General features: G+C 42.3%; 7 protein-coding genes across 13 annotated transcripts; 4 read left to right on the top strand and 3 right to left on the bottom strand.

Moving 5' to 3' along the window:
• Window positions 1-1,595: 1,595 nt before the first annotated feature.
• Window positions 1,596-30,468, top strand: LOC121197765 (fibroblast growth factor receptor-like 1). Its single transcript, XM_041061512.1, has 7 exons — window positions 1,596-1,894; window positions 2,671-2,766; window positions 19,726-19,998; window positions 26,009-26,095; window positions 26,651-26,935; window positions 27,681-28,034; window positions 28,830-30,468. Exons 2-7 carry the CDS (start codon window positions 2,682-2,684, stop codon window positions 29,270-29,272), a joined length of 1,527 nt encoding a protein of 508 aa, XP_040917446.1. The 5' UTR covers window positions 1,596-1,894; window positions 2,671-2,681; the 3' UTR covers window positions 29,273-30,468.
• An 858-nt stretch (window positions 30,469-31,326) lies between these two features.
• Window positions 31,327-37,532, bottom strand: tacc3 (transforming, acidic coiled-coil containing protein 3). 2 transcript variants are annotated; one of them, XM_041061589.1, is made up of 17 exons: window positions 37,415-37,532; window positions 36,181-36,346; window positions 35,730-35,857; window positions 35,598-35,644; window positions 34,417-35,512; window positions 34,263-34,314; window positions 34,044-34,167; window positions 33,791-33,849; window positions 33,564-33,694; window positions 33,310-33,397; window positions 33,072-33,200; window positions 32,455-32,522; window positions 32,306-32,349; window positions 32,050-32,210; window positions 31,841-31,947; window positions 31,635-31,755; window positions 31,327-31,545 (listed from the first exon to the last, which is right to left on the bottom strand). In XM_041061589.1, the coding sequence occupies exons 2-17, from the start codon at window positions 36,343-36,345 to the stop codon at window positions 31,480-31,482; spliced, it is 2,586 nt and encodes an 861-aa protein (XP_040917523.1). In that variant the 5' UTR covers window position 36,346; window positions 37,415-37,532; the 3' UTR covers window positions 31,327-31,479. The 2 variants fall into 2 exon arrangements, with proteins under 2 accessions (XP_040917523.1, XP_040917524.1); XM_041061590.1 differs by having other exon boundaries at window positions 34,272-34,314.
• Window positions 37,533-38,032: 500 nt separating this feature from the next.
• On the top strand, window positions 38,033-48,918 carry kif15 (kinesin family member 15). Of its 3 annotated transcripts, none has more exons than XM_041059896.1 (35): window positions 38,033-38,173; window positions 38,477-38,507; window positions 38,913-39,099; window positions 39,261-39,337; window positions 39,465-39,502; window positions 39,598-39,695; window positions 39,788-39,967; window positions 40,125-40,334; window positions 40,430-40,555; window positions 40,806-40,928; window positions 41,053-41,200; window positions 41,374-41,465; window positions 41,564-41,773; window positions 42,098-42,263; window positions 42,348-42,489; window positions 43,031-43,172; window positions 43,284-43,451; window positions 43,544-43,672; window positions 43,814-43,919; window positions 44,030-44,195; window positions 44,286-44,436; window positions 44,538-44,623; window positions 44,742-44,820; window positions 44,925-45,011; window positions 45,108-45,212; window positions 45,403-45,525; window positions 45,669-45,815; window positions 45,934-46,029; window positions 46,147-46,311; window positions 46,615-46,715; window positions 46,822-46,888; window positions 46,984-47,021; window positions 47,130-47,262; window positions 48,062-48,193; window positions 48,317-48,918. In XM_041059896.1, the coding sequence occupies exons 1-35, from the start codon at window positions 38,155-38,157 to the stop codon at window positions 48,386-48,388; spliced, it is 4,140 nt and encodes a 1,379-aa protein (XP_040915830.1). In that variant the 5' UTR covers window positions 38,033-38,154; the 3' UTR covers window positions 48,389-48,918. The 3 variants fall into 3 exon arrangements, with proteins under 3 accessions (XP_040915830.1, XP_040915829.1, XP_040915828.1); XM_041059895.1 differs by having other exon boundaries at window positions 42,098-42,489; window positions 48,317-48,417; window positions 48,534-48,918; XM_041059894.1 differs by having other exon boundaries at window positions 42,098-42,489.
• A 712-nt stretch (window positions 48,919-49,630) lies between these two features.
• On the top strand, window positions 49,631-67,563 carry tdrd9 (tudor domain containing 9). Its single transcript, XM_041060934.1, has 35 exons — window positions 49,631-49,758; window positions 54,496-54,578; window positions 54,700-54,767; window positions 55,264-55,485; window positions 56,615-56,737; window positions 57,088-57,168; window positions 57,248-57,412; window positions 57,506-57,609; window positions 57,713-57,832; window positions 58,027-58,111; window positions 58,190-58,247; window positions 58,348-58,452; window positions 58,540-58,637; window positions 58,745-58,876; window positions 59,302-59,464; window positions 59,611-59,674; window positions 60,188-60,251; window positions 60,360-60,404; window positions 60,711-60,764; window positions 61,267-61,383; window positions 61,549-61,656; window positions 61,776-61,876; window positions 62,022-62,189; window positions 63,095-63,206; window positions 63,348-63,563; window positions 64,016-64,105; window positions 64,212-64,469; window positions 64,660-64,827; window positions 65,248-65,318; window positions 65,391-65,500; window positions 66,057-66,153; window positions 66,254-66,389; window positions 66,909-67,027; window positions 67,125-67,197; window positions 67,333-67,563. The coding sequence occupies exons 1-35, from the start codon at window positions 49,631-49,633 to the stop codon at window positions 67,429-67,431; spliced, it is 4,005 nt and encodes a 1,334-aa protein (XP_040916868.1). The 3' UTR covers window positions 67,432-67,563.
• On the bottom strand, window positions 50,856-52,387 carry rd3l (RD3 like). Its single transcript, XM_041060936.1, has 2 exons — window positions 52,074-52,387; window positions 50,856-51,422 (listed from the first exon to the last, which is right to left on the bottom strand). The coding sequence occupies exons 1-2, from the start codon at window positions 52,385-52,387 to the stop codon at window positions 51,059-51,061; spliced, it is 678 nt and encodes a 225-aa protein (XP_040916870.1). The 3' UTR covers window positions 50,856-51,058.
• Window positions 67,564-68,036: 473 nt separating the features above from the next.
• Window positions 68,037-88,521, bottom strand: rtn1a (reticulon 1a). Of its 4 annotated transcripts, XM_041061246.1 has the most exons (9): window positions 88,039-88,521; window positions 79,714-80,454; window positions 78,741-79,427; window positions 70,710-70,917; window positions 70,476-70,614; window positions 70,291-70,360; window positions 69,850-69,896; window positions 69,698-69,756; window positions 68,037-68,896 (listed from the first exon to the last, which is right to left on the bottom strand). In XM_041061246.1, the coding sequence occupies exons 1-9, from the start codon at window positions 88,259-88,261 to the stop codon at window positions 68,854-68,856; spliced, it is 2,217 nt and encodes a 738-aa protein (XP_040917180.1). In that variant the 5' UTR covers window positions 88,262-88,521; the 3' UTR covers window positions 68,037-68,853. The 4 variants fall into 4 exon arrangements, with proteins under 4 accessions (XP_040917180.1, XP_040917181.1, XP_040917182.1 ...); XM_041061247.1 differs by lacking the exons at window positions 78,741-79,427; window positions 79,714-80,454; window positions 88,039-88,521 and adding an exon at window positions 75,977-76,182; XM_041061248.1 differs by lacking the exons at window positions 78,741-79,427; window positions 79,714-80,454; window positions 88,039-88,521 and adding an exon at window positions 72,777-72,825.
• Window positions 88,522-89,483: 962 nt separating this feature from the next.
• Window positions 89,484-103,418, top strand: lrrc9 (leucine rich repeat containing 9). Its single transcript, XM_041061001.1, has 32 exons — window positions 89,484-89,540; window positions 89,696-89,914; window positions 90,175-90,315; window positions 90,513-90,576; window positions 90,674-90,744; window positions 91,202-91,384; window positions 91,533-91,688; window positions 91,823-92,040; window positions 92,128-92,259; window positions 92,404-92,583; window positions 92,726-92,843; window positions 93,201-93,336; window positions 93,437-93,577; window positions 93,670-93,794; window positions 94,229-94,402; window positions 94,490-94,609; window positions 94,778-94,969; window positions 95,162-95,287; window positions 95,512-95,652; window positions 95,857-96,034; window positions 96,247-96,467; window positions 96,612-96,734; window positions 96,840-96,970; window positions 97,056-97,164; window positions 97,257-97,396; window positions 97,941-98,077; window positions 98,529-98,746; window positions 99,599-99,667; window positions 100,574-100,699; window positions 102,674-102,863; window positions 103,066-103,222; window positions 103,325-103,418. The coding sequence occupies exons 1-32, from the start codon at window positions 89,484-89,486 to the stop codon at window positions 103,356-103,358; spliced, it is 4,527 nt and encodes a 1,508-aa protein (XP_040916935.1). The 3' UTR covers window positions 103,359-103,418.
• The last annotated feature ends 2,383 nt before the right edge of the window (window positions 103,419-105,801 follow it).

Raw genomic sequence — 105,801 nt, 5'->3', positions numbered from 1 at the left:
AGGACTGAAAACTTTTCCTCTTGTACATCTTAGTATGTGAATTGTGAATTTTCTTCAAATTGTAATGTCACAGGGTATAAAGGGTATAAAGTTGAAGCTGAAACTGATTTCTCAACAGATAGATAAGATTTATAGATACAAAACAGCTATTTTGCCTTGTTTGTAGATTTAAGACTTTCCCTGTTCCAGACCACAGGAATAGTGTTTTTACAAACTGATTAGTAGTTTTCTAAAACAGGCACAGTACACAGAATTGGTTGAAATTTGTTATAGTTGAGATTTATTTGTCTGGATATTCTGTAAAGATGTCTATTCACAGCCTGGAACTATTTTAGTTACTATTTGCCAGTTTTTCCTGCCACATGAGAAGGTGGTGTGGGCCCACTCATCTGATGAGCAACACCCTGCTCAACTGAATATTCTGAGTTTTATGGGGAATTTGAGTGACACACTGTTATACCTTCAGAATTTCCATTTTAATAAAAGGTCACTCCAGTGATTTTACACAGAAAGGTCAGTTCACACGTCATGAGGAGTCCTGCTAAGCCTGTGTAAACAATTGTGTAATGTCTTCTGTGGCTCTGATGGGAACTTTCTAAAGTGTGAGGAAATATTACATGGTAAGGGTCATCTTGGCTTGGACTTAAATACTTTAAATTCATATCCTGAAGCCTGTTTTTTGGGGCAAGGAGTTTGACAGATGTGGGCGTTTACCAGACAAGGAGGGTCCGAAAAAATCCCTCAATTTTTGTGGGGATGTGACATTGTAAGAAAAAAATACATGGCTCACACTACAACAGCATACGTACATACATAATGGACCAGCAATGGAAAACTTTTTTTTTTCAAAGATTCCATAAAAATCCTTCAGTAAGAATTTGTTAAAACTGTAAACCATTTCTGAGGTGTTTGTTGTTAAATGGCTGCACAGTTAAGTAAAGCGGTCAGTATTTGACTAGAGTCAAAAAAAAAAACCCTGTAGGAAAATTACAGTGCTAACATATAATGAGATGAAACAGCCATTGATCGTGGTGGGGAATCTCTGCGTTAATGATGAGAACTGATCTGGTCAGCATGGGGGGGCCACTAGGTGGCAGCACATGTTTATGGTGACACAGCACAGGGAAGACACTGCTGAACCATATATTTCAATTTATTTACCTGTAAACATCTAACGTGCAGCAATTTTCAGATCTTGAATTTATTGTTTTAATATTAATTGCGGATTTGAGTCTGTAATGTCCAGCTGCAGGCAAAAAATTACATTAAAGTACTTTGTAAAAAAAAAAGTTTTTAATCTCATATAACAGAATAATGGCAGTGAAGTATTCCAGTATCCTCCTTCTGTTAGAGCCATAAGGACTTAATTTTGTGGTGATATTTGCGTGGTGTCCTCCTCAGCACTGCGCAGCTGTTATCTCTTTTCTCATACATTAAGCTGACAGTGGGGAGATGATGGCTTTGTGATGAAGAGGTTTGAGTGCGTGAGAGAGAAAGAGTTAAACGTGTCCGGCCTCCGCGGGCTCTGATTGGCCCGCAGCCGCAGCGCTGGGACGGACAACGAGCCTCCGCCGTGTGCGCACTAGAGAAGTCACTTAGTGGACGGAGCGGACTATAAAGTCTGGACCGCTCTGAGTTTTACCCCCCCTCCCTCCAGAAAAATTAACATACGGGAATTTGTTGTTGGTTGTTGTGATTTATGGAAGCGTCCGGCTTTATCGGCTTTTGAATTCGCTGTTTTATTTCAGAGACAAGCGTGTGGTGGTGGGCTGTGAGAGGTCGGTGAAAAGTCGACCGCTGTCACTCTTGATTCATGGACTCAACACGGACTTTAGCTAAAAGCATTTCTGTCAGGAGGCTAATACAAGGTTGACTTCATTCATTCAGTATCCAGGTATGTTACCGACATATTTTGTAGTGACCTTTCCCTCGTTTTCCGTTTCTCTTTTTATTTGCATGCTTACCAAACTTACAGGTGAGCAGCGCTAACTTAGTGAAGTTTCGCTACATGTGCGGCGAAGATAAACTGGCTAAAAGAGACAATTTCATGTATAGTTTGCTGTTGAAGACTTTGGTTTGCTATTTGAATATTTAGCCCACATGCACGACTTGTGTATTAAACAGGACTTCTTAACTTAACGGACTCTAAAAGACTTTAAACTCAATGTAAAGTCCCAGACAGACCCCAGACCTGAGTCTGACTGGAGTTGGACAGAGTAATCAATCACACATCATGTAACAGTGCTAATTTACTGTTTGTTAGGTAAACGGAATTTATGTTGATTGTGTTTTTCTAATATTGACATTAAACCTACTTCATTTTGGCTTAATTTTAGACCTTTTAGACTTTCTTACAGACCCCAAAGGGTCCCAGGAGCCTAGTTTGGGAACCACTGAGGTCAACTGAAGAAAAAAAACTTTGTCCAGCCAGAAAAAAAAGTCTATCAGTGACATGGAAACAGCTTCATAAATGCTAGTACAGTCTTTGAGATCACTTGCACATAACTTAAAGTTATCTCATGAATTTTATATAAGTACTATTTTTAAAAACTCCTTTTATGTACAAATGGCTTGAAAAGATTTTGTTTCTAAATCCTCTATCATTATTCTCCATGGATTGATCCTGCTATGTGCATGTACACTGTGTCACTCTGTCCATGTGTCTTTCAGATTAAAGGAACATGAAGTTGTCTTTGGACAGTATGCGTGTCCTGAAGATTGTGCTGCTCATCTTTGAGGCTGTTTTACTGACAGACTGCGCAAGAGGTGAGAGCTGCTTCACAGATTTTCTCTTTCTTTCCTACTAATATTGCAGGTTTTAAACCTGGAAGTTCACACCAGATTCATAGCTCATTATGATTCAAGTTCACTGGCTGGTTTCTTGTTAGCAAGAAGAAAGTCTCAGTTGGCTCTTTAACGTTTTCTCACCGAGAGGCAAGAGACGGAAAACTAAAACGTATTAAAAAAAATCTCTAAACAGAGCCCAAAATCAACACAGGGCAGGGGAACGAGAGAGGGCAAGCCTACCCCTGCTCACACTTTGAGTGTGTTTCACTCATGGCTGCGTATGTGCGTGCGTGCATGGTGAGAATGTGTGTGTGTGCACATTCACTGCAGCTAAACCAAACAAACATCATCCATCAGCTTCCCAGGGTGAAAGAACACTAGTCAGTGTAAGAGTCCAGCTCTCCCGCGGCTGGCCAAGGGACTGTCTCACATAAGCCTGTGTGTGTGTGCGTGTGTGTTCGTGACCGAAACACTGAGTGGAGAGTGGGAGACCTCAGTCTGACCACAATTCACTGCACTGTTTATTGTGCCAGTATCAATACTTTGCTTTATAAAGACAACTTACTTTGAGCTTGTCAACAGGTCGTGAATAACTGTCAAGGCAATTTCTATGATTTCATCCACCATCACTGACTACTGAACCGTGTCTGATGCAATCCAGTGGCATGAGTCAAAGACAGAGGCAAAACTTGAAACTGCGCTCCGGCTTTAATGAGAGAAATCTGAAAGCCAGACACATTTCCCCGGAAGACCTCGCACTGGCAAAACACGCAGGCTCCATAGCGCTCTCTTTATTCTCCAGCTCAGTGTGGAGGTGAATTTAAGAGGCGTCTGATAGGGACAATACCTGCATGCGGCTATCAGGGCTTGAGGTAGAGGAGGCAGGAGGGGGTTGGCGGCGGTTTAGAGGGGGGAGATTAGATCTGTGGGTCTGCAGACAATGCCTCATTCACAGCATGGCAGCCATGCCTTCACGGCACAACTAAACCAAAGGTAAACAAGACGTGAAGGCTAAATAAGATTAGACAGGCAATTTTGTATGTTTACAGATTAACAGATGTCAGTGAAGGAGCCCAAAGGGGAATCTGATGGCATGATGGAGAGTGGGGTTCCGATGGCTCTAAACTGATTTTATGTCAGACAAAAGGAAGGATTCACAGCCTGTTTTTCCTAATTTTCCCTGAAAGTGGTTGCAGATGCTCGGGACAGATAGACACATCAACAGTAATGTAGTTGGCAGACAGTCACAGTTAGATGATTTTGAATGATGCTTGACAGTCTGTGAAGTGTAAATATCCCACATTTCTCCCAGCAGAAGCAGTGATACAGGGAGTTCAGTGTTACAGTCCAAATGCAACAGCTTGACTCTGACATCCTGTGAAATACAGTCAAGGGGCTTTGACTCAAAACTTGTGCTTTTATAGTGAAGCGAAGGCCAGCAAAGCTGTAAAACTGTCCCCGTAAAATTTAACAATGTATGATGACATCTTTGACAAATGTAAATTAAATTATAAAGGACAGACCCCCTTTGACTTATGTGTGAAACAGTAAAAACACATTCAACGTGTTACTTTACTGCCTTTATCTAAACATTTCAGACAATGCGTCTGAGAAGACAGTAAGTTTGGGTGAATGAATTTAAGCCTGTTGCTGTCAGTCATCAGGCGACATCTGACCCAGGACCCCCTGCTCTCGTACCACACACACACACACACACTCTCACATATGGACCCACCCTCTTTCCACTGCCACGACTTTGCGACTGGCCAAGCAAGAATTATTTCTTAAGACCCCCCTAGGAACCCCTGCACTTCCTCCGTCCCAGCGCCTTCTTTCCTCCCCCTCTGGTACGCCGCCACCCCCCAGCAGCTGGAGGAGGTGCTCAGTGATGTGTCCCAGCAGAGCCTCTAATGTGGTGACAGGCCCGGGGACCACTAGGCTCCACTAACTGAGGAATGCAGCAGCCTGGACATATAGATCTGCAGAAATGCACCCTGGGAGAAACACCAGGTGTCTCTGTTATGCACCAGGACAAACTAACAATGAACACACAAACATACACAAACTGAATGGTAGTGTTTTTGTGCATTTTAATTAGAAACAGGCATCAAATACAAATGTGTCTTTTTTCTGTGTGCGTACATGAATCTGCTGTATTTCTGTTTTCTAACTCCACACACATTTGTTTCACCTCTGGAGCCATCTGGTGAAGTTTAGAGCATGCCGTTTGGAAAATATACATTTTATAAGAGAGTTACATCATGGTTTCATAACAAGAAGGTACTATGAGATAAATTGTATGCCAAGGGCTTTTAAAATCACAAGGCCATTTGGCTCCTAGACAGTTTTCCATTTCCTTTAACCGTAATGAGGCTAGTTTCTCAGTAACCAAATGCCCCAAAGTCCTCTTATTTTTTAAATAGCTCCTGAATAGTAAGAAGGTGTAACAGTGGTGTTCTGGCTTGTGGGCCAAGCTAGTGAGACTTGGGGGTTGAGGGGGCAGGAGAAGAAAGGATTGCACTGAAAAAGCTCAGCTTTGCTGCTGAGTAACATGTTTTTTACGGTCCTTGCACAGCTCACACCTTAATGCTCCATTTAGGTATTAGAAATAAAATCAGCTTCATGTTACATTTTGTTTTTCTGCCCACACCAATCAGCAGGACTCAAGGGAAGTCAAACTTCCTTCATCTTCTACCTCAGCTAGAGCCCGACCGATACTAGATTTTTAGGACTAATGCTGATACTGATTTTGAGTTCTGATATTGATTGGCCGATATCCTTTATATATACATACAGTACATATATATGTACATGTATGTGAGAGTTACATTGTAAAGGGAAAACTGTGGGGGTCGTAATTTATTCTCTGTTCAGCAATGTATTTCGCAAACTAGTTCGCAACTTACCACGAAGACACCGCTTGACTCCGTATCACCGTCTGTTCAGCGGTGATGTGTCCTCCTCTACACGTGCTGCAGATCGAGCTGAGACCATTGTAAACAATGGCGTTGGAGCAAGCACTGCTGGACAGACTATGTGATGATACCATTTCTAAATGGCTCCAACTTTCTTTTTCTGCGTTATGTAAAAAAAAAGTTTTCATATCGGCACAGGTCAGACAAGATACACGGCAATATTGATATATCTGTGATAGGCCGATATCGGCTGATAAAATCGGCTGACTGATAAATCTGTCGGCCTCTAACCTCAACTCTAATCAGTGCAACGTTCTGTGTTTTCCAAACCAGACAACCAGCGGTGACTGCCACCCTTCTAACACGTCCCCTTCTTATTCCGTGCTTCTCTCTGCATTTCCTCCCATTTATTACCAGTGTAAAGTTGAAGGAAGTGAGTTAAGTTAATGTGCTGTCGTTAAAACAAGGCATGAGCTGACCTTTACTCCCACCCAGTCTTTCTCGGCTCTCCGTAGCCCCCCTATTTACCGAGTCTGGGTCCATTGGTGGAGAACAATGGATGGATTATTACGTGCGGCGGTCCCCCCGGGTTGGACAGGGCAGCAGTAGTTAATTTTAAACACTCCTCATCCCTGTAGACTGGACTTATTTGCCATCTATTAGAGCTCACAGCAGACGGGGGACTGAGGCGCTGCCATGTAGAGGTGCGTGAGAAGAAGTTACGAGAATGAATGAGCACTGTTTTCGTGCGTCTGAATATATGTGTGTGTTTTATTAAGCAGGGCTGAAATTACCCTGAGAAAAGTCATGATAATGAGACATCCAAGGAGCACAGGGCAATTTGGAAAACCTCAGAGGTACACCAACCGCTATCCCCGCTCTACCTCCTTCTCCTCTAAACCAGGTGGAAATAATATTCCTCCTGCTATGATCCCTCTGTTTCTATCACGGAAATAATGTTACCGCCACTATAACAATCCGTGTTCCCCATCTGTCAGCGCACACTGCTGACCCTGTCAGTTCAGGAGGAAACATTCGGAGAGAGGAATGTGTCAGACTTCACCCCTCGCGAGGAAAAGAAAGGAAAGGGCTGTAGCTGTGATAAGTAGTCATAATGGAGGTCAGTTGGTGTTTACTTTAGCAGGGTCATATAATCCCTGTGAGCAACACTCCCCTCATTGACTGACTTTAATGGGCACTTCAATTAGCATTCATGTGGAATTTCAACAAGGCATTGTCCACCTTCAGTGCTTGTCACTTTCAGCTGTATGCTAATGCTCAGACGCAACAGGCGGAGAATTTATTTTTTATTTTTTTTTAAGAAAATCCAATTGAATCACACGAAGGTCTCCATGTATACAATGCTCATTAGTTTGTTTGGGCAGTTGGCTCTGGGAGTGTTTTCAGACCACACACACTCTTCCTGCTGGCTGAATGGATTTGGGTTCAGTTAAATAGAATTCCTTTTGGTCCTGTTAACTTTCATGAAACCCACCGAGCTGTTTACAAAGTGCACACCAAGGTGTCAGATTGTCACCATTCAAATGATAATCAACTTTATTCGTTTTCCTCCCTCTCTCAGTTTACCAGGCGTATTGATAGTGGATTTTTGTTAATTGACAGCTGTTCAGTGTTAAATAAGCATCTGATGATATTGGACATTGTTTAGACTCCACACTTCAGGCTGCTGTGTTACACCCTTGGCCAGAGAGAGTGGACTAAGCAACTGGAAGCGAGCCTGTAGGTGGGGGTGACCTTACAATAACATTTCAGCCCCACAGTGGGAAATGTTTGTCTTGCACAAACCCTCTTTCTATGCCTCCTTCATTTCTCTAGTCCCACTCTGTTTTCTCTTTTTCTTTTGAGTAGCCAAGTCATGTAGAGAGACCCCCCCACCCACCCCCTGGCCTTTCGTTTTGTACTGCACAGCTGTTCACTCAGTCACTTTAGTATGTGAAATGATGAGATTCCAATTGCTCCCCTCTTTTCACCCCTCAACATGAGAAGCCGGTTTTGTTTTCCTGTAGATTTTAACTTGTAGATTTATGATTGGGACCATGAGTCTGCATACAGCTGCAGGCAGGGGGTGCAGAAACCGAAACTTTTGTTCCGCTTTTCTTTTCCTCTCCCCCCCTTCTCCATTTCTGTGGAGTTTAGCCACCTTGGCTCAAAAACAGCAAAACATGTGCAACAACAGCCTTTTGTTGTCTCAAAACATACATCTGCAGTATACTGTATTTACACAATGGTGGCCCACAGGATGTTGCTTGGACTGAGCAGGTTTGGACAAGTCCAGCAGTTGTCATTGTGATGATAGTGAATAAAAGGTTGATTTAAAGTGCAGAAATGTTATCTGCCCTCTCTTACTGCATGTACTAGTTTGCTGTACTTGCCACAGCCTGCTTGAATCTGTGCTGCTGTGGTCTCATACTGGCATATCAGAATACCATATCAAGCAGCCAGGAGGTACCTGTTACTCATTTCAGGATGAGGTTCCTCACTTATTTCTAGTTTTGGGGGTTTTTCTGTTTTTTTTTTTTTACCTGACTGTGCCATCAAGTCTTTTATTGTTTTCGCTCTTTTCATTGTTTTCCTTTTATAAAGCAGTTGGGTGTTAGTCATCTTTATAATCCAACATCAGACATCACAACCTTGTTATCAAAGTTTTCTCCATCTTTGTTTTTCTGCTACCTCCTCCTCCTTCTGGGGGTTTCAGACCCTCTCGCACACACAAACACACCAAGCCAGGGAATGTCTGGATAACGAGTTCTGAATGAGACCTCCTCTGTTTTCGACACACACACCCTGGACACTTCTTTCAGTCCCCCCCCTCCTTTTCAGTTCACCTCCAATGAGCTTCAATGAGACCCCACATGGCTTTGTGGCTTTTTCACTTCCACTTTGTTTTTCATTAGTGATTCTTTTGAGCGACCTCAGAAATTCTTCATGCATTGTCCCCATTGATTGAGGTTATAAAGAGTCTGGTCTGGGTGATTGCTTGTCACAGTGCGTCAAAATAGGAGTTTTCAATGCAGGCGTATTGGCTGTCATGATGGAATTTGTGTGCACCCATTTCCGGCAGCACCAGTCTCAGCGCTGGAAGCAGAGGCGAGGAGGCAAAGAGGCCCTGATTTTTCATTCAGGGGACCCATTGCTTCTGTAATGAATGGAAAAATATGTCCCTGCTTTGACTTGAAGAGTGGAACAGGACAAGGGAGGAAAAATCATTTCAGGAGCAAAGAGTATAATCTGTCATATTTTATAGCAGGGCTACTGCTATCCCAGACTGGAATTCTGCACCATGCAGTGAAACTGATTTGATTTCCTCATGCACAGAGATGTGAGTTTGGGCCATGGATCAGCCCCCAGCCTGAATATACTTGAAGTTAGAGACTTGCCAGACTTGGGACACTTCTCTATTCATACAGTTATTATGTGCCTGGATTGTCAGATCCAGAGCTAAACTGACTGTTCTTTTTGTTAATTTTTAGTTAAATGTCAGTGTTGGTTTGTCACCTTGACTGATTTGTTAATTGGTAAAAACACTTGGGTCCAGACTAAAATATCGTAACGAGCTTGTGATGGCTTTTGACAATATTTTGTACAGATTTCCACGGTTCCCAGAGGATTTGATGATCCTCTGACTTCACCGTGAAGTAGATGTTTGGTGCGGTTCAGAGTAAAATATCTTGACATTGACTGGATGGATTTCCATGAAATTTGCAGTAGGTATTTATGTTCCCTAGAGGATTCATCTGAATTACTTTGCTGATCCTCTGACTATTCCTCTACCAGGTCAAAGATGTTCATGGTTTCCAGACCATGTGTTCTACTTTGGTGATTCTGTTTTTCTTTAGTGCCACCAGCAGGTTGACGTGTGGACAGCTCATAGATGGATTTCATTGAAATTTGGTTTAGACATTCATATACTCCACTGGATGAATACTGCAGAATTTGCCTTTGACTGTTCCTCTTGCACCACCACGAGGGTGATATTTTATTTTTATTTATTTATTTTTTTATTTTTATTTTTATTTTTTTTAATTGAAATATCTCAACAGCTATTGCATGGATTGTACTATTTAGCTGCTAGTATACTAACATACTCAGCTAAGACAGTAAACATTATACCTGCTATACCTGCATTGTTGTTGTGGACACATTAGCATTTAACCTCAAAGGACCGCTGTGCTTAAGTACAGGGCCACAGAGCCACTAAAATTACTCTTAGTCTTGTTTTTTTTTTTTATTTTAGAGGATATCTTTACACTTACTGGACAGCTGACATCAGAAAATATAGAGATTCAATGATGTAACAGAAGTCCTTGCAGCAGGACGTCTATTCTGGTCATCAGCCGTCTGTTTCTGTGCAGCTCACCTTGATAAAGGGACTGTATTACTCTGTGTGGACAGTTGATTAACAAAGGAAGAGACAGCCAGACTGGCAGACAGAGATGGATAGAGGGCAGTGACCTTTGTACAGCTGAGTAGTAAGGTGAACTGGGAAAGCACTGAACAAATTGTCACTGTGAAAGGGCGAGTACCACATCGTAATGACAGGCTCAACAGCTCCACGATGACAGATTGATTTCAGACAATATTCCTGGATTGTCAAGAGGCCCCATTGCTGTCAGTGAGAGCTTTGCCAGCTCCTCCACCCCCTCAGTCTGTCTCGCCTTGCTTCTACCCCCTTCTCCCCGCTCTGTCTCGTCTCTGTCTCACCCGCCTTTCTCTTTCCCTCACCCACTCCTCTCCTAGCCTCTCCCTCCCTCCCGCTCCTGTCTGAATCGCTCCATTCTGCCCAAACACTCCTGCTACATCACAGTCTGTCATTGGCCCCCCTACTAAAAAGACCTTGTTGACAAAGGCGCTGGTGTAAAGCGCTTCCCAGTGTCATGGAGATTGGCTGATTCTCAGACTGTACGCTGGTGTAGGGTTTCTGGAGACGGAGAAATGAGGGGGCACTCAGCACCAGGCTCGGCCGTCTTCATCATCATCATCATAACACATATGTGACCACCACACACACAGAGACACACACACAGTGGTCCGGTGACAGCATGTCTGTCTCAAAACGACCTTGTTTACAGCTTCTGTGCTTCTCTTCCAGTCAGTATAACATCAGACCAACGCAGAGCAGCAGTGACTTGACTTAATAAGACATCTGTATCTCATTCAGCACCTCCAGACTGGACTCCGACTGTGTCAGCTGTACACAATGAGCAGGTTGGAGTTAGGTTTTTTCCCCACGGTGGAATGCAGGAAGGTGGTGGCATGCAGGGAGTGGCAGGATGCACCTCACTGTTGACTGATAGAGGCCATGAAACAACAAAAACAAAGTTCTTGCTATGAAGAGGCGGCCTCTAGAGTTTTTTGTCCAGCAAGATGCTCTGGAGCAGTGATTCCCAACTTATTCGGCAGAGCATTGTCTGTTGCACTTGGACGATATATGTGCACAGAGGACCAATACTTTTTTGGTACCACGTTAAATGTATTTATTATTAAGAACGAAAGCTGGCATCAAATGCTTGCTTCAATTTGTACTTTATCTATTTTTTGATCAGATGATTTCTAATACAAATTTCTGATTTAGGAAAAGGTCTTGTGTTACTCAATGTTTAAAATTTGAAAATCTGGCTTTTTCTTAGATGGAGGAAAGTGAAAATCATGATTATAATCCTTGTAAAAAAATATTATTGGTATTGAAACTTGAGTATCGTATTAGTACTCTTTGTTTTTCTCTGTGTTTTTTCTGTACCTGAATCATGTTTAAGGCCTGAAAAGGTAAAATTATTCAGTAATTCATTAGAAAAGTAAAGTTTAGAACCCAAACCTTTATGGCCTCCAGCTCCATTAAATAAAACAATGTCTATTTGTGAACCCTAATCGCAGTTTATGGTTTTAGATTGAATAGCCAGACCACAGTAGTTCACAAGAGAAAAGCAAAGAATTAAAGACAAGTCAGAAAACAAAACATAATAATTTTATGTAAAAGAAAAGTTTCCCTCATTTTTATATCAGTTAAATCTTCTTGGAACCCCATTGGGTGTCCTGAACCCCAGGTATGGAACAACTAGACTACAGGAGCAACAGTCCAACTTTTTCTTTACCAATACTGATGCTAATACCTGAATTCAACTCAGCCTTTGTTCGCTTTGTTTTTCCCCAATTTAAAGTCTGTAAACCACTCTTTGGAAATGGGACTGGGAATTTTATGATGGCACTGAAGAAGAAACCTGCGCTTATTTTGATCGATTGAAGGTATTGGATCGATGCATCCCTAAAAAAAAAAAAAAAGCAACTGTTCTTGTGGAACATAAATGTTTTTTTTGCTTTCTCAGATTTATCTTGTGACCATCTCCGAGGGTCACAACCAGGAAGTAGTATGTGGTTAAACACTAATCTTAAGTTTATAAGGTCCTTTGCTATTTGAGGCAGGCGGGTGATAGTAATGAGTTATTTTGTTGTATCTAAACTTCATATATCTGTGTGTGTTCGTGAGTGTGAGGGAGAATCTGAAACAATACACAGACGGTCCAGAGCAGCCAAACATGTGTGAGTGTTCACACAATGTCCCTGTCAGTGCCAAGTGGTTGGTCCATCTCCAAACATATCAGACAGACAGTAATAAACAGGTGCTTGTTGGTGCCTTGCTCTGTATTGCAGAGAGAAAGGTCTGCTTGAGTGTGTCATGTGGCTGAGGCTGAGCCTGGGCCAGGGAGTGGGGTGTGAGATTGTTGGGATTCCTGGTTACTGCCGCCTGGGCCCACCTAATCCCCCCGTCACTCCCCCATGCAACTTTCCTCTCCTTATGAGCTGTGTGTTAAAGGAGGCCTCTCTGCCACCGTAGCCTCTGCTCCCTGCCACTCTCTAAATCAACTCTCTTCTCTTTAACCCTCACCCTGCTTTTCTCCCCTTGGCTTCATTTTCTTTCCCCTCTCTCCTCCTCTGACCCCTCTCCCTCTGTCTGTCTCTCTATCTGGCCTTTCTCCCTTTCGTCCCAGCCTGCCTCCTGTTGCCTCTTCCCAGATAAGTGGCCCTAAGCACACACTCAGCCCCTGTGTGTGCACCAGGCCTTAGCCTAATGGAGTGAGATAAAGCGACTAGAGTGCCACTCACTGTGTGCTCTTTGTGACAGGGCATGATAGGTTTTTTTTCTTGTAGGCTTATATTTATGTTTTTGGGTTGAAACCTCTCATTAATTAATTTCTACTCAACATTTAAATCTTCAAAAATGTGTCACAAATATATAATTTCATTTTGAAAAATACTATGTAAATTCCTAAAACAGTTGAGGACTGTAGTTTTTAATCCAGTGTTATTCAAGCTGGAGAAGATTATACATTTGTTGAGGACTATTTTAGCTGGAGATTAATACACATTTGATCTGTTGAATATTTACAGCAGTAGGACAAACTGTGTCAGTGAGATGACTAAATATAAACTACAGTGCCCAAGGTCAAACTAATGGAGTAATATGTCATGCTGTTCAACTGTGTGGCTCAATTAGGTCTTTTTAAAAGTTTTTGGACAATAATGGAGGCCTATGGCCCAGAAGAATAAGTTCTATCAGGCTTTGGCGACACACAACAATGCATGTGAGACGGATCAGTTTATTGTTGTTTAATGTTTTCATGGGATTTCTTGATTATAAAAAAAATATAGAACATCAGCAGTCTTTTCATAATAAAAAAAAAATTACTAAATAAAATGATTGAAAAAAAAAAGGACGATTGAGCCCTCCTTCCCTCCTCAACCTGGGCAACAAAAGTCAGAGAAGTCCTGTAATATACCAGACTTTTTATTTTTAGCAGAAAAAGCAGTACTGACAATAATATCCCAAAAAAGTGACCACTTTCTGTGCTGGGGTTGAGCAGGTAACACGCTGGAAAAGCAGGCTATGAACTGTTCCACTGCAGTTTGTATGCTCTCTCCAGTGTTAAGACAAAACAGTCACTCCAATAACATTATATGAAAGGCCTCGATTAAGTCAGGTGAAGGACTTTTCCATAAGGGAGACACCATGCTTTTCCATGCTTGTGGAAGTATGGAAAAGTACAGCTGCCTCATTGAAAGTTCTTAACCTGAATTAAAAGAGGCCTTTCACATCGGCGAAGTATCAATATATTATACAATGGAAGATTTGTACCAGGAAATTAGATCAATCTAATTTCCTCAATCTAATAAGCAGGAAATGGCCTAAACAATGGCCGCACTTAATAAATATATGGAATTTGGAGTGTCAAGTAGTCCTCCTGAATGTTAATGTTGTATGTCCTAAAAGTGAATTAATTTTTTATGTTTATTTTGATCGTCTTTGTTTCAGGCGAGGTGGCCCACCTCTGTATGAATAATGACTGATATTCATAAAGATAACATCTGTACAGTTTATTGACAAACACATTTTTATGTCTAACTGATTTTTTGTGAATGTAGCCTGGGTTTCTTTTTGTTGCACTGTAACAGCAGATGACAGTAGTAAGGAGTCTTAAAAAAACACACACACACACACATACACATACACACACTCACACACATGCTCCTTTTCTCCAACAGAGGCAGCTGGGGCCGGGAGAAGGCAGTCAAGCTTAATGAAATATAGCAGCTTAGAGTTCAAAGGCTCCACAGTAGGGCCTGTTAAGGGTAGGCTGCGTGATGGAGATGTTTCCAGAAGCTTTATGACGCTGGAGTAATTTCTCTTTGTTTCTTTCCTGTTCTTTTGATGAGGAGTCGGCTGGAGCCTGTTGTTCTGGAGCCATTAGCGAAGGAAGCAGATGCAGATTCACTGAAAACAAGCAGCGATGTTATTCCAGTGATTCTGCTTTAATCAGATAGATCGACTGGAGCATCTTATTCTCTTTACCCCTTTCTTTTTATTCCACCCCCACACCCCCCCGCCTCGCTGTTTCTCTAGTCCCTCATGTCACCCAATAGCTCCTCCTGTACCATTCCCACCACCGAAGAAGTTGCTATTCAGCCCACATCAGATGTTACCGAAGAAAGAGCCATTGTCCTGGCTGGTTTTACTCTGCTCTTATCTATTGATTGGAAAGCCGAGAGGGGAAAATAACAGGTATTGATTACCACACTGGGTGTAGTTGCTGGGCAGTGCGTCTGGAGGGGTAAGAAAAGACGGCATTCTTCACCCTCCGCTGCCCCGCTGCTGTCAGAACAGCCTCTACCACCACTCCACGTATCCCATCCCCTTTCACCCTGTCACTGCCCCACACCACCCCCACCTCACCGTGCCTCCTTTCTTGAATTGCCAAGGTGGCTCTCCCCCCACCCTTTCTCTGTCTCACTGTTTTATGCCGATTTTTATCTCTGCTTGTGAAATGTATAGCTAAGCGCAGCAGTAGGCTCTGAACAGAAGCTGTGGCCTTTCACACACTCCCTGAGCTGCGGTGTCTACCTCACCTTTCGCTTTCCACCAAACCCCTTCAGTCTCAAGTGAAGTCACCGGCTCTGGATTTGGTTTCTAGCTTTCATGGTTTTTTTTTTGTGTGCATTTCTTTTTTCCCTCTCATGTTCCTTGAACTCTACTTAACTTTCTTTTTCCCCCCGTCCATTTTGTAGATTTGTATTATACAAGTGCTCCTGAGATTTTAAGAGATGCATGATAGAATATTTCCCTGGGAGCACAGGCTCCATTAAACCTTCCTCTCTTATGTTAGGGGTCTGTCTGCTCTTGTACGGTCTGCTGAACTAACACAGTGCTGCTGAGTAGGAGGAAGCATTCTCCAGCTTCCATCTGTCTCTCTGCCTCTTATCCTTTATGTAAATACTACATATTGAAGACACATTGACTCAGATCAGTGTTTATCTAAGTAATGAATCACTACAGTCTGGCAGCTTGCAAAAGCCTTTTAATGCATAAGAAATTCTTGCAGTTGGCTGGAGATTAAGGCCCGAATCCTTTTTATTAGGAGATGTTTGCGGTGTTGTTTGAATTACTATGTCCTGTATTGGGCAGACGGTGTTGCGTGCATTATCAAGTTATTCTCATTGTGGTTAGTTACGTTCCAGGTGTTTGCTATTGGACGAGCTGTCAGCAGCCAAGCCAGCCCTTTGTTGACATGTTTGCAATGAGTAAAAAAAAAAAACACAGCACTTTGTATGGGAGGAAAAATGCATGTACACCTCATTACAAATCCACAGGTGTTTTGTAAAAGAGCAGATAAATGAGGTGAGAGGTGCCAACACATCTGATCATTGCTCAATCCTGGCAGCCTTTGTAGTCTTTAATTTTTTTCTGTGTTCCTCTTTCTCTTTCATTTGAATTCTGACATTTCCTAACATATTTCCCTCCACGGATGTCTGAAAGTCAGATCAACAGTTCATTAATCTGCTCACAAGGTTTCGTAAAAATGGCTATATTTAGTCTGAATCACAAGAATGCCTCTTATTGAATGTGCCCCTTTCTCTTAAAATAATCCATCACCAAATTGAGCAAAGAAAAACAGAGCTAATTCTGTGAGTCGCCATGCGTCCTCCTCCTCTTCCTGCGCTATGAAAGATTCCATTCACACATGGAGCTCGGCTATAATAAGGAGCACCGTGCCAGAGCTGCAATATGGGAAAGTCCATATGGTCATGTGTATCATTTTCCATTTACAGAGCAGCTAACAATTCTAACAATTTGAGTAAACACTGTGAAATGCTCAACAGTTTGTCAAAACTCTGGTAGATTCTCATTCATCACAGCCTCTGTAGAGAACCATAATGGTAAGTTCAGCAACCAGAAGAGAGCCTCAGAAGACTGAAGCTAAAACAGCAGAGAAAAGTGCAGCGACAGGACATTTGAATTCCAGTACGGTGTGATTACATGTTGCATTTCAGACGTCTCAAACTGTACATCTTACACTCAAACAGATAAGGCAATAATTCCGCTTTTCTCAGAATTGGATTTGCCACAGAGGGCCTCTGTGTGGTTTCAGAGCTTTCAACTCCAAGGTTAAGAGAACCTGTCCTTGAGAGGGAGGAGGAGGAGGAGAGTCCCCATTGAAGAAAGGATGGTGGTCATGCACACAGCACAAATACTTATTAAGTTATTCAGACGATGTCCTTGATTTCAGCACCTCTTCATGCCTTGTTTTTCAAAGGACTTCAAAAGGTTTTTTTGGGAGCGGAGATGGAGGGAGGAAATCATTTGTTGCACATTCCTCGCGCTTGGAGCACCAGCCAAAGCTTTTTAGTTTATTAAGCCAAAAAGCTCTGGGGCTGGAGTCGTCCTGAATAACCGAATTTCAGGTTCACATAGACCTTTATCACAAATAAAGGAATAGATAGACATTTTGGAAAAATATGTGTTTATTTATTTATGTATTAATTTTCTGAAAAGTTTGTTAAATGAGAGGACACCAGTCTTACCCAGCAGAAGGTTAGCACAAAGTCTTGAAACTGTTAGCCTGGCTGTGGTCAAAGGCTAACCCTCACCCTTATCTAACTCTCACCAAGAAAGTGAATATTCATATTTTCCAAAATACAGTGCACCGTTGTTTTTTTTGTTTTTTTTTACAAATGGAAAAGCGCATTCAGATGTTCCCCATCTCTTTTTTATTTTCCCGAGAAGTATATAGTTCTCGAGAAATGTCTTTGACACAAGCTTTACCAATGTCGGGTCAGTGTGTTTTGACACTTTGCTTCCACTAAACTTTTGACATGAATCAGGCCTTGTTTTGCACGTCAATCCCCCTCCATTAATCCAGAACGAACACATGGTTGAGTGGCTTGTGGGACCATAAGTCAGAAGAGATAACTGAAGCCTATTTGTTCAAGATTTGGCAGAAATGTATTTATGTTTTTACAAGGCGGTTTAGTCTTTTAGGATCAACTCAGTCCATATGAGCCCCAGCAGCACCAAGCCAACATTGTGACCTGTTTGTGGTCCTAAAGCAGAATCTGCGGAGTAGAAACAGTGAGCGCCACTGTTCTGCTTTCCTGGTAGGAGAGGAGTGCGATATGGGCCAGCTGACAACAGCCAAAAAGACTGCGGTTGCGTTTTCTCCACAGACATAAACAATGACACTTCCAATTTCCTGTGCATGCTGTGGACCAGGAAAGGCCATCCACAAAGAGGAAGGAAAACTCTTGAGTGTGTGTGTGTGTCCATGCATGGTTGTGAGGAACTTGGAGAAAAATAGGAAGGAGGCTTTCAGTGGTTTAACACTCACAAGATTCACTTTTTTCCACTGAGGTTTTTTTTTCTAAGAAAATATGAGTGTGTCCAGCTTTTTTAGCATCTGAGGTCACCAGCACAGCAGTCCAGATGTTGTACCTGCAACTGAGATACATCTGTTGGCAATGTGATGGATAAAACGAGCAGATGGAGTTACCTGTGCCACCTCCCCCACTGCAGCCCCATCAGTATAATGAACTTCTTGTTTACCATATGTGTGAAATGCACCAAAGGAATGTGACTCTGTGTGTGTGTGTGTGTTTGAGCGTGTGTGTATGTGTTAGGAGAGGCCATGTGTACTTACCCTCCCCATTGTTTTTACTGCTACCAGACCAGCCATTTGTTCTGAGCCACAGACTGTGCTCTGTGTACTTTTGAGGGCTGTTGCAGCTATAGGGTTTGGTTGCATTTCCTCCCCCTTTTTCACTCCCCCAATCTCCTGTTTCTCTTCAGTGTCATGTCCGCTCAGTAATTCAAGGTTTTGTTTAGTTTTTGTTGGAGGGGGGGGCAGTTAGTTGAACGCCTGGTGGTGTGCGAGCAGCGGCGCGGGCCTCCTAACACCATCACAGGGTGTTTCGGCCCGCTCCACCTCACCAGATCTGAGGGAGCAGACCTGAGCCAATTAAGAGCAGGGAGAACAGGCTGCTGTCCGTCTCACTGTGACCCACCCCCCTCATCGCTTTGATCTCTTGCACGCTACGCAAAACCAGAGCCAGAACACTTTACCCTCTCTGTGCAGGCAGTGGACGACAGGGCTTGTCCAATTATTACAATCTGGTTTCAACATTTCTGGGTAATCAGACAAAAAGATGACAAATTACCTCTATCTCATTCCATCTGCCCACAACCAGGCTGTTTTTAGGGCTGCGTTTAGTCAGGGAAATCAGGATTCAGATATTTTATTCATTTGCTGATTTCAGGACACTTACAGGGTCTGTAAACTGTCTACATGTAAGGTTTCTCTCTTACCATACTTACATAAAAACTAATACTATTATTGATTTATATAAAATAATTTTTCCACTCATGAGTCTAGTGTTTGGATCCCTTTGTTTTCCCTGCCACTTTAATATGTGAGCTGAGTTTCTATATGCTGCTAACTCACCTTAAGGTTTGGTAAACTGCAGTTTAGATCATTAGTTTCCAAACTGTGGGTTTAGGACTCCTCTAACAGGTCATGAGATAATTAAGAGGAGGAAAAAACACTGAGATTCAAAGTTCATTCTTAATCCTGGACACAGCACTTTGCAAAACAGTCTCACCACAGGGTCCCTTCGGTGGTTGTTCTGGAGCTTTTGGTTATATCATGCAGTCTTGATCAGCAGATGGAGTTGCCCATTTTTTAATGGAAATGCAGATGTTCAAATTTACATTCCTCGTGGACTTCTGGTCCATGTTGGCTTGTAAGTGGAGATGAAATTTCCAGAACAGCTACGGAATTAGCCTTGTGGAGAGGTTGTTTTGCTACAGACTGTGTTTATTATTTTTTAAGAATCCGTTCTGCTTTTTTTTCCCTCTTGTCAGTTTAAAAATCCAAGAAGATGTTGACACCACTTTATCTTAGGGGTCAAAAAGGTTGGGAATCATTGGCTTAGATTTTTTTTTTATTGTCAGTTCCATCGTGACAAGAATATAATCCTAGGGAACTGCTGGTTAACTGCTTGCTTCTGATTTTCTTGGCACGAAAAAGGTTAAAGATGTGGTGTACCATTTCAAAATAATGATATCAGCCTCAGAAACCCATTTTCAATGTTATTGTGGGCTGCAGATTCAACCACATGATTTGTTTTCCCTGATTTCCCTGGTTTCCAAAAATGTGTAATTTTTGTGTTTGTGTGTTCTCAGGACCTCCACGGGTGTCCGAGAAGGTTGCTCACAGACAGACAGCCCGGCTTGGGAGTGCCATCAAGCTGCCGTGTCCGGTGGAAGGAGACCCTCCACCACTAATTATGTGGACCAAAGATTCACGCAACATCCACAGCGGCTGGATCCGTTTCCGTATCCTCCGTATGGGCCTGAAGATCAAGGAGGTGGAGGCAGAAGACGCTGGCACCTACATCTGCAAAGCCACCAACGGCTTTGGTAGCGTTAACATCAACTACACCCTCATCGTCATCGGTGAGTGCAGACTAAGTTCTGTTTCCCTGCCAGTTCCTGAGATGAGATCATTGATTATTGTAAAAATGTGTCACTCTTGTAAAAAAAAAAAAAAAAAAAGAAATCTTAATTCAGCATCTATAAAACATGAAGTCACCTGTGTGGTAACTAAAACCAGAGGCCGTGTTGGTGAGTCAGCCTCTGATTTGTACGGTCAGACCGCATCATCTTCCCCTGCGGTGTTTTGAGGTAACATTTCTCTGCAGGCAAAAATCTCACCACAGGTCGAATGTTAAAAGACAGCATCACTCACAGAGGTCGAGACCTAAAACAAGTGGATTTATGGAGGTTTAGCTCTTGATCCCCTCGTCTATTGTATGTGTTACAGCCCCTACCTCTCCCTGCCCAAAGTCAACAGCGGCACGGGATATTGTTTCATACTACTTCATCCTCTGTGACTCAGTTGGATCTCAAGCTCTTCCTATTCCTTAGGCTACACTCTGCGGAGGCAGGAGGTCTGCAGCTCCACAATAAGAAACACATTCAGTGTAATAGTGCCGGTTTGTCTTCAGACTCTCACACAGCTATCAAACGGGGCCTGGAGGATTAAGCACAGTCTGACCGAGTGTGTTTGTGCATGTGCATACAGTGCATTTCCTCTGCGCTAGAGCAGAGCATGATGAATGAGCAGAGTGGAGCGTGAAGACTGTGTTTAGTCTAATTACTCAAAGATGCCTAATTAGGGCCAGAGTCTGTGCTCTTTCTCTCTCCTCAGAGGAGGAGGAGTTACGGCCTGGTCTTGTGACAGCCGTGCTTCAGAAGACGAACCATAATCAGGCAGATGTGGAAAACACAGAGCGCTTCAGAAAACGGCGCTTGTTGTAATAAAGCGTGCTTCTGAGATGGGAATAGACGGGACCAAAGTTTATTTTAGTCTCCCTCAATATGAAGTTGTCATTGAGTTCAAAGAGAGGGTGTCTGCTGATTGTGCCAAAATGAAAGGTTTGAGATCGAGGCAACGAGCCAGCTGTAATGTCAAGGTTCATTCTACAGTTGTTCTATATAGTATCAAAGTCAGACGTGGCTATGTGTGTGTCTGCATTGCACTTAAAGGGCACTCAAAATAGAACATATTCAGAATCAGTCATGTGATGGATAATCCAGCACTGTCATTTAAAGTTTGTGTCAGTGTCCTGATTGGACACCGCCTGAATTTTTGCTGTGTTTTCTTCTTGATGTGCTGGACTGTGTCTATTTAATGATTTTTCACTGCAGAAAGTAAATGTGGATCCTTTCAAGTGGAGAAGCTAAACTAAACTTCAAAGGTGAACTCACTGGAGTCGAGACATGAATAGAGGTCGTCCAGATTCAAAAACAGCAGCAAAATACATCAGCGGATATTTTCATCAAAGCAGGGAAAAAAAAAAAGAGATCAAGACTTCCTGGGGGCATTTGAGTTTTTAAGAAGAGAATGATTCATGGCAGCAACTAGATCCTTACATCATTTCAGGGTCGCAAGAGTAGAAACTATCATGTAGTGAATTAAATAAACCAGAATGGGTCAGATCCAGTGTATAAACTGAAAAGTGTCAGATGAGGTGTGAGTACTGAAAAACTTAAACTGATTCCTCAACTGTTTTTGCCCAAATTAGCGCAGTCAGCAATGAAATGAAATGAAAAGATGCATCTTTCAAGGCAGTGAATGAAATTTCTGTGTTTTTTCCCCCCAAGAAAATCCCATGAGGAAATCCTATGCTTGTTAGCTATATATGCTAACAATGGGGCTAAAATAAAGGGTCACTGACCTGATCCCTATTTACTGAATCTTCCTGGTGGTGTTATTTATTATTTCATAAAAACCTGACAAATAAAATTAGGTTTGGATGTGACGCTCTTAGAAGTCTCCAAGCTGAGAAAGAGCTTGAATAAACAGGACCAAATACAAATAGAGAAAAAAGGTGGCTGCAAAAGTTTCCCTGACCGCTGTGTTCTTTAAACATGTGAGACAGCTTATTTTTTAAAATGAAGTATTTGTCTCTGAAGCAGAGAGTAACACTCTACATGCATACGGAATTTATTTTGGGATTTAAATATTGATTTAAAGCTGGGAGATAAAGAGGGACGATTTAGATCAATTACAGCCAAACACACACAATTTGCCGGTTAATCTTGGTGGTAGATAACGTAATCCCAGTGGTGTGTTTATGTGACAGATAATTTGTCTGGTTTGGCTTCTGCTGTCGAACGACTGAGTGAGAACGAAGACTAAAATGAAAACAGTTTAAAGACTGCTGTGATGAAGCTGGCAGGGATTGCCGGGAGATCAGTTCAACCTGACTGCATACGTTGCTCCGCTCCCACTCGGTGATTACGTTAGTGAAAAATACCTTTGGAAGTTCAATCAGAAGACTTTCTTGGAAACATATTTCCATGAGATTTTTATCAGAAGTGTTTTTGCCCTTTATGGAGTTACCTAGAGACTTTCTGGCCTGACTCTTAATCCTCTTCTGGTTTGTTCCATTTCTTACTTGTCCTCTCGTGGTAGTGAGTGCATGACAGACTGAGCCAGTCTGCATCTCACAGGAACGCCCCCCCCTCCCCTCTTTCTGCGCTCTTGTCCGTCATCCATTAGACTCTGGCAGTCCATCACCACAGTGTTTGTTTTTACAGATAATTGTTCCATCAGGGGTCCATTCGTTTCTGGGTGCCTTTTTGCCACAAAGATTATGGGGCCTCATTGTCAAAATACTTACAGTATAATACAGCCAAATAGTCGGCAATTATCGTGAGCAACACTTTCCATTAAGGTTGAATCAGCTAATTGTAAGCCAGTTAAATTTAGTTGAATGCAGCCAACCTGCTGGGAGCCCAATTATGTTTCTCAAAAAGATCAGAGAGGAGAGTTTATTTATTTGAAATACTGTAAATGAGGGGTAGCTCCCAGCATAGCTCTGCATACAGTATCCATCATGTCAGTTTATTATTTTTACTGGATCACAGAGTAAAAAAGCACAAGAAGCAACTGCAGCCGGTTATAGTGCCGGTCAGGGGAAAAAGGGTCGACAAAATCCTGGCAGCTGTTCAAGTTCAAGGCCCAACGTGGAGAGCATAACTTTTTAAACACTGCCTGGGAGAAACCAAGCAGAAGAAAGACAGTAAGATAAAGAGACAGCGAAGACGTGGAGCGGGATAGGAGGGGAGAGAGTGAGGGGTTTTGCAGGGTGATGTAAGAAGGAGGGGGGGGGGTTCCTTTGCAACTAGAGAGATAGCCCTCTTCCCATCTGCCAGCGGACAGCCTGTCCTCCCCTGAGCTATCTGAAGAATCTGGTCAGTCAGTGCAACATGGCGCCTCCTCAATCCCTCCAGCTGGCTGTTTGGGCCCTGTTTGGGGTGGTCTCCTGACAACTGGCCCCATCACCTCCCAGCACCCCCGCCTGGATAGACCAATACATGCAGCGGCCTCTCCATCCCCAGCTGCTCAGGCTGCAGCAGGCTTCATATTAGCATTAACATGGGATTGTCATATTAACATTTACAGGATTGGATTTTAATGTTTATGTCTGCACAGATAATATATTACGGGGCTAATGCAGATCTGGCAGCGCTCATTATCTCAACATGGAGATGTTGGCTCTCGCAGCACATTTTTCATTTTGCTCCTCTCCAGAGACGTTGTCAGGCCAACTGTTGGATAAACTGCCTCGTGTGTGACTGATCACATGTGGTAGCTGTTTGGAGATTTCCAGAGTGTGATGCAAGGCCACTGCGCATAACTTTTCCTGGACATTGCAATGTCCCCAACAACATCTGGAGCTCATTGTGACCCCAAACCATCAGGCCTTTTCCTGTGATTCAGCTGGCACGAGAGGCCAGCGGAGAGAGTGTGTAGTGACTTGTTTCCTGTGGCTGGATTTGTGAATGAAGTGGGAGGGGACGGTGTCAGACCCTAAACACTGTAGCAAGACCATGAATGGATTCGAGTTGTATGGACGGAGGCTGATTGCATTTTAAACAACTTAATAGTTTCGAATGGAGCATTTACTCACATAAGCATGCGCTTAATTCATGACCGTTGTAATTTAATTTTCCTTTTTATCATGAACCTTTGATTTCATACAGTATGTAAGGATTTTTGTTTGATCACTAATTCCATAATAAGTTGCAGCTTTTACTGACTTTCCAGAACACAAGAGCCATCCCGGCATATATTTAGAAGCCTCTCAGTCACTCCTCATTTATTGTTTATTTTATTTTTCAGTCGTCCAGAAATAACAATCATATGGCAGGCATGAGATGCCTTATCTCGCCCCTGTCTGCAGCTTAGTGAGCCAACACTGTGTAAAGACAATAGTGGCAAGGGATAGCTTAGACGGGATAGATGTATAAAAGACACCATTGTTCCCTAGAATTGCCAAAAAGTGGAGAGGAAATAGATTCAGGAAAAAAAAAAAAGTCAAAAAGAAAACCCCGGCAGTGTGGGACCATGTTCTGTTTGGATTGGGAGGTTCAGGAACCGGGAGGAATGTGGAGAGCCCAAGTGAGCAACAGAGAAATATTTCTTCCAGTGGAGGCTGTTTTTTAAAGGAATGGGTTATTATAGTTGGCCAGTTAAACCCCTTCAAATAGCCATGACATCATGGCTGGGCTTGGTGCTGCAGGGGACAAACAAAGGAGGGTTTGTACCCAGAGAACCCTAGAGAGCTTTGAGGGTTTCGGGGGGACTCGGAGGGAGGCAGAACGAGGAGGTTAGAAGTCACATCTGGTCTCTTTACCTGACCCAATCAAACCCTGAGAGGGAATCAAGTGTGCCAGACTGCATCTAGAAAAATCCAACATGAGCCTGCACCGAACCAGAAATCAAAATGAAACACGGAAGGTACAGAACTGTCTGGTAGTCTTTTCCTTTTTGGATTGTTATTAAAACGTACAGTTAACTTGGCCTTCACATAGTGATATTGTCTCTATATTTCCCTTGACTTCTGGTCGGTAAATCTGTGAATGACTTAGACAGCCGTATCTAATGTGAGCTGACACCTCAGTAGTATCATATTAAATCATTTAACAGCAGCCCCTCTTCAATAATCATCTGCTTAACGTCTCCTCCTGCACAGAGTGGCAGATATTGGCGAGGAACCTGATCTGCTCTATTAATTCATCAATGCTTAACTCAAACAGTCGATACGCATCACAAACCGTCGATTAAGTTTCACTCATTATATTTTCTCTAAGCCCCGTCTTAGCGCCGCTGCATGATGTCAGCCAATGACATAAACTCCACAGCTGTCTCCTGTAACGGGGCTTATGAAAACTGATCATATTACTTCCAAATGCTCGCAGCATTTGCGAGCATGCACCCCGCTCAGAGGAGCCTATCTATAAATGCTAAATTTACTCAGATAGAGCCAAGAACACTTTGCTGGAACCGCTTGGTGTTGGGTCGCAGCCATAAGAGCTGTGGCAGTGACACTGTCAAAAATTAAGGACAGGATAGAGATGGAAAGCTAAATCAGGCTTTAAAGGTAGCCACATGCCTAAAATATCACCTTGGCATTGACATTGCCCTGTTATTTGAGAAATGTGGCTAATAATAATAATAATAAAGCACCATATGATGCATCAGATAAAATGAACCCCTATGGAGTTTGAGATGCAGTTGACAGATCATCAGAAAGCTAGTCAGTAAACCCTGATTTAAGATTATTTTGTCAAATTTTGGAAGTTTAATATCTGGTCTGCCAGTTGTGTAAAAAAAAAAAACACAGACACACAAAAGGTTGTTGTCTGAAGTCTCTAATTGACAGCAGCTGTTCAGTGTCATCAGTTCAAATGAACACGTGTCTTTATACAACATTATTCAGATTATAATCTCCACCATTACCCTTCTTGACAGTTTCTTGGACCTTTGCCCTCTGTTGTTTAAATGCAGACACACTACTGTTTCTACACTAGTGGGAATTATGTGCTTATGTTAAGAACTTACACCTTGCTGTTTTGTTTGGCCCTCAACTGTTCTGTCCTGCTGTGTTAACAGATGACTCAGGTTCTGATAAAACTGGACCGGGAGCAGCTGATGAAGCAGAGACTGAGCTTGGCACAGATGTTGTGTCAGACAAATTTGGTAAGAGCTCTGCTTGCTTGGCATGCTATCAATGCTGCAGCAGTAAATTAAAGGACTATAATAGTGGTTTTGTGTACTTAATCCTATTTACTACAAATCACATGTACTTTCACAGCCCTTAGCAAAGCCATACTGTTGTTTGGATGTATTTTCTTTCTTTTGCAGCCATTGAGTCCTTTTGATCTCTGTATGATATGAAAGTCTCTTAGCTAAACATAAACTCTGCATTTAATGTATTATCATTATTATTATTTAATTATTGTTGCTTGGCTGGTTGATATTACAGCAAATATTGATAGGGTTGACGTAACTTGAGCCACAGTAATAGTCTGCCATTTGATTTCAATGCGGACATGCGGACATGAATAGAAATCACTGGGTGCCTGTAACAGAGGGAAAAATATATTTGAAAATTTAAGTTCACTTCATTTAAAGAATGACAGGCCGAGGTGTAAAGTAAAGATTATAGTAAAGATTTATAGTAAAGGAGCTAAAAGTTACTGAATAAAAAAATTCATTCAAATAACTGAATGTGTCTTATTTTTACCTCCAAAGTGCGTCCCCGCTTCACTCAGCCCGCTAAGATGAGGAAGAGGGTGATAGCCCGTCCCGTTGGCAGCTCCGTGCGGCTCAAATGCACGGCCAGTGGAAACCCTCGGCCGGACATCGTGTGGATGAAGGACGACAGGCCGCTGACGGAGCAGGAGGTCGGCGAGGGCCGTCAGAAGAAGTGGACTCTGAGCCTGAGGAACCTGACGCCGGAGCACAGCGGCAGATACACCTGCAGGGTCTCCAATCGGGCAGGGGAAATCAACGCCACGTATAAAGTTGAGGTCATACGTGAGTATCCCTCAGAGAGGCTGAGCTGTACGCATACCCAATATGTTCACCTGGAAATACTAGAGCTAACACATGATGTAAAGCAAATTCATTTAAGTGATTACTGCTGATCCTTTGTACATTGCTGCAGGAAATTAAAATAGTGTAATCACTGTAATAGTTGGTTTGACTTTGACTGAGGAAGAACTGTAACCTTTGAAAAAAAATCTTTTCTCTGATCTACCTACTCCTGATGTCTGATTGCCATCAGCAGGTCTTATTCGTATCCTTGCTGCATGATGAATGTGCTTGTGTAATCATGTATATGAGAAGCATATTGAGGAAGCAAGCTCGAGAGTGAGGGCTTGTGCCCTGGTGTTTGCACAGGGGGAGAGAGAGGGAGACTATTCAACTCAGACCCTCCACCCAATCTGGAGCTGATTAAAGCCCAGCTGTCTGCCAGACCCACTGCCCTCCCCCTCCCACACACACACACACACCCCCTTCCCATGAGAAATGTGTGCTGTACAACCAGGAGCAAAGAAAGAGAGGAAACTAATCACACATACTTCTTGTGTTACATGTGGTATTCCTCCCTCTCTGTCAGTTATAAGTTCTAAGCCCGAGGCTAATAACGGTACGGACAACTAAGACCTCTTCTATCCACAGAAGGGCTGTCATGTCAAAAGATGCCTGTGTGTGTGTGTGTGTTTGTATGTGTGTGTGTGTGTCATGATGGTTTTTCTTTGTGTGTGTGTCTACGCAGAGAGGACAAACTCCAAGCCTATTTTGACGGGCACTCACCCCGTCAACACGACGGTGGACTACGGAGGCACCACGTCGTTCCAGTGCAAAGTGAGGAGTGACGTTAAGCCGGTCATTCAGTGGCTCAAACGCGTGGAGTCTAACGAGGAGAGCCGCTACAACTCCACCATCGAGGTGGGGGACCACCGATTCGTGGTGCTGCCCACGGGAGAGGTGTGGTCCAGGCCCGACGGCTCCTACCTCAACAAGCTGCTCATTACCCGCGCCAAAGAGGACGACGCTGGCATGTACATCTGCTTAGGCGCCAACACCATGGGCTACAGCTTCCGCAGCGCCTTCCTCACTGTGCTGCCAGGTGAGGCCTGGGGAATGTCTGTTCACAGTGTCTCGCTGCCACAGCAGTGGTACAAACATACTGCAGAGCAACAAATCAGAAGCTTGGACAAAGATCTGTGCTATCAGTTTGTATATTTTGTGTGGTTGTTTATTTTTAAGATCAACATTGGTGCACGTGGCACAACAACATCAGAGGGATGTCAGAGTGAAATGGACGTGAGACGACATGTGATACACGTCAGTAAAGAGTACAAAGGAGGACACATGACAACAAAGCAACACTAACATGCACAAATGCTTTGCCGTCACCTGTTATAAGTCAGTTTTTGGATTTAGTTTGAACTTGTTTTATTCTCCACCAAATAAATAAAAACCCTGCAGGAAAAGCTACTTTCCGTTATCCTTTTTTTTTTTTTGAGGCGTTTTAGTTTCTTCACATTTACGCTAAAGTAAATTGAGTCAACTCAGTTATTTAGCCTGTTAAGAAAAATGTTAACTTACACTGGTTTCAGTTTCCCAAATAGGAGGAATTGCTGTTTTTCTCTGTTGTATGTCCTTGTAAATGAAACATCTTAAGTGAGACAAAAAAAATCTAAACTCAGAGTCCTCTTACTAGCTTTTTTGCAGAGCTTTCAACCACATCCATCTCACAGCCTTTTCAGTAGACAGAGTTTGCTCTTAGGTCCTAATGAAAATAAGCTTTTGTTGCAGTCTTCAGTGTTTACCTTTGGAGTAAAACAAACCCTTGGTAACATTTAAGAGTCAACAATTTGTTTTGATCCTCCTCTTTTTTTTCCCTCCTCTTCTTTTGCAGACACGAAGCCTCCCATCACGGTCGTATTCTCGCCAACTTCCAGCTCCCTCCCCTGGCCCGTCATCATTGGCATACCTGCTGGAATAGTGTTCATCTTTGGCACGGTGCTGCTGTGGTTCTGCCAGAGCAGAAAACACTGTCCTCCTCCCAGCGCTCCAGCTGCGGCTGCACAGGTACTGCAGAGCTCCCACCGGCTGCCGTATCGAGAACGGGACAGGGGCTGCACGGCCCCGTCCTCCAGCTCCTCCAGCCCAGAGAAAGACTACATTAGCTCCATGAACTACGAGGAGTACCTGGCACAGCAGCAGCTCCTCCTCAGCCAGGGAGGACCAACACTCCCCCCTAAAATCTACCCCAAAATCTACACGGACATTCACACGCACACTCACTCCCACGTGGACGGGAAAGTACATCAGCACCAACACATTCATTTTCAGTGTTAGCCTTAGTGCCAAATACTCCCCACTAACTGCTCCAGTATCTCAGAGGGAGAGTGAGCTGTGGACTGAGCAGCAGCTCCTGAGTGTCGTTCATCTGGCATAATCAGAATCAAAAACAGCCTCTTCTCATAGCTGGACATTGTTGGGAGAGTGTACATGTGTGAAAAACAGTGGCCAGTGACACACACCTTGTGTTTTTACGTCCAAAATATCCATATTTGGTGCTTTTTTTTTTACGTTCAGATTCTCACACCACTAAAATCCATTAATCCTTGTTGTGCACTTAATACAAAAAAGGACAAGGAAATCTGCAGCGTGTGAGTTGAATTGCAGCTTTTCAAGCCAGCTGAAAGGTCTTCCTCAGCAGCTGAATTTTGCATTTTCCTACTTGAGGTGTGGCTGAAAATGGAGGTTAGGTTTTACCTTTCACATAATCAGCTGTTGGAGCTCAGAGGCTGGGTATGTTCTGCCTGGTAATGAAGATTCAAATGGTACTCGAGATTTACAAAAGGACTGGTTTTATGGTCCTACTCAGGTAGTCCTTTTGTTTTGTTAAAGATGCATAGTGTTTGGAATGGTGACCACTATCCTTTTTATTACCTTTCTCCATCCCTCACTTCTGTTCTATGTTAAAAAGTGAGAGTAGGCTGGTAAGTTTCTTTTTATAGCCTGTTCATGGCATACAAAAACCTTGCCTAAGACTGCAAGGGATGGAAGAATTATGTTTCCACGTTAAATGAATTGGTCGCCATTATCATTTTAACTTTTTTTTTTAGCTAGGCTCCCATCACTAGTCAATAGTGTGTTGAGATAAACCAGCAGAGGACGAGTCTTCATGACCTTTTTCACCTTATCCACCCACAGTATATGAAGCTGTAGTCATTTATAATCAAATTGAGTCATGAATATTTAATTTATTTTGCTAAAAAAAAATGTATCAGAAGTTTATTTTTCAGAGTAAGGCGTTTTACATATCTATGTAATGTTATTAAAGTATACTGTTGTTTTCTATAGTACATTTTGAGTACTTTGTCACCCAGTTTAATCACATTTAGTTCATGCCAATATTTTAGGTATTTCTGTGTGTAATTGGTTATATTTGACAATCTTGTATGATGTACTCTGTTCAAGGCTCAGAAGCTAAGTCATCTAAAAGTTTGATGGTTTGGTAGTTTGATTAAATGACCTGAAACAAATTAGTCACATGCTTCACGAATATTGATGTATCTGCTTGAACTGATCTCTTTTGGCTGTTCTTCTTCTGTAGGACGCACATGAGTCTCCTTCAAAGGCTGTGCTTGTAAACGAAAGGCGTAAAGACCCTTGTGAATAACTTCAGCGGCGGTTAACTGTCCTAAAAACAGTAGGGTCTTTTCAGGTTCTGGGTCCAGACAGGTCAGCTTTCTTCCTTTGAGCCACTTGAAGTGTCTGCTGAGGGTGACGCAGAGGGCAGCCAGCAGGGGGACAGAAGTTGCCGAGATGAATGACTGAATAGATACTGTATGGACACAAGAGCAGTCTCACAGTCCCTTTTTAGATGAGTGATGGCCCCTGCAAGACTACACCGAATGACCAGCATCTTTTCCCATTTAAGTGAATCAAGCTTCTCCGCCTCTCCCCCCTCCAGTCCGCACCACCACCTCATTCAACTCCAATCTAGGTAGGATTTCCTTTCACCATTTAGGAAGTGTATTGTCCTGCTCTGGGAGTGATGTGACAGGACCCTGTGATTGCTCTGGAAAGAAGGGGAGCATTGTGTCAGGTGAGCTCTTGTTTTGTTGTTAGCATTGCAGGATGGGGATGAGCTTTGGCTCCAGACAGAAGTGAGTGTATTGTGTGTTTAAACTAGAAATTCTACACAGAACAAAACTTTTTTTTTAGGCTTCAGCCATGTTACTTCCATGTCCACAAATAGGCTAATGCTTTAAATCCCAGTCTAAGTGACAAGAACCTAAGTGATACAACACTGCCCCCTAGTGCTGACAAACACTAATGCAGATACTGAAAAACCACAATAACAGTTTAAAGTATTAATGTAATAATTGGAACAAAGTCACTAAACTTGTAAATCATCTTTATTATTACCTTTTTTTTACAGTATTCTAAGAACATTGACAAAAACAAACAACATACTACACAAGAAAGATCCAACTGACACAAACAAAGAAAAACAGAGAGGTACTTAAAACATACAGTATTTACAAATGAGCTCAACCCTTCTGGACTTTGGTGATAAGCTCATCACAAAGCTTGGTCAGCTCTTCAGCCTCCTTCTCCTGGGAAATTTGAAAAATAACACAATATTTAATATTTTATCTTCAAGACTTCTGTTAATACACTCCATCTAATGAACATGCTCACTCACTTTCTGGTCCAGGCTCTTCTCCAGTGACTGCACCTTCAGCTGCTCCCGGCGCAGCTGGGCTTGTAGGGCCGAAACCTCAGCCTTGTACTTGGACCGCACCTCGGCAATTTCTTGATTTGCGCTGAGGATGAACAATAAATTATAGTTAGTCACTGCTGCAAGTCTAGCAATTTACTCTATTAACACAGCAGAGTCAGGTTTCTTACTGGCCAATTTTTTCCTCAGCATGGGCTTTAAGGGTCTGGTAGCGCTGCTCCTCCTTTTTGATCCTTGCCAGGTAGTCCTGAGCACAGGCTTTCAGAGTCTCTTCATTCTAAGGAAAAAAAAAAGCACAGAAAACAATTGAAAAATCAGACTACCACAGCTTATGTGAAATTTGTGGTTTATAACAGGGAAAGTATTTGTGTTTTCTAACCTTTTTGTAACCTTCAATAACATCCTTGTACTTCTCCAATCTCTTGAAAAGCTCAGAGAAAGATCTCTCCATGGCGCTCAGGTCACTGGATGCCTGCTCTTTCTCCAGCAGAACCTCGTTGAGCTTTGCCTGGGCCACCTCTCTCTCCTTCTCTTGATCAGCTGAACAATGCCAGAAAATTGAAAAATTTGTTTACTACACCCTAACCTCAACAATCCCAAAGAGTGTAACATGTATAGAAATTATGTTAGCTTACCCATCATTTTGGCAATCATGAGCTCAAATTCTGCAATTATCTTCCTGTGTTGAGGGAAAAAAAGGTGCTCAAATGTCTTGAAACGTTGATATTGTTATATAAAATGGACAAAAAAAATCCCCACACATTTAAACAAAAGCACAGCTCACCTCATTTCTTGGCCATCGTCCAGTTGTTTCTTATATTTAGCACTCCACTGCTCCTCTTTTTCCTGTGCCTGTTTGAGGAAATACAAAATATTTAATTAGCAAAATATGTTTTAGTTATTAGCAAACCATTTTACTACCTATAATCAGTTTTAAAAATGTGCATCTTGTTTGTATTTTTGTGGTTAGACTTGGAACCATCAGTGTCGCATACTGTGGTCCTACTGTTAAACAAATGGATTTAATGATGCTAATTGATACATTTTCATCTAATGTACTGCTTTAGAAACTAAATTATGCTGACCTTTACAACACCACAGTGTGGACAGTCATTGATATTTGACTGATAAACATGCTTCTTTGATATAAGATACTTGTGTTTAATCCACAATGCACTGTGCTCACGGTGACCGAATCAAATTACTCCAAACTGCTCCAGGGACTGTTTGAAAACCCACTGAAACCACACTTTCAACAAGGTCTAGTGTGGTTGTTTGAATCTGTACAAAAGTGCTGTATTCACATACACACAAACAAAGTGACTTTGAATGGAAAACCTCTTCTGGGTTTGAAACAGCTGCTTGTATTTGTCAGATCACAAAACACTGAGCTGGACGTACTTCTGCCTGGACTTTGGCGATGGCTGCGTCCATGTCTTTCTGACTGTACTTCAGCACTTCAATGATGGCGTCCTCTGTGTTTTCCGGCTGTGGGAAAGGTGGGACGAGGCTCTCCAGGATTGGAGCAGTCTGGATGACGGTTACAGTGTAAACAAATCAAGTTAGCAAGGAAACAGTGAGTGTAGAAAACATGAGCGTGACAGATTGAGTCTGTGGTTGTTGTTCAAGAGTGACTTACTGGTGCTGTAGCATCATCAAACAGTTTGAAATCGCCCTTTTGCGGTCCATTTGTTGCCTCTTTTTCTGCCATCTGTGGAGTTTCAAGGCTGGGTTGGAGAAGGGAAAAAAAAGAAGAGGAAAAAAACACATGTGAAGTGGTCCATTTCAGACAACTCTCATTTTGTTTTACAGGATGTCCAAAGCAGACCAAATTCAGCTCTAGCATCCAGTGACAGCAGCAGCAATCAAGAGTAAGTGAAAACAGAAGCATACCGTGAGGCAAAGGCAGCGGGACGAGGGACGTGGGTCTCAGCAGCCGGGCCTGAAGACTTCTTTGGGCTCTCTCTCAGGAGGGGGTCAAATTTAAGGTACAAGGACTGTTTCCTCAGTGCAGATTCCTTGAACTGTTAACAGAAATTTGAACACGTAAATATCTTCAGTTCATATGCTGACAAAGACTTTATTTATTTAACAAACATGGTTAGTAAGTAAGTACTCACACTGCTGGACCCAAACTGTTCAAGGTAGTCGATTTGGCCATCAAAATCATTGGCCATGACTAGAGACAAAGAAGATAAGTTAAAAATGGCCGCACCTTTAAATGATGCATTATAGAGAATGAATTTTGATTGAACATATAAAGCATTGCAGGGGTGAGTTTGGACAACAACTTGAACTTGCCTTAACTCCAGGTTAAGGCAACAGAAAAATGTGGAGCTAGACAAAACAGAGTTATGGCCAAGGCTTACTTACACATCGTTCCAGGAACAAACTCGTCACTGAATTCTAACATTGCACTCTGTGACTTCTGCTCAGGTTGACACAGTTCAGACAGCTCAGGAAGACTCTGCACAGTTCCCTTGTCACAGTCAGCAGTCTGTCATTCCACAATAGCAAAAATAGTTGTTGTTAAACAGTTAAAGAGTTAAATGGAAAAAATGCATTTGGATTGTATCAAACTGCATTTCTTACTTCTTTTACCTCTCCATTGCAGGGTTCGGCAGCTGGGACGCTCTCCCCAGTGCTGCAGTGGGCAAAAACATACAATGAAATAAAGTACTGCTGCAGAGTGAAGTGTCTACTGCAAGTAAATACTTGACACACTCCATTAAAAACCTTAACATACCATGCTGGTGATACAGCTTCCTTCTCCACGGGCGTCTCAGTTTGCTCTGGAACGGCAGTTTCCATAAGCACTGGGCTGGATTTCTTGCTGCACTCTGGAGAGTTGCTCACGCTCATTTTTGTGCCAAAAGGATTGAAGTTTGGGTCGTCAAATTTGTCAAAGTCAAATGAGTAAGTGCCTTTGGGGACTGAAACGTCAGCAACATCACTGGCATCGGGCTTCGCTGAAGTTTCTTTTGGTGGTTTGACATCAGATGCCGCTTTTCCTTCTTTAGGTTTTGCACCAGGTGGCCTTTTGCCAAACTTCTTTGGTGGCGGTTTCCGTTTAACCTCACTGCCATCGTCGAAATTGAACTCTAGTTTGATTGGGCCTTCATTGATTGGGGCAACGGCCGGCTGGGTTTCTGTGGCTGGAGGCCTGGCTGTATTAGTGGACATTGGGGTCACTGCAGCTATGGGTTTCACATCAGGCTGAACAGGCAACTTCTCAGCAGGTTTATTTTCCTTTATCTGTGGCTCCTCAACAGGTGGGTTATTGTCTGGCAGCTTTCTCCCAAGAACTGGGGAATTCTGGATTTTAGAGCCACCAGTCTGGAAAGGATTAATTGCATCCAGGTTGTCAAAATCCAAGTTATACAAGCCTTTCGCTGGCAGTGGGGCGTCTTCCACAAAGCTGCCTGATGCTTTGTCTTGATCAACACTTGGAGATGTTTCAGCAGGTTGCTCTTCATCAGGCATAGCAGCACACGAATCTTGTTCCTCAGCTGCTGAGACCTTTGCCACTGTGACCACACTGCTCTCTGTGGAGCTGATGTTGGCGGAGACATCAACCACTGAATTTTCCACAGACGGGGTGAATGGAAGTGTCTCATCTAGAGCTGATTCCACCTTGGTGGGCTCCTCAAAAATATTCTCTTGTTTTGTGTGGTTAGACTCAGTGTGATCTGTAGGAAGGGTTTCAACAGCAGGCCTTGCTGGAGAGAGGACCATCTTAGAGGACCCCTGAAATGGATTGATAGCGTCAAGGTTGTCAAAATCCAGCTGATAACCTCCTTTGCTCTGTATTGGCATGTCGTCATCAGAATAAGATGACACTTCTGTGGGGGAAAAAAACAAGTGGGTTTGCATTAATTTGTCAGCTTTCAGACATTCAAGTGAAATAACTTATTTTCGATAAATTACCTTGTTTGGGCTCATCGGGGTGCTGAGTGACCTCTTGTGGCAAAGTGCTGCAGAGACAAAAAACAGTTTCTCTACTTAAAATCAGCAGTTATTTCACTGGAGGCATGTTTCACTGTGAGAAGTGCTACTTACTTTGTTGTATCCAAATTTAAGGTCTCCATTGCTTTTGTGCATTCATCCACACTCGTCATCTTGACAGACTTGGTTGGAGACAGAATCCTCTTTGTCACAGGGTCTCTTCTTGGAGTCTGAAAACAAACCTACACACAAATAATTTAATCAGTATAGTAAATGTTACCTGGGCACAAAATTATTTACAGAAAGCATGAAAGAAAATAATTAGTATTTAAGAAAGAAAATAATTTGAATGTCCAGTTATTCTAGTACATTTGTTGATTTAATAAACAACAAAAGTTGGTATGCTTTGCAAATTTGTGCTAGAAACATGTCTGAAAGCAACTTCTGTATTTCAAGTGTTTCATGTTAACTACAAAAGTAACATTCTGATTTTAATTTAGGTTAAGAGTCTGTTGGAGAAGGTGGGCATGAGATGTAAAACAATCAAAAATAACTAATTCTGTACCTTCACCCCCTTTGGCACAGTCTTGCTGGGCAGGTTCTCTGACTGACGCAGGATTGAGGGCCTCCCAGTTGGCTGATCCAGCGCAAATATGTCGTTACTTGAGCTGTTGTGCTTTCCTCCAGGGTAAACTCCACGATTCTCATCGTTCACTTCAACAGAACTCATCCTGTCAACGCAGAGACAAACTGTAAGTTACAGGGCTGGGATGACCCGACTGCACTCTGAGGGAGGTGTCATCCTGAAAGCTGCACCCAGCTGATAAGACACTTTAGGTGAACCGTGATCACTTGAGGTTAAAAATTACCAGGAGGTCAAAGCTGCACAGGCAATGACGCCTTGTACTAGGCTGATCTGTTGGCCAATATTAGCTTGTTGCAGAGAAATATATGTATCAGTGCATATGTTGGCTGATAAGTAACAAAACACTGCAGCACAGCATTGCCAAAGTGAGGTAGAAACAGTGCTGTCATTACATAGTCAGCCCACCAGAGAGCTCTGATAGGTTCATTTTTCAACTCTGAAATGTTGAGTTCTGTACATGTCTTGGTCACAGTTCTTATCAATATGTAATGAAAAAATGACCAAACCAAAAAGCCCACCTCTACACAATATAGAATTATATAATAAAAAAAAAAAATCCAAATACTGATAGACCAGCCTAGTTCCGTTCATGCTATAGACCCAGACTTATAAGATAAATCTAAATATAGGCCAAGAACAGGCCGATGAATCCAAAGACACCCTTTCTCATTAACACTCAGGATTTGTGCGCTCACATTGCTGGTGAACGACATCTTTGTCTTACTGATGTCATGTGGACAATGCTGCCAACGCTTCAAGCTGCTGATCCCCAACGTTAGTTACAGATCTCAGCTGTGTGTAATCAGAGGGACCGAGTTAACTCAACGTGGACAGCTAACGTTAATCATAACTTTTCTTCAGCATTAGAAATGAGAAACTGCTCAGCTGAATTTGTTAACGGGAACCTGACGAACTTTACCTGGGCATTTGTCATAAAAGTAGTCACCAATCTCGACACCGAGCGCAAGTTAGACTAAAATTAACGTAATTAAAGTTGACCGTAATTTAACGTTAACAAAACCTACGTTAGAAAAACTGTTATTTGGGATCTCACGTTACGACCCAATTGACTAAGCAGAGGAAAACAAAGGATCACGTTTTGTAAACAGAAAACAGTGAGTTATTATATTATCATACTATATTCACCACCTACCTCAAAAAAAAAACAGATTCAGTTGGCAAGAATTATAACGTTTTCCGTCAGACCATTCAGCTGCAGCCTGAGCGAGAAGGAGCGACGTGCTTTTGAATCCCCCTCTGCTTCTCTGGGCGACAACCGTTTGGAATTTAAAAGTCTTGAAACGTACCAATGAAATCGCCGGGAACATTCAAAGCAAACGCGCTTCCTGGTGTAGCAGCCAATCACAGTGAACTACGGATGTGACCCAAATCTACTGCTGCGCCCAGGAGCCAACTTCAAAGATAACACAAGTAGCAAGATAGTAATAACCACAAGTTAAACTCCGTAAACATTTATCAAATTAAGCACATCAGACATTTCCACGTTGTTTACAAGCACTGGCTGCAAAAAAAAAAAAAAAAAAAAAAACACAATCTACTAGCTCTCTGCAAGTAACAGGACAAGAAACCGATATTACTGTGGAATACACAGACAAACTTGGGCCAGTGCATTCATTTCTCTGAATAATAGAAGACAAGATGTGGCTTGTATAGAGGAACTGAAAGCGTAGTCGAAGCTCTAGGCCAAAGGGTGGCGGTAATGCACCAACTGGAACAAGAGAAGAAGAAGAAGGACAAAAAGAAGGGGAAGAAGAAGACGAGTCAGACCTGCCCGCCAATTTTGAAGGATGTAAACAGTGTCGTCCTTCGTGATCGACCTGCTATGAAGAAAGTTAATTTTATCTCATAACGGCGAATATTTCTCTGTCAGCAATGAGTTCCGGTGGTAAAGGTAATGCACCAAATGGATATTTGTTCCGTTAATAAACAACATGCTGTCAACTAACCACAGATAGTCAAACTTTTAAAGCTAACATTCACTGGTTTTGGTAACGTTAGCAAGCTATTTAACCTGGTTAGCTAGTTCACTGTAGCGCTGCTGTCTTTTTACTTTGCCAATATGGACGTGCGGTTACACGTTTACTGTCTTAACTAACGTTAACGATACTGCTTTAAATACAAAATTTGTATGCAGGTTTACGAAGGCAAGCTGTCACAGAAACAAACTTTTAAAATCTTATAATTTTGTTAACAGGATCTGGCGATGCACCACATCTTGCTGCCAGGTAATGTATCTTTAGGACGCTTTTATTATTTCATCGAAACACGCACAGACAAAACAACGCTACGTTGCTAACCTTAACATCAAAGAGAATAACGGAAACGTTAAAGGTTTGCCCTTACCCCTTAGTAAATGGTCCTGGGCCAGAACTAATAACATATTTGTAAAGTAAACCTCGGTGTGCGGCTGTGTTTGTTCTCTGTAAGGGGTTTGAGAGTTTGATTATTGGGTTTACTGTTATGACTGAGAAGAATGAACAAGTAAATGTACAAGTAAATCAGCTACGATGATATGAACATTTTTAATGTCCTAACAAACAAACGCCTTCTTGTCGTGGTGATGTTCAATTCTCATTATCACCCGCTCAGTTTTTGTTTTACAAGTATTGTTGTTATCTGGTGTTTCACAGCGGTGACAGCGATTCCATCAAAGTTTTTGTGCGAGTGCGACCTCTGACCCAGGGTACCGGGCTGACCACAGATGGAGATCAGAGTCTGTGTCTCACCGTCATCTCACCCACCACCATCCGTCTGCTCTCAAAACCAGAGCCACGAACCTTTACCTACGATCATGTCGCTGACATGGACACATCTCAGGTTGGGTGCACATGGTTATTATCAGCATACCACTGGCATGGGTAAAACTAGCTTGAGTGATTAATAATAACCTGATTAGTCAGAGTAGGATATAGCATGTATGACACCAAAAGGTTCATCATGGTTAGTGTGTGTAATCTTTACCTGCCACTCTTCTACAGGACTCTGTCTTCTCCAGTGTGGCCAAAAATATTGTTGAGTCTTGCATGAATGGGTACAACGGTACTATATTTGCCTAGTAAGTGGTCTTTGTGTTGTTTATGTTGCTTAAAATGGAACAATATTTTACGGCACAACTGTTCTGGGTGGTGATTGATGTGTGGCACCTGTTCAATTCCTCTCAATCTCCTCCTTCACTTCTGCAGTGGGCAAACCGGCTCAGGGAAAACATTCACTATGCTTGGTGAGAACTCAATATGTTATTTACATTGTGTATTAAATTCTTAAACATAAATCAAGAGAATAATTGAAGTGATGAGTTTTTCTCTCTCACTTTAGGACCATCTGAGTTGGATAATTTCACAGATGAACTCCGGGGTCTTATTCCTCGAAGTTTTGAGTACCTCTTTTTCCTCATCAACCGAGAAGTGGAAAGGGTGAGCTGTAAGATTTCATCACCACAAAAGTGTTGTAGACCAATAGTTAATGTTTCTTTTCTCACAATTTTCTTTTTTCTTACTCCCAAAAGTCTGCCCAGTCCAAGAGCTTCTTGTGCAAATGTTCATTCATTGAGATATACAATGAACAAATTTATGACCTCCTGGACACAGCCTCAGCCAGCCTCTTCCTCAGGGAGAACATCAAGAAGGGCGTCTTTGTTGAGGGAGCTGTGGAGAAGTTTGTCAACTCAGCCACTGAAGCTTACCAGGTAGATATTCTTTGCCTTTTGTGATGAAACACTTGATTCCTATGGACCTTGATCACATTAAAGTTATTTTGACAGAAATCAATTAAGGGCAGCTGTCATAATAAGAAATGTGCTGTGGGTACGGAATGCTACAGAACTTCTGTTTGAAACCACTTAGGTGCTGTCTATGGGCTGGCGTAATCGACGAGTGGCCTCCACCTCCATGAACCGCGAGTCTTCGAGATCTCACGCAGTGTTCACCATGACTTTGGAGTCCAAAGAGTCCATCAATGAGGTGGTGAACATCCGAATGTCTCAGCTGAACCTTGTGGATCTGGCAGGATCTGAGAGACAGAAAGACACTCACACAGAGGGCTCCAGACTCAAGGTGATGCCTCATGCCTGAATGCCTTCACACGGAAGTACTACATTTATGGTTTCTATCGTTACTAATAGCTAATGTCTGCAATGCTTCTCTTTCAGGAGGCCAGCAGCATCAATCGTTCCCTCATGTGTCTTGGTCAAGTGATCATGGCACTGGTGGACGTATCCAATGGGAAGAACAGGCACATCTGCTACAGGGATTCTAAACTTACCTTCTTGCTAAGGGTGAGTGTCTGTAGATGCAAAATACCTTGTCGGTGCCTTTTAAGTGCGATTGTGTTATGTTACTGTGAATGCTGGTGTGGAAACTGTGCTAGACAGCTATATGACACATTCTAATATCGAATTTTCACATTCATTTATAGAGTTCTTTTTTCCCTGGTAGAATATAACACTTTTTTATTCACAGTTTATATACGTGCTGCATGTAAAGATGTTATGAACTGTAACAGTTTAAATATTGTTGTTGTTTCAGGACTCTCTTGGAGGAAATGCAAAGACCTACATCATAGCCAATGTACACCCTGGTTCAAAGTGTTTTGGAGAAACGTTATCTACCTTGCAGTTCGCCCAGAGAGCGAAGTTGATCAAGAATAAGGTATCGATCATCAAATAAAACTGTGTACTGTATTAATACAATCTAGACGTAACCAACTCCTGGTAATTTCAAAATCAGAGCATTTTATTATTATCCTCATTATGCAATTATTCTGTTTCGCAAGGCTGTCATCAATGAAGACACACAGGGAAATGTGAGGCAGTTACAGGCTGAGGTGAAGAAGCTCAAGGAGCAGCTTGCACTGGCACTGGCTTCTCAGGCAGTGGACTATGGGAGAGATGTAGCGCCAGGAGGACCTGAACTCCCCATGGGTAACAATATGCCTGTGTTATCCTTTGCACCTTCAAAGTAACATCCTGTTCAAATCATTTATCTATATTCAGAATTTCGAACTTATGCACGAGTGGACAATAAAGTGGAGTAATTTTTAAGTGATGACTTTTAAACCCTTTTGTAACAAATGTAAAATGGCTTTTCTCACCAGGTCCATGCATTGAAATTCAACATGATATCACATATAAAGCAAAGTTCATGGCTGCTGTTCGTCTATGGAGGAGGCGAGAAGAGGAGAAGAGGGTATGGGAGATGTTTTGTTGCTCTGTCTGGAAATTATGCTGTTGTGAGGAAATAATTTTGATGCAGGGGAACTTACAGTGATGTTTGACTACTCTCAGATGCTGCTCGGGAAGGTGGCTCAGCTTGAAGAGGCCTGGACGCAAAAAGATAAGTTCATCCATTCCAGCCGGATGATTGTCAAGTTTCGGGAAGACCACATCTCTCGCCTTGAGAAAAAACTGAAGGCGGGACAGAATTTTTTGACAGACAAGGAGTCTCAGGCTCTGATTGAGCAGCTGAAGGAGGAGATTAAGATCTTGAGAGATCAGGTAAAAATATTGTAATGCCCTTTGAAAACTGACACAGTGTTGATGACTACATATGCATAATGTGTAGATACAAGGTAGTAAGGAGGACTTATATCTCAGAACAGGTGATTTCAACTCCAGTATTTTATTTCTTTCCTCTAAATTCACTTATCTAAACTAGATAAGTTACTTCATAGTCACTAAAAGGAAGAATAGGGTTAAATCTTTTTTACTTTACATTCCTTCTAATAATGTCCTAAAGTTCCACAGTTCTCCTTATCTCCAGGGTATACTGTTGTATCTATTCATCTCCCTTTTTCTGTGTGCACACCTTTGCCCTTTAAGGTTGAACATCACCCAAAGATGACTCGATATGCAGCCGAGAACTTCAGCCTCAGAGAGGAGAACCGGCTGCTTCGTTCTCTTGAATCAGTGGTGAAAGCTGAAGAAGTTGTAGCCCAGGTTGCTGATGAGCTGGAAGAGGCCTTCCAGACCGCTATGGAGACAGAGAGTAAGATAATAATGACAGAACTGACAAAAAGGTTAAGTACATCCTCTGTGTCTATCTACATGTCAATCTCATGTTTCTCTTCAGCTCCAGCAGCCTCTTCAACACCTGTGGTTGCGGATAGTGCCTCAGCAGCTACAATCGAGAAGCTGAAGGTGCAGCTGCTTCAGAAACAGTCGGACCTTACAGCTGTGTTTCAGGCCTTTGAGGAGTACAAAGAAGTCACCAAGTAAGGAGCGCATTCAGTGAAGAAAACCACTCTTAATCCAAATTCACTTGGAGCTTATCCAGAAAAGCTTAGCAGATGTTTGGGAACAAGCTCCTCCAAAAGCCAGAAATACATGCCAAGAACCTTTGCCATCATGAAATCCTGTAACAGTGAAACGTTTGTAAGCACACAGTGTGCAGGCACAGTGTATGTTTCAATAACCACTGCTTCTGCAGTGAAATAAGGCCAACTGCATATTGGAATTTATGCAGTTTTTTTTACATTTGAAAAAGAAAATGCTTCTTAGTTTCCAAATTTGCATTGGGGTCAGTTAATTTGGCTGTTTCTAATATTTGATGATATCACAATCCTACTTTACATGTTGTATCCACTATTTGAATACATTAAAATACCACTTAGAAAATCATGTTTTTTCATTCTAAGGTGGATTTATTTAGATATCTGAATAAAAGGTGCAGTTTTTCGTCCAGTGCCTTAATAGGCTTATAAAGTTTGTTTTGCAGGCCTTAATGTGGTTTTTGGATGGCGCTTTGTGTTGTAGGAAACAGATGTCTCAGCTGGAGTCTGAGAAAAGATATCTTGAGAAGTCCAACAAACATTTGGAAAACATTTTGGAAGCCACAAACGCTTACAAAAAACAGGAGGTCTCTGAGCTGAACAGAATTCACGTTGAAACTATTAAGGTGAGGGGATATTGACATTTGTATTCAGATTGCTGTGAGGAAAACTATAACCTCATTCATAACCTGACCAAAAATAATTTTCTTTTATCCTTCAAATATCTATTACACCAGATTCTCACCACACCCACCAAATCGTGCAACATGCGGTCTCGTCTCGTGCCTCTCTCCAGCCCAGACCACCTGAATGGGACAGACAACAATGCACTTGACATTTGGGACGAGCAGCCTCCTTCAGACATGACTGAGATGGCCTTGACTGAGGAACTGTGCCAAGTGCAGGTAGAACAATGTGAACTGTCCCACAAATGTGTGTATGGCAATGCATATAGTCAAAACCCCACACTGTCATACTTTATCTGCTGTCTCATCAGGAGCAAACTAGTCGTATCCGGACACAGCTGAATGAGGAGGAACTAAAGAACAGCAAGCTGTTGCAGCAAATTGCAAAACTTGAAGAGCAGATCGCTGTGATATCACAAGAGTCTGACCGCAAGGATGAGGTAGATCATCTCCTCGTGTTGCTTATTTAGTTTTATCTTACTGAAATTTAATGTTATGTGCAAACATAACAATTTGGAAAAATATGACACCCTTTAACTTAACCGTTTTGATTTCCTAATTCTTCTTTATATGTTATGCAGCAACTTTCTACTGAGAAAGCTAACAGGAACAGAGATCAGCTCAACCTGCAGGAAACTATCACTGAGCTGCAACAGAGCCTTCAGTCTGAACAGCAAGCCACAGATGGTGAGGTTCTGATGTTTGACTTGTGTTGTAATCACCTGGCGTTGAACTTGGACGTTTCTGTCATATACACAAGAGTGCCAAGGTGACGACTTTCCTTCTCCTCCTCTCAGTTCTGAGGAGCGAGATCCGCGATCTACGCCTGGTGCTGCAGTCGTCCGATAAGGAGCTGGCTGCTGTTAAGAACGAGTTAAGAGATGGCCAGAGCGAGCAGCAGAGAGAGATGGGCCAGCTCTCCAACAGTCTGATGAGCACACAGCTCCAACTTGACAAAGTCCAGTAAGAATTAGCGTAATGCAAACTCTTTATTATGACTGTTCTTGATCTGATGTGTTTTACGTGCCCACAAATACTGTGTCTTCATTCCAGGCTGGAGTGGGAGCAGCTTCTGGAGCAGCATCGGTCACTGCAGGATTCATTTGACCAGCTGCAAGCTGAGGCTAAGTTTGAGGCTGATCAGGCAAGACAGCAGCTGCAGGACAGGCAGCAGGAGATTGATGAACTGAAAGCTCAGCTCACGGTTGGTGAACTCATGAACTAAACAATGGCCTTTTTATCCCAAAATGTAGGCTGTGATGTCTATATTTTTTACTTTTACAATTTTTTTGTCTTTTACTGTAGGAATTGAATAATTCTCTGCAAAATGAGCAAGAGCACACGAACGTCCTGATCTCACAGTTAAGAGAAAACAGAGAAAGTACCTCAAAGTGAGTTTTGCACAGTCTATCTGTCGGGGTTTTGTCTTTTCATGAATTGTTTACAACAGTTTTCAACATTTAAAATAATTCTTACATTAACACGAGTCACCATGGTGTATGCTTTCAGAGAACTCATTGAAACCGTGGAGCAGAATACACAGCTCAGAAAACAAGTCTCTGACCTGACAGCACAAAATCAACAACAGGTCAGTTTGAAGAACAGTATGCAGTGTTTGAAAATGGTAACTATTTGGCATAGCAGTGATTGCAGCTCAGTAACTAAACCCGGTTGTCTCATTTTTGTTCGAAGGCGTCCAAACTTGTCGATCTTGAGCAAAGTCTAACCTCTACCAATGAAATCATAAAAGGCTTGGAGCAGAAGATTGAGCAGGATAAAGTAAGCTTGAATGAATAATTCTCTCCCATTTCTTTTTTTCTAAATATAAGTGCAGTATGTCTGCCACTTTCTTGAATGCCTTGTTCGGTTTTACAGGATGTTGTTCTAGATCTGATTAACCAAACCAGAGACCTCCGCAGTGAGCTGAGCCAGAAGGACCAGACCATTACCCACCTGTCTTGTGATATCAAAGACATCACAGTACTTTACTCTTCCTCATATTTCACCCTTGATTTGTCTTAATTAACTTAATTGTTTGCTGATATATTTACAGGCCCTTATTTTGACAGATCATACTGTACATGCACATAATGTTTGAATCAGTCAGGACATATTTGTAATAATAATAATAATAATAATAATAATAATAATGGTGTCTTTTCTATTCCAGGCCAAGTACAATGCTGCCTGTCTTGAAAGGGAGCATATCAAGGAGCAAAACTCTCAGATGCAAACAGAAATCTGTGACCTGAAAGAAACTTTAGACAGGAAGGTGGCGTCCAACAAGATAGAGGTAAGTTTGGTCATGTTAAACACCTGTGTTCACACATTTTTGTGTGGATATTTGTAGATCTACTGCAGGTTGTGCGTAACTAAAACTTAGATTAAATTTCAAAGCTACAATATGCTATATAAAATGTGTGTGTCTGTCTTTAGGTTGAGTTGTTGCAGGATGACTTGGCCTACGCCACTGAGGAAATTCAGAGACTCACTCAGGTCTTTGATGAGCAGAACAGCCTCCTCCAAGCATCTCAAGAGCAAGTGGCCCAAAAGGATGTCATGATACAGCATCTTCAGCAGAAGGTGAAATTTAATTATCTCAATACAAAGCAAACACTAAATAATCAGTGAGGTAAAAAAGAATCATAAGAATAATATCTTATCAAAATTACTAATAAAAGAAATTTTCCTTGTGTACCAGGTGGAACAACAGCAAGAGGCTGTCGAGAAAACTATCAGAAACGGAAGTTTCAAACCCCTTGTTGAACCGACAGTCACACCTAAATCACTACCTCGGGTAAAAGTTGTTTGTGGTTTAGTTCATCTTTGAATATACCTTCACAATTTTTTTTCATTTTGCAGTCAGCAGGACGGTATGTGCTAATGTTTTTTTTTTTTCCTTCATTTTCTAAAGACTCCTCATACTCCTGGAAGCTTCAGCAGGGACCTGAACCAGGTGCTTGAGAGCCAGGAGAGGGAGCTGGAGAATCGACGCGCCTCCATGATGACCATGGAGATTCTTTTAGCTGAGCTGAATGCTGAGAGGGCTGGCAAGAACGAGGAGATCCAGAGACTTAAGGTACTGTATGTTTTTGTGCAACATTTAAATGAATGTATAGCCATTCAAAATTCAATGGAAATGTTCACAGCACACTCTTTGTGTCTAGTGTCTTTGTTTTCTAGTTTGAACAAGGCTTTCTAGTCTTTTTGCACCTTACGTTGTTCATATTAGTTTCAGAATAAAAAGTCTGAAAAATATTTAAATTGAAATTGCTGCATTAAAATGTTTTTTTTTTAATGGATTTTTAAAAAATAAATTCCCAAAGTCTTATTGAGTGAACTCCATCAATAACAATTAATAGTCTGTATTACCTGTCCTCAGACGCAGCTCTCTGAGAAAGAGATGGTCCGAATGGAAATCCAGGGTTTGCTTGACAAGTTTTATACTGCGCAGAACCAGATGACACAGAATGGAAATCATAGGTTGAGTTTATTTATCCAGTTATTTAATCATCCACTGTCCTAGAATGCATCAGATCACCTGTTGTGGATGGCATAAGGAAAAACAATTTTCTCTTGTGGTTTTCAGTGAGGAGATGAATGATGCCATTAAGCAGACCATTCTTAAAGAGCTGCAGGAGGAGAGAACAGAGAAGGTTTGCATCTGTCTCTCTGCTGGTTTTTTTTTTTTTTTTTCTCTCTTGAATGAATAATGAATAATGTCCCTCATGTCCCTGTCATTGATTAACAGAGCAAAATAATGCAAAAGCTGACTAATACTCAAGAAAGGTAAGCGCCTGTGTGGAGAGGTTTAGTTAAGTCAGTTGCAGGTTAATTTTATCCCTCATTAATTCTTGATGATTGACAGCTATCTTCTCTTGTTGTGCTGTGGGTCAGACTGCAGGCACAGGAGTCCCTGTTGGCCCAGTCTCAGACCTGCGTTCAACAGCTGACCACTGAACTGAGGAACCGTTGTTTGGAGCTGAGAGAGCTGAACCAGAGGGCACAGGTTGAGGAGAAACTACTCCAGGTGAGAGTTGGAATAGGTTGCTCTCTTTCACCAAAGAAAGTGTTTTAGCTTGATTTAGCTTCCATGTCTGATACTGTAGAATGTACAGATGCTTAAAACTGAAATTTCTAAGGCTTTTGCTCCACTTGTGTCAGAGTGCAAGGATCGCAAGGAGAGTCATTTGTCTAACATTTTGGTCCCGAGCAAAATTTGTCTAAGATAAGATGGAACTTTAGTCCATTTGGAAGAAAATTGCTGTGCATACTTGTGGTCCCCAGGGGACGAGTCTGAATAATTTCAAGTCACCCAGTTGGAGTTGATCACAGTATAGCTGCATAACAAGAGTACAGTCACAAAATGTAATAAGAATAAAGATTTCAGTGTTTTAGGCTGAGCAGGTTTACTTTATTTACATTTTTATTGTATGTTCCCACAAATCAACCATGATGGTGAAAGACTTACAATAATACTGCACTGACAGATATGTTCAGGGGAGGAAGACAGTCAAAAGCCTTATATAATGTCCACAGTGCAAAACAATTCAATCAGGTGTAATCATAAACATCAGACAACAAAACAAAGTGAATAATAAAAACAGATAAGACAAAAGAGAGAACAAAGTTAAAAATGAGAGAAAACACAAAAGAACTAACAAAAGCTTATTTGGCACTATGAAATATGAATAAAGTTCTGAGAGTTGATTCATTTGAAACTTTAATTTCACCAGTGTGACATACAAAATGACGAAGGTTTGCCAAATAATGGCCAAGCTAACAGATAATGGTTAGCTGACTTTACTAATACATTTTCTTTCCTACAGGAGAATGAGGTTCTCCGTGAGCAGAACTTTAAGCTGTCAGAGGAGAATGGAAAACTTGTGGGACATAAAAACCAGAAGCAGAGGATTGAATATTTAGTGAAGCTGAAATTGGACAACACCAAACTTAAAGAGGTAACTAACATTTGTGCTGTTGTTAAAGGATGTTTCTTTCTGGTCAACTAAATACTTTTATTTATTAATACTTTTATACTTTCATCACAACAATCTACTTTGTGCATTTTGTTTGTTGTAAAGGAAAACGAAAAGCTCCGAAGAGAGATTAGCTCCCTGCAAGACAACACTAGATGTCGACCGCTGGAGATGTAAATCCCTGATTTTTAATTGTTTGAATGGAGGTGAACTTGCATCATTGCCAGTCAAATTTTTTTATTTTTTTATTTGATATTTTAATGGTTTCAAGTACAAAGACATTGTGATTTGTGATTTTTTTTTTTGTTTTGTTTTCATTCAGGAAATATGCAGTAATTACTTCTACCTTTTCACTGATCTGCTGTTGTAGCAGCATGGACAGAACAGCTGAGACAAAGCTGTCATTAGTCCATATCCATGGTCTCTTGGTCTTGTACACCTAGTCCCTTTGTTCACAGACTACATGGAAATTTTAACAATGCTGAATAACATCTTAATGTGAACACTGAACATTCTACATGTTCAGAATTATTTAGGTGCTTATTTGTAGTTCTGTGGTTGTGATTGATGTCTGACCATGAGTTGCATCCATGGTGTTATGTTTGTTATGTATTTTCCCCATCATATTGAGGTGTAAAAGCCAGTGTCTTTTTAACATTGTGAGCTTTGAACATACTGTAATTAAAAACATAATTTTTCTACCTCTAGTAACCTTTAATTTCTCTCTTCATATTTTGTGGTACTTCTTCCTGAACACTTCCAGTAAAGATGTTTTAAAAATGTATTTCAGTTTGGCTCTTTTGCTCTTTTTGCTCTTTTGCTTGAAAAAAAAATCTTCATTCAACTGGTTGAATATCTGAATAGTGGCTGATTAATTTTCTGCTAATTGATTAATAGATTCATCAGCTACTTTTTTCAACTCTAATTGGATTACAGAAGCTTCAGCAATGTAGATCTCTGGATATTTATGGTGGTATCTTTTATATCTTTGACTTACTGATAGTAGACAGACTTATGGAAGTACATGGCACCACCTGATTTAATTTCATTTTATCTCCTTGGTTTGAGACAGTGGGAAATATTAATATCAGAGTAATGTGGATGTATTATTTTTATTAGCTTTTCTTGTCTATCTTACATGTCTTTGTAATGAATATTAGCTTAAATATCAATATAGTTTATTAGGGCTCCTTTTCAACAAAGTATTAGAGAACTATGAACTGAATTTGCACCTATACAGATTAACCATGTTGTTTAAACGGGAGTTTTGTTTTTTTCGTTGTGTTTGCAGTTTTACTCCAACCGCCAGGGGGCGACGTCGTCCACTTCGGTTGCCTCGCGCCTCAATCTTAACCTAAAGTTAAGTGGTGAGAGAGAGGCGCTGAACTGGAGGATGCGTTTACGCTAAACACGTGCAAGATGGAGAAGGTGTTCACCGCGGAACAGATTTCTGACTGGTTCACTTCAGGGACCACGTTTGCTAACATTAAACTTACAGAAGACGCGGTTGAAAGACAGTTCGATGAACCCGCGTCGAAAGAGACCAGGTGAGATAACCTGAGGCAAGGTTTATGGCCAGTTAGCTAAAGGTTGGCTAACCTCAAGCTAGCTAGCAATCTTGCTTCTCGCCTCTTCTGTGCCAGTAGTTTAAAAGTATATCATGCTACCGTTGTATTGCTTAAAATGCAACAGCAATAGCGCACACAATGTTTAAGGATGCCAACTTGTGTGGATGCAAAGTTTTAACCAACTTTTTTAGTATGTAAATTACCTGCACCTGTCTAAATTGAGGCAGGTGATTGACAAACATGGCGGCGGTGTGGCTGTGCCGATCATCATTTTATTTGCCTGCCACTAGCTCTATAGTGGCGCAAAATTAAAAAAAAAAATCATAATGGCTAATGTTTCTGAATTACAAACAGAGAAGCGAGCCAAGGTTTCTTTCTTTTTTTTCTTTTTTTTTTTTTTGTAATACTGCCCTTAGTCTGAAAACTTAATCATGTCAGAGGGAGCTAGTAACAGATGATAACGCATTTTAAAGCTGTAGCCAGGATTTTTAATTCTGATCACAAGTCTTCCTCTCTTCCCCTCAAACATACTGACCATTGACCAGATCTGTGATATGTAGTGAGTTATTTTCTGTATTTTCAAAATAGTAAACATCAGGATTTGCTTACTTTTCTTGGTTGGCTACCAAAGCAACTCTCAGTGTAAACCTGTGGGTTGGGACCCTCCAGAGGTGTCACTGGATAATTAACACGATAGGAAATAAGACCAAAAAAATTATATTACACACAATGTTTATTTGTTCAGACTTTTATCTTTGCATTTCTTTTTTTCCTTATTAACTACTTGATAATTTTAGGGCTCTAAAAACTTCAGATGAAACAATGTGAGACATGAATATCAGTCTTTGGTTGAACTTCTCAGAACTCATAAACATTTTCAGCCTGTGATGAGCTCTTACTGGTACCTATTACTTCAATTAAAGACTCACAAGCCACAAAGGTTGTGACACATTGGTCTACGTTGTGCATGTTTTCACATCCTGCGTCCATGTGACATCACTCGTACTACCTGACAATATGCCTTTTGTAATACGTCCTCAACCCTGCAAAGTCTAACAGGTTTTGTAATCAGGACTATGGAACACCACTCAGAAGTATGGGATTATAAAGAGCAGGCAGGCAGAAAACTAGCTCTTGCATTTTGGTCACAAACCCTGAAATGTCTAAAACTAATACAAATAATCAAGTTTTTGAATCTCATCTCCATGCTGAGGATGTGATGACTGTTTTTCCCTTTTGTCAAACACAACACCACAGACCTTTTGAGCAGTTTGTCCTCTCACAATGTAGTGCTGTATGCCCCTTTGGGTCTGAGAGGAACTGGATAGTAATAAGGAAGGTCCCAGTCCCTGTTGGCTATGAATGAACTGGAGTGTCGCATGGCCCGGTCCACATATCCAGAGATTGTTGGGATCTCCTCCCTTGGATGGTCTCCACAGTTGGGGACGGTAGGTGTGACAAAGCCCTGTTTCATCTTATAGCGGCTGGTCCAAACCTCCATTGGTCGGAGCTGTGCTGGCTGCACTGAGAGGTCGTCCTCCTCATCAAATTGCTTTTGGCTCAGGAAGTCCCTCAGCACCTGCTTGAAGACAGATGCTAGCTCCCAGGGCCGTATGTTGTTAGTGGCGAGCACTTCACGAAACCTGTGGAAAGATGCACATTTAATGAAACACTTGTTGAATTTTCAGGGAGTTTTCAACACAGGGTCAGCATCCCAGAATTTTAGCTGGGAGTTTTTAGTGTTTCTATATCTCACCAATTCTAAAATGTTAAACCTGTTTGCTGTTCCAGCTGTTCAGTCTCTTGTACTTTCAAGAATGACATATCGAGGACAACAGTCCGGATTTGTGGAAATGGTACAAACATTATAACACATATCTTATTAAATATGTTATTCTTTGGTAATGTGGTTATGTAAGCACACTCTAGTGACCTAGTGGTGAGTTTTATGGGAAATAAGTAAGTAGGTCACAGTTCTCAACCATGCAGAACAATTCTCCAGCCTTTTTTTTAATTTCATGGCTGACATAGAGATGATGAGAGGAAACCCCGGCAGTCTGGCTGCTCTCAGCCTTACAGGGCATCCTTCACCTTCACATGTTCACACCCTATATCGCCTGCCTCTGTGACAGTAACACATAATGGCTTTCTTGGCAGCTCGCTCTGCCTCCCTTTCCCTTTGGGTCTTCTCTGCTTTGCCTGCTGTCAGGCCTTGTGTTGATGCAGTAGCAGCTAGCCACTGTTGACAGCATACTAATGTGAGGTTGGAGCATGGCATGGCCACTACCAAACACCTGGAAAGGACGGTGGCTGCGTGGATAGGTGGGATCTGGGCACACAGGAACTCCAGTTGGTGTAGCTCTGATGTGGGGATGAGGGTCCGTAATCTGGGGTACTTCTGAAACCAGCGGAGGCCCAGGGCGCTGTGGGCCAGCCTGTGCTCTCGCTCCAGTTCCCTCGCCAGCTGCTCACGCTCCTCCACATGCCACAGGAGCTCTCTGATCAACATGCGGCTGGGCACAACCCCCGAGGTCTTAAGAGGTGGCGCTTCATCCTGAGTCTGCACTCTTGTCTCATGTGACCACTTCATCCAGTTGAACAGGGGCATGACAGTAACTGCAGACAGTTCTGAAAACTGAAAAGCAAGAAATCTTTGTCACTCTGGATCGTGAAGCCATTTTAAAGCATCTGAATATTCTGCAAGCAAAGTGCTAATTTTTCTCTAAGTGGCACCTACAAATGACAAGAGAACATTAGGGGATGTGACAGATTGTGCAAGGGCAGATAAAAAGTCTAATGAGAGAGAAAAATGGGAAGAGTAATGTTGGAAAAATCTTGGAAAAAAAAAATCTTGCAGTTGTACTAAAAGAGGGTCACATTTTCAGCTTGAAACACCATGATGAGAATTGTTTTAGACAATCGCAACCTCAAGTCTTAGTGAAGAAATTTGGTTTCTCATTTTATCCGTAACTGTGTAGCCCTATTATAATTTACACTTTAACAGCGACAGTGAAGGATGATAACCCTACAACTAAGCTGACCTCTCGTCTCTGCCTGATGAATGCTATGATTGCCTTCAGTTCAAGTCACACTAGGTCAAGCACAATGTCCCAGGTGTGTGTATTTGGTCTTTTTTTCAAGCTGATGGATTCAACACAGCTTCCACCTGGGATTCAGATGGATTACATAGCCTGCGGGGTCAGAGGTCAGCCACATCGAACACTTTACACATTGTAAGGTGGCAAAACAGTGCTTTCCTGGTGTCTGATTTGATTCCTGTTCGAAAGCACCAGAAATAATCAGTTCTTACACAACTGCGAGTCTTCCTGCATTTGCAGGATGGAGTTATCACACATCTGGCTGAAAATTGAAAGGAAAGATTTGTACTTACCAGTGAAGACTGCACAGCTGATGCTTTTGTGAGATATTCAGAAATTGGGCAAAGATGAGCTTTTCACTGAGTACAGTCTCCAGCTTCTTGTCAGTCCATGTAAACTTCATTCCTTCACTCGCTGTTGACTACGTCCCATGGTGTCAAATGTCATCAAAGCAGCACATTAATTGTGTGTCGGCAGCAATCCTCCAATGTCTTGTCTCTTGCAAGCGTTTCTTCCTCTTTGTGTTGTAGTTATTGTCTTATCCTTATCATCCCCCCCGCTGCTCCTGTCATGCAGACTTTTTCCAGGAGAGTTAGCCACACACTGCTAACTGACTAAGAGCTGTCACCTCTCCTCTCCTCTCCTCTCCTCTCACCCCACTCTCCTCTGTGCAGTGTGCAGCTTTGTTGTAAGGTCAGCTGCTTTGTAGCTTGCACGAAATGTGTGCATTGGAGAGAAAGGGAGAGGGCGAGAGTGCATGTGTGCGCACAAGCCGTGGGTGTGTTGTGTTTGAGCTCCTCTTAGTACTGTCAGAGTTTGTGCCTGCTGTTGCGATAAAATCCTCCCCTCACAAAGAGAAAGGGAGAGGCAGAGACAACTGGGAACGCTCTCCAGGCTACAGCGCTGTAGGCCTGGCCGAGCTGACCAGAGGGAAAGATGAGAGGAGGCAGAGACTCGGAGCAAAGTTAGACATGGCATTAAGATATGAAGTGAGCAGAGCTGCTGGTATTTTTACCCACTGTTAACTTACACTTGAAGTTTACTTTTAATTATAAACTCAGCGCAGAATTTGTGTTTTTAGAAATGATTATAAAAACATCTTCATGTCTAAGAATTGCTCTATTCTTGGTCTGTCTGGTGTGTTGTGTAGCATGAAGTGTTGCAGTACCCAGCATTATCCCCAACAGATAGGTAGCTTAGGTGATGACAACTAACAAGTTGCATTCAGAAATAAAACAAGCTGAAGAATGGTTACATTATATTCTTAACCTATTCATTGCTATCTAAAGTAACTGCAGAAGGAACGTCTGTCACATACGAAGAGAGAGAAGGAACCTTGTTGTCCCATATGAGCAGAACATAAATAGATTGCTGTGTGGTGTGTGATTTGAATGCAATGTCTTTGTAAAGTAAGGGAAAACTGGGGCAGAAAGGCTGATATTTTTACTGTTACTACACATATTGGCTTTTTAAATATCAAGTCATTATGATTTATGTGGCCCGACATCACAGCTTTTTCTCCCTAACAGGTTACTGGAGACGGTACTGGTTTAGACTTTATTGGGGTTGATCAACAGAGCCTCAAAAATTTTTCAGTGTTTATTTTGCTCCTTTTCAGACCATCAGAGATTCCTGATAAGGGCAGCCTGAAGAATGTGAACTCTGATGGAAGAAGGTTCCAAAAACCTGAACCTGCACGGAGTGAGTTTTAAACTCTGTTAGCTTTTTTCTGTCTTAAATCATGTCTACATACATGGTTAAGTGTACAGGAATTTGCTATAGACTGTTGAACACTGTATTTCTCCTGAATTTGAATCCTCAGGTACCCCTCCTCCTCCACTCCCCAGCTACCAGTACCCCAACTTGCCCATAACCAAAAACAGACAGGAGGTAAAAGTGTCCATGTGCCACATACACTCAACCATACAGCATGATGGTCTTTAAGTGCACACTCATCCTCCAGTAGTTCTTTTTCTTTTGCTCATGTTCAGAGTTTTACTGAAATTGTCACTATGTCCTCAGGACACTGGGACTTTTAAGCTTTTACTGTTTGTGCAAGATGAACTCAATCTTACTTGATGCTGCAGGACAACACCTAGCTTCAAATTCAGTGGACTACAAGTGGTGTGTGTGTGTGTGTGTGTGTATATATTTTATTTTCAGAGCTCATGCTGTCATTTAATCTGCACTTTCTTTATGCAGATTATAAAGTCTGGACTTCTAGTTTCAAATCAGCTTAGCACATCCATCTGCTCTACAATTTCATAACTTATTTAAAAAAATTTGTTTTTATTTCAGTGATATGGTACAAATGGGGTTTCTTTCTTTTTTTTGTTAACTGTGCATGTGTCTGTTTGTGTCTGTGTGTGTGTGTGCCTGCTTCCAGTTGATTTCCCTCATAGAAAACAACTCTGTAGTGATTATTCGAGGAGCCACAGGCAGTGGCAAGACCACCCAGCTGCCACAGTATATTCTGGACCACTACAATGAGAAAAATGCCTCGTGCAACATTGTGGTCACCCAGCCACGCAAAATCGGGGCCATCAGTATTGCTCGATGGGTTGCCACACAGCGCAAGTGCACCCTGGGTAGTCTGGTGGGATATCAGGTTGGTCTAACATTTAGATTGATTTACTAAAATTGTGCAGCGCAAATACATACATGTATGTATTTGCTCTTCGTTAACTGAGCATTGACCTGTAGTGGTTCGTCTTGATTAAGATTGCACAAAAAGCACTCATTACATCTCTCCCTCAGCTTAAAAGCGAGTTTTTGTGTGTGCGTTGTTGCCAGGGTGTCTGGCTGTGTTGTGCAGAGCTCTGAAACAGTGTGTCTAATAATAACTGTTGTCTCCTCCGCTCGGTGCAGACCTCTCGAGTTAAGGATGATGTCACTGAAAGTGGGAGCAATAATAAACAGTTGATGTTAGCAAGTGATAATAATGCTCAGTTTATGCAGCATAACCTGACCATTATGCTCTTTATTTGCTTAGGTGATTTTAAATTTTGGTCCTTTGTTCATCTGGAATATCTCTATTAGCTGTAAGGAGAGAGCTCTTTCCTTGTTCCCCTTTCGTATTCATGTCTTGGTTTATGAAAGTCATGCAGTCAGGGAATGGAAAGTTCTTTTGGGTTCAGTGTAGAGTCAGCAAACCAAAAAGTATTTCCCTGAGGTCAGACACAGGGTGGCAATGGATTTTATCTCAGCTCACCAGTATTTTCTCCAAAACCAATCAGAAGTAGTTATGTTGGCACCGCAGACATAAGACACTGGGAAAAAAAGTTTAGGCCTAAATCTATTGTAGAGGACGTTTACTGTCCTGTTCTCTCCTGTTCACCTTTCTGAGGCAGTAGAATAAAACTTCACTGATGGGAACCAAATGGGAGATGATATTTTTGTGTTTTACACGGCAGGAAGGCATGTCTGGATTTGCTACTGGAAAAATATATAGCAGAAGGTTGTTGGGTTGTAACTCAGTGAATCAAAAAGACAAATTATTCATGACCATGGTAAGGAAAGCAAAACAGAGGCGGTATGGCACTGCAGAAGGGCATCCCCCCCCAGGGAGACAGGGTGCTAATAGGAACATTATCTATGAGCTGATGTTCTCAGACGACAGGAGTTTGAGATAATTCCTAAGAGTAAGAAGTCCTAAACCTTTAGTGAGTGTAGTACAGATTTGTGTTGGACAGATTTACGGATTCAACTCAGTTTTTTTTCTGAAATTTGTATTTCAGGTTGGGTTGGAGAGGATGGCTACAGAGCACACCCGACTAATCTACATGACTACAGGAGTGATGCTGCAAAAACTGGTTTCAGCCAAGTGCCTCACAGAGTACTCCCACATCTTTGTAGATGAGGTGAAGATCATTTTAAATGTACATGTGCATTTCTCTGTTAACTGGTTCCTCAAATTTTGTGTTTGTTCTTTTTGGCTAGATCACAAACTGTTTAACAAGCTTGTATGTTGCATATTGAATCAAAATAAAATTCATTTGTGAGTAGGATGCACTTGTTTAATTCAAGTTCATCACCTTTCATTTTACTGTAATTATCTGTTGCATTGTGTCTGTCATATTTTGCTTTGCTGTAATCTACATTTGATTCTCCTGAAAGGGCATGGTTTAATTATTTGATCCTATTTTCTAATCAGTGATTCTTGACTGCTGGTTCTAAATGGAGCTGTTTAATGACTTTGCCTTTGCCCAAGGTTCATGAGCGCACTGAGGAGATGGACTTTCTCCTACTGGTTTTGAGAAAACTCCTACATTCCAACTCTCGTTACGTGAAGGTAATTGCTAGATCAAAGTAAACCTCCCTCGTCTCTACTCGTCAGTTGAACTCTCACTCATATTTTCTTTTTTTCCCAGATCATCCTCATGTCAGCCACCATTAACTGCAGACAGTTTGCTGAGTACTTCAGCACCACAGTTCGGGGCAAGATGAACCCAGCTTACGTGTTTGAAGTCGAGGGGGCACCGTATGCCATTGAGGAGTTTTATCTGGATGACCTCCAAAACCTGTTTCCATACAGGGTAATGAGATGGTAGTGTTTGGCTGAGGCTGCTCTTCTCTGTATTGTGAGGCCAAACAGTTTATGTCTACATATTTGTATTCTACTTCACTAGGTTGAGTCACCTCATCAGGATGACCCTTATATCCCAGCAGAGATGTACAGTCTTGCCATCAGTCTCATCCAGAGCTTTGACGAGATGGAGAGCAAAGATACAAGGTGAAGCCTTGGCGTCTTAGAATACTTAACTGCCAGGCTAGACACGTTGCTGTCCCCTGTTCAGTCATGTGTTGAAATGTGTGTGTGTGTGTGTGTGTGTGAGCAGCAAAGCTGAGAAAGGTGGCATGACTTCGTCAGAGAGAGGCAGTGTACTGGTTTTCCTTCCTGGTATATACGAGATAAGCTACATGCAGGAGGCTTTGGTCAAGCTGGTCCACAAGAAGTGAGCTTTTGAGTTCTATCTCTGTGTTCAGTCTTTCTCTGTGACTAATACCTGTTGCCCTTTTTCTCTAAATTGCTCTAAAATTTCTGTAAAATTCATAGGACTTGTTTACCTACATTATCTTTTTACTTGTGAAAAATATAAACTGTTGTTTATATATTTACAGTTACGAAGAATAGACTTCTGTTTTTCAGATTGCAGGTTTATCCTCTCCACTCCAGCGTGACTCTGGAGGAGCAGAATGATGCGTTTCTGTCCCCTGTCCCTGGATACAGGAAGGTGAAAACAGTTTATTTTTATTCTGTCTCACGTGTTTTCTTAGTACCTGCTGTACTGAAGATCTTTTCATCTTCACAGGTCATTCTTTCCACCAACATTGCAGAGAGTTCGGTGACTGTTCCGGATGTCAAATATGGTGGTCGTTTTTTTCCCTTTTACCTTAATGAATGGTAGGATGATGACTCTTTTTTTTTTTAATTTTTAATTGGTATTGGTTCTTTTTTTTGTCATCTCAGTGATTGACTTCTGCCTGACCCGTCATTTGGTCTGTGACCAAGATACCAATTATCAGTCTTTGTGTCTCACCTGGGCATCCAAAACCAACTGCAACCAGCGGAGGGGTATAGCAACTACAGCCCAGAACTTTAACTGCAAGGTATGTCTCTTCATTCCTTGCCGCTCTCTCTTATTTCCTCTCTCTCTGTCAGGTCGGGCAGGACGAGTGTCAAAGGGCTACTGTTACCGTCTTGTCACCAAAGAGTTCTGGAAGAATGGAATCCCAGACTACATGATCCCTGAGATGCTGGTAAGTGAACAAGTTCAAAAACCAGAAATTAGTTTTTGTTTTTTTGGTTTTTTTTTGCAGATTTGATCATGTCTCTGTCTGTGCCATCCTATTTGCTTTCCTCTCAGCTTGCCCCATTGGCCACCATCATGCTGAAGGTGAAGCTGCTGGACATGGGAGATCCCCGCTCCCTCCTCTCAACAGCCCTCTCACCTCCCAGCCTTGGCGACATAGTGAGAACCGTGCTCCAACTCAAAGAGGTCAGTAAAAAGATGGCAGATTGATGATTCTTCCCTCAGAGAGTCATTAATGTCTAGTCAAGTATGTATGAATTTGTGGCTGTAATGATGACTGTTATGTATTCAGGCGGGCAGCTGACCACTCAGCTCTGTCACAGCATATTAGACCTGAAGTTCTCTCACAGGAGCTTTGCGTCAGCCAGTGTTAGGACTGTCAGGTCTGTTAGGTGAGAGTAATGTAGTGCAGTCTTGTTTTGTTTCTGTCACTGATAAACTAAAAAACATTTCACCAATATAGTTTGTATATATATTTGTCTTACAGCCTTATAAGTCTCATAAGTTTTGTCTAAATTGTTAAATATTCAGGTATGGTAAGGTTTAAGATTTGTTTAGTGGTATAAATAAAGCCTGTAGTCTTGACCCTAGTTGGGTGTTTTATTTTGCAGATGGGTGCACTGTCTGTGAAAAGTGATGGCAGTTATCAAAATGAGGATGCCGAGCTAACATTTCTGGGTCGAGTGCTGGCCCACTTGCCGGTGGACCCGTACCTGGGCAAGTTGATTGTCCTGGGCCACGTCTTTGGCTGCCTGGACGAGTGCCTCATCATTGGTCAGTCTGTTACTGTACATCTGGAACTGGCCTCAGTTATCCCATATGTACTTGTATACACTCATGTAGACATAGATTAGTCAACAAATCTGTTGTGTGTGTGCATGAAACATGTTTTTGTGAGAGTGTCTTTGTTACATCCTCAGCTGCAGCGCACTCTCTGAAGAGTTTCTTTGCCATACCGTCCATGCAGCAGCTTGCTGGCCACAGGTGAGTCACATCCAGTAGCTGCAGGCTGTCAGTATAGATATAGTTTTTGTGTGTCAACAAAGTGGCACAGGATGTTGGAGTCCAGACCCCTCTATTGACTGTTGACTCACTTTTATATCTTTAGTCCCATCACAATGTTCTGTGGCTAATGAGATGCCTTGTAGTAGAAAACAGATGCTCACAGTCCAAACAGGATGCCCTCCCTTGTGGGCGTACAAAATGATATATAAAATAAGTAAATAAATAAATGAAAGTGTGTGGTCATTAAAAGGTCTCTGTCATACCATGTCCGGCTGCCCATTTAGGGTTCTCTTTAAGTCCTTGTGTCCCTTAGAAAGTTCTGTTTTGCTAAAACAGAAAACAAACCGTTTTTCTTGCAGTGGCCATGTAGACGCCTAGAAGGTCCATGCTGCAAACTGCAACATGTTTTCATCAGGCTACTTTCAGACCAGAGACTGGTTCTGTGCATTTCATCTGTTTTCCATGTGCACTCAACAGTATTTGTCATTCCAGGAGCAAGTTGGCCTTTGCCCGTGGCACACCAAGTGACTCCATAGCTTTTGTCAATGCCTACAAGGTAATGTGTTTGATGCCTAGTCAGTACCAAGTTGTCGTGTTCAATGGATTTACATATTTGCCTAATGGCTGTTGTTTTCAAAACCCTTCCCTATTGTCTCACTGTTAGGCATGGCAGTCATCCAAAAAGAGAGGTCAGCTGAGACACCCAAAGGTGAACAAAACAACTACCAAACATGAGCTCAAACAGAGTAAAAAAACAAAACAAAACATAAAAATACTCTGATTTGATTTTTTATAGCTTGAAAAGAAGAATGTTTTACTTGTGTCGTGCGGAGCCATCCCTTTGATACTCCACAGTTAGTCATCTTAAATCATTTTTGTGATTGCCATTGTTAATGAATCGGCATAGTACTGTGTGAACATAAAGCACAGCACTATAGCGCACAGAGCAGTTGCCAAGGAAAAGTAGATGCGATGAGCGTGATGTTTCTTTGCCTTTGCTGCTTTTTCCTCTTAGGACGAGCTGGACTGGGGAAAAGAGAACTTCATTCAGATCAAGAGGATCAGGGAGGTACAGAGACGAAGCAGAGAGCTGGGTCACACAAGTTCATGGAGACACTTTACAGGATGACTTTTTCTTCGCCCAGTCTAGTCTAGCACTTAGCAACACGTTATTCCTGAATGAATGTTATTCCTGCAGTTTTGTAGTCATGTGTTACCAAGATTGCAGCTTCCCTACATTGAGTTAATGACAGTCTGTTGTAAATATGTCATTTCTATAAAGCTGTTGTTTTTCAGTAGCAATTGTACAGCCAACCTGAAACTTTCATATAATTATCTGTGAGCCTTTATTGGCAAGGATGGATTTTAAAAACAGTAACTTATTTTAAAGTTGTTATTCAAGTTTCATGACTGATTTTAGAAAAGTTGATCCTAGCCTGTTGGTGCACAGTTGACTGTTTTCTTATGTATCCGTAAAAATATCATCATCCCGTCTTAATGAGCTAATCGTTTGAAATTAAGCTGTTCGAAAGATTTTGTGGTCCAGACCTCCTCTTCAACACACTGTCCAGGTTGCAGAGCTGTATGAGGACCTGAAGAAGCGTGTGGCCCAGTTCAATATGCATGTGCAGGAGAATAATGAACCATCAGACTACACCAGCACACACAGGCAGAAGTTCATTCTTCAGGTGAGAGCCAGTGCTGGACAGGATGGGCTGTACATAACGTAAATGATTTCCCAGGTCTAAGTGTAGTCGTACAGTGTACACCTCATTGGAGTGAGTAACTATTCAGTTGTGTAATCACACACCTAAATGTCCGTTTGTTTGAGACTGCACCTGTCTCTGTCGTAGATGGTCATTGCTGGTGCCTGCTACCCCAGCTACTTCATACAGGGGGAAATAGATGAAGACTTGGCCTCCAGAGAATTAAGTGGCTTCAACCCCAGAACAGCAGTGATGGTATAACCCTTAGTGTTGGCAGCCAGGAACTGATAAGCAGAACTTTAGTATCAATCAACAGAAATACATAGAAAATAGGGATCTTGTAATTGTAACATCTGACGATGTCTTGTGTCCAGGTGAGGAACCTCCCTCCGTACAGTTTCCTGTACTACAAGCAGCTGCAGTCTCTGTTCCGCCTCTGTGGACAGGTCAAATACATTTCCTTTGAGAGCTCCAGGTAAATGTAGGCAAATTTGACAAAAAAAACTTCAAAACCTCAGAACTTTTTCTGTATTATCCTTTTTTTAAAAAAAAAAAATCAAGAACCTAAAATTGCACACTCATTATTATCTTACTCTGTGTGTGTGTGTTCTCACACTCAGAGCGTACGTGGAGTTCTACAGGACATCTCAAGACTCGGTGCTGCCTGAGGTGTTCCTTGCCCTCCTTCTGGCCCAGCAGAGGTCTCCCATGGAGCTGTCTGTTTACCCCATTGAAGAAATAGAAAAATGTGCTGGGAAAAGAAACATAGCTCACATGAAATATTCACGGTACGGCTCTAATGTTTTTGGTCACCGTGGATTTTACTCTAGTGTCACTGTCAGGAAAAATCTTGATTAGACCGAAAAATCTTAATCCTAATTATAAACCTATATTGAACCTCACTTCTCTCCCTATCTGAGCGAGTGAAATCTGTTGCAGTATTAATTTGAAAAATTATTAACGTGATCACAGAGGGGAAAAAAAAAAAATTCATATGAGCACAAAGGCTTGGCTGTGTGTGTCTTTTGAGGGCTGAGACCGTCTTTTTGGAAAGTGGAGCCCCAGCACTACAGGCTGCATTGGTCAGTGCCCCTGCACTGAGCCTTAATGTAATCTGACATCCTAGCACTCTGCATGACTTTCCACAGCAATCACTTTGACTCAGAGAGGGCAGGTTTTAGGCAGACACAGCACCAGCTTCTTCCTACCTCCCTCTGGGAGGTGGGAGATTGGGGGAGGGGAGGGGAGGGGGTCTGCACAGCATATTACGAGATATCCAAGAAAAATGCAGCTCACAGACTATTCTCCTTTATTACTTTCTCTTTAACAGTGATATGTCCACCTAACTAAAAATGTTGGCATGTTTAATGCTCTACTCGAACAAGGAACTGGATTCAGGTCCACATACTGACAAGCATGTACCATGGTACTTGGAAAAAGCATTGCATCAGTTGTTGTGGTCAGTAGTAAACACTGAAAAACTTGTATGTTTGTAAGTTAACTTTTGATTTAGCCTTCCCCCGTGAACACTTGCCGGACAGCTCTGTTAACTCATTAAAGTAATGTGATGTTGTGACACTCATCGTCAAAGCAGCAATAAACAGTTTGACACCTCGTTCACAGTGTGAGCAGAGTGAAAATGAATGTGCACATCATGTTAAAGTCCAGTCCTCTGTGTGCCATTTCTGTGCAGAGTGAATGCAGACTTCCAGAGCCAGTCTGTCTGCCCAGTGGGAGTGGTGAGCAGCACCATTGACCCAGACAAGCTACCCCCCAAACGCTTGTTTGTGGTCAACATCACAGAGGTCGGTCCTCTGCTTTTCACTTTGGTGTGACTAATTTCAAAAGAGAGACAGTGGAAAAACACCCTGAAAGCCATCTGCTGGGTTTTTGACTAAATGTCTGAATCTTTAATACATGTGTCCTCTCTTAACTTTCTGCTGTAGGTGGTGGAGGTGGGACACTTCTGGGGTTTCCAGGCGGATGAAGCCAGCTTGGAGAAGCAGCGCCACCTGACCGCTGACATTAACATGCGTACACTGCATCCTGTAGCTGTGTCACTCTACCCCAACCTGCTGTGTCTGGCTCCTTACTCTGAGACCAATGAGCAGAGCCAGTACTACCGTGCCAAGATCCTGCACATACGTGGCAATACAGTGGAGGTGAATATTTCTCACACACTGCAGTTCTATTGTCAAGATGTAGTAAGACAAGGTGCCAGGAAAAGAAATCTCTGCTAAAGACGTGGAGTTAGTGAAAAAAAACACAAAGAAAAGAAAAATATAAGTACAAGTCTGCTAAAATTATAGCGTCACTTGCCAGAACTGGTAGTGGTCAAGTTAAGTGTGTGTATTTTGTATTTATACAGACAACTCAGCATTTTTGTATTGTAAAAACATCTCATGAACTAAAGGGATTTACATCAAAATACATATACAGACCAAAGGGGTAGTGGCCTCCAGGTCTTCAGTCTTGTAACTCTGAAAACTGAACCTGAATGTCAACCCCTGACATGAAAAACAAAACAGAGGGAAATCATAACAGGAGTGTGTGATAGCAGCTGTTCATATCACCTGATGTACTGGAGAACAGCATGATTCCTGTCGTTCTCTAGGTGTTCTTCGTGGACTTTGGCAACACAGAGGTTGTTGCCTGCAGCAGCCTCAGAGAGCTCCCTTCTGACCTCCTGTCTCACCCTTTCCAGGTAGCATTACTATGAGTAGCACGATTTTTCTGTAAAGACACACTAACCCCGTTCCACTGCTTAAAAACCTTAAACAAATACTTAAACACTCTGCTCGTGGTCTCAGGCTCAGGAGTTCCAAGTTATTGAAATGCGTCCTTCAGCCCAGTCCATCATCCTGGGGAACCAGTGGAGCAGCCGAGCCCGCAACTGCTTCATCACGTTGGTGAAGAGCAAGTCACTCATTGTGTCGCTGTACTCCATCCTCCACAACGTAATGCGCGTCGAGCTGCTGATCAACACAGAGACAACAAACACCAGCGTGGTGGACATCTTGGTGGAGGAAGGACATGCTACGAGGGCCGAAGAGAGTTTTGATTCCAAGGTGACAAAACATTTGGGAGCTCTAGGTGGCCTACATATAATGTGTTGGGCATTGTGGAGTATAAGAGAAAAAAAAGAAACACGCTCTACTTAAAGTGATAGCTCATCTGAAATGTCTGAAAGCAGAATTTGTTTTTAAGGAAAAATATCTCAGCCCTGTCCAGATGTCTGATCTTTGTGTTCTCTTTCAGCAAAACCACGAGGGACTGATGTCCCTGTACAGGGACATGGAAACAGGTACATATGTCCCCAACGCTGCCAGCAGCTCCTGGCATGATCGCAAGAAAGAGGAGAAAGACCTCATTGATAACCTGCTGGCTCATTTTTCCAAAAACAGCCAGTCCTTATCAAAGACTAAGGCAAGATGCACTGCATTTACATAATATTTTCATATTATGAAAATATTCTGCTATGCAAACAATTGATTGCATAGCACTTTTCAAAAACAGTGTCATAGAGAACTTTACCAATCTAAAGGCAGGGGCAGGGATTAAAAACATTTGTAAAATATACAGTCAGTTAAACACAGCTTTTGTATCAAAATGGGTTTGTGTGTTTGAGATGTGTATATTTTGGTATTGGTTGGATGATGCTTTTGTCCAGGAGATGGAGCCATTACAGCGGCTCAGTACATGTGTTGCTGTCGACTCAGTGCCACACCCATTCTGTCTGACAGAACAATGACAGGGTGACCACAGCTCTGAATCGCAATAACCAATGGATGCATGAATACATGCATCAGGTGATGTCTGACTGCTGCCTTCTCTCTGACACCATAGGTGCGTCTGCATGGGCCAAGCAGTCCTCACAAGATCAACTTCCAGAGTTTGAGCCGCAAGACCTACTACAAGTAAGCACTACGTGCACCAAGACCAAATTAAACTTGCAGGATTTCACTGCTCATGACTGTGTCCTCCTCCAGGACAGTGTGTGTGGAGAGGAGCAGCATCAACTCCCTGGCCCTGAATGAAAACCCTCACTACAAACATGAGAGGATGCTGGTGGCCAGGACTGTGTCAGTCAGCTCCACAGGTACCACATACGAAATCCTGTCTTAGATATGAACTCACTATTTTGCAGCTTAAAACACAACTCATCAGCATTTTAATGTGAACAATGGATCATATGATGGGAAAGGGGTTACTAGACGTGACATGTACACAGATACACAGAGATGTCAGCCAGCTTTGCAGCCCCCCCCTCACCTCTGCAGAGCTTTCCAGCAGCAGGAAGCTGTGTTCAGCAGAACAGCTGTGATAAACCCACTGTACACCACCTGTCCAGCACCAGACGACAAACAGGCAAAGTTAGCAGCTCTGTGGTGAATAGGCTGAGGATCCAGATATGTTTTTTTTTTTTTTTTCTGAGGATTCGGTTTGAGTAGTGGACTTAACATTTGTCAGGTGGCCAGAAACACAACTCAAAATGACTGCTAATGTAGCTTCCAGCTGCTGAATTTGAAAAGCACACATGTATCAGGTCAACTTTATAAAGGCCGGAATAAGCCTGTTTTTCAGCTTGTTGTCTTCTTCTTCTTCCAAATGTCAAAATCAGTTATTGTGGCTTTAAGTGTGTGTTTGTGTTGCAGGTACACACATTCTCCTGAAGGATACCTCACTAATGCCCGACATTCCCGGACTTCCTGCGCTCATTACAATGCTCTTCACCCCAGTCATGGAGTTGCGGTTCGTTAGACACAGGCTTACCACTGTACACCTTAAACATGACGCAATCAAAAAGCTGTGTTTTTATATGTATATATATATATGGGTTTGTTTTTTTTAGCACTAATGAGGAGAGGACCTGCTACACCGGTGCCCTCTGTGGGCTGGGTTGGAGCAGTGAAACACAGGGCATCCTACCTGAGCACGACATTGAACTCGCCTTTGACGTCAAGTTTGATGTTGAGGACATCACTGAGGTAACAGCTGTCACCAGAGGCAGAGAGACAGATGTGTTGTGCCTGACAGAGGGCAGGAACACACATTAGTTCCCTCGGATCCGTGTCACTCATTTGCTTTATCTTACTGTCTGACAGGTGATTTTCAACTTTTTTCCACCTCACATTCAGCTGGTTTGCGCTTCCTTGCATGTCAGTAGTCCCTGAAATGTATATGGAGGAAAAGGTGTTTCTCCAAAGTGTTACTGAATGCATGAACAGGAAGAGAGGACAAATTTCATCACAGAATCTAAATAAAATTTCTCACTGTTTTTTTTTTTGTCTCAGTATCTCAACAGCTAAAAATATATCATAAATAAATCTGGGTGAAAATATCTGTGATAAACTCAAGAACATGTTGTACATGGCACTTGTGTGCTAATGATCTACAGCACTGGGTCTTGTGTCTGTTATTACAATACTTCAGTGACGCTACCACATGATGTACCGTTGTCTTTTGTGTATTGATGGGTTAGTTCTGTGTTTTCTTTCTTTTTTCAGATAAATGCTTTACGACTGGCCATAAACCATCTGGTGTGTGACGGGCCCAGTGGCACTGTGCATCTGGGGCTCGACAGGATCCGCCACCTGCAGGAGGACTGTCGGGATCGCCTCATTAGGTCTCACACACACACACACACACCCCTACAGAAATAAATCAATTATATAAAGTGTGTGTGTGCATGTATTACTCTATGTATATATTGTGCAATGTAGACTGTTCACCAAGTCACCCCCAAGGGAAGCTGTCACTCAGGTGTGCTACGAGAATCTGGAGAAATGGAACCAGGTATGTTACACTGGTGCTCCTTCATCCATTTCTACGACTTTACATTTGACCATCGGCTCTTAACTCACATGAGTTGTGTCGTTTTAAACACATTTTAGTTCTTTGTGGTTTAAAGTTTGTGTACTGGTCCTGCAGGCGGATCCCTCCCTGAAGATGGATATCGTGGAGCCTGGAGGTGGAAAGATGAGAAATGTTCTCTTTCAGCCACATCCTGTCATTCTCCTCAACACTTAAAAAGGCACTGTGATCCTTGCATTTATGCTGAACTGATTCCAGTGTAGTAATACTAGCAGTTGCCAGGAAGTTTAATTCAGTTATTTTAGTTATTATATAAGTTATATAAGTTTTATGGTTTTTTTATGTTCCGATAGAACAGTGGCTTTCAGCAGCAGAGAAAAATCCTCAGTCCTGTCTTTGTTGTTTGCAGTTAGTGCTGAAGTACTTTCCCCCTGTTTAAACAGGTGACAGTTCATAAGAAATATACATATTTGCCCTGTATAGCTTATTCTGACTTTGTTTCAGCAGTGGGCCATTAAAAATAGTTGTTTGCAACAGATGTGGCTTGTCAGTCAGTGTTCATTCAAACATAGGCTCACTGTGACCTAAGAGTCAAGTTAAATTTGTCACTACAGCACGCACACACACACAATCTTAACTCCTACAACTAGAGGTGTGTCTGCCAGAATTCACTGGCCTGTATTTATAGCTCTTTCCAAGTCTCCCATCCAAAGTGTTATCACCTTAAACTTAGCTGTGGTGTCATACACAGATTCATCTTCACCAACCTCACGCCGTCTTATGGATGTGATCTTGACAGTAAGGTAGCTAAAGAGATGGTATACATCAAGGTACATTTATTTTTCTTATTCTTGTAATTAAATACATACTGTAAGTGCAAATCGTTAAAGAGTCCAGGGTCTAAAGAACTACAGAGTATAGTTGAACATAGTACAAAGTTGGACAGTTATTCAAACAAGCTAAATATCACCAGATACTCCTTGTCTTCATAGTAGTTGTACAACAGTACCTAAAACATGAGCGTGTGTATTGTTCCTTATGGTTATACAAAAGCAAAAACCCTACAATTACCACATCTAAGACGCATACTGTTAAATTATTTTGTGCTTGGTAACACCAAAAAGAAATTGTTTTGGATATTTATATATATTGACATTTACTGAGAGAAGCCCCAACTGCTAAATCAAACATGAAGCAGTATTTAACATCGGCAGCAAAGCACGTCTGTGGGCTTTTAGCTTTTTTGTGCCAAACCGTACAGTTTGTGGTAAGCACTGCAAAGCAAAAATGTAGCGTGATTTTTAAAAACTGCACAAAAGATATCAAATATTATTTACCCAAGGCTCGACTTCATGCACTTTATAATAAGCAACACAAAAAAAGTCAGTTTCTTTTTTTGTTTTTGAGTTGTGTACTTGTCTACCTAGAAACAGGATTATGTACGTGTGACTTTGTGTGTTAGTGTTTAGACTGCTATAGACAGGGTGATAGGCTTCTCCAGTGGATGCTTTTAGAGAACACCAAGATGACATAGCACTACGCCCCACAGATGACGACCAGGCTCTTCAACAGTGAGTGAGCGAGCTGCCTGACTCCGAGCTGGACTGGACTGTCAGCTTCACAGTGAGACAGACAGGTCTACTCCTCCTTCCTCTTCGCCCCGGGGATCTTAGCCTGGATCCTGTGCAGAAAAAAAACAAAAACAAAACAAAACAACAAAAAAAGCTTTTAAACCAAGTGTCCCACAAGATATTAAGGATATACTCTAGATTAAGCTGTGAGTATCCTTCTTCATTTGTAGGGAGCAAAGCACCTGCAGTCTGTGTACTCTCTCTTTTTATGGGAGTCCATAAAACCAACAAGTCTGCCAACAAGTTTGACTAAAATTGGCAAAGTCACAGTGTCCAGTCCAAAAACTGCAGGCACATGTTTTGGCATCAGCTGATCCAGCAGACACTTAGAGACAAACTTCATTCTTGAATTTTCCGGGTTAAGACAGAGTCAGTAAAAAAAAAAAAAATCTACAAGGCAGATCTTTGACTCTTCACCTTGTGCAACACCTGCAGCCTTTTTTTTTATTTATCTTTTTGATTGTGGCATGAATGAAGCTGGCACAAGGGTAGGGTAGGTTTATAAAGCAAAAAAAAAAAACAAAAAAAAAACACTCCACAACTTTGCAGTTACGAACACCTGGAGGCTGCCCAGTTCAAACTACAGTCCTAGCTGTAAGCCACTGAGCAGCTCCACTAGAGCTTTACAGGTTTATTGCTTTGCACAACTGCACCTCTGCAGCACTAATAAGGGAGAGGCAACATTAAGATGCAGAGACACTTTGTCAGATTATGGTCACAGCTGCTCAGTAAATAGTCCCCACTGTGTATGTGAAAAGGGTGTCTGTGCTCAGAGTCGATTCTTGCTGCTACATTCGTTCATGTTTATTAAGTGAACTTGGAACAAAAAGTGCGATGGCAAAATGACTCACTTCACCACCACACAGTTGACCTGGCTCCGTATTAGCCCCACGTATTGATCAATCTGTGCCTGAAAACAGAAAGAAAATGACAGGTGAAAATACTGGATGGACATTTTTTGAAGCGGGGTCGACCTTAGAAATTGTGAACCTGAAATTCCTACCTGATGTTTCTCATAGACCACAGGCATGGTGAACATGGAGACCACAGCTGTGGAGGCACGAGGAGAGGAATGTTAGCATATTCTGACCAACAGTGGGAATATGTTAAAACAGGAACAGGAACAGGCTTGTGTCGGCAGGGCCCCCCAACCGCTGCACTTATCTAAGGGCAAACTGGAAAAGTAAACAGATACTGTACAGCAGTGAAGTAAACACGGCCAATAATTAAATGTGGTTCTGGCAAAGTGATAAGGACACACTGTTTTCTCATTAACAGCACACGATATTAAAAAGCTGAGTTGTGTGTATTGTGTTTGAGTCTTCAAAATGGCTGAAATGCTGGAGTGTGTGTGTGTGAGTCAGCAGCAGTGTTTGGAAGGTGCAGATTTTAGAAAAAAAAAAAAGGGACGAGTGAGAGGCGTAGTGCGTCAGGTTGACCTCACCTAGGATGAGCAGTGTCAGGCCGTTGAAGAGAGCGCCCACATAGGTCAGCAGCCACATCAGAACAGCAAACTGAAACACACACAGATATTGTATGTTTTATCTAATGAGCTTTTGTGACAGTATATTCATGTAATACCAGATTGTTTTGTTTTGTTTTGAAGGTGCGAGAGTCCAAGGCCAAAACCTTCAAGGAGTCGACCAGATCTTGCACGAGGAACAGCCTGCGGAGCTCCTTCATACAGGTGTTGGTGTACAGCAGGATTTTGTCGGCATATTTACTAATCTGGTCCTGGGACAGAGCGATTTCCATCTCCAGGTAGGCTCTGGTGACAAATAACAGGAACAGAAAAGACTGATGAACATGCAGACCTCAGAATGAAATCCACTGTCTCGTTCGTCAACCTGCTGTTTCACTCACTTGAAAGGATGTCCCTCATCGGTCTTCTGCACAGCTTGCAGCACAGACTTGTAGATCCTGAAGCTGATGGTGGCAGAGAGGGCTGCCAGGGCTAAGTAGGCTCCGACGCTGACCACGCTGAACTGGGTCAGGGAGAAGAGGAGGAGAAGCACACTGCTGAACACGGCCCCAGACTGCTTCACATTCCTCCAGTAGAGCAGGTCAATCGCTGAGGGGGAGGAAGGACAGAACAAGGACAAACAGGGTTAGGACCCACAACCAGCAGTAACTGACCCCACGCTCTCTTAACACGTAGGCCTTGGTATCCATGGCCGTATCCTTTTCAAAGTGGATTAGACTGCCGCTGTGTGATCCACACCACACATTTGGGTCAAATAACTGGAAGCTGTTCACAACCCGACGTCCTCAGAGAGCTCCGGCTGTCACGTGATCCTGTTTTAACCCAGCTTTCTAACCTAGCTTTTCATTAGGTTATACGAAGCTGTGGAGTACTGTGAGGTGGGGTGAGGGTGTCTGAGTGATGATTCGTCAGTTCAGTCTTCTTTACCCCTATATATATATAGGAGAGAACTTTGCAGAGGATAATAGCCGACTGTCATTTGTCGAGCAGGTCCCACAGTTTGTGTTGCCTCATTCCGAGGCTTCATATTTACATCTGACGTGTGCTTATCGTCAGTTGCACCTGCTCTGGTCTCATACATATACAAACATACATACATACATACAAACAGGCGCATTTTACACCCTGGGTGCACCTGCACTGGCTTCTCACAGAATTGAATTAATGATTGACCTATAGCTCTGTGAAGTCAGCAGCAGAAATAGACGCACTATCAGCAGTTCACAGATAAAGGTTCAATGTGACCCGGCCAGACAAGCAGCTCAGTGGTCAGTGATGAAGGATGACGATGCTTCAATACAGTATCTCACTAATGCAGTGAAACGCCACGATTCCTCCGAATCCCCTCACTCACTCACTCAGGAACAAACAGCTGGAATAATCAACAGCAACGTGCCTGCAGGCGCTCGTACATCTTGCTGCACCATTTTCCCCTTGTTCTAACATTTCTTGTCTTCTTTGGGTGGTGAGGCCTGTAATTCAAAGCCACTGCCAAAGATGACAAAGATGAGGATTAGCCCAGTGTACCATTACAACTCCAGTAGCCGACATGGTCCTCGTTTGGCAGTCGTCTGTGTCAGCTGGAAACACGGGCCTGTTTCCATGAGAACTGTCGGCTGCTTGTTTCACCTCTGCTGAACCCGCTGCCTCCCCCACCATCCCTGCACCTCTTACTAGGGTTTACCATTCATCTGTTGGTGCTGGCACCTGGAAATCCTTCGTGTCGTGGAGGGAGGCGAGCAGAACTGGTGCGTTAATGTAAAGTTCTGTGCCTGTGAAGAAGGGACAATCGCTGCTGAGGTCTCTTGGGTGACTTACTCTTCCTCTCTGAGCTGTCCGCCTGCCTGCCTGCTCTAATTTTAGCCGCGGAGCTGTGAGCAGCATAGTGATGACGGCCATCTTTACTCTCCACTAAAAGGCATCTGTGGATGCCAAAAAGGCAAGCTAAACCTGGGTGGGTGAAAGAAGAGCCATTGTGACCAAGTGAATCTCTGCTACCCACACACTTAATGTTCCTATACTGTAATATAACATGAATAAGTTGCCTTATCAGTAACCAATAGTGACTCACAGTACCTATCTGCCCCCACCTCTATCAAATCAAAGACACTACTCATTCAGAAACTGTGGAAACAGGATCCATGGGCCCTATCTGCTGTACATACACCACTCCCCACAGAAGCCATTGTTCCTGCCACTACTGACACTGTCCATGTGGCTACTGATTTGAATGGAGATGCTCACACACACACACACACAGACAGGCAGGCAGGCACAGGTAGCACATACAGCAGCTGTAACAACACACAGACGCATCAACAACAGACAGCTCTGCTAGAGAGAGAGACAGGTGTTGACCGGCCACAGCGACTGTGCCTTGTGATGTGCTGCACAGACTGCACGCAGACTGAAAAGCTTTAGCTAGTGCAGTAGAAGCATGTACTGACCTGCGGCTCCCATGGCTGAACAGGGAAAGAGGCAGCTGCTTTATCCACGGACAAAAGGAGAGCACTGGAGGGGGAGTCCCCCCCTCCCCCCCGCATAGGAGGGGAGGGGCCAAAACCACACCAGCAAATAAGCATGGGAGACTGAGGGAAGGGAGGAGGGAGTAGGGAGGAGGGAGGGAAGGGGTGGGGGGGGTATCTGTGGGGTGCGGTTGCCAAAGAACCACATTGCAATCCAGCACACACACACACACGTACTAACACACATATGCACACACACTCTCTCTCTCTTTCTGTGAGCCCCCTTTATGCTCAGGCTTTTAAGTGTAGCCCCGCTGACACATGACAAAGACTGCCAAGCAGCAGCTAAAATAAAAGTCTTTGTATCAAGATGGAAAATGAAAACCAGTGTCCGTCTTTTGTGTAAGGATTGCGTCATATGACTCCACTGGCTATGGCCGAGTGTGAAATTGCATGCGCAAGAAATGTACAGACAGCAGCCATATTCTGCTGCTCCATTAAAATGCTTCGGTGGCAAGGATCTGCCGAGCACCTGCCTGATGCAGTTACCATAGTTACCGTGCTCCATTTTCTCCCCACCACTCACTGAGAGATGGAGAGAGGGAGGAAGGGAGGGGCCGAAAGAGGAAGAGGGAGGGTGAAGAGCGTTCCTTCGGGAACAGAGAGAGATTCATTTGCTCCGAATCTGGGGAATCAGCGACACATAATGTGTCTCCACACACATGAAGACAGCCACTCCCTTTATTGTGGAGCACAAAAGGACAATGGCAGGTTTAAGACAAGGCCTGTTAGTTATCAAGTCTGTGTCAACAAATGAAAGAAAGAAGAGGAATATAAAGAGCTTTAAAAACGTTCAGTGATTGTGTTACATGACCAGCTTAGATTGTGCCAAATGTGACTTGTGTTTAAAGCAATGAATCTGAAAATTTGTTTAAAAGATGTGAGGACGTGAGGTGACATTTCAATTATCCAAATTTGATTAAAACCATAACCTAATATTCATAATAAGGCATTCACAAAAAAAAAGAAAATCCACCAAGTTTAGACAACAGCAAAAACTCATGCATCATGGACGACAGTTTTATATCAGGCCTTTTCAGCCCTCAGGACCTGAATCCTCCTGCACAATCCTGAACACGGGATGCTGAGCTGAGAGCAAGTCCAAATGCTGCCTGCTGAGCCCTGTTTGTTTTTATGACTCTTTCCTCTGATATTCGGCGCACACACCTCGAGCAAAAACCAGAGCAAATGATTAACACCACTGACAATAATATGATTCCCCCTCCCCCTTTTTCTGTAGTGAAACTAGTTTAGTCTGACCTCATTAAATCACTGAAGACATCCTTGTGGCCTCAAACAAGCCATCAGCCAGGGTGAGCAAACATGCAAAGGGATTTCACAGCTGAGATTCAAGGACTTGGACTGGAGTGACTGAAACTTGGACTTGTGTATGATAACTTTAGGCCTGGGTGTGTCAAAGACCTGAACTGAAACCAGAACTGAAAAGTTTCTGCTGTTGACCATTTAACCAGCTTTGGTATATTTGCAATGCTTGTTTCTCTTCTGTGTCATTTAGCTCATTTGAGTAGCTGTATGCATGCATCAATATCTCTAGAAGTGACGAAGCCATTCTGCGATGTCAGAAAATCTGAAGTATTCCTCTCTTTGTGAAGTATCTCAAAGTTTGATTGTCAAAGACAAACTTCAGCCACATAAGTCTTCCTAAATGTACAAAGTTGTGTAAACCTCTAAAAATACAACATACACAGCAGAGAGTTTTTTATGAATTTTCATGAATACGTTCATGTATATGATAAACTACTAAAGAAAACATAGTAAAACTGGCTCTGTACTTGCCATATAGTATTAGTATATACTATATAATATTTTCCATCTTTACTTGATTGAAAAACACAGTAGAGAATATCTATTTAACCTAACCTAGCATGCATCAGAAAACCTACTGGCTGCTATGTGTCATATTGATTCCTGTAAATGTGATTTATTTCAAGTAATATATGCGTGACTCAGTGTTGGATAAGTCTGCATCATCGTTGATAATTCCTGAGTAGTTTGGTGGCAGTGAGTGAGTTCTGTGCATGTGCAATGAGAATGACTAAACAAAAATGTCTACAGTTTCAAGGTGATGTCCACGCCTCCAAGAGCAGAAAATGAATCTGCTCATTTTCATCATTTGCTGTTCTGTCTCAGCTTAATCTGATGCGATCCTAATGTTGTGGACAGATAGGCTATCATGTTACACAGTCTCAGACACTAATATAGGCCAAATGAAATGGATAGTGACTCAGTAAAATAATGACGAATGATGGTTTGTCACCATTGTGTTTTTACATAGCTGTACGTGCACACTCAGTGACTGTTATGGTCTCTGTTGGGATACAGTAAGTGGACCATTCTATTTCATTCACTGCTTAGACAAACCTAAAAAGATGGCAGATAATAAACCACAGCCAGTGTGAAGGAAGGTACGCCATTTTCTCTCCTGGCCCCCTCTACGAGCCCTCCATGCTATGGAAACAGACAGACGGAGGATACTCTTCTCTGGCCCAGTCTCTGCAAGGTGCCATGGCAGCCGAGGAGATAGGGCTGATGTAATCAGGATGGGTGTGCCCTGGTTACTATGGAGACAGTCTGTCAGTGCTGTCCGGATGCTCCGACTGCCTCATTACACAAAAACAGAGCATACACCATATAAAACCAGCTCTGTTGCACGGCTGCAAAGTGGGGAGGGCGATAACAATGGCACGCCTTAGTCCACAACACTGACATCCATATTACCATGCACCCAAAACAGATGGCTCTCAGCATGCTGGTGTGTATAAACTTATTTTTCCAAAACACCCACCAGCCTCTCTCCCCCCTCTCCTCTTTGTTTTTTTTTTTTTTTTCAGAGACACACACATGCAGCAGAAAGGATCTGTCATCAGGGCGTGTCCGTGTGGAAGGAGGCTCAGGTAAACGGCACTGTTTGATTCCCCAACACTTGACAAATACAAATAGATGACAAATGCACGCATCAAAAGCACACACACACACACAGACTGAACACGACACATCTATTGTTTCATGAATATTTAACCTGCATGCAGAGATTACAGTCTATCTCTCACAGCCACAAAACACAGACAATTGATAAGTAACATCAGTAAACACATCAGTACCCTGGCCCTTCCAGCTGCTCCAGGAGCTTTCCTTCTTGGTCACGTCTGCAGTGGCCTGCATGCTGGTGATCAGTTATGTCCCTGCTCTCTCTTTCTTTCTCTTTATGGTCTCCGTTTTCTTCTTTGTCTCCCTCTTCGGTAGCACGGACTCACTCACTCATCCCAGAAAGGCATGAATGGTCGAAAAGGATGCGGGAGAGAGGCTGAGATGACAGAGAGGGAGGAAGGGAGGGAGGGAGGGAGGAAAGGTTTCCAAGGTGCTGCCGGCTCGCGGAGCACGCAGACTGATGCTGTGGAGCAGCGCTGGTTTGAACAGAAGCAGCAGGGAAAGTGCGTATGTGTATGTCTGTGTGCGTGTGTGCTGGTGGAAGGGGGAGGAGGGGGTCAAATTGTAAACACCACACCACAGTTGCTGCTGCAGCAAACCATCCATGCAATGATTAAGAGCCTAGGGGGGTAAGAGGGTGGGTGGTGATCGTCAGAGGCTAAGCTTTTCTTTTTCTTGAAAGGGAAGGTATACTAGCTTTCACAATAAAAGCCCTAACAGAGCCTTAGAACAGATTTGGTGCGGGTACAAGCGGGTGGGAGGGTTACCCTACATACGCTTTGATGAAACACCAAAGCAGGTGGATGCACTGTCATTTGTAGTGTGCCGTGCTTGTTTGTTTTTTCAGTGTTGTAAACAAAACCATATTTACTTTTGGTGTAATTTGTAATACAGGCTAAAAAACAGCATTTTTAAAAGTCTGATGTCACGTTGCACACCACACAGGATGCAATAGATATGTTTTCTGAAGGCTGAATATGGCTTGACTTGAGACCATGTTGCTAAGGAAAAATATGGAAAGCATCCAGCTCTGTTCTTTATTTGCACCGAACAATATTTAAGGTTATGGCCATTGATTCAAAATAGCTGTTTCCACTACGAGTACTGATAAATGAAGAGGCAAAGTGCTTGTACTTTAATAATTAATAACGAGAGACACTGTGCATTACAGCACAATGCTCCTTGTTTAGTGCCTTCAGGATGTGTTTGTGCTCTATGATTTTCTCCCTGGAATATATTTGTAATGCAAATGGAGCTGTAAAAAGACCTGGGACTGAAAAAGGAATGAAGGATGCTCACAGGCTAATTGCAAGAGAAACAGCACAGTCACTGTGGTGTCAGCACTGAGCAGAGAACAATTCCTTTATAGTTTGGGGCTAACGTCATATTTTCCAATCCTATCAAAGCCGTCAGTCCTGTCATCTATGTCCTCCCCCCACCCCCCCATCCACCTGCCACACCTCACACCTTCTGCTCACTGCAGACATGACAGGCCACAATGCCAATACCTACCAAGAGGAAAGAAAAAAAAAAACTGATTTCTTCCCACCCAGACTGAACATGCTCCCTCATCACTGTTGCTATGGCAACTGGTGAGGAAGTGCACTTAAACGGAGCAGCAGTGATAAAGGTTCACTGCGCCATCTAGAGGTGGAGAAAAAAATACACATGACCTGCTTTTTCCAGCATTTCCAGAACCTTCTTACACTCTGAGTAAACAAAACAAGAGGATCCCTCTTGTTCTCATTTGTTAATAATCAGCTTGTAAAATTAGACAGTTTACATACATAACTATGTATCTGTCTCAGCAGTCACATTCTGTATAAACAGTTTGAATCAGTAGTGCACAGTAAAAGTTCTGGACAGCACATGCACCTGTCTCTGAAGGCCACAGAGAAGCCACTGTAAACAACAACACTCATTCAGATGTAATTTCTTTAGCACAGGATTTCTGTAAATTTTAAAAGATAGCCTTCAAAGCCCTTCAGTAGGAGTCTGCCCCAGTTTTGACATCATAAGATTATGTAAACCCACTGTTTACAAGGACAGAGAGAACAGGCAGTAGAAGTCAAAACACCCATGCCAACATCAAATGCGCAGCTTAGACAGCATTAACTCCTGTGACTACTGTGACTGGCTGGCCTGTCTTATCTAATCACAGAATGTTAAAGAGTGATGTAAGACACCAGATGCTGAAAGAGCTTTTTTTCCCTCCTCCTCATCATATTTGCATTTTTTATAATTCGTGCTGTTTCCATTGAAAGCAGAGGAGTAATGTTTACAGGTTAGACAGCATAGCTGTTGAGGTTCACTCTACATGCTTTGCCATAAATGTGAATCCATGCAGCTTATTTTTTTTTTCTCAAACAAACCACCAGGGGGAAGCAGATCTCAAGAAAGCACAACACAAGCACTTCCCACCCACTCCTGGCACAGAGGTACACACTCAGCAGTGGAACATCCCATCTCTCTCAGCAATCCTTATTGCTTTCCCAGCCTTGTCAACAAAACAATGCAATAGCGCACCATGCAGGTAGAAACCAGAAGGTAAATAAACACAAGTACTGTGTTTGTTTAGAAATATGATGTCAGTGATCTCTAAATGGTTTTTTTTTATTCCTAAAGATGATAGGGAAGGTTTTGCAAACAAATGAACATGCAATATCTCTTTCAGTCGGGCATGAGGACACATCAGCAGACACAACGCTACCTGTTCCACAAGCTGACTGCACTATTTCTGGAAAGCCAGTACACCTGATAGTGGCTTATACGCCAAGGTGAATCCACTGCAACAATGAACAGATTACAGATATGTTTTGTGAAATCCTGATACTTCTACAAAGATGCAGTAACAATGTTTTTCTTGTATTTTTGTGCAGAAGGTAAAAGAACTCCAAGTTCTGTGTAAAAGAGAAAGTGAAGATTTATAGGACTAACCTTTTTGTTTGTTAAAGCCCTCCAGAAACATTGATACAGCAGGTTTTCCTAGGTCTCCTTTGCCCTCATTGGTGTGCTTGTGCATGTCGTCCTGATGGGGCTTCTCCAATCGCACCTCAGGGGGCACGGCAGCAGTGGGGGGTTTGGGCTTGCTGGGGCGATCCTCCTCTGTTTTCACTGGGGTCTTGACCTTTTCTGTGATCAGGGACTCGACTGGCACCGCCTCAGCTGTACTGCGGGGAGGGACGACGCTGGGAACCAGGGTAGAGGGAGGGCTCACTCCCTGTTTGGGGCCACTGAGGCCCTGCTCTCTCTTAGGGCTTTCTTCTGATGCAGACTCAATGAAGAGATCACTGTCAAGCTCTGCCTCTCTCTCCTCCCTCAGAATGCTGTAGGCTGTGGGTGGAGCATGGTTGCCAGCCAGGCCCAAACCACCCTTGGCGACTGGGGGATTGTCAAAGGGGTTGTTAGGCTGGCTGAAAGCACCCGTGCTTTTAGGTGGCTGGGTAAATATGTTGCTACTGGCTTTGGGAGGCTCCTCAGACACGAGCTCAATCTCTGAGTCTCCAGACTCTGCACTGCTGCCATCGTGATCCCTGCTGCCGGCCTTTGTGCCCTGACTGCTTGTGGAAGCCACAGGCTTCACAGTGTCACTCTTGAACATGTCATGGGAAGGGAAATCTTTTTCTGTTCACAAAGAAATACAGAGAAACTTGGGTGTTAGTCTTCATTTACATTACAAATCCAGACATAAAGTATCTCTTATAAAAAAGTGACTTCATAACCAGTAAAAAGCATCTTTACTCAATTCAGTACACTCAGAAGTTTTACTGTTCAAACCTTACTGACATTACTTCCTGTATGACCAGTAGTTTATGTTGGCTAATGTTAAAAACCTAAAGTTACTGCTGTATAACTGTCATTACTGCTCCTATATCTGTCCATGTGGTGTGTGTGTGTGTGCTGTGCCTACTTGTTGGTGAAGCATTGGGAGTGGAAGCAGGGCTGTCGTCCTCTGGCTCTGATAGTGTCACAGTAGGAACCCCCTGCAAGCCCACGCTCAGGACGTTTTCACGCTCAGACACGGTGACTGGAGGGTGATGTTGCGGTGGCTCAGCTTTGGTGGCTGGAGGCTGGGACTCGGTCAAAGTGATCTTCACTGGGCTGGCTGTTTGTGGGGTGCCACCCAGGTTTTGGTAGGAGCGGTAGTCTGACAGCTCTTCATCAGAGGGCTCCTCCACATAGGGGAAAGAGTGGGAGCCCAGTGCTGGACCTAGGTTTTCTTCTTCTTCTTCTTCCTCCTCATCCTCCTCATCTCTTCCAGGGTTCTTTTCTATGTAACTTCCCAGCAAGTCATGACTAGTTGAGCTTGTGTCCATAAGGCTGTGCAGAGCCCCCGGGTGCTGATCTTGGCGCTCATCCCCGTGACTGATGTCCATGTAGTTGTAGGATTCTGTCTTTTCTGAACCCAGCAGAGATTTTGGTGTGTCATCAACCAGGTCAGAAGACATCTTGGTGCTGGAGCTGAAGCTGTAGGTGTTGCTGGAGTAGTCGTCCAGCGCAGAGAAGCCAGAGGAGGGCTTCGAGGTCTTCAAGTCTTCCGACAGGTAGGAGGCTTCCGGGCCTGACGTGAAGCTCTGATTGGACAGAAGGGATGTGTACACATCACCGTCATCAGTCATAGGCTTCCTGAATAGGCTGGACATGGGGTCATCTACAAAGGCCAACAGAGAGAGGAAGATGTCAAACTTAGTGAGGTCAGACACAGAGAACTAGCAGGGAGGATAGCAACACTCTCTGTGTCACACGATCAAATCAAATCAGCCTCCGCCTGAAGAGTCTGATTAATGAAAATATCCAGTTAAACTATGCTTGAGCTAGTGCTGCTGTCAGGGAGAAGGGCTGTGGCACTGTGACAGCAGCATAGTCAGACTGGGTGCACGGCTGTGCAGATCAGTGAGGCAGCAGTAACAGAGGGTACTTGTACCCACTGTGGGACAAAGGGGGATTGTTCAGACCCCCCAAAAAAACCACAGTGCCACAACCAGAGTCTGTTCTAAATCATGCAGGCAAAGGGCTGCCTGTAGTCACAGCTCTGCTCTGTGATCACTCATCCTGCATCTCCCCTGACAAATTACAAAAGTGCCATGAAAACAAACACATACTCTTGCGCAAACACGATAACATGGGAAGAACATACTTTACGTGCAAGCTGGCATCTAGCGTCTCTAAACTTTAAAAGCTCGGCTAGACTGGGTTCACAAAACTGTTCAATGATAAATGTATAAAATAAATATTTAAAAACAGTGCAAGCTAACTCCAGGCTGGTATTCAACACACACACAAAGCTAAAATAATAATTACAGCCATACAGTATAAACAGCATTGTTAATGGTGTTTTAATCTACATTTAAGAATTAAAATTGTGTGTGAGAGAGTGTGTAAGCTTGTGTGTGCTCTGCTGTGAATTATCACTCAGCATCTCACTGAATAATTTGTTACAGTGCTGCAGAGAAACGTTAAAGATGCTCATATTACACATGACTTGCAAAACAGGAAGACACAGACGCGATAGAAATGCTATTTTAAACCTTTAGGTCAGAAGTCAAGGTCATGTGAAGTATTCTGGTTTGTTGACTTTATGTCCAACTTCCAGTCAAAGTGTTTTAACTGCATCAACTGCCATTAATAAACATAACCATGGCAGCCGCACAAAAAAAAAAAAAAAAAAAAAAAAAAAAAAAAAATATATATATATATATATATATATATATATATATATATATATATATATATATATATATATATATATATATATATATGATTTTAACGTCTCTGTTGTGCTGTGTACAAGTCAGAGTTTACACTTCCACAAACCCAGCTCCTCCTCCTGCTCTCTAGCCCTGCTTCTCCCAGGGCAGCGGTGGTGCTATAAATAGGCTGGGTCCAGCTGCTGGGCTGGATAAGGGGGGAAGATTTTAAATAGCAGCCTTAGGGTTAACTCTGAAGAATGCTGTCTGACTGACAGAAGACTCAACAACTCAGGATGTCCCGTCCCTCCCTTCGCTTCCTCTAAAAGGCCCCACCACCCTTTCCTTCTGCTGTGCTTCCTACCTCTGCACCCTCAGTCATTAACAATACATCACACCGCAGCACAATGGCATAAACACTACACACCCGTGCATAGGACACAGGAGGAGGGATGATGGGACACAGAAGAAAAGCAAACCAGACCCAGTCGCTCTGGAGCTTCAGGTTATTTTGTTTTTAATAGGCTAAAATGTGTTGTAGGTCAACATCTGTGCTGCCTATGGATCCAAGAAGTATGTAAAATAGATGGGCACAGCTGTTGATCCAAGTTCAGCACGGTGACACGAATGCCCTTGATGTACTGCTAAAGCGAACCGATGTATAATCCTCTTAGCGTACTACCATCAGCTATCACCCTGGCAACACCAACATAATCTAACACTCACTGATTCACTGTATAAATACCTACTATGCAGATGTGGGAAGCCCTCAGAGCCACTACAAACTGTGAAGAGAGCTGATCTCTGGCAGCACAACCCCCTCTCTCTATATCAACCCACTCCACGTAACAACACAGATAAACTCACCAGCAGTTGCATATTAAGCAACAATTAAGAGGCTGGATGCTTGTCTTGAACAGCCATGAGGGAAGCCGCTCTGAGCAGACAAAGTTGGTGTGTTGTGTGATTTAGGGCATTTTGAATGTGCTGATATGGCGTAGCACTCAGATGCTGGAGAAAAAAACCCATGAGGCTGAAGAAAATGCTTTGCTGCACTCAGATGGGATTGGACGTGACAACAGAGGAATTCTCCACTCACACTGTAGCCACACAACATAAGCATGTCACTGAAAGTATGGTGCAGTTGAATAAATATGTCCTGGTGGATGCACTGCAAAGGAGCAGTCCTTTTGTTGTCCTCTGTACAGCCAGTGCAGCCCTGAAACTAATGCAGTCTGACAATCTGTGCTATGCCAAGGCATGGGCTCCTAATTACCAGGCTACGGAAAAAAAAACATGTGAGCACAGACAATATCAAAAGACCCAGAGTAGCAAAATGAATATATTACCACTTTGAAACTAAGGGTTTACTGAGCTGTATGTTGTTTCTCAGTGAGCAGCAGGGTTTTCCCCCTGGAAGACATTTACTGGTCCACTGCAGTTATTCAGTGTGGAATAAAATGAATGAAGTAATGTGAATAACAGAAAGGGTTTTTAAAATTGATTAAGATGACGGAATGAGAAATTTCCCAAAATCTCTCTCACGAACAGTCATGTTTACTAGCCTCAAGAACATCATGTTGTCTCACTTCTTGTGGTCAGGAGTCCAGGAGAGTTCACTGGTTCCACAGCCCATTACAACAACAAGCTGCACTGATTTTCAAAGCAACAATCTTCTTCACTCTCTGCTGTCAGACCATCATTCATCCCAGTAGTGTTTCAGCTGTACTTCTTAAACATCTGTGAATCTACAGCACTGTAACGATCCCATTGGTCCATCCATGACCCTCTCACCTCTGGTGTTCCCTTTCTGGAGTACTCTTTCACACCATGACCTTGTGGAAACCAATCCATGAAGATGCGTACTGTGTTCCTCTTTCAAAGCCATCTGTGCCTTTGATGTACTATGTTGTAGCGTTATTATTTTAGAAATAAATTGTCTTTTTTTATTGGGAGTTGTGCAATATTTTGTTAAGAAAGATAAAAAGAGAAATTGATTTTGTAGTGAGAAAAAATGCTCTTTATCAGGATAAACAATGGCCTTGCCTGGTAGCATTTCCTGTATTTTCTTTGTTATTTGGTGTAGAATTTATATGAAAGATTTCACACAAATGTTATTTGAAAGTATGTGGAACTGGTGTTGTCTCCCGTGGTTTTGTATGTGTTTTACTGGAATTTGCATGTTACACTTTTGTTATGCTTGATAAATACCAGTGTCCTGTAATGTTTGGCATGACACAGGAATAAACCTAACTCACTACTTTTGTATAGGTGCATTTCCGTGTGAAATTAGCTGAATTTGCAGATGCTTTACACCCCTGTAAACTAAAAGCTACTTTTTGATGTGGACGTTGAAACAAATTCCACATGAGCAGTAAAAAATGGCCAAATTATGGTGATTTTATATCAGTGCATAATGACATATTTTCAATATACAGTCATCCCCATATATGCAATATAATAAATCACATTCTGAGTAATTACATTGACACTAACAATGAAATAAATTTCATAAATAACCTTTTGCTTTTTATTATTAATCTGTACAACAGAACTGAATCACAGTATGATTCCACTGGACACTGGTATAATATTAAATTCCTATATTAAGTCCCTTACTTATTTGTCACAGTTTAACTGAAGACTCACTCAAAGTCTTAATGGTTTCTGCCATTGGTTATGACGTTTATGTTCATCATGTATTGATTACAATATCCTGAATCAGTCACTAACTGTCCCACTTTAACGTCAGTAAAGAAGATGAAAATGGAGAGAACAAAGACGGTCTATACCGAGAGCTGAGGTACAACAACAAAACTGCGAGATGGGGTCGATAAAAGAACAGCTGTGCTGAGGGATTCAACTGCTCTGAGCTGCATTGATCCAAGACAATGAGGACATACAATTACTGTAAGAATTGTCAATGCATCCACCATTCTTAAAAAAAAAAATCACTGAAGGCCACACAGGACAAATGTTGTTGTTCCAGCAGCTTTTGTCAAAAATAAATCAATCTAGAAACAGTTTAAAGAAAAGCTAATCTGTCCCCATTCAGATTCTGAAGCTATGGTGCGTACTGTACCTGTCTCCCACTGTATTGATTGTATTTTTCTTGCTTGGATAGAGCTTTATGGATGAATGGAGAGGATGGGGGAGGATCTAGACTGAGTGTCTGCAAGCTGTCTGCTTTGGGTCAAAGCTGTCAGTTCAGTGTGACTTTGGACTGGCATTTCACTTTCACTGTACAGACAGAATTTGGGATTAAAGGGTACAGATGCAGGCAGGAAGGCATGCATGCGTAGGCGACAATAACCTACACATAAACAATGTAGATGGACTACACTGTTTGTAAGTGCCTTTGCTGATAGTAGCTCTAATCCCAGGAGCAATTTTGCAATACTCTGCTCAGGGATTACTCTGTGCCCACAGGCTAGAGAGCTGGACTGAGGCAGTAAGATCATGATCATAGCATCATATTTCACATGCAGGCTTTCAGTTGTTTTTAGGGTAAACACAGGGGATCATTAGACGTGAAATTATGATTTAATGATATAATGATAGCAGTAATGCGTTGTTATTGTCCCCTGCAGCGGAGCCTTTTGGGCTCAGCTTTTATCTTTCATCCTTTAGTATTAGCTAATTGGTCCTGAGGACAGACAAAGATGAATGAGATTGTAAATCTGGCAGGTGGCACATACGATGAGCACTTAGGCCTAGATCATTCTGGAAAGCAGACATGTTAGTATACATTGTTCACACTTTAGCATTATTTAAATATGCAAAATGCTGAATAACACATTTTTAAGTACTTGCAGAGACTGGCTCACAAATGTGAGCTGCTCTGCTGACCACTGACATCTAAAGGCCTTTGTCAGACGAATATACTGCACAATAAGTATCTTGGAAGAAAGGACGATTCTTTGTATGTCCAGTTTATCCCCGAACTTCTGTCCATTTGAACTATCGGCCTTCTCATCACAGCCTCGCCTCTCTCGCCATTAAGCTGCTCCCCCTCCCCCTCCTCTTCCTCCGTTGTATTATCTTGCATCTTTATCATTTAGTCTGAAAAGACCTAGCACTGCTCGGCCCCCTGGGAACAGGAGCAGAGCTCTCACCAGCTAAAGGCACAAATGCACTATGCTGGCTTATGCAGTCCAGCGGAGTCCACTAAGTGCTTTCTCTATCTGAAAGATATGGAAGAGACCCAGCCAGACATATGCTGTCTCATCCTTGTCACTGACGATATGCTGAAAAGGAAAAAGACTCGAGTCTAATCCACCTATCAGGCACTGGATTGTGGGAGACTGTTTCTCGTGACTGATGCACTTTGTTAGGGCATGATGAAGTGACCACTATAATGCACTGTGAGGAGTTATAAAGAGCTCGTTTGAAAAAAAAAAAAAATAGAAGAAGGATGTCAAAATGCGGTGTCACTGTTTGTGTACAGTATGCACTTAGCTGTTTTCATCTATGCAAGAAAGCATGGGAGGGCTATTAGACACACCATCTGCTTAAAAACAAACTCGTCTGTGGGCTTTTCACAGAACATCAGGCCTGGTCATGATACAGCAATATCTTCCACAACTTTCTTCCTCCTGCCTCTTGAAACCCTCACAGGATGGGAAACTTTTGAAAATAAAAGAGGCTCGACTGTACCATACTGTCTGTGATCTGAGGCTAAGGTTCTGGCCTGCGGTAATTTAATACAGCTGAAATCAGCATTATCGGGGTCCTGTGGGTAGATCACTGTTGTGAACAAGATTTAGGACAGGCACGGATCGATTACTTAGAGAGGCAATTCTAGACATCTTGCAGAGATACTATTTCACTGTTCGCACTGTCGAAAGGTCCAACGTCTTTTCTGGTGTCAGTAAAAAGTTAATAAACAAATCAAATCTCTAAGTTCCAAAACTTTAAATATTATTGATTGATTACCCAGCAGCAAAGCGGAGAAGGAAAGGTGAATGTGTCTGACAAAGATCAGATCCACTCTGCTCTGACAGATGTGCTGAGATCTGCACTGTTCCCACCAAGAACTTAAGTGACAAAGTGATTTAGTTCACTGGTGTGGACGCGGCTCAGCGGGAGGCACAGCAATAAGAGACAGCTATTCTTTCCTCTTTTAGGAATCAAAGTGTGTGTTTGTCTGTGTGCACCTACACAAGTCTGAGCTTGTCTGGCACACACTATTGTGAAAGTAGAGCATGTGCTTTGTTTACTTTTTCTAAAAAAAAAAAAAGTCAAGTCATTCACTGACTAGCCAGTTCATAATTTCACATATATTTTACACTCTGTGCGCTTCAAGAGGATAATTTTTAGCTTTCATAGGTTATGTAAATTTTGCAAAGGCTTTTTTCCCCATTTAGCTTTCGATGTTTAAGTTTATTTCTTGCGACATTCTGTCTCAAAGGATAGGACCAATTTGTGCATTCAATAATACTCTTGTACTTTGCGGATATACAAAAAAGACATGTTTTATTCTTCTTCTTTTGGACCAGCAGTCACCAGAAAAATGAGAAGGCCTTAGAAGCAAAGCAGAGGAAACTAGGCGGCCTTTTTTTTTTTTTAACATTATCTCATGAATTTTTCAGTGAATTCGTGAATGAAAATGCAGGGCTCTAGTTTTGCTCGCCAAGCGAATAGTGAGTCCTGTTTCTTCGGGATTAAAAATAGCAGCATGAGCTGAGCTGTGCTGAGGAGAGTGACGGACTTAGAACTGAGGTCTGCATGATGTTCCCATAAAAACAATACCTCCAGCATCCAGTAATATAAAAATATCAGCAATACTAACACAGGGATGCAGGAATCCATCATCATGCATGGTACTTTTTGCTTCAAGACTAATAAAATCTTTTGGTGAAGTGTGTCTCTATTGATAAAACTATGAGATTAAATTATTTTTAATCCACTCCTTGGCTATGACAGCTGTGGGGCTAAAACCTGTAATCTATTTATCGTCTCTCTCTACCCCATCATATCAAAAATGTATTATAAATATAGGCCTGTATGTGGGAGCTGGAACAGCACTTATGCCAGTGAACATTCATAGGCCACTGAAAGTTCAACAGGCTATTTGTTACTGCCTGCTGCATCTCATCTGAAACCATCCCTACAGACTCCAATCTCATCAACCAAAGAACTGTGTAGACTAGTGGGAAAAACAGTTGGTCACAGGTTATGTGATGCTTCATCAAAGGCTAACTCCGTAAGCGACTCTGAATGAGTTCACTTTGAAGATGTCTAACATTATTGCCTTCAGCATCACTGTTGTGACAGCTGATTCGCTGCCATCCTGTGGAAGTTACTCGCTTGCCTCTTTGTTTCTGTGTTTTTAGACCCAGAAGTTTTAACTGCAGCTGACAGACAGATCCGTCTGTCGTTACGCTAAAATCTGTGACAAATGGACTCGGCGGCTTCTCTCCGGCTGTATTTACACCTAAAATGCCGGCGTGGGCTTGTTAATAGCTGGAATTTAACCCCATGTGGCTGAAATACAACAAATTATTTAAAAAAAATAAGACTTAACTGCGATTAAGTGCCCGCTTTACCTGTAGATGCAGTTTCCATAGCAACGGGAGGCCTTTTCCCGTGGTCCTGAAGAGGATGAAATTGTTGATCCAGGTCGTCCGCCGCCTCGCCGCCTCTCGGCTTAAATTCTTCACGTAGCTCGTCGAACCGGGTCGGCGTGCTCCCAAACAGGCCGTTCCTCTCATAGTCATCCCCAAACCACTTCCCCTCCGACCCTAGCTCCTCACCGGGCTGAGCAGACATGTCTTTTATTTTATTTTATTTTCTCCTGTGACAAAAGATACACTAGCTGCTTAAGCTACCTTCTTCTCCTCCTCTAACGTATACCGGGGCTGGACAGCAAACGAGCGTCTGCGCTAGGATGGGTGACGGAGACAGACACGCAACAACTCAGCTCCTGGCTGGCGTCTGTCAGCTGAGCCGGGGGTTTATAGGCGCCGCTGATGGTGAGGCGGTGCGGTGCGGTGCAGTCGGTCGGTCGGTCGCGGAGCAGGAGCGCAGGAGCGAGGTTGATTGTTTTAGTTCATTGCTCCGACGGTGACGTCATGGTGTCCGTTGGCACTTTATTTGGGGCAGAGTCAAATGTGAAAGGCTTTCATTTATTTATTTATTTTATTTTATTTTATTTTATTTTATTTATTTTAAATTTTCCTAGCGAGCAAATGAAGTCAAGTGTGTGACCGACGGAGTGAATGACAGAAGCATTAAGTTTGGTGTGGTGACTGTATGCAGATACAGTCGGTGAAATTGGACGTATGGGCCAGGGGGAGCGTGATACGACTGTGAATTCACGGGTCAGTTATACGAACTGGAGAAGAAAAAAGTAGCTCTAACGTCAATTATGTGTGCGTTTCTTTTTAAAGTGACTCTGCAATAAACCAAAAATGGTATGTTTTATGATGTGAAAATAAAAAAATAGCCTGCAGTGTTGCGCCCTCCTGTGGCAGATCAAAGTATTACAAGAGACTCAAAAGTTTCAACATGGCTCCTTAGCAACCAGACTCTCTCCTGCCTGGACACAGACTGATGCCAAACATTGCTGAACTCAGGTGGGCCAAAGAGTGTGTGTTGGACGAGAAGCCCGCTGGTGTTGGTGTCATTCGTCCTGAAAAAAATGCATTAATTTTATACGCCATGGAGGCTTGAATTTAAAACATTAACTGAAGTTAACACTGCTATTTATGGGACTTAATTGACGCGAGCTAACAGTTCCAGTATCTGCGCCTTGCCTTGCTAGGTAGTAGCATAACTTTAGCGTGAATGTTTGGCGACATTTAGCTTAGCACAGTTATGTATGTTTGCTCTCTAACCTCGGTTATTAGTTACAGGTAGCTACCAGCAAGCTAACTGTCATGGATTTTCTTATAATTTCACAAGACTATCCGTAGAATATAGCAGGCAGTGCTCTGTAGTGGGACATAGAGTGTCTCCCCTGAGCTGCAGTATATTTCAGGACAGACACAATATGACACCCAGTGAGAAACAAAAACACCGCGGTGACGAGGAGGTGGTTAAAGAACTGGTGAGTATGAAATTCACACACTTTTGGTTAAATCCAGTTTCACTACTGCTTGTAACTACTTCAAACGCCTCATAAAAGCAGTTGGTAATTTTGATTTCATTCATTTTTTTTTCTTTTTGTTTCTTTGTCATACTATACAACATTATTCTCAACAGTGCATGGTCAATGGAGTGTCCTATGAAAAAATTGCACAAGAAGGAAGCAACATCAGCTCTCTGGAGATCTTCTTCTCTGGTTTTCCCCGTATGGTTGGACTTTCTTTCTTCCCAAGGCTCTGCCAGCTTACCATAGTGGGCCAGAATATAAAATACATTGAAGGTCTTGAGTGCTGTCCCCTGCTCCAGGAGCTCTGGGTTGTCCAGTGTCATCTGACGGTAAGTTTGTTATGCTGGTAAGATTTCAGTTAATAAATACTGACACTTCTGTTAATAATATGTAATTCCTTGAACCATTACAGTGCACTAGAGTTTACATTGCTAATGATTGCAACTTAAACCTCCTAAACCTTATGGAATGTAACCACAACTCTGTGGCATTTAAAGAGACAGTTCTTGCATGCATGGACAATTCATGGTTGTGCAGCATAAGTTATATATGTTAAACAATAATTTGTCCTATTTTCTCTTCATTACAGGGAATATCTGGACTACAGAACTGTGTACAACTAGAGAAACTCTACCTTTATGATAATCAAATCTGTGAAATAAAGAATTTAGAATTGCAGATCAACCTAGAAGTCCTGTGGCTCAACAATAACTGCATAAGTCACATTCAGGTTTGGATCATATATAGACACTCACATGTAGACATTCCGATATTATTCATTTATTGCCTTAGCTCACTGAAACTGCATTTTTACCAAATTTACTGTATCAGTTAATATGATAAATTGAAATGGGTGTGCAGGTTTTGTCAAAGTTCTCTTCCATTTTTGATCAGCTCTCTCTTATGTGTGGTTGTTATTTTCTAAAGGGCTTGAACACGCTTCAAAACCTCAAAGAACTAAACCTTGCTGACAACTTTATCAAAAAGATTGGTAGGTATATAAAATCCTCTCTGTTTTCTGTGCCAAGTTTGATTGCGGTTCAGTGGATTGATAAAAAAAAATCATATAATTTCTATCTTCCTTTCAGGGCATAGCCTTTATTCTAATGTCAACCTTCAGAATCTTAATCTGTCCGGGAACAAGATCAGCTCCTTTAAGGTAAAATTAAAAACAGAAATACGCTTTTGCAATTCCCTCTGTAAAAAGTTTCTCTACTTATTTTGTAAAATCTTATTAAAGTCCTTGGTCTGAAAAAAAGGGCACATCCAAATTCTTGTGAAATGTCGAGGTCTCGGCCAGTTTAGATTTTCAATCAGTTCTACAATGGACTGTCTGCACAAGACCTTCATCGAGGTACTGAGCAACAAAATTTAAATTTTTATCATTCTTGGATTCAATGATATATATTCATGATTGCATCTATTTAAGAAATGAATCTCAACAAACTACGTAGGAGTTTTTTGATTCGTGTTATACAGGAGCATTTAATTTAGACTGAATTTCAGATGACATTTTTTTAAAGATTAAAGTTAAAAATGTTTTTAGGGCGCAAAGTTGGGATGGACAGAAACCTTGCCCTCTTAATTGCCTGTGTGCTCTGTTATTGTTGTAATAGGAGCTGACCCTGCTTGCCAGCTTACCCCATCTGAGAGTACTAGCACTGAAGGACCCCACGTCAACCCCAAACCCAGTGTGTCTTCTGTGTAACTATGCCACACATGTTCTTTACCACATGCCAGGCCTCCAGCGACTTGACACCTATGACGTCTCGAGCAAGCAAGTTAAGGAAGCAGCTGAGGTACTGAGAAGACCAGCAAGACTCTGGGTTTAAACAATGCTTGTCAGTGTAAAACAAATCTAATACAGTCATTATTTGTTGCATCTCTACATTTTGCATGCCATACTGGATTTTTAGCCTACAGTAAAACTGTGCTTTTTTCTTTTAGTCCACAGTAATGAAGAAAATGATGTACTACAACATGCGTGTACGTACTGCTCAAAGGAACCTGGCAGAGATGCGGTTCAGTCTGATAGAGAGGAAGAAAACTCTGCAACAGTTACCTGAAGAATGTATCAGGACACTCAGTCATGCCCTCAAAAATGTACGTAGAATCCCTGAGACATTTTTTAAATTATTTCAGCAGCTGTAACAAAAGCACAGGATAAGTTATTAAGCTGCTGCTTGCTGTAATTGTGCAAAGTTAAGCGAGCTGTTGTCATATGTATACAATCCCAGCTTGAACGTGAGCTCTCCAAGGTGCTGGCTGGTTGTAAGAAGTCCGCTTGCACGTTGGAGGATGAACCAGGGGGACCGACCCACCTGGTGGAAGCTTCACCCGACAGGTGTGATTCAGCCTCTGACATCAGTTGTGATCCTGCCATTGAGCCCAAAATTCTCACCAAGATGGAAGCACTGAGGGAGAGAATCACACTATGGATGAGGAGGCTGGATGAGTGAGTAAATTAAAGCCTCTTGGTATGAAGTTAGTAATTAAGTACATCTCCAACGTGAAAAAATAATCTTCTTTCTTTTATATTCAGGATTGAAGCCTGTTATGAGCAAGATTTGACCCAAGCCACAAACATGATGAAATATACGGTCCAGTTTCTATTGATGGAGTTAGAAAGTGTTGGAAATATTCGTTTGGAGGAGGGCTGCTCCACAGATCCTTGGTAATTATTTACTACCTTTATTTCTAACTGCAATTACTGTAAAGACTGCTATTTTTTTTACCATAAATCTAATTTACCATAAAGAGGGGAAATCCCAAACAGACTCAAACTAACTCAAACTTTTTTCTGCTATGTGTATGACAGGTTCACTTCCTGTTGCGACCTCCTACTTTCCCGCTTCTCTCATTCAGACTACAGGGTTCACGGCATCACTGGTATTAAGATCGATAGAGTCATCCGCATTTACAACAGCGCTTTGAGGCTTCGCTTTGAGGACAAACTTCATAGCCTGCTAGCCAGCGAAGACACTGCTATACTTTCACAGTAAGAAAGACTGGACCATAATAAAAAAGGATGATAATTGGGTTTTTTAACACTAACCTTACAGACATGCTAAGCTTAATATTGTCCTCAGTAAGAGGTCCATCCGGTATTATTTGAAATCTTATACAAACTTTTTAAGCAGGAATTACAGACGTCGGCTGGAGCACTTGTTCTACATAGCTGACCCTGAAATAACCAAAGAGACAGAAGAAATTTTGTGCATTCTGGAAGATGGCTTCAGAACTGCAGAGCAATATAAGGTATGTATACTGCTGTAATTGTTAGTTCAAAGAATCTACCCACACAACACTCCATCCATCGACCAGAATATATCCCACTGAGCATTAAGAAAAAAATGTAATCTAGCAAGTCGTGAGTTAGACAGTTCACAACTGTGTACCTATGTACCTAATACAATGAACAGCAAGTGCAAAATTCCTACAAATCATGTTTGTTCATGAAGCAGAATGAGTAATAGAAGGAAGGACACGGCATGTTCCACCTTTTGTTTACAGAAATGACAACACGATGCAACAGAACAGAATCAGTCATTTCTTATGTTATTTTCACTTGAACTTCAAATCATGCTGTCTTTTACCGTGTTGACTTTGAATTAGGCCCTGGGAAGAGAGGGTGCCATACCTTTATCCAACAGCCTGAGTGTGACTGATCAGCCCAGAATTGAATACTTTCTGCACCAGGCCAGCCAACGTGATTCTAAGCACAGTATGGATACAGTCCCATTCAGGCACGGTGGGTTAGTTTTACTCACAGTATTATTTCACTATAGTCCCCTCAGCAGACTAGTGTTTTTGTCCTTGAAAGCTGAAATGCTAGTGTTTTTTGCCTGTAGGTCAGATCATTATTTCGAAAGTATTCGTGGGCCACAGCATGCCTATCCGAGAGGGAGAACCAGTGGACAGAAGCAGCTATCCCAAAGTCTGCTCTGTATATCGCAATGTGGACACTAAGTACAAAACTGCAGTGAGTGAAGGTATGCAGTGTATCCACAGGCATGAAAAGAATGATCTTTTACGAGCTGTAGTTGTACAGTGTCATTGAATCTCTTTGTGTTTTTTCATTCAGAGAGGCCTCACTCCTCCAAAACACACACTGGTCCTGAGTGCAGCCCCAGACGAAGACAGTGGTTTGTGTTTGACCATGAACTAGTCTTGCCTGAATACATCATATATTTTGAATACATTACTGGGGTAATTAATTGCTTTGTTACTGTTTAGTAACATATTACATGTGACATGAGTCATTAACCCATGGACCAAGTCTGCTCTACTTGTACATGTGTCGTCTCAGATTGTTTGATGTCAGCCCATAAATGAAGCACTTCTGAAGTTCACCTTGGTCTTCCAAATTAACCTAATGAAGTCTGCCTTGAAGACTTCAGCAGCTTATTTTAACTTGAGCTTTTAATTTGAGCAAAAATCAAAATAGTTAAACAAGTGCTCAGTCATGCTGAGCTCTGAGTTGATTAAAATTACACAGCAAGGCTTTTAAGTAAATATAAGAGATGTTAAAACAGACTGTTCTAATTTTGTGTCTCTTTGCTGGTTGCACACTTGTTTTAGAATTGATTGTAAACACTGCAAGCAATTCATATACTTTGAACCTTTTGATGTGCTGTCATTAGAACCAAGAACAAGGAAGCAGCACACACAGAAATGAAACTCCTTCCAACGATATCATCCTGGACAAGGAAGTCCTCAACATGGAGCCTGTGCTGAAAGCGCAACCAAAGTTGTTGAGCTTGGATGACAAAATTCTGCTTAATGTAGCCAGAGCCAATGTCCTGAGTCAGATCACTGTAAGTATTCTGGCTTTTCACATGAATAGCTTGATTTTAACGCCATTTCATACACTAATAAGAAACTGTCTTCATCTGAATGTCCAGGTACTAAACCTTCATGGCAACAGTCTGAGCAAAATAAAGGAGATTTCCCGCCTAACGGCTCTGCGGCATCTTACCATCAGCTTCAATGAGTTCACACGCCTTGATGACATTTCTCACATGGTAGGTATGATAGAAAATTGTGTTATTGAGCTTAAACAAAAAAGTGTAAAGATTGCAGAGTTTTAACAGCAGCTTGCCTCTTTTACACATATAGTGTGGAGGGACTGTGTTTTGTACCACAGCAAGAAATGGAAACTTCATCCATTGTCTCTCTTACTAAAATCACAGCCCAACCTTGAGTTTTTGGATGCGAGCTACAACCATCTGGTGACCCTAGAAGGGCTGAGGGGCTTGGGACAACTCAAACAACTCGATGTGCGCTGGAACAAGTTGACCAAAGCCAGAGAAGACACAGCAGTGCTAAGAAAACATACACCTTCACTTCTGAAGCTTGACACCCGATACAACCCCTGGAACAGGGTGCGTGCTGAGATCAGAAATTTAATTAAGTCAAAATACAAAGAGCTTGAAGCTCAAAAATAATAATACTAATTTAATAATTAGCAGATACAAAGAGGATGTGCTGCAATGTTCTGTCAGTGACCTGAAATGACAGTTATTCTAAAAGAGACCAGGAGGACATATACATTGCAGCTGCTCTTTGCCTTCCAGCTGGAGGCAGTCAGAATGACCATACTGGGTCGTCTAACATCACTCACACACCTGGACGATGTGATGGTAGCAGAGGATGAGGCTGCTGATGCAGTTCAAATGGCTGCTGGGTCCAAAATTAACCAGGTTAGAATTTTGCAAATACTACTGTTTATGTACAGAAACTTGATGTGCAATTTTTATTTCCTTGCGGCTGTTCCTTGTTAACAGGGCACTACATATTTAGAAAAAGCAAATGTTGATTGATTACTCAAAAGTAAGTTGGTACAAGCTGAAGGTTTCAATGTGTGAACATCCATATTTCATAATGTACTGTAATTCAATCAGAGCTGTTGACACTCTGCTCACAGGCGTCTCTTCTGGCTCACTCACGTACCAACAGCGGTCGTCCCCGCAGTCTCAGCCTGCTGTCAACAGCCCAGCTCCTATGTCTTCTCAGTCATGCACCCTGGGGGGTCAGCCAAGAGCTGGAGCCAGACTGGACTGCAATGGTGAGCTTCAGCATGTGTGGTTTTCTGTAAAGGAGTGATTTCTAAAAATGGATTTGTAAAGTTTTAGGATAATTCTTCCTCCAGGGGATGACCAGAGTGCCTGATATTTATACTATGGCAATTGTAATTTAAATTGTAATACATGTTTCACATCTTTAATAATTTATATTTTTTATGTGTTTGCTGGCCTAAAATTTTGACCAGATCACAGCCCTGAGCCTTGACAACCAGAGAATTTCCAAGCTGTTCAATCTGAATAAGCTGGTGAACCTGCGCTGGGCCTCCTTTAATGACAATGACATCTCTAAGGTGGAGGGACTGGACAGCTGCCTGAAGCTGGAAGAACTTTCCCTAAACAACAACAGTATCAGCACACTCAGTGGTCAGTCACACTGTCAACTTGACAATGAAATTGGAAAATCACACCATTACGATTATGTTGTGTATTTGGTTGTTTTATGACTAAATAAAACCAAGCTAAACCAAATTAAGCAAAAAAACTCATAGCTGATTTGTATTCACATCTTATACCCGGACACACAGCACAGTAGCCATTGTTATTTTTCTGTCTGCCTTTGCTCTCTGCTTCCTCAGGCCTGTCAAAACTGCATTGTCTAAATAAACTGAGCGTAGATGGGAATCAGCTCAATTGTCTGGACGCTTCAGTCTTAGATCAGCTGCCCAACCTATCCTTTCTGTCTGTGGAGAACAACTGTATCAGTTCCCTGCATGGCATCCAGAGGGTTCGCTCTCTTCTTGAACTCTACATTGGCAACAACCAGATTTCTACGTCACGGGACATTTACTATTTAAAGGCAAGAATCTAATAAACAAAAAATTTAAAAACAAAAAAACTTCATGGCACACCCTAAGACCTGAGAGAAAAATAAGAGAAAGGTGTCAGATTTTTCCTATATTCTAATTGTATTATTTTACCCTATGTTCCATCTTCTTTTCAGGGACTGACAAGCCTCATCATTCTGGATCTTTATGGAAATCCTTTAGTGGAGAAACTGGAAAACTATCGGATATATGTGGTGTTCCACTTGCCCTCCCTGAAAGCACTGGATGGGACTGCAGTCGTATGTGCCAAAAAAAAACACAGCAAACAGTTGAACATCTCAGATATTGTCGTGGTGATGACATAATTATAACTGGTAGTTTGTATTTTCTGTTGTTTTCTCTAGGAAGCAACTGAGTGTGAAAGTGCAAAGGATATGTTTGGAGGAAGACTAACCCCTGACATGGTAGCAGAGAAGCTGGGCCATTCTAACTACACAGACATCACCTACCTCACCCTGCAGTCCTGCTCCATTAGGTAATAACTGACAGATAAAAATGACACAGGTCCAAAAACGTCGCAATTTAAGTGAAAAAAGGGGTAAAGTGTTTTTTCTCCACAGGATGGTTGATCTGTCTCCAGCAGACATGTTCAGTAGCCTGCGTAGTGTCAACTTGGACCACAACAACCTCACCTCGTTCTCTGGTCTCATTTACCTGCCGAACATCAAGGTACAGACTACAGTGACTTATAAATCAAAAAGCTGGCTTTAAATCCAACCGCGTTGTGGACAGATCAGTTATTTTCAGTGTCTCCTATGCAGGCTCTGTGTCTGAACTACAACCACATTGAGTCCATCCTGCCCAGGCAGAAGACTCAGGCTCATCTGACAAACAGGCAGATTCTCTACAGCAAAGTCCACTCCAGTGGTTACGGTCAACAGAGTCCATCCAAATGCAACAGGTAACACACTTAACACTCAGAGGTTCTTATTTCAGTAATTTGAGTGTTTTTTACATTTTACAGTGTTAGACTGTTGCCAGTTTGAACTTCAGTTGAATGTATAGACTTTAACCATTAGGGGGCAGCACTGACCAGCCAATGTGTTGACAGTTGACAGATTTTTGTTACGGTTGTTGCGCACACACACACACACACACACACTAAAATCTAGTAGTAATGACATTTTCAAGATAATGTAATTTGGTGCAAAACGCATTACTGTTGATAATTTCCAATTTCTAAAAGAATTACTAAATATTTAAATATTGGTTTAATCGTTATCAGTATATGATATGACATGATCTTCCAGTCACATTTTATTTTTGCAGAAACCAGTACATAGGCAGTGCTGTGACAGGCATGCTTTTGTTTGGCCTGACTGTAATTGCCTTTATGTGATCTGCACCTGTGAGGTCTGACTAGTTAAATGAGGCAGCAGGAGGGAGAAAGAGATGTTCATTTAACCACTGAAGTTGCAAACTGTCATTCTGTGACTGTGTTTAAGGGAAACTGGGCCCACTGGCAGTCTGGAGCCTCTGATGGGCAGCCTGGAGGTGCTGCATTTGAGTCACAATGGCATCTCCAATATGGCCAATCTGCAGCTCAGCAGGCTCACCAATCTTAAAGCCCTCTTCCTTCAAGGTATGTATGGTTGACGTACCGACCCTCCGTCACAAAGCCTTTTCAAAGTGCAGTGTATGGAGCCTGTGAAAAGGCAAACACTGAAAGAAAAGTCTCCCATAGACCTAAGGCCAGGTGGGTGATGAGACTGGAAGAAAAGAACGGATGACTTTCTTTTCACCAGCTTTTGATGGGTTTTGATTGCATTTTGCTTTGTTAGTGTGATTTGTCCCACCAAGCCAACTGTACTCTTATTTTCCTTTTCGCTTAGAAACCTTTTGAAGGTGTCTCTGTAATTTCAAGGCTTTTTACACCAGGGGCAAACAAAAAATACAAGGCAAATATTTTTTGCCTTTTATATTGTCTAGCTTGTCCAATCTACTTACATATTTTATTTCTGGAAATATTAGAAACAAATATTATTGTTTGAGATGGCTTTCCATTGTTTTTATAATATTTTCTCTCTCCCTAGGTAATGAGATCAGCCAGGTGGAAGGATTGGAGGGACTTAACCAGCTCAGAGAGCTTGTGTTAGACAGGAACCGGATCAAAGTTCTGGCTGAGAACTCTTTCATAGCCCAGAACATCCTACTAGAACTGCACCTAGCAGAGAACCGGATCCGAGAGCTCAACCATCTTGAGCATCTGACTGAGCTCCGAAAGCTCTTTCTTGGCATGAACAAGCTGCAGGTATTCTCCTCCAGCAGCCGCTGCCTTCTAACATGCTCAATATTTTAATGTTGATATTGAGATTTTTAATAAAACTGCATATTCAGATTTCAGAGTGATTTCCTGAGGTGACCACCAAGGTCACAGTCAGCTTTTGTGTAGTTTTTGATTTAACACCAACTTTTACTGATTGGTTCTTATGCAAAATGTGTCAGATGTTTAAGAATGTATTTTATTCAGCATGCAGCAGTATTACTTTCCCCTGCATTTGCAAAGTAAGACATGAAGTATAGTAATCATGAGTCATTACCACCCCACTGTGGCATGCGAGGGGTAGCATTAAGGAGAATCAAGTTTGATTGAAGGTCAGGGCCGTGTGTATGAAGAAAGAGGGGAACAATCAGGACAACGTGTAATCAGCTTCTCAGTCTGCATCTCCTTCTCACTCAGGGCGAGTGATTTGCACTTTTGTTGCCAGTTCCCTCTTCCCTTTACTTCCTTAATGTTTTCATGCATTCAATTAAGACATGAAATACAGCAATCATCCCAGCGCAACAGTCCTCACAGTGGGGGCGTCTTTGAATAACAGCCAAATCTGAGCATAAAGCTGGGAATGAGAGAAAACACCCCCACGCCCTGTTGTGTGGCCAAACTCTCTCATGAGATTAATGAGAGCTCACACATGTAATCTCTTCCATCAGCTGCTTCCATCCTCCCTACACCAAAATTATGAAAGGTTCAGCCCCTGATGCATACTGTATCTCTCTACTATCAACACACAGCAGGCTGCAACCAGTGGGAAAGAAAAGTGAAATGAGGGGTTAGGGACTGAAAAAGAACTTAAAATAATCTTTGTTTCTCTACTTTTTGCAGGACATCACAGAGCTCGACAAACTAGAAGTTCTCCCTTCGCTGACAGAGCTCTCAGTTGTTGGCAATCCAGTGAGTACTATCAGTGTTTGTGCATTAAACACAGTTAGATGCTGTGAACTGCTAAAAGACTGTTATCTGTGGTTATTTTGCTATCACGCAATTGCACAATGATGTAAATCCGCTAGCTGTCACTCTCACTTCATCCATTCTTTCACTCGCAAACAAATTATCAGATGCACACTCCCAGGCTCAATTTCTCACTTGCACACTCCAAAACACTAACCCAGTGTAACTCTGTGGTTCCAAATTAAGCGATTACATGATGGGCCGTCTGCTGTGCTTCAAACTGGCCGGCATCAGAGACAAATCCGTTGACCAAATGGCAGGGCGCTATTGGCCCAGTTACATCACCCATCTGGAGCTCATGGATCAGGCCTGAGTAGAGCATGCACCTCCCTATCGCCCATAGGGCCATACTCAGCTGTGGTAGCCTCTTTACTGCTCGGGCCCATCCCCCTTCTCTTTCCATAGGGGGAGGGGTTAATCCTGCCAGGGGGTAGAGGCCAACAGCCACCCCGGAGACAATACCTCCTGCTGCTGACCGCATGAGATTGCTACTTCACCCATGTTCCCTAGCCAAAGTCCTCTCCACTGGGCATCCATTGGCACGTACTCATAACTTAATCATAGCAACAGTATCCTGCAGGAACAGACAGTTCTGTAACTGGACAGGCTGGATTTGTACCCTGGCCAGAGGGTGCCCGCAGCTGAGCAGGGGACTATCTGCTACTGTCAGCTGGGTCACTAGAATAGCTGCTGGGAACATGATAACTACACTGGGACCCACACAGCATCATATTTATCCCAGATGCCACTGGCAGGCTTCATTCGGGCTTCAGTATTAAAACTGCTGAATTATGGTCAGTGTAATTTATTACCTGTAGTTTCATCAAACAATAATTTTTGTGCTCCTAGGTGGCCCGCAATTCTCTCCACAGACCAGCAGTAGTGCTCCATCTGTCCCGGTTGCAGGTCCTGGATGGAGTGATGGTCACTCTGGAAGAAAGGACTAGGGCTGAACTCCTCAGTGGTGATCCATCAGTAAGAACTGTACACATCATGCAGAGCCACTCAGAAACACACACACAAACACACACATATATACATATGTATGTATATATATGTATATATGTATATATGTATATATATGTCTGTGTATATATATATATATACACACATTCCACCTCGGGGAGTTACATTAATTAAACAGTTACACTTAAGAAACAAAATAACAACAACCAAACAGCAGCCACTGGAAAAGGGAGAAGCCCTGATCAAACGCTTTCAGTCTTACTGATTTGATGTTCCTGTAATGAGAGGCCAGGGTAGTAATTCTCCTGCAGCTCTGAATTAAAAGCAGCCTAAGCCTGCTAGCATCATCCTGCTTATTAGATGAAATGTGCCTGGCCGATAACGCACCAGTGGATTTACCCCCTATTAGCCAGGTCAACATGACCCCCTCTGCTTGTTAATCGTAGATGTGGAAATGACAGAGCAGAGATCAAGGGTTTTCTCATTAAAAACACAAACACAGACCTCCCCTTATTGAATCTCATAACCGCCATCTCAGTTGTCACTCTCAATCTATGCCTGCTACCGCTTTTGTTTGAATTTGAACATTGTTATTGATGAGTAGTAATTACTATTGCCCTGTAAGATGCTTAAATATGCAGAACAACAAGCAATCTAATCATCAATCCCCCTGCCAAGTGAGTGGGTTGAGTGGACACACCACAGTAACAGGGAAACAACCTTTCTAAGGCAGTAGCCTTAGAAGGGTGGAGAAAAAAGAAATAGTTAAAATAGAACAGCAAAGAATAAAACAGAATATTATTATTGTCATTGCACTAATACAAGATCAAGTTTGCAACATCCATACTCCATGCTATAAAAACAATAAAATTGGTAAAAATAGGACAACAAATAAAATAAAACAATAAATAAATATGGGTGAATGTTTTAGTTCCTGTACAGTGAGGTTAATATTTACAGAGCTTGTCACTGTGTTGTAGATACAGATGTTGAACACAGTACCCAAACAGTAACAAAGAATGGACCAGAGTGGGCCCCTGTGTTCCGTGTAGCTTATTTGTTGTTATAGTGCAGTATGTGTATGTATGTGAAGTCATGAGAGACAATTATGAGGGTAGTCGGACAGATTATGGGCATTACTTGATGGACTGATTCGGAGCAGTTATAGCTCTGGGGGAAAAGCTATTCCTCAGTCTGGAGGTGCGGGTGTATAAGGCCTTATAACGTCTGCCAGATGGACGGCGCTCAGACAGACGATGGCACTGGTGTGTGGAGTCGTTACAGATGCTGGTAGCTTTTTGGAGGCAAAGAGAGCTCTGTGCGCTGGGGACGACGTGCTGAAAAGCTTTCCTGAGATACCACACAGAGATGCCGTATGTTAGGATGATCTCTGTGGAAATGTGGGGGAAAGTCACCACCATCTGTTTGGGCAGTCCAGGTTTCTTCAGTGTCCTCAGGAAAAACAACCTTTACTGTGCATTCTTGACCAGTGTAGTGGTGTTGTTGGACCATGTAGACACTCTCTCCACTCTGTCTCCCTTGATGAAGACTGATTGTACTCATCCTGTGACCTTCCAAAGTTGATGATTAGCTCCTTGTTCTTTGTTGTTTTAAGGGACAGGTTGTTCACTGAGCGTCAGCCCACCAGGCTCTGCAGCTCCGCTCTGTAAGGTGATTCATTGCTGTTGGACGTCAGCCCAGTCACTGTTGTGTCATCTGCAAACCTGAAGTTGCTGTTAGTGTCGAATGCAGGAGCACAACTGTATTTGGAGATAGAGCAGACTGCCATCTCAGTCTAGTAATAATGATTACGATCCATTTGCTAGTGAGGTCAAAGACATTGATCTTTCCCTGACGCTCTTAAGAGATGATTTTAATACATAATGAATGAGTGAATATTTGCTTATGTTTTTCATTGTATTCTGTATTCTGTAGTAGTACATCTATATATGTTACACCACCTACTTAATATTTCTCTTTCAGCCATGCTCCCAGTGCCCTGGAGCTTCTCTTCCTACCACTGAAATAAACCTGCCTGGACTGCTACCCCTCATGCCTCGAAACACCCCTCTAAGAGGAATGAGTATAAGCGGAGGGCTGCAGAGCTTCATGCATGGTCACGATATCCTGTCAAATAACATGGATGAAGCCCAGTCTCATTACACATACAAAGGTGAGTGTGACATGAGTTTTTTTTTTGTTATTAATGTCATTTCAAATTACATTAAAATATACATCTGCATCTATAGCGTGTTAAAGTGTGAAATGGAGAGTTGTGTTTTTTTAAGCTATATTACAAGAAGAAGAATTGACTTCACACATAACTGTTATTACTGGTTTGTTGACCACACTCTTGGGTTTATTTCCAATATCAGTCAAGAAGCACAAGCACAGTAATGCTGCCCGAAGTGGCCAAACCGACATTACCTTGAGACACATTCGAAGAACAGGAAGCAACATGCCAACCACAGGTCTCCTGTCTGATGGGAACAGAGTCATCGTCACATATCACAACCAGGAGCAAGAGAGCAGGTTATTTATTCTCTATAATTATTTTTCTTTAAAATGCAAATGATTTGTCTAACAGATGACAGAAAAGACAGTGACGGTTTCCTTACACTTGTTTCGTTCCAGGTTCCCAAGTGGTGGGAAACCTCCACCCATGTAGCAGCCAGAAGAGGTGGAGTATACACTGATACCTGTCATCCAGCTCACAATCCAAAGCCTGCTGTGTGAACACTTGTGACAGCCATGACTGTAGTGTGGTGATATAATGTTGTATTACACACAGGAACTGCATGCAGGACATTAAAATATATTTATCTTTATGATGATGCTTATTAAGTTAATGTCAATGAGCATCAGCATACCTTTTCATATTAAGTGAGAGAAATGTCTGAACATAGGGCATTTCCAAGTTCCTTGTTCTTTTCAACAGGACAATAAATAACTTTATATAAACTTGAAAAAAAATAAATTTACATGTTAATAAATCCCCTTCACTGCTAGTTTAAACTGAAACTGCCTTTGGGTTAAAGAAAATTAGGCTACTTGAAATGGGCATGTAGTGCATCCCTTTCAAACGCATTTATAATGACTGATTTTATTTTCTATCCACATAAGTGGATCACTAACCATGGTAATCTGAGGATGAGAGGTTTTGGTGTCATTTCTACCGCTATCCCTTCCTTGGCCCCAAACAAGTGAAAAAACACCCACAGATGTAAGGGCGTGTGAGGCTGGCATGCAGCGTCCATCAGGTCAAATGCATCCCCAACAAGTGGATAATCCAGCTTTAGCACACCTCGCTGTGGATAATAATCTGCAGTCACTCAGATAAAGATGTAATCTTGAATGAGGTCCAAATGGATTTCAGAGAGTTTCATCATGTTAGCCTCTTTTCAGAAAGCTCAACACAGTTCCGCCTGTAATAAGCAAATCTCACGTGTTGTAACTGGAAATGAACCTACTCCACTTGATATTTATGATGTTCTGCTGAACATGAGAATATAATCCTCCCTGTCTTCCTGTCAGTTTAGCCTAGTAGTACTGTAGTTAATAAAAACACCTGACACTCTGTGCTTTAAGTGTGGGGTGATACAGTCTGTAGTATGTGATCAAAAACCTTTACATTCTGGGACCTCCTGAATGTAAAGGTCTGATAACAGTATGAGGAAAACCTCTATGTTAAAAGATTTGTCTATTCCCATCCATCACCCTAGCCTTAAATATTATCATGCAGAGAAAGATCCAGACCTCTGCTAAATGTCTGAATAATGTCTTATAAAGTTAAATTATTGTTTTATTTATTTACTCAAGACCTGTGCTTTTTCATACTCCTTAGAGAAGATAAAGCCCAGTCGAGACTCTTGGGGAAGATATGGCCTTTGTCCTCAGTTGTAAAAGAAACAGTAGCAAAAGCGAAGACTTCAGCAGCAACATTTTTTGATACTCCTTCCACTAAACTCAGCTTCGGAGTTTATACATTTGTGGTGTTAGTGTGACCACTAGGTGTCCTTAGAGCTCCATTAGCTCTCTTTTAACAACACTGCTAATCACTCCATGAATGAATTCATCACCTGCCCTGTACTGTAGGGAGTAATTTATCAGTAGAAGGGGGATATGTGTGCATGCATCAGATTTGTGTTTGATGCCTTTGCTGAGCATGCGAGGCAGCAGCCAGCTCTAGGCAGAAAAAGTGAAAAGCTTTCCCCAAAACAAGCTCCTCTAATGCATGTACTTAACTCCACTTAATTTGTGTTAATTCCCAGCATTAAGCGGGGCTAATGACTGTGCAAGTGAGTGCACTGTCATTACCGTGCTCTGCCTGACATCAAATGGCAGCTGATGGACTGATGCTGAAAAATAAATAAATAAAAGAAACTCTAATGCACAGATTTGGGGGCTCAGTGCAAGTACTCTAATGCATTAGGTATTGCAAAGGATAATTACACATTTTATATTTGTGTACAGGATGTGCAGTATGGATATGTTAGAAGTATAACTGTTTTTAGTGGAATTGTATTTCTGTGTGGTGTAAGCTTATCGTGCACAAACCACTTCATACAGTATGTTTCTCTTTGCATATCTGTCAGTATTTTTAACATTAAAATGACATTAGCATAAAGATTGTGAATAATTCATCAGTTCTGAGTGAACCCAGATGCACTGCTCTCTCTGTCTATCTCTATCTCTCTCTCTCTCTCTCTCTCTCTCTCTCCCTGCTCCTCCATGTGAGTAGACCACATGGTCCGTAGCTGGTTTAATGGGATGGAATGTGACAGGTTATGTTTTCATCTGCCTGATATGGAGCCCGGCCAGGGCGGGAGGGAGAAAGAGAGACAGAGGGATGGAGAGGGGAAGTGAGTTGGTCTCCACAGTTGTATTCTGGGTTCGTAATTTGACATGTTTGTGCTTGTTGTGAATCAGTTATAGATGATGCCTCTCCCCCATCCCCACTAACACCACCACCAACACACACACACACACACACACACACACACACAGAAAAACACATGCTCCGTATGGGGTCATTACTGCTGGTCCACTAACTCCCTACATTTGCTGTGTCTGTGCATTCAGAGCACCATTAGTCCAAGACTCTGTGAATA

The sequence above is a fragment of the Toxotes jaculatrix genome, chromosome 17 (genome assembly GCF_017976425.1).
Source record: "Toxotes jaculatrix isolate fToxJac2 chromosome 17, fToxJac2.pri, whole genome shotgun sequence".
Lineage (NCBI taxonomy): Eukaryota > Metazoa > Chordata > Actinopteri > Toxotidae > Toxotes > Toxotes jaculatrix.
Note: the sequence above shows the minus strand (reverse complement) of the source record. Positions and strands in the feature narration are given on the sequence as shown.

Coding starts and splice junctions, on each gene's coding strand:
- LOC121197765 (XM_041061512.1), top strand. CDS start 2,682: ATGAAGTTGTCTTTGGACAGTATGCGTGTCCTGAAGATTGTGCTGCTC. Junction 2,767..19,725: donor ACTGACAGACTGCGCAAGAG/GTGAGAGCTGCT, acceptor GTGTGTTCTCAG/GACCTCCACGGGTGTCCGAG. Junction 19,999..26,008: donor CTACACCCTCATCGTCATCG/GTGAGTGCAGAC, acceptor CTGTGTTAACAG/ATGACTCAGGTTCTGATAAA.
- tacc3 (XM_041061589.1), bottom strand. CDS start 36,345: ATGAGTTCTGTTGAAGTGAACGATGAGAATCGTGGAGTTTACCCTGGA. Junction 35,858..36,180: donor CTGTGCCAAAGGGGGTGAAG/GTACAGAATTAG, acceptor ATTTGTGTGTAG/GTTTGTTTTCAGACTCCAAG. Junction 33,695..33,790: donor AACAGTTTGGGTCCAGCAGT/GTGAGTACTTAC, acceptor TTCTGTTAACAG/TTCAAGGAATCTGCACTGAG.
- kif15 (XM_041059895.1), top strand. Junction 41,466..41,563: donor GGCGAGAAGAGGAGAAGAGG/GTATGGGAGATG, acceptor GACTACTCTCAG/ATGCTGCTCGGGAAGGTGGC. Junction 46,716..46,821: donor ACACAGAATGGAAATCATAG/GTTGAGTTTATT, acceptor TGTGGTTTTCAG/TGAGGAGATGAATGATGCCA.
- rtn1a (XM_041061246.1), bottom strand. CDS start 88,261: ATGTCTGCTCAGCCCGGTGAGGAGCTAGGGTCGGAGGGGAAGTGGTTT. Junction 69,897..70,290: donor CCTGACACTGCTCATCCTAG/GTGAGGTCAACC, acceptor GTGCCTCCACAG/CTGTGGTCTCCATGTTCACC. Junction 69,757..69,849: donor TGGTCTATGAGAAACATCAG/GTAGGAATTTCA, acceptor TTCTGTTTTCAG/GCACAGATTGATCAATACGT.
- lrrc9 (XM_041061001.1), top strand. CDS start 89,484: ATGACACCCAGTGAGAAACAAAAACACCGCGGTGACGAGGAGGTGGTT. Junction 90,316..90,512: donor ACTGCATAAGTCACATTCAG/GTTTGGATCATA, acceptor TATTTTCTAAAG/GGCTTGAACACGCTTCAAAA. Junction 90,577..90,673: donor CAACTTTATCAAAAAGATTG/GTAGGTATATAA, acceptor TCTTCCTTTCAG/GGCATAGCCTTTATTCTAAT.
- rd3l (XM_041060936.1), bottom strand. CDS start 52,387: ATGCCCCTGTTCAACTGGATGAAGTGGTCACATGAGACAAGAGTGCAG. Junction 51,423..52,073: donor GCAGCCACCGTCCTTTCCAG/GTGTTTGGTAGT, acceptor ATCTTTCCACAG/GTTTCGTGAAGTGCTCGCCA.
- tdrd9 (XM_041060934.1), top strand. CDS start 49,631: ATGGAGAAGGTGTTCACCGCGGAACAGATTTCTGACTGGTTCACTTCA. Junction 55,486..56,614: donor GTAGTCTGGTGGGATATCAG/GTTGGTCTAACA, acceptor TTTGTATTTCAG/GTTGGGTTGGAGAGGATGGC. Junction 59,465..59,610: donor GGACGAGTGCCTCATCATTG/GTCAGTCTGTTA, acceptor TTACATCCTCAG/CTGCAGCGCACTCTCTGAAG.